Source organism: Microcaecilia unicolor, chromosome 1, assembly GCF_901765095.1.
Source record: "Microcaecilia unicolor chromosome 1, aMicUni1.1, whole genome shotgun sequence".
Lineage (NCBI taxonomy): Eukaryota > Metazoa > Chordata > Amphibia > Gymnophiona > Siphonopidae > Microcaecilia > Microcaecilia unicolor.
The window spans coordinates 33,366,703-33,502,547 of record NC_044031.1 but is presented as its reverse complement, the minus strand read 5'-3'; the positions used below and the strand labels follow the sequence as shown (position 1 = coordinate 33,502,547).

The window sequence follows — 135,845 nt, the reverse complement described above, 5'->3', positions numbered from 1 at the left end:
ACAAATCAACAAAGAAATGTCAGCCCCATGCTTTCACAGACAAGTATGTCTTAGGTTTTTATAAAACTGTTCCATGCTGTTACACAATCTTAAGTGCCCAGTGTACCTGGATGTAGCTCACCTTGAGCTACTATTGAAAATGGTATGAGCAAAATCCAAATAAATAAATAAACAAATAGCCAGGCAAATCATTCCAGATCTGTGGGCCAGTGATTGAGAATTCTGCAGTCTGGGTATAAGCATGTTTCACAGAGTTCAATTTGTCATTTGCAAGCGTCATCAAATTTTCAGACCGCAAAGCCCTCGACGGCCGATATACATGAATTATCCCTTTAAAATACCATGGAACACATTCTGAGTACAACACCTGACGTATCAAACTTGCAATCTTATACTGCGCTCAAGATTGAACAGGTAGCCGATACAATGATCGAAGAACCGGCGACATGTTCAAACCGTGAAGTCCCTGCCACTAACCTGGTTGCAGCATTCTGGATGTCTGCAAGGCCTGCATTCTAGATTTAGCAATACATAGATACAGAGCGATGCAGAAATCAATCCAAGAAGTCTCCAAACACTGGACTACAGACCTGAAATCACGCTTTGATAACATTGGTTTTAACCTTGTCAATAAATGAAGCTGAAAGAATGCAGATCTTACTAAATTTAAAACTGTCCTTGCTAGTTCATTTATGTTGGCAGGACTTCGAAAGACAACAAAGAGAGTCCAAATCTCCCGCAAAAACACACAAGGAAACAACAAGTCAAGCGGAAGATATCCAGAAGGACCAGACTGAAGTCACAGATGTTAACAGCCAAAATAGTTTATTGGGACCCTACACAGTCCGTGTTTCGGCCGAAAGGCCTTCTTCAGGGGTCTTTAAATTGGCAAATACAGATAGTTCAATCAAACGTGCTTATGGAATAAACCGATCTGGACAGAACTCAGAGTGAGAAGCGCTAAAACTGTCCAAAAGCAGCGATAGCTTCCGAGTCTGTAAGAAAGCACGTTTGATTGAACTATCTGTATTTGCCAATTTAAAGACCCCTGAAGAAGGCCCGAAACACGGACCATGTAGAGTCCCAATAAACTATTTTTGGCTGTTAACATCTGTGACTTCAGTCTGGTCCTTCTGGATATCTTCCGCTTGACTTGTTGTTTCCTGGCAGGACTTCGAGACAGATGAAACACCAATTGCCTGAACACAAATCCAGAATAAACTGCAAGAATAAACAGGCTTCACTGGTTTGCATTGGCTTGAAAAAAACCTACACATTGTGTAATATTGAGTGGTGTGTATTAGTAGAGAATGACATGGGGACAGGGACCTGCAGTAACTGCGGGAATAGGGACGGGGTCAGAGCTTGCGGGGATGGGGCGGGGACAGAACCCAGGGGAACGGAGCGGGGATGGGAACAGATCCCACGGGGACAGGGCGGGGATGGGGACAGAGTCCACGGAGACGGGGACAGACTTTGTCCCTGTGTCATTTTCTACTTTGAAGCCTGTTAATGAACTGGACTGTTATTTTTATTTGAGTGATGCTGACAACGATATTTAGATTTTTTTGGAAAAAACAAGCAAACATGCTGGCCACAGCTAGCAAAATTTGCTTGGGGTATCCGGTACATCCTGCTACCAGCACATCTTCTAAGAAGACATCTTCTATTGCAGGAGGGACTATGGAAGACAGGAGAGCTAAACTGAATCCTGAGATTGTTGATGACTTCTTATTCATCCACATAATAGTGCTTTATAGGGCATATTTCTCCCCTCTAGGGCATATTTTGTACCCCTGGACATTTTAACAGGGTGGATTAGGATTCCTTGGTGTAGTAGAAATCACCTATTATTAGGGTTGGAAAGGTAGAGGGTGGTGGTGGGAAGGAGGGTTATTATAGCTGCTCATTGTTTATTATTGTTCTCGATTTGTAATTTATACACAACAGTTGCACAGCGTATTGTTCCTTTTTATACTTTAATAAAAAGATTTAAATATAAAATCATAATTGTTTGAGGCTTCTGCAGATGAGGACAGAGCCCAAGGAGTATGGGGCAGGGACAGAGACAGGACCTGCAGGGATGAGGTGAGGACAGAGAAAGAAGCCGCAGGAACGGGGCAGGGACAAACTTTGTCCCCATGTCATTCTCTATGTATTAGAACAAATATATCTAGGCGTTAAAGGGGCAGTTCTGCTACCCTGCTTCATTTCAAACAGCAGTAAAGGATATTTATGTTGTACACTGTTGCCCCTGGGGGGGGGTCTTAACTTGGAAATTGATTGGCCCTCACTGATGTGAATGGTGATTGAATGGCTGATTAGCTCAGTAGTTTTATAGGTTGGGCTGGATGTGAAAGTTCGTATATAGGTGGCAGCTTTAATGAATGTGTGGAATCAAACAATGTTCCACAAGCAATAATAAACAATCCAAGCTTGGGTGTAGGCAAATTCAAAGTATATATTTTTAAAGTTTTTAAAGGACCTCAGCATGGGAATCCACCAGTCAATAAACTTCAATATCGCAAGTGACCTTCCCAAAATTGTCACCGGTCCCTAATTGTTAATGCTTAATATCTTAATATGTTGATCATAATATTTCAATAAGTGACAGTCAACCAACATCTCAGATCTTTATGATGTAATAAGTCACTTAGCTTTTAGTAAGTAAAGTTGGCTATAGTGTTCTGCAATCTGACATGTCACATAGTAGATGACGTAACATTGTAGATGACGGCAGAAAAAGATCTGCACGGTCCATCCAGTCTGCCCAACAAGATAACTCATATGTGCTACTTTTTGTGTATACCCTACTTTGATTTGTACCTGTGCTCTTCAGGGCATAGACCGTATAAGTCTGCCCAGCACTATCCCTGCCTCCCAACCACCAGTTCCGCTTCCCACCACCGGTTCTGGCACAGACCGTATAAGTCTGCCCAGCACTATCCCCGCCTCCCAACCACCGGCTCTGGCACAGACCGTATAAGTCTGCCCAGCACTATCCCTGCCTCCCAACCACCAGTTCCGCTTCCCACCACCGGCTCTGGCACAGACCGCATAGACCGTATAAGTCTGCCCAGCACTATCCCTGCCTCCCAACCACCAGTTCCGCTTCCCACCACCGGCTCTGGCACAGACCGTATAAGTCTGCCCAGCACTATCCCCGCCTCCCAACCACCGGCTCTGGCACAGACCGTATAAGTCTGCCCAGCACTATCCCTGCTTCCCACCACCGGCTCTGGCACAGACCATATAAGTCTGCCCAGCACTATCCCCGCCTCCCAACCACCAGCCCCGCCTCCCAACCACCGGCTCTGGCACAGACCGTATAAGTCTGCCCAGCACTATCCCCGCCTCCCAACCACCGGCTCTGGCACAGACCGTATAAGTATGCCCAGAACTATCCCTGCCTCCCAACCACCAGTTCCGCTTCCCACCACCGGCTCTGGCACAGACCGTATAAGTCTGCCCAGCACTATCCCCACCTCCCAACCACCAGTTCCGCTTCCCACCACTGGCTCTGGCACAGACCGTATAAGTCTGCCCAGCACTATCCCTGCTTCCCAACCACCAGTTCCGCTTCCCACCACCGGCTCTGGCACAGACCGTATAAGTCTGCCCAGCACTATCCCCGCCTCCCAACCACCGGCTCTGGCACAGACTGTATAAGTCTGCCCAGCACTATCCCTGCCTCCCAACCACCAGTTCCGCTTCCCACCACCGGCTCTGGCACAGACCGTATAAGTCTGCCCAGCACTATCCCTGCTTCCCACCACCGGCTCTGGCACAGACCATATAAGTCTGCCCAGCACTATCCCCACCTCCCAACCACCAGCCCCGCCTCCCACCACCGGCTCTGGCACAGACCGTATAAGTCTGCCCAGCACTATCCCCGCCTCCCAACCACCAGCCCCGCCTCCCAACCACCGGCTCTGGCACAGACCGTATAAGTCTGCCCAGCACTATCCCCGCCTCCCAACCACCGGCTCTGGCACAGACCGTATAAGTCTGCCCAGCACTATCCCCACCTCCCAACCACCAGCCCCGCCTCCCAACCACCGGCTCTGGCACAGACCGTATAAGTCTGCCCAGCACTATCCCTGCCTCCCAACCACCAGTTCCGCTTCCCACCACCGGCTCTGGCACAGACCGTATAAGTCTGCCCAGCACTATCCCCGCCTCCCAACCACCGGCTCTGGCACAGACCGTATAAGTCTGCCCAGCACTATCCCTGCCTCCCAACCACCAGTTCCGCTTCCCACCACCGGCTCTGGCACAGACCGTATAAGTCTGCCCAGCACTATCCCCGCCTCCCAACCACCAGTTCCGCTTCCCACCACCAGCTCTGGCACAGACCGTATAAGTCTGCCCAGCACTATCCCTGCCTCCCAACTACCAGTTCCGCTTCCCACCACCGGCTCTGGCACAGACCGTATAAGTCTGCCCAGCACTATCCCTGCTTCCCACCACCGGCTCTGGCACAGACCATATAAGTCTGCCCAGCACTATCCCCGCCTCCCAACCACCAGCCCCGCCTCCCAACCACCAGCTCTGGCACAGACCGTATAAGTCTGCCCAGCACTATCCCCGCCTCCCAACCACCAGTCCCGCTTCCCACCACCGGCTCTGGCACAGACCGTATAAGTCTGCCCAGCACTATCCCCACCTCCCAACCACCAGCCCCACCTCCCGACTAGTGGCTTTTTCAAGGATGACCCCCCTAAATGAAATAAACATGATATTAGAATTCAATAAACATTAAAGATAAAAATAGCTTATTTAAAGGTTATTATTTCTCACCAAATTTGAATGCCTGTCTTACATGCTGACAGCAATACTCTAATGTCGTCAAGATGGCGGCTACGCATTTAGATCAAGAATTTAAAGAACAGCTGATACTGAAGTCCACTTATCAGATGCTTGGGCTTAAATTAAGGTGGGCCATTATAATTCTGCATTCAATCCCATAGGGTTAACTGTTTGCAAAGTACAGATCCAAAAGTGTTCATGGTAATTTAGCAGTTTTTCCAAATGGCCACCCTCCCAACCCATCGCGACGGTATCTATTATACGCCAATGTAAATCTTCTCAATGATGGTTCAGTTCAGGTTTTTTTTTTAAGTTATGGGGTGGAGGGGTCCTTCCCCCTAGGCTCACTTGACAGTTTGAAACAGCAAATGAGAAAATGCAGGGGTTTGGGGAGGGGTGGACAGGTAACATAGTAGATGACGACAGAGAAAGACCTGCACAGTCCATCCAGTCTACCCAACAAGATAAACTCATATGTGCTACTTTATGTGTATACCTGACCTTGATTTGTATCTGTCATTTCAGGGCACATTCCGTAGAAGTCTGCCCAGCACTAGCCCCACCTCCTAACCACTAGCCCCGCCTCTGCCACCCAATCTCCGCTAAGCTTCTGAGGATCCATTCCTTCTGAACAGGATTCCTTTATGTTTATCCCACTTTTTTTTTTATTTGTATGAAATCTTTATTTACTTTCATAACAAAACAATAAGCTCCATATACAATACATGTAGTATACTTGAACTTGACTCATACAGACATATTCCATCAACTTAAACACTTTTGTCCCACTATATCAACGTACATATAGAAATGTAGGAAAACTTCAATTTTTTTATTAATTTTTAACTAAAGGGTAACTCACCCCCCCCTTGCCCGACCAACCCCTCCCCTTCCCTCCCCACCTTATCCCACGCATTTTTGAATTCCGTTACCCTTTTCATCTCCACCACCTCCCGCAGGAGGGCATTCCAAGTATCCACCACTCTCTCCGTGAAAAAATACTTCCTGACATCTTTTTTGAGTCTGCCCCCCTTCAATCTCATTTCATGTCCTCTCGTTCTTCCGCCTTCCCATCTCTGGAAAAGATTTGTTTGCGGATTAATACCTTTCAAATATTTGAACGTCTGTATCATATCACCCCTGTTTCTCCTTTCCTCCAGGGTATACATGTTCGGGTCAGCAAGTCTCTCCTCATACGTCTTGTAAAGCAAATCCCATACCATTCTTGTAGCTTTTCTTTGCACCGCTTCAATTCTTTTTACATCCTTAACAAGATACAGCCTCCAAAACTGAACACAATACTCCAGGTGGGGCCTCACCAACGATTTATACAGGGGCATCAACACCCCCTTTCTTCTGCTGGTCACACCTCTCTCTATACAGCCTAACAACCTTCTAGCTACGGCCATCGCCTTGTCACACTTTCGTCGCCTTCAAATCCTCAGATACTATCACCCCAAGATCCCTCTCCCCGTCTGTACATATCAGACTCTCACCGCCTAACACATACGTCTCCAGTGGATTTCTACTCCCTAAGTGCATCACTTTGCATTTCTTCGCATTGAATTTTAATTGCCAAACCTTAGACCATTCTTCTAGCTTCTAAAGATCCTTTTTCATGTTTTCCACTCCCTCCGGGGTGTCCACTCTGAAGAAACTTTTGTCACCACTCCTTACATCTTCCGCTTGCGCTTTCGCCAGACTTATCTCTCTCTTGGCTTCTTTCAGTTTCATCCGGTATTCCTCTCCATGTTCCTCTTTTTGAGTTTTTCTGTATTTCAGGAACGCCAACTCTTTAGCCTTTATTTTCTCAGCCACTTGCTTGGAGAACCATATCGGTTTCCTTTTTCTCTTGCTTTTATTTACTCTCCTTACATAAAGGTTTGTGGCCCTATTTATAGCTTCTTTCAGCCTGGACCACTGTCCTTCCACTTCTCATTCATCCTCCCAGCCCATCAGCTCCTTCCTCAGGTATTCCCCCATTTTACTAAAGTCAGCATGCTTGAAATCCAGGACTTTGAGTTTTGAGCGGCCGCCTTCCACTTCAGCTGTCATATCAAACCAAAATGTTTGATGGTCACTGCTGCCCAGGTGGGCACCCACTCGAACATTTGACACACTATCCCCATTTGTGAGCACCAGATCCAACATCACTCCCTCCCTCCTGGGTTCCGTCACCATTTGTCTGAGCAGAGCACTTTGGAAAGCATCCACGATCTCTCTACTTCTTTCCGATTCTGCAGATGGAACCTTCCAATCAACATCCGGCAGATTGAAATCTCCCAGCAACAGCACCTCTCTCTTCTTTCCCAACTTTTGAATATCTGCGATCAGATCTTTATCTAGTTCCTCCAATTGTGTCGGAGGTGTGTAGACAACACCCACGTGGACAGAGGTTCTATCATCTCTTTTTAAGTTGATCCATATCGCTTCTTCCTTTCCCCAGGTCCCTGTCATTTCAGTCGCTGCGATATCATTTCTCACATACAAAGCTACTCCTCCACCTTTACGACCATCTCTATCCTTCCTAAATAGATTATAGCCTGGTATGTTTGTATCCCATTCATGGGAACCATTGAGCCATGTCTCCGTGATTGCAACAATGTCTAAGTCTGCCTCCAACATCAGGGCTTGAAGGTCATGAACTTTATTGCTTAGACTGCGAGCATTTGTGGTCATCGCTTTCCATCTACATTTCCGTGGAATTTTTTTCTTCTGTTTAGTTTCTTGTTAAGTCTCACTTCCTGCTGTGTTGGTAAGAAGTGATTTGCTAAGATTGTTGTTTTCATTGCTTTCTTTTCTACTGACGCATCTTGTCTTTAGCTTTAGCTGGGGGTGATCACTTGAAGTGAACTGCCTCCATGTGCCACCCCCGCCTTCTAGATTAAATGCCTATATTGTCTGAATTTCTCCTTTCAACTGCACTCTCCAATATCAGCTGATTGAAAAACGGGGAGGTGAGCGGTGTGGCGTCTTCGGGCGGCATATATGACATGCGTATTTTACAGTTTTTCAATCCTGCGCAGCCCCAACGAGAGGTACAACCTCTCGTTAGATTTTCCGGCGATTTCCACCGTTAAGGCAATCGGAAAAGGTTAGTGCATCTCATTACAATAGGGTTTCTGCACAATTTGCTCATCTGCATTCTGTTTTCATTAGCTGCTACCGCCGTCGGAAAATGCCTTTTAGTGAATGCCAGGGTTTACTACTTGCTCGTTCATGGCTCGTTAAGGGCTCGTTTAGTTCAGCCTTGCAGCCAGTATGAGTGCTCTGTCCTTTCTGGTGGTGCTCTCTGGTCTTCCTGAGTATTCTGGGCTTTTGTCTCTGTACTTGTGCAGGCTCAGTCTGTCTTAGGCCTCGGCCTAAGTCCAAGGGCTCATGACCAAACACTGATCCTTGCAGCACTACACTGTTCACCCTCCTCCATTGACAGCAATGACCATTTAACCCTACCATCTGTTTTCTGTCCAACAACTAATTCCTAATTCACACCAGAACATTGCTTCCTATCCCACTACTCTTTAATTTTCTCAGGAGTCTCTCATGAGAAACTTTATGAAAAGTTTTCTGAAAATCTAGATACACTATCCTGCTTATAATCGAAAGAGAAAAACGCCTATATTGTGACCCAAATCGGGAGATAGACGTTTATCTCCCAAAAACGAATAAAGCGGTATAATCAAAAGCCGAATTTGGACGTTTTCAACTGCACTCCGTCGCGGATGTGGACAACGTTGATGGGGGCGTGTCAAAGGCGTGGTGAAGGCGGAACTGGGGCGTGGTTATCTGCTGATCAGAGATGGGCGCCTTTCGCCGACAATGGAAAAAAATATGCGTTTTTAGCGAGAATTTAGGGCACTTTTCCTGGACCCTGTTTTTCCACGAATAAGGCCCCAAAAAGTGCCCTAAATGACCAGATGACCACTGGAGGGAATCGGGGATGACCTCCCCTGACTCCCCCAGTGGTCACGAACCCCCTCCCACCACACAATATGCCGTTTCACAACTTTTTATTTTCACCCTCAAATGTCATACCCACCTCCCTGGCAGCAGTATGCAGGTCACTGGAGCAGTGGACTTCAGGCAGGTGGACCCAGGCTCATCCCCCCCCCCTCACCTGTTACACTTGTGCTGGTAAATGGGAGCCCTCCAAACCGCCCCCCAAACCCACTGTACCCACGTGTAGGTGCCCCCCTTCACCCCTTAGGGCTATAGTAATGGTGTAGACTTGTGGGCAGTGGGTTTTGAGGGGGATTTTGGGGGCTCAACACCCAAGGGAAGGGTGCTATGCACCTGGGAGCTGTTTTACCTTTTTTTTTTTTTTTGTAAAAGTGCCCCCTAGGGTGCCCGGTTGGTGTCCTGGCATGTGAGGTGGACCGGTGCTGTACGAATCCTGGCCCCTCCCACGAATAAATGTCTTGGAGTTATTCGTTTTTCAGCTGGGCGTTTTCGGTTTCCATTATCGCTGAAAAACAAAAACGCCCAGCTCAAAAAAAGATAAACGTCCATGTTTTTTCGAAAATACGATTCGGTCTGCCCCTTCACGGACCCGTTCTCGGAGATAAACGCCCATGGAGATAGGCGTTTCTGTTCGATTATGCCCCTCCATATCAACCGGCTCACCTTTATGCACATGTTTTTTCATGCCTTCAAAGAAATTACGCAAATTAGTGAGGCAAGACAACCCTCGGCTGAACCCATGCTGATTCTGTCCCATTAAAACATGTTTGTCTACGTGTTCTATAATTTTATTTTTTATAATAGTTTCACTATCCAACAACAACGGATTTGATACCCATATGTGGGAATGGTGCATTTTTGCCAGGATTGTCAAGCCGATATTTTGTTGAATGGGCTAGGCGGGGAATTTCCAATTTGGAACATCTGGTGGGTGAAGATGGGCAGCCCCTAACCGACGAGGAACTATTGGGAAAGGTAGGTGACTCCTGGGGGAATAGATTTGCTATACGACAAGTACAACACTATATCACTTCTTTACCGGGAGATCCTCTGAGAACTCGGTTGGGGGAAAGGGTACGAGAATTTTTTCACTCTTTTGGTGAGGGCGAACTCACAATATCCTTGCTTCATAAAACAATATCAGGATGGTAGCCCCTCAGGGACTACAGTCAGCTGAGGAGTGCTTGGGAAAAGGAATTGGGAGTTATAGTGACATCGTGGGACATCACTAAATCAATAGCACGAATACCCCTGTTAGTATCAGATGCTCGTTTGAGAGAATGTGCCTATCGATGTATTCATAGGGGATATGTAACTACAGCTGAACTAGCACATATGGGAGGAACTCGCAGCCCCGACTGTCTTAAATGTGGAAGACACCCTGGCACAATGCTGCATATGTTTTGGAGTTGCCCAATTTTGAAAAGGTTCTGGACACAAGTCCGAGGGTTTTGGGAGGAGCGGTTGGGGCTACGAATCCTGGGGACAGCTGAACAATTGATTTTAGACATTCCGGGGTCCTTTAGAGGGCGGAATCGCTTTGAAACACTAATGCTCCGTAAGATTAGCTTACTGGCCAGGAAATGTATCTTACAGTACTGGACAGTCAAGGATCCTCCGGCATACTGGCACTGGAGAAACCAGTTACATCAGCTGGTGTCTTGGGAGGCGGGAGAATCTAGGTTCTCGCAGAAAAAGAGGGTCACATTTTTGGCTGTCTGGGGCCCTTATTTGCAAAGTCTAAGCCATAGAGGTCGTAGTTTACTTTTAAATACAGGGTGAACTCCACGGGCTGTTACTGAATGGTTTTTTCAGGTCTGGGGTAAAGGGGGGTTAAGGAAGGGAATGGGAGAGGGCGGGGGGAGGATAGGTACATTTGATGGGGTAATAAATGTTGGCATTAAATTCACAATGCTGTTTGTTAGTTAGCAATTGTTGTATATTTAGATTGCGGTTGGATGGACGTTATATGCAGAACCTGTATGACAATGTTGGTGTTACTGTAATGTCAATAAAAAACGTTTAAACATAATAGTTTCACTATTTTGCCCGGCACCAATGTCAGGTTTCCTGGTCTATAATTTCCCGGATCACTCCTAGAACCTTTTTAAAAAATTGGCGTCACATTGGCCACCCTTCAAACTTCACATGCTATGGGTTTTAACGACAGGTTACATATTACTAACAGCAGATCAGCAATTTAATGCGAGTTCCTTGAGAACCCTAGGATGTATGCCATCTGGTCCAGGTGATTTACTACTCTTTAATTTATCAATTTGGCTCAGTACATCTTCCAGGTTCACTGAGATTTCTTTCAGTTCCTCCGCATCATCACCCTTGAAAACTATTTCCGGTAAAGGCAGATCTCTTACATCTTATTCCGTAAAGACAGAAGCAAAGAATTAATTCAGTTTCTCCGCTATGGCCTTGTCCTCTCTGAGCCTGCTAGAGGCTATTTGTTAATGCTGTGGTTCAAAGTTTAAGTTTTAAAACTAGGGGGAAAAGAGTATGGAGATTAGTTGATAAAGTTTGCTTTTTATATTTTTATTCTGCCTATCACTAACCTACAATTCCTCCTTTAAACCCCAATCTTTAAGTTCCAAAGCACAAAACAAAATAATGTCACTTACCAGAGAAATGTCCTCTTCTCTCAGAACTTCTCAGAAAGAAAGTTAAGTGGGACCTTTCCTCTTTATATAGTTTTGAATCTAAGGAGACTGCTTCAAACAGACCCTTTCAAGCTAACTCAGTAACCTTTGCAAATATTCTGCTTCCTTACTACTACTATAAATCACTTCTATAGCGCTACCAGTCGTATGCAGCGCTTCACAACTGAACATGAAATAAATAACACCTAATTCAGATCAGTAGCAGTGCTACCTCTCCAGCTACCAAAGAACAGAAAATAACTGTCTTCCTACTATCCTTTTAAAGATCTTTGGCTGTTAAGTTTCTACTTCTAGAAAAGGTTTCAGTTTAAAACTATGGGAAAAGTGTCCACTTCTAGAGAAAATTTCAGTTTAAAATGATTGGAAATGCTTTCTTTTCTCTCTCTTCCCCCCCCCCCCCCCCCCCCAAAGACTAAACTAGGTTTGCTGAGCCAGCAAGAGGCTATCTGTTAATGCTGTGGTACAAAGTTCAAGTTTTAAAACTAAGGGGAAAAGAGTATGGAGATTAGTTGATAAAGTTTGCTTTTACAATGCAGTGGTTGCTCAGGGGACATTCCTGGTGTTTGCCAATGAGGCCCTAATATGCTTAATTCCTAAGCTAGGTAGGCCCCTGGATCATCCAGGTTCCTATCAGCCTATTTCATTATTGAACATTGATACCAAATTATTATCACGAATATTAGCTGAAGGTTGGTCTCTCATATTCTGACTTTGATAGGTGCTCAACTGGTGGCCTTTGTGGCCAGCATGTGGCTCCGGAAGGCTCTATTAGCTATAGCCCAGAGTACGTCCCCCACTTGTTAGTCAGTTTGGATCCTGAAAAAGCATTCGACCAAGTTAAACAGCTAAAGTGGAGAGCGGCTACTCAAAACAAAGTCCTGGACTTCAAGCATGCTGACTTTAGTAAAATGGGGGAATACCTGAGGAAGGAGCTGATGGGCTGGGAGGAAATACAAGAAGTGGAAGGACAGTGGTCCAGGCTGAAAGAAGCTATAAATAGGGCCACAAACCTTTATGTAAGGAAAGTAAATAAAAGCAAGAGAAAAAGGAAACCAATATGGTTCTCCAAGCAAGTGGCTGAGAAAATAAAGGCTAAAGAGTTGGCATTCCAGAAATACAAAAAAACTCAAGAAAAGGAACACAAGGAGGAATACCGGATGAAACTGAAAGAAGCCAAGAGAGAGATACATCTGGCGAAAGCGCAAGCGGAAGAACAAATGGCTAGAAATGTAAGAAGGGGTGGCAAAAATTTCTTCAGGTATATTAGTGAAAGGAGAATGACTAAAAAGGGAATTGTGAGACTAAAAGATACTGCGAACCGCTATGTGGATAATGATGAAGAAAAAGCAAATTTGCTAAATAGATACTTCTGTTCTGTTTTCACAGAAGAAAATCCTGGAGAAGGACTGCAATGGACTGGAAAAAGTACAAATGAGATTGAAGTGGATAGAGCACTGTTCACAGAAGAGAGTGTGTATGAACAACTTGAAAAGCTAAAAGTGGACAAAGCCATGGGACCAGATGGGATCCACCCCAGGATATTGAGGGAGCTCAGAGAGGTTCTGGTGGGTCCTCTTAAAGATTTGTTTAATATATCCTTGCAGACGGGAGAGGTTCCAAGGGATTGGAGAACGGCGGATGTGGTCCCTCTTCACAAAAGTGGTGATAGGGAAGAAGCTGGAAACTACAGGCCGGTAAGCCTCACTTCAGTTATTGGAAAAGTAATGGAAGTGATGCTGAAGGATAGGATAGTGAATTTCCTGAAAGCCAATAAGTTGCAAGATCCGAGACAACATGATTTTACCAAAGGGAAATCGTGCCAAATGAACCTCATTGAATTCTTTGATTGGGTGACAGGAGAATTGAATCAGGGACGAGCTATGGACATAACCTACTTAGATTTCAGCAAAGCTTTTGACACGGTTCCCCACAGGAGGCTCTTAAATAAACTGGATGGGCTGAAGATAGGACCCAAAGTGGTGAACTGGATTAGGAACTGGTTGACGGACAGACGCCAGAGGGTGGTAGTGAATGGAATTCGCTCGGAGGAGGGAAAGGTGAGTAGTGGAGTGCCTCAAGGATCGGTGCTGGGGCCGATTCTGTTCAATATATTTGTGAGTGACATTGCCGAAGGGTTAGAAGGTACAGTTTGCCTATTTGCGGATGATACTAAGATCTGTAACAGAGTGGACACCCCGGAGGGAGTGGAAAACATGAAAAAGGATCTGAGGAAGCTAGAAGAATGGTCTAAGGTTTGGCAATTAAAATTCAATGCGAAGAAATGCAAAGTGATGCACTTAGGGAATAGAAATCCACGGGAGACGTATGTGTTAGGCGGGGAAAGTCTGATAAGTACAGACGGGGAGAGGGATCTTGGGGTGATAGTATCTGAGGATTTGAAGGCGACGAAAGTGTGACAAGGCGATGGCCGTAGCTAGAAGGTTGTTAGGCTGTATAGAGAGAGGTGTGACCAGCAGAAGAAAGGGGGTGTTGATGCCCCTGTATAAATCGTTGGTGAGGCCCCACCTGGAGTATTGTGTTCAGTCTTGGAGGCCATATCTTGCTAAGAATGTAAAAAGAATTGAAGCGGTGCAAAGAAAAGCTACAAGAATGGTATGGGATTTGCGTTACAAGACGTATGAGGAGAGACTTCTTGACCTGAACATGTATACCCTGGAGGAAAGGAGAAACAGGGGTGATATGATACAGATGTTCAAATATTTGAAAGGTATTAATCCGCAAATGAACCTTTTCCGCGCAGATGCTAAGGCGGTAGAACGAGAGGACATGAAATGAGATTGAAGGGGGGCAGACTCAAGAAAAATGTCAGGAAGTATTTTTTCACGGAGAGAGTAGTGGATGCTTGGAATGCCCTCCCGCGGGAGGTGGTGGAAATGAAAACGGTAACGGAATTCAAACATGCGTGGGATAAACATAAAGGAATCCTGTTCAGAAGGAATGGATCCTAAGGAGCTTAACTGAGATTGGATGGCAGAGCCGGTGGCAGGAGGTGGGGATGGTGCTGGGCAGACTTATACGGTCTGTGCCAGAGCCGGTGGTGGGAAGTGGGACTGGTGGTTGGGAGGCGGGGATAGTGCTGGGCAGACTTATATGGTCTGTGCCAGAACCAGTGGTGGGACGCGGGGCTGGTGGTTGGGAGGCAGGGATAGTGCTGGGCAGACTTATACGGTCTGTGCCCTGAAAAGGACAGGTACAAATCAAGGTAAGGTATACACAAAAAGTAGCACATATGAGTTTATCTTGTTGGGCAGACTGGATGGACCATGAAGGTCTTTTTCTGCCGTCATCTACTATGTTACTATGTTACTATGTTAAATGGTCATGTCTGATGGCTCTGGTATGTAAGACTGGGAGGGTGGCTGGGAAACACAATCCAGGCCCTGTACTTAACTCCCGAGCCAGAATGTTTGTGAATGGGACTATCACAACGGCTTTTACAATCCAGAGAGGAATGCGTCAGGGAAGTTAAGTGGGACCTTTCCTCTTTATATAGTTTTGAATCTAAGGAGACTGCTTCAAACAGACCCTTTCAAGCTAACTCAGTAACCTTTGCAGGGCCATGCCAACACGGTAAGCGGGGTAAGCACCGTAGGGGGGCGCCGACCTCTGGAGGGCGCCACCACGCCATTCTTACCCTCGCCGCTTACTGCAGCTCCCGGACCCCGACAGCAGCCCTTTTATTTAAATTTACCTCCGATGTCGTAGCAGCTGAGCAACATCAGTGAAAGCGCTGCCTACGTCTCCATCCTTTCCTTCGCGCTCGTGCGTTCCCTCAGTGTCCCGCCCTCACAAGGAAATGATGTCAGAAGAAGGTGGGACACTGAGGGAATGCACGAGCGGGAAGGGAAGACTGGAGAGTGGAGACATCGCACGTCGGCAGCGCTTTCACTGATGCTGCGCAGCTGCTGCCACGATGGAGGTAAATTTAAATTAAATACAAGAAACCAGACTCAGAGGGCAGGCAGGTGGACATGGGAGGGCAGGGGAGAGAGGAGAATTGCTGGATAAGGAGGGATGGAGGAGGGAAGGGCAGAGAGGGACAAGGATGAACATGGATGGGAGGGCAGGGCCCAGGGAGAGAGGAGAAATTGCTGGAAATGGAGGGGAGGGGAGAGGGGAGAATTGCTGGATATGGATGGAGGAGGAAAGGGCAGAGAGGGACCTGGATGGACATGGATGGGAGGACAGGGCCCAGGGAGAGAGGAGAAATTGCTGGAAATGGAGGGGAGGGGAGAGAGGAGAATTGTTGGATATGGATGGAGGAGGCAAGGGCAGAGAGGGACAAGGATGGACATGGATGGGAGGGCAGGGCCCAGGGAGAGAGGAGAAATTGCTGGAAATGGAGGGGAGGGGAGAGAGGAGAATTGCTGGATATGGATGGAGGGGAGGGCAGAGAGGGACAAGGATGGACATGGATGGAGAGGAAGGGAGAGAGAAGAAATGCTGGGCATGGATGGAGGGGAGGGGAGGGAAGAGAGAGGAGATGAGGGAAAAGGGAGAAAACCTGCACATGGATGGAGAAATAGGCAGAAGCTGGATCCACTGGACAGTCTGCAGAGGACCCAGCTTTTACTTACGGATGTAAGGCAAGAAATGAAGAAGAAAGGAGGAAAGTAAAGAAATAAAGAAATGGAAAGGAAGCCCTGGAAACGGAGTTAAGAGGACAGATAGCAACAGAATCAGGTACAGGGCCAGCATGATCAAGTCACCAGACAACAAAGGTAGACAAAAAAATCATTTTATTTTCATTTTAGTGTTTGGAATATGTCCACTTTGAGAATTTACATCTGCTATCTTATTTTGCAATGTATAGCAATTTGTTTTTAAGAATATTGCTGACAATTCCTGTCAGTGTAGCAAGTGGTGAGCGATCATTTTCACAGGGGGGGGGGCGCCATCTGATAGTCTGCAGGGGGCACCAGAGACCCTAGGCACGGCCCTGAACCTTTGCAAATATTCTGCTTCCTTACACTTTAAATAACACCTAATTCAGATCAGTAGCAGTGCTACCTCTCCAGCAACCAAAGAACAGAAAATAACTGTCTTTTAGAACAAGATTTGAGCCTTCCTACTATCCTTTTTAAAGTTCTTTGGCTGTTAAGTTTCTACTTGTAGAAAAAGTTTCAGTTTAAAACTATGGGAAAAGTGTCCACTTCTAGAGAAAGTTTCAGTTTAAAACTATGGGAAATGCTTGGATTTCCCAGTGCTGCTTGGCTGTATTCAGACGACTCAAGGTGCACAGTACTGATTGCCAAAAAGATTATTCTTAACTTGTAGCTCCATCCGGAGATGCCCGAAATTCATCATTGGTGGTCATCAATGATACAGCTCAGTGCATTGGAGCATAGAGGTATCTCAAACCTTGCTTTTCTGGCAGGAGACAGCTTTTTGTGCGCCTAGACCCTGTTTTGGGAGTCCTTAACCCCAGTGGCCCTTAGCCGTATTCCAAATGCTTAAGGGAGTGCTGAACAATAGTTAAGAAGTAGTCTGGACTAAGGGATAGGAGGAGAGGGGTGATGGGGGAGTTCAGGGGGTTCATTTGGATTTGTAATATAGAGATGCTGACTTTGTTCTTGACAGTCATATGGTTTTCATCCTGTGTGGCTGTTTATGAAACTTTAATAAAAATTATGTAAAAAAAAACTGGTTAAAATGTAAAAAGCAGAGAGTAGGCTTAAATAGTCAGTATTCTCAATGGGGTTCCACAGGGGTCTGTGCTGTGACTGCTGATTTTTAACATAATTATAATGATCTAGATATGGGAATAACTAGTGAGGTAATTAAATTTTACTGATAACACAAGTTATTCAAGTTGTTAAATCGCAAGAGGATTGTGAAAAATTACAACAGGACCTTACAAGACTGGGAGACTGGGTGTCTAAATGGCAGTTGATGTTTAATGTGAGCATGTGGGAAAGAGGAACCCGAATTATAGCTACGTCATGCAAGGTTCCACATTAGGAGTCACCGACCAAGAAAGGGATCTAGGTGTTGTCGTTGATGATACGTTGAAACCTTCTGCTCAGTGTGCTGCTGTGGCTAAGAAAGCAAATCGAATGTTAGGTATTATTAGGAAAGGAATGGAAAACAAAAATGAGGACGTTCTACTGCCTTTGTATCACTCCATTGTGCGACCGCACCTCGAATCGCATCTAAAAAAAAGATATGGTGGTGTAAAATAAAAAATTTAAATTAAAAGATATGGCGGCCCCTGTGAAGGGACACCACCTTGTAGTGGTGGAGGGGCTTCTGTGTTTCAATGATTCAGTGGGCTATGCTGAAGGGTTACCCATATCAGACAGGCCTCTGAGGAGAAACCAAAGAGTGTCCCAAATTGGGGAGAGTGGAGAGATGGCAACCTGAAGCTCGTATGCTCAGCGACCCAGCTGTCCTCTGAAATTCTGCTTTGATTACCTGAATTTCCTCTTTGCAATTGCAGTTACCTTAACTGAGAGGAAAGGGACAATCGGGGCCAGCGTTTTGTCCCCTGTGCAGCAAGTGTGGGACCGCTGTGCCATGAACAGCCCACAGATGATTCGGTTGGCGAGTCCTTTGATTAGCGCCGGCAAAGGAGCGTCAATGCTCTTGGACCTGGAAACAACTTTATCGCTCCCAAATCATTTAACCACCATGTCCAAAGGAGTGGAGGAGTGAGTTAGGAGTGTATGCTGAAACGGAGGACGTTTACAGCAGAACCCAAGTTGGAGGTACCACTCCTAAACCCGTAAGAGGAATCAGCTTGGAGTTTTTGCCTCCTGTGGAGGTTACATTGAATATCATCTGGAAGGTACTTCGGGACTTAATGGTGGTAGTAAATAACTTTGTTCCAGATATAATCTTACTAGTGAGTTACTTGGATAACTTAACCGAATCCTTTGAGAATGAAAATCGATATAACAAATGAAGCTTTACAGGAGTAGGAAGTGGTTAAGATTTTGAAAATTATAATAGACCAGAAATTTAGACTAAAATGAATATTATTACAGATGATTAATATTGAGATTATTGTTCTTTCCCAGAGTTCCGGGTATGACTCCTAAAGATTTCCTCAAAAATTTTGTAAAGTTTTTTTTCCTCTTTAAATTATTCCTCTTAGTAAATTCAATTATTACTTAGTAATATTAATTCAAAAGGAGTGAAGCCTGTGACAACTGGGATTGCCTTAATCAGTGGGATTTGAATTGAGACAAGTGTTTGCATTGTTCAACAATTTCTGGTTTTTTTATGTTTCAACGGATTTTATTGATGACAATAAACATTGTGAACATAATCAATAAATTCAAACACTTCATAAACATAAGAACAGGTCACAGTTGCATACATACATCGTAACTGCATCATCAATATTTTCTATCATCATTTTCTCCCCCCCCCCCCCCCCCCGGTTTAACATCATCAGAGTGATCTTCTTACTTCATGGTGTCTAGTCTTTCCCAATGTCTATTACAGGCTTGTACCCATCTACAACATGGAGTGCTTACAACAATTTCTGGTTTTAAAATAGAAAGAATGGAATCAGATGTATTATTTCTACTAACATTGGAAAATAAGTAAATTTTCAACAAAATGAATTGACTATACACAGTTTTGGCTTTGAAGGAGCCAACCAGACGATCAATGTGGAATAATGATTTAGACGAATAATAACTGGGGATAATCAGGTTAATATCACATTTTTTTTCTTTTTTTAGTGTTGTTTAATTGATCTCCTTGTCTTGTTTCACTCTCCCTATTTAGTGGTCTAAGGAAGAATATAGAATTACCTGATTGAAATAATTCTTGTGTATTACTTTCTCTGTATTTCTGGCAAGTTATTTTATCACTAGTAAATTTAAATTGCTATTAAAAAAAAAAGAAAAAGATATGGCGAATTTAGAAAAGGTGCAGAGAAGGACGACAGAAATGATAAAGGGGATGGACCCAGGCTCATCCCCCCCCCCTCACCTGTTACACTTGTGCTGGTAAATGGGAGCCCTCCAAACCGCCCCCCAAACCCACTGTACCCACGTGTAGGTGCCCCCCTTCACCCCTTAGGGCTATAGTAATGGTGTAGACTTGTGGGCAGTGGGTTTTGAGGGGGATTTTGGGGGCTCAACACCCAAGGGAAGGGTGCTATGCACCTGGGAGCTGTTTTACCTTTTTTTTTTTTTTTTGTAAAAGTGCCCCCTAGGGTGCCCGGTTGGTGTCCTGGCATGTGAGGTGGACTGGTGCTGTACGAATCCTGGCCCCTCCCACGAATAAATGTCTTGGAGTTATTCGTTTTTCAGCTGGGCGTTTTCGGTTTCCATTATCGCTGAAAAACAAAAACGCCCAGCTCAAAAAAAGATAAACGTCCATGTTTTTTCGAAAATACGATTCGGTCTGCCCCTTCACGGACCCGTTCTCGGAGATAAACGCCCATGGAGATAGGCGTTTCTGTTCGATTATGCCCCTCCATATCAACCGGCTCACCTTTATGCACATGTTTTTTCATGCCTTCAAAGAAATTACGCAAATTAGTGAGGCAAGACAACTCTCGGCTGAACCCATGCTGATTCTGTCCCATTAAAACATGTTTGTCTACGTGTTCTATAATTTTATTTTTTATAATAGTTTCACTATCCAACAACAACGGATTTGATACCCATATGTGGGAATGGTGCATTTTTGCCAGGATTGTCAAGCCGATATTTTGTTGAATGGGCTAGGCGGGGAATTTCCAATTTGGAACATCTGGTGGGTGAAGATGGGCAGCCCCTAACCGACGAGGAACTATTGGGAAAGGTAGGTGACTCCTGGGGGAATAGATTTGCTATACGACAAGTACAACACTATATCACTTCTTTACCGGGAGATCCTCTGAGAACTCGGTTGGGGGAAAGGGTACGAGAATTTTTTCACTCTTTTGGTGAGGGCGAACTCACAATATCCTTGCTTCATAAAACAATATCAGGATGGCAGCCCCTCAGGGACTACAGTCAGCTGAGGAGTGCTTGGGAAAAGGAATTGGGAGTTATAGTGACATCGTGGGACATCACTAAATCAATAGCACGAATACCCCTGTTAGTATCAGATGCTCGTTTGAGAGAATGTGCCTATCGATGTATTCATAGGGGATATGTAACTACAGCTGAACTAGCACATATGGGAGGAACTCGCAGCCCCGACTGTCTTAAATGTGGAAGACACCCTGGCACAATGCTGCATATGTTTTGGAGTTGCCCAATTTTGAAAAGGTTCTGGACACAAGTCCGAGGGTTTTGGGAGGAGCGGTTGGGGCTACGAATCCTGGGGACAGCTGAACAATTGATTTTAGACATTCCGGGGTCCTTTAGAGGGCGGAATCGCTTTGAAACACTAATGCTCCGTAAGATTAGCTTACTGGCCAGGAAATGTATCTTACAGTACTGGACAGTCAAGGATCCTCCGGCATACTGGCACTGGAGAAACCAGTTACATCAGCTGGTGTCTTGGGAGGCGGGAGAATCTAGGTTCTCGCAGAAAAAGAGGGTCACATTTTTGGCTGTCTGGGGCCCTTATTGCAAAGTCTAAGCCATAGAGGTCGTAGTTTACTTTAAATACAGGGTGAACTCCACGGGCTGTTACTGAATGGTTTTTTCAGGTCTGGGGTAAAGGGGGGTTAAGGAAGGGAATGGGAGAGGGCGGGGGGAGGATAGGTACATTTGATGGGGTATAAATGTTGGCATTAAATTCACAATGCTGTTTGTTAGTTAGCAATTGTTGTATATTTAGATTGCGGTTGGATGGACGTTATATGCAGAACCTGTATGACAATGTTGGTGTTACTGTAATGTCAATAAAAAACGTTTAAACATAATAGTTTCACTATTTTGCCCGGCACCAATGTCAGGTTTCCTGGTCTATAATTTCCCGGATCACTCCTAGAACCTTTTTAAAAATTGGCGTCACATTGGCCACCCTTCAAACTTCACATGCTATGGGTTTTAACGACAGGTTACATATTACTAACAGCAGATCAGCAATTTAATGCGAGTTCCTTGAGAACCCTAGGATGTATGCCATCTGGTCCAGGTGATTTACTACTCTTTAATTTATCAATTTGGCTCAGTACATCTTCCAGGTTCACTGAGATTTCTTTCAGTTCCTCCGCATCATCACCCTTGAAAACTATTTCCGGTAAAGGCAGATCTCTTACATCTTATTCCGTAAAGACAGAAGCAAAGAATTAATTCAGTTTCTCCGCTATGGCCTTGTCCTCTCTGAGCCTGCTAGAGGCTATTTGTTAATGCTGTGGTTCAAAGTTTAAGTTTTAAAACTAGGGGGAAAAGAGTATGGAGATTAGTTGATAAAGTTTGCTTTTTTATATTTTTATTCTGCCTATCACTAACCTACAATTCCTCCTTTAAACCCCAATCTTTAAGTTCCAAAGCACAAAACAAAATAATGTCACTTACCAGAGAAATGTCCTCTTCTCTCAGAACTTCTCAGAAAGAAAGTTAAGTGGGACCTTTCCTCTTTATATAGTTTTGAATCTAAGGAGACTGCTTCAAACAGACCCTTTCAAGCTAACTCAGTAACCTTTGCAAATATTCTGCTTCCTTACTACTACTATAAATCACTTCTATAGCGCTACCAGTCGTATGCAGCGCTTCACAACTGAACATGAAATAAATAACACCTAATTCAGATCAGTAGCAGTGCTACCTCTCCAGCTACCAAAGAACAGAAAATAACTGTCTTCCTACTATCCTTTAAAGATCTTTGGCTGTTAAGTTTCTACTTCTAGAAAAGGTTTCAGTTTAAACTATGGGAAAAGTGTCCACTTCTAGAGAAAATTTCAGTTTAAAATGATTGGAAATGCTTTCTTTTCTCTCTCTCCCCCCCCCCCCCCCCCCCCCAAAGACTAAACTAGGTTTGCTGAGCCAGCAAGAGGCTATCTGTTAATGCTGTGGTACAAAGTTCAAGTTTAAAACTAAGGGGAAAAGAGTATGGAGATTAGTTGATAAAGTTTGCTTTTACAATGCAGTGGTTGCTCAGGGGACATTCCTGGTGTTTGCCAATGAGGGCCCTAATATGCTTAATTCCTAAGCTAGGTAGGCCCCTGGATCATCCAGGTTCCTATCAGCCTATTTCATTATTGAACATTGATACCAAATTATTATCACGAATATTAGCTGAAGGTTGGTCTCTCATATTCTGACTTTGATAGGTGCTCAACTGGTGGCCTTTGTGGCCAGCATGTGGCTCCGGAAGGCTCTATTAGCTATAGCCCAGAGTACGTCCCCCACTTGTTAGTCAGTTTGGATCCTGAAAAAGCATTCGACCAAGTTAAACAGCTAAAGTGGAGAGCGGCTACTCAAAACAAAGTCCTGGACTTCAAGCATGCTGACTTTAGTAAAATGGGGGAATACCTGAGGAAGGAGCTGATGGGCTGGAGGAAATACAAGAAGTGGAAGGACAGTGGTCCAGGCTGAAAGAAGCTATAAATAGGGCCACAAACCTTTATGTAAGGAAAGTAAATAAAAGCAAGAGAAAAAAGGAAACCAATATGGTTCTCCAAGCAAGTGGCTGAGAAAATAAAGGCTAAAGAGTTGGCATTCCAGAAATACAAAAAAAACTCAAGAAAAGGAACACAAGGAGGAATACCGGATGAAACTGAAAGAAGCCAAGAGAGAGATACATCTGGCGAAAGCGCAAGCGGAAGAACAAATGGCTAGAAATGTAAGAAGGGGTGGCAAAAATTTCTTCAGGTATATTAGTGAAAGGAGAATGACTAAAAAGGGAATTGTGAGACTAAAAGATACTGCGAACCGCTATGTGGATAATGATGAAGAAAAAGCAAATTTGCTAAATAGATACTTCTGTTCTGTTTTCACAGAAGAAAATCCTGAGAAGGACTGCAATGGACTGGAAAAAGTACAAATGAGATTGAAGTGGATAGAGCACTGTTCACAGAAGAGAGTGTGTATGAACAACTTGAAAAGCTAAAAGTGGACAAAGCCATGGGACCAGATGGGATCCACCCCAGGATATTGAGGGAGCTCAGAGAGGTTCTGGTGGGTCCTCTTAAAGATTTGTTTAATATATCCTTGCAGACGGGAGAGGTTCCAAGGGATTGGAGAACGGCGGATGTGGTCCCTCTTCACAAAAGTGGTGATAGGGAAGAAGCTGGAAACTACAGGCCGGTAAGCCTCACTTCAGTTATTGGAAAAGTAATGGAAGTGATGCTGAAGGATAGGATAGTGAATTTCCTGAAAGCCAATAAGTTGCAAGATCCGAGACAACATGATTTTACCAAAGGGAAATCGTGCCAAATGAACCTCATTGAATTCTTTGATTGGGTGACAGGAGAATTGAATCAGGGACGAGCTATGGACATAACCTACTTAGATTTCAGCAAAGCTTTTGACACGGTTCCCCACAGGAGGCTCTTAAATAAACTGGATGGGCTGAAGATAGGACCCAAAGTGGTGAACTGGATTAGGACTGGTTGACGGACAGACGCCAGAGGGTGGTAGTGAATGGAATTCGCTCGGAGGAGGGAAAGGTGAGTAGTGGAGTGCCTCAAGGATCGGTGCTGGGGCCGATTCTGTTCAATATATTTGTGAGTGACATTGCCGAAGGGTTAGAAGGTACAGTTGCCTATTTGCGGATGATACTAAGATCTGTAACAGAGTGGACACCCCGGAGGGAGTGGAAACATGAAAAGGATCTGAGGAAGCTAGAAGAATGGTCTAAGGTTTGGCAATTAAAATTCAATGCGAAGAAATGCAAAGTGATGCACTTAGGGAATAGAAATCCACGGGAGACGTATGTGTTAGGCGGGGAAAGTCTGATAAGTACAGACGGGGAGAGGGATCTTGGGGTGATAGTATCTGAGGATTTGAAGGCGACGAAAGTGTGACAAGGCGATGGCCGTAGCTAGAAGGTGTTAGGCTGTATAGAGAGAGGTGTGACCAGCAGAAGAAAGGGGTGTTGATGCCCCTGTATAAATCGTTGGTGAGGCCCCACCTGGAGTATTGTGTTCAGTCTTGGAGGCCATATCTTGCTAAGAATGTAAAAGAATTGAAGCGGTGCAAAGAAAAGCTACAAGAATGGTATGGGATTTGCGTTACAAGACGTATGAGGAGAGACTTCTTGACCTGAACATGTATACCCTGGAGGAAAGGAGAACAGGGGTGATATGATACAGATGTTCAAATATTTGAAAGGTATTAATCCGCAAATGAACCTTTTCCGCGCAGATGCTAAGGCGGTAGAACGCGAGGACATGAAATGAGATTGTAGGGGGGCAGACTCAAGAAAAATGTCAGGAAGTATTTTTTCACGGAGAGAGTAGTGGATGCTTGGAATGCCCTCCCGCGGGAGGTGGTGGAAATGAAAACGGTAACGGAATTCAAACATGCGTGGGATAAACATAAAGGAATCCTGTTCAGAAGGAATGGATCCTAAGGAGCTTAACTGAGATTGGATGGCAGAGCCGGTGGCAGGAGGTGGGGATGGTGCTGGGCAGACTTATACGGTCTGTGCCAGAGCCGGTGGTGGGAAGTGGGACTGGTGGTTGGGAGGCGGGGATAGTGCTGGGCAGACTTATATGGTCTGTGCCAGAACCAGTGGTGGGACGCGGGGCTGGTGGTTGGGAGGCAGGGATAGTGCTGGGCAGACTTATACGGTCTGTGCCCTGAAAAGGACAGGTACAAATCAAGGTAAGGTATACACAAAAAGTAGCACATATGAGTTTATCTGTTGGGCAGACTGGATGGACCATGAAGGTCTTTTTCTGCCGTCATCTACTATGTTACTATGTTACTATGTTAAATGGTCATGTCTGATGGCTCTGGTATGTAAGACTGGGAGGGTGGCTGGGAAACACAATCCAGGCCCTGTACTTAACTCCCGAGCCAGAATGTTTGTGAATGGGACTATCACAACGGCTTTTACAATCCAGAGAGGAATGCGTCAGGGAAGTTAAGTGGGACCTTTCCTCTTTATATAGTTTTGAATCTAAGGAGACTGCTTCAAACAGACCCTTTCAAGCTAACTCAGTAACCTTTGCAGGGCCATGCCAACACGGTAAGCGGGGGTAAGCACCGTAGGGGGGCGCCGACCTCTGGAGGGCGCCACCACGCCATTCTTACCCTCGCCGCTTACTGCAGCTCCCGGACCCCGACAGCAGCCCTTTTATTTAAATTTACCTCCGATGTCGTAGCAGCTGAGCAACATCAGTGAAAGCGCTGCCTACGTCTCCATCCTTTCCTTCGCGCTCGTGCGTTCCCTCAGTGTCCCGCCCTCACAAGGAAATGATGTCAGAAGAAGGTGGGACACTGAGGGAATGCACGAGCGGGAAGGGAAGACTGGAGAGTGGAGACATCGCACGTCGGCAGCGCTTTCACTGATGCTGCGCAGCTGCTGCCACGATGGAGGTAATTTAAATTAAATACAAGAAACCAGACTCAGAGGGCAGGCAGGTGGACATGGAGGGCAGGGGAGAGAGGAGAATTGCTGGATAAGGAGGGATGGAGGAGGGAAGGGCAGAGAGGGACAAGGATGAACATGGATGGAGGGCAGGGCCCAGGGAGAGAGGAGAAATTGCTGGAAATGGAGGGGAGGGGAGAGGGGAGAATTGCTGGATATGGATGGAGGAGGAAAGGGCAGAGAGGGACCTGGATGGACATGGATGGGAGGACAGGGCCCAGGGAGAGAGGAGAAATTGCTGGAAATGGAGGGAGGGGAGAGAGGAGAATTGCTGGATATGGATGGAGGAGGGAAGGGCAGAGAGGGACAAGGATGGACATGGATGGGAGGGCAGGGCCCAGGGAGAGAGGAGAAATTGCTGGAAATGGAGGGGAGGGGAGAGAGGAGAATTGCTGGATATGGATGGAGGGGAGGGCAGAGAGGGACAAGGATGGACATGGATGGAGAGGAAGGGAGAGAGAAGAAATGCTGGGCATGGATGGAGGGGAGGGGAGGGAAGAGAGAGGAGATGAGGGAAAGGGAGAAAACCTGCACATGGATGGAGAAATAGGCAGAAGCTGGATCCACTGGACAGTCTGCAGAGGACCCAGCTTTTACTTACGGATGTAAGGCAAGAAATGAAGAAGAAAGGAGGAAAGTAAAGAAATAAAGAAATGGAAAGGAAGCCCTGGAAACGGAGTTAAGAGGACAGATAGCAACAGAATCAGGTACAGGGCCAGCATGATCACGTCACCAGACAACAAAGGTAGACAAAAAATCATTTTATTTTCATTTTAGTGTTTGGAATATGTCCACTTTGAGAATTTACATCTGCTATCTTATTTTGCAATGTATAGCAATTTGTTTTTAAGAATATTGCTGACAATTCCTGTCAGTGTAGCAAGTGGTGAGCGATCATTTTCACAGGGGGGGGGGCGCCATCTGATAGTCTGCAGGGGGCACCAGAGACCCTAGGCACGGCCCTGAACCTTTGCAATATTCTGCTTCCTTACACTTTAAATAACACCTAATTCAGATCAGTAGCAGTGCTACCTTCCAGCAACCAAAGAACAGAAAATAACTGTCTTTTAGAACAAGATTTGAGCCTTCCTACTATCCTTTTTAAAGTTCTTTGGCTGTTAAGTTTCTACTTGTAGAAAAAGTTTCAGTTTAAAACTATGGGAAAAGTGTCCACTTCTACAGAAAGTTTCAGTTTAAAACTATGGGAAATGCTTGGATTTCCCAGTGCTGCTTGGCTGTATTCAGACGACTCAAGGTGCACAGTACTGATTGCCAAAAAGATTATTCTTAACTTGTAGCTCCATCCGGAGATGCCCGAAATTCATCATTGGTGGTCATCAATGATACAGCTCAGTGCATTGGAGCATAGAGGTATCTCAAACCTTGCTTTTCTGGCAGGAGACAGCTTTTGTGCGCCTAGACCCTGTTTTGGGAGTCCTTAACCCCAGTGGCCCTTAGCCGTATTCCAAATGCTTAAGGGAGTGCTGAACAATAGTTAAGAAGTAGTCTGGACTAAGGGATAGGAGGAGAGGGGTGATGGGGGAGTTCAGGGGGTTCATTTGGATTTGTAATATAGAGATGCTGACTTTGTTCTTGACAGTCATATGGTTTTCATCCTGTGTGGCTGTTTATGAAACTTTAATAAAAATTATGTCAAAAAAAACTGGTTAAAATGTAAAAGCAGAGAGTAGGCTTAAATAGTCAGTATTCTCAATGGGGTTCCACAGGGGTCTGTGCTGTGACTGCTGATTTTTAACATAATTATAAATGATCTAGATATGGGAATAACTAGTGAGGTAATTAATTTTACTGATAACACAAAGTTATTCAAAGTTGTTAAATCGCAAGAGGATTGTGAAAAATTACAACAGGACCTTACAAGACTGGGAGACTGGGTGTCTAAATGGCAGTTGATGTTTAATGTGAGCATGTGGGAAAGAGGAACCCGAATTATAGCTACGTCATGCAAGGTTCCACATTAGGAGTCACCGACCAAGAAAGGGATCTAGGTGTTGTCGTTGATGATACGTTGAAACCTTCTGCTCAGTGTGCTGCTGTGGCTAAGAAAGCAAATCGAATGTTAGGTATTATTAGGAAAGGAATGGAAAACAAAAATGAGGACGTTCTACTGCCTTTGTATCACTCCATTGTGCGACCCGCACCTCGAATCGCATCTAAAAAAAAGATATGGTGGTGTAAAATAAAAAAATTTTAAATTAAAAGATATGGCGGCCCTGTGAAGGGACACCACCTTGTAGTGGTGGAGGGGCTTCTGTGTTTCAATGATTCAGTGGGCTATGCTGAAGGGTTACCCATATCAGACAGGCCTCTGAGGAGAAACCAAGAGTGTCCCAAATTGGGGAGAGTGGAGAGATGGCAACCTGAAGCTCGTATGCTCAGCGACCCAGCTGTCCTCTGAAATTCTGCTTTGATTACCTGAATTTCCTCTTTGCAATTGCAGTTACCTTAACTGAGAGGAAAGGGACAATCGGGCCAGCGTTTTGTCCCCTGTGCAGCAAGTGTGGGACCGCTGTGCCATGAACAGCCCACAGATGATTCGGTTGGCGAGTCCTTTGATTAGCGCCGGCAAAGGAGCGTCAATGCTCTTGGACCTGGAAACAACTTTATCGCTCCCAAATCATTTAACCACCATGTCCAAAGGAGTGGAGGAGTGAGTTAGGAGTGTATGCTGAAACGGAGGACGTTTACAGCAGAACCCAAGTTGGAGGTACCACTCCTAAACCCGTAAGAGGAATCAGCTTGGAGTTTTTGCCTCCTGTGGAGGTTACATTGAATATCATCTGGAAGGTACTTCGGGACTTAATGGTGGTAGTAAATAACTTTGTTCCAGATATAATCTTACTAGTGAGTTACTTGGATAACTTAACCGAATCCTTTGAGAATGAAAATCGATATAACAAATGAAGCTTTACAGGAGTAGGAAGTGGTTAAGATTTTGAAAATTATAATAGACCAGAAATTTAGACTAAATGAATATTATTACAGATGATTAATATTGAGATTATTGTTCTTTCCCAGAGTTCCGGGTATGACTCCTAAAGATTTCCTCAAAAATTTTGTAAAGTTTTTTTTCCTCTTTAAATTATTCCTCTTAGTAAATTCAATTATTACTTAGTAATATTAATTCAAAAGGAGTGAAGCCTGTGACAACTGGGATTGCCTTAATCAGTGGGATTTGAATTGAGACAAGTGTTTGCATTGTTCAACAATTTCTGGTTTTTTTATGTTTCAACGGATTTTATTGATGACAATAAACATTGTGAACATAATCAATAAATTCAAACACTTCATAAACATAAGAACAGGTCACAGTTGCATACATACATCGTAACTGCATCATCAATATTTTCTATCATCATTTTCCCCCCCCCCCCCCCCCCCCGGTTTAACATCATCAGAGTGATCTTCTTACTTCATGGTGTCTAGTCTTTCCCAATGTCTATTACAGGCTTGTACCCATCTACAACATGGAGTGCTTACAACAATTTCTGGTTTTAAAATAGAAAGAATGGAATCAGATGTATTATTTTCTACTAACATTGGAAAATAAGTAAATTTTCAACAAAATGAATTGACTATACACAGTTTTGGCTTTGAAGGAGCCAACCAGACGATCAATGTGGAATAATGATTTAGACGAATAATAACTGGGGATAATCAGGTTAATATCACATTTTTTTCTTTTTTAGTGTTGTTTAATTGATCTCCTTGTCTTGTTTCACTCTCCCTATTTAGTGGTCTAAGGAAGAATATAGAATTACCTGATTGAAATAATTCTTGTGTATTACTTTCTCTGTATTTCTGGCAAGTTATTTATCACTAGTAATTTAAATTGCTATTAAAAAAAAAAGAAAAGATTATGGCGAATTTAGAAAAGGTGCAGAGAAGGACGACAGAAATGATAAAGGGGATGGACCCAGGCTCATCCCCCCCCCCTCACCTGTTACACTTGTGCTGGTAAATGGGAGCCCTCCAAACCGCCCCCCAAACCCACTGTACCCACGTGTAGGTGCCCCCCTTCACCCCTTAGGGCTATAGTAATGGTGTAGACTGTGGGCAGTGGGTTTTGAGGGGGATTTTGGGGCTCAACACCCAAGGGAAGGGTGCTATGCACCTGGGAGCTGTTTTTACCTTTTTTTTTTTTTTGTAAAAGTGCCCCCTAGGGTGCCCGGTTGGTGTCCTGGCATGTGAGGTGGACTGGTGCTGTACGAATCCTGGCCCCTCCCACGAATAAATGTCTTGGAGTTATTCGTTTTTCAGCTGGGCGTTTTCGGTTTCCATTATCGCTGAAAAACAAAAACGCCCAGCTCAAAAAAAGATAAACGTCCATGTTTTTTCGAAAATACGATTCGGTGCTGCCCCTTCACGGACCCGTTCTCGGAGATAAACGCCATGGAGATAGGCGTTTCTGTTCGATTATGCCCCTCCATATCAACCGGCTCACCTTTATGCACATGTTTTTTCATGCCTTCAAAGAAATTACGCAAATTAGTGAGGCAAGACAACCCTCGGCTGAACCCATGCTGATTCTGTCCCATTAAAACATGTTTGTCTACGTTTTCTATAATTTTATTTTTTATAATAGTTTCACTATCCAACAACAACGGATTTGATACCCATATGTGGGAATGGTGCATTTTTGCCAGGATTGTCAAGCCGATATTTTGTTGAATGGGCTAGGCGGGGAATTCCAATTTGGAACATCTGGTGGGTGAAGATGGGCAGCCCCTAACCGACGAGGAACTATTGGGAAAGGTAGGTGACTCCTGGGGGAATAGATTTGCTATACGACAAGTACAACACTATACACTTCTTTACCGGGAGATCCTCTGAGAACTCGGTTGGGGGAAAGGGTACGAGAATTTTTTCACTCTTTTGGTGAGGGCGAACTCACAATATCCTTGCTTCATAAACAATATCAGGATGCAGCCCCTCAGGGACTACAGTCAGCTGAGGAGTGCTTGGGAAAAGGAATTGGGAGTTATAGTGACATCGTGGGACATCACTAAATCAATAGCACGAATACCCCTGTTAGTATCAGATGCTCGTTTGAGAGAATGTGCCTATCGATGTATTCATAGGGGATATGTAACTACAGCTGAACTAGCACATATGGGAGGAACTCGCAGCCCCGACTGTCTTAAATGTGGAAGACACCCTGGCACAATGCTGCATATGTTTTGGAGTTGCCCAATTTTGAAAAGGTTCTGGACACAAGTCCGAGGGTTTTGGGAGGAGCGGTTGGGGCTACAAATCCTGGGGACAGCTGAACAATTGATTTTAGACATTCCGGGGTCCTTTAGAGGGCGGAATCGCTTTGAAACACTAATGCTTCCGTAAGATTAGCTTACTGGCCAGGAAATGTATCTTACAGTACTGGACAGTCAAGGATCCTCCGGCATACTGGCACTGGAGAAACCAGTTACATCAGCTGGTGTCTTGGGAGGCGGGAGAATCTAGGTTCTCGCAGAAAAAGAGGGTCACATTTTGGCTGTCTGGGGCCCTTATTTGCAAGTCTAAGCCATAGAGGTCGTAGTTTACTTTAAATACAGGGTGAACTCCACGGGCTGTTACTGATGGTTTTTTCAGGTCTGGGGTAAAAGGGGGGTTAAGGAAGGGAATGGGAGAGGGCGGGGGGAGGATAGGTACATTTGATGGGGTAATAACTGTTGGCATTAATTCACAATGCTGTTTGTTAGTTAGCAATTGTTGTAATTTAGATTGCGGTTGGATGGACGTTATATGCAGAACCTGTATGACAATGTTGGTGTTTACTGTAATGTCAATAAAAAACGTTTAAACATAATAGTTTCACTATTTTGCCCGGCACCAATGTCAGGTTTCCTGGTCTATAATTTCCCGGATCACTCCTAGAACCTTTTTAAAAAATTGGCGTCACATTGGCCACCCTTCAAACTTCACATGCTATGGGTTTTAACGACAGGTTACATATTACTAACAGCAGATCAGCAATTTAATGCGAGTTCCTTGAGAACCCTAGGATGTATGCCATCTGGTCCAGGTGATTTACTACTCTTTAATTTATCAATTTGGCTCAGTACATCTTCCAGGTCACTGAGATTTCTTTCAGTTCCTCCGCATCATCACCCTTGAAAACTATTTCCGGTAAAGGCAGATCTCTTACATCTTATTCCGTAAAGACAGAAGCAAAGAATTAATTCAGTTTCTCCGCTATGGCCTTGTCCTCTCTGAGCCTGCTAGAGGCTATTTGTTAATGCTGTGGTTCAAAGTTTAAGTTTTAAAACTAGGGGGAAAAGAGTATGGAGATTAGTTGATAAAGTTTGCTTTTTTATATTTTTATTCTGCCTATCACTAACCTACAATTCCTCCTTTAAACCCCAATCTTTAAGTTCCAAAGCACAAAACAAAATAATGTCACTTACCAGAGAAATGTCCTCTTCTCTCAGAACTTCTCAGAAAGAAAGTTAAGTGGGGACCTTTCCTCTTTATATAGTTTTGAATCTAAGGAGACTGCTTCAAACAGACCTTTCAAGCTAACTCAGTAACCTTTGCAAATATTCTGCTTCCTTACTACTACTATAAATCACTTCTATAGCGCTACCAGTCGTATGCAGCGCTTCACAACTGAACATGAAATAAATAACACCTAATTCAGATCAGTAGCAGTGCTACCTCTCCAGCTACCCAAGAACAGAAAATAACTGTCTTCCTACTATCCTTTTAAAGATCTTTGGCTGTTAAGTTTCTACTTCTAGAAAAGGTTTCAGTTTAAAACTATGGGAAAAGTGTCCACTTCTAGAGAAAATTTCAGTTTAAAATGATTGGGAAAATGCTTTCTTTCTCTCTCTTCCCCCCCCCCCCCCCCTCCCCAAAGACTAAACTAGGTTTGCTGAGCCAGCAAGAGGCTATCTGTTAATGCTGTGGTACAAAGTTCAAGTTTTAAAACTAAGGGGAAAAGAGTATGGAGATTAGTTGATAAAGTTGCTTTTACAATGCAGTGGTTGCTCAGGGGACATTCCTGGTGTTTGCCAATGAGGCCCTAATATGCTTAATTCCTAAGCTAGGTAGGCCCCTGGATCATCCAGGTTCCTATCAGCCTATTTCATTATTGAACATTGATACCAAATTATTATCACGAATATTAGCTGAAGGTTGGTCTCTCATATTCTGACTTTGATAGGTGCTCACTGGTGGCCTTTGTGGCCAGCATGTGGCTCCGGAAGGCTCTATTAGCTATAGCCCAGAGTACGTCCCCCACTTGTTAGTCAGTTTTGGATCCTGAAAAAGCATTCGACCAAGTTAAACAGCTAAAGTGGAGAGCGGCTACTCAAAACAAAGTCCTGGACTTCAAGCATGCTGACTTTAGTAAAATGGGGGAATACCTGAGGAAGGAGCTGATGGGCTGGGAGGAAATACAAGAAGTGGAAGGACAGTGGTCCAGGCTGAAAGAAGCTATAAATAGGGCCACAAACCTTTATGTAAGGAAAGTAAATAAAAGCAAGAGAAAAAGGAAACCAATATGGTTCTCCAAGCAAGTGGCTGAGAAAATAAAGGCTAAAGAGTTGGCATTCCAGAAATACAAAAAACTCAAGAAAAAGGAACACAAGGAGGAATACCGGATGAAACTGAAAGAAGCCAAGAGAGAGATACATCTGGCGAAAGCGCAAGCGGAAGAACAAATGGCTAGAAATGTAAGAAGGGTGGCAAAAATTTCTTCAGGTATATTAGTGAAAGGAGAATGACTAAAAAGGGAATTGTGAGACTAAAAGATACTGCGAACCGCTATGTGGATAATGATGAAGAAAAAGCAAATTTGCTAAATAGATACTTCTGTTCTGTTTTCACAGAAGAAAATCCTGGAGAAGGACTGCAATGGACTGGAAAAAGTACAAATGAATTGAAGTGGATAGAGCACTGTTCACAGAAGAGAGTGTGTATGAACAACTTGAAAAGCTAAAAGTGGACAAAGCCATGGACCAGATGGGATCCACCCAGGATATTGAGGGAGCTCAGAGAGTTCTGGTGGGTCCTCTTAAAGATTGTTTAATATATCCTTGCAGACGGGAGAGGTTCCAAGGGATTGGAGAACGGCGGATGTGGTCCCTCTTCACAAAAGTGGTGATAGGGAAGAAGCTGGAAACTACAGGCCGGTAAGCCTCACTTCAGTTATTGGAAAAGTAATGGAAGTGATGCTGAAGGATAGGATAGTGAATTTCCTGAAAGCCAATAAGTTGCAAGATCCGAGACAACATGATTTTACCAAAGGGAAATCGTGCCAAATGAACCTCATTGAATTCTTTGATTGGGTGACAGGAGAATTGAATCAGGGACGAGCTATGGACATAACCTACTTAGATTTCAGCAAAGCTTTTGACACGGTTCCCCACAGGAGGCTCTTAAATAAACTGGATGGGCTGAAGATAGGACCCAAAGTGGTGAACTGGATTAGGAACTGGTTTGACGGACAGACGCCAGAGGGTGGTAGTGAATGGAATTCGCTCGGAGGAGGGAAAGGTGAGTAGTGGAGTGCCTCAAGGATCGGTGCTGGGGCCGATTCTGTTCAATATATTTGTGAGTGACATTGCCGAAGGGTTAGAAGGTACAGTTTGCCTATTTGCGGATGATACTAAGATCTGTAACAGAGTGGACACCCCGGAGGGAGTGGAAAACATGAAAAAGGATCTGAGGAAGCTAGAAGAATGGTCTAAGGTTTGGCAATTAAAATTCAATGCGAAGAAATGCAAAGTGATGCACTTAGGGAATAGAAATCCACGGGAGACGTATGTGTTAGGCGGGGAAAGTCTGATAAGTACAGACGGGGAGAGGGATCTTGGGGTGATAGTATCTGAGGATTTGAAGGCGACGAAAGTGTGACAAGGCGATGGCCGTAGCTAGAAGGTTGTTAGGCTGTATAGAGAGAGGTGTGACCAGCAGAAGAAAGGGGGTGTTGATGCCCCTGTATAAATCGTTGGTGAGGCCCCACCTGGAGTATTGTGTTCAGTCTTGGAGGCCATATCTTGCTAAGAATGTAAAAAGAATTGAAGCGGTGCAAAGAAAAGCTACAAGAATGGTATGGGATTTGCGTTACAAGACGTATGAGGAGAGACTTCTTGACCTGAACATGTATACCCTGGAGGAAAGGAGAAACAGGGGTGATATGATACAGATGTTCAAATATTTGAAAGGTATTAATCCGCAAATGAACCTTTTCCGCGCAGATGCTAAGGCGGTAGAACGAGAGGACATGAAATGAGATTGAAGGGGGGCAGACTCAAGAAAAATGTCAGGAAGTATTTTTTTCACGGAGAGAGTAGTGGATGCTTGGAATGCCCTCCCGCGGGAGGTGGTGGAAATGAAAACGGTAACGGAATTCAAACATGCGTGGGATAAACATAAAGGAATCCTGTTCAGAAGGAATGGATCCTAAGGAGCTTAACTGAGATTGGATGGCAGAGCCGGTGGCAGGAGGTGGGGATGGTGCTGGGCAGACTTATACGGTCTGTGCCAGAGCCGGTGGTGGGAAGTGGGACTGGTGGTTGGGAGGCGGGGATAGTGCTGGGCAGACTTATATGGTCTGTGCCAGAACAGTGGTGGGACGCGGGGCTGGTGGTTGGGAGGCAGGGATAGTGCTGGGCAGACTTATACGGTCTGTGCCCTGAAAAGGACAGGTACAAATCAAGGTAAGGTATACACAAAAAGTAGCACATATGAGTTTATCTTGTTGGGCAGACTGGATGGACCATGAAGGTCTTTTCTGCCGTCATCTACTATGTTACTATGTTACTATGTTAAATGGTCATGTCTGATGGCTCTGGTATGTAAGACTGGGAGGGTGGCTGGGAAACACAATCCAGGCCCTGTACTTAACTCCCGAGCCAGAATGTTTGTGAATGGGACTATCACAACGGCTTTTACAATCCAGAGAGGAATGCGTCAGGGAAGTTAAGTGGGACCTTTCCTCTTTATATAGTTTTGAATCTAAGGAGACTGCTTCAAACAGACCCTTTCAAGCTAACTCAGTAACCTTTGCAGGGCCATGCCAACACGGTAAGCGGGGTAAGCACCGTAGGGGGGCGCCGACCTCTGGAGGGCGCCACCACGCCATTCTTACCCTCGCCGCTTACTGCAGCTCCCGGACCCCGACAGCAGCCCTTTTATTTAAATTTACCTCCGATGTCGTAGCAGCTGAGCAACATCAGTGAAAGCGCTGCCTACGTCTCCATCCTTTCCTTCGCGCTCGTGCGTTCCCTCAGTGTCCCGCCCTCACAAGGAAATGATGTCAGAAGAAGGTGGGACACTGAGGGAATGCACGAGCGGGAAGGGAAGACTGGAGAGTGGAGACATCGCACGTCGGCAGCGCTTTCACTGATGCTGCGCAGCTGCTGCCACGATGGAGGTAAATTTAAATTAATACAAGAAACCAGACTCAGAGGGCAGGCAGGTGGACATGGGAGGGCAGGGGAGAGAGGAGAATTGCTGGATAAGGAGGGATGGAGGAGGGAAGGGCAGAGAGGGACAAGGATGAACATGGATGGGAGGGCAGGGCCCAGGGAGAGAGGAGAAATTGCTGGAAATGGAGGGGAGGGGAGAGGGGAGAATTGCTGGATATGGATGGAGGAGGAAAGGGCAGAGAGGGACCTGGATGGACATGGATGGGAGGACAGGGCCCAGGGAGAGAGGAGAAATTGCTGGAAATGGAGGGGAGGGGAGAGAGGAGAATTGTTGGATATGGATGGAGGAGGGAAGGGCAGAGAGGGACAAGGATGGACATGGATGGGAGGGCAGGGCCCAGGGAGAGAGGAGAAATTGCTGGAAATGGAGGGGAGGGGAGAGAGGAGAATTGCTGGATATGGATGGAGGGGAGGGCAGAGAGGGACAAGGATGGACATGGATGGAGAGGAAGGGAGAGAGAAGAAATGCTGGGCATGGATGGAGGGGAGGGGAGGGAAGAGAGAGGAGATGAGGGAAAAGGGAGAAAACCTGCACATGGATGGAGAAAATAGGCAGAAGCTGGATCCACTGGACAGTCTGCAGAGGACCCAGCTTTTACTTACGGATGTAAGGCAAGAATGAAGAAGAAAGGAGGAAAGTAAAGAAATAAAGAAATGGAAAGGAAGCCCTGGAAACGGAGTTAAGAGGACAGATAGCAACAGAATCAGGTACAGGGCCAGCATGATCAAGTCACCAGACAACAAAGGTAGACAAAAAAATCATTTTATTTTCATTTTAGTGTTTGGAATATGTCCACTTTGAGAATTTACATCTGCTATCTTATTTTGCAATGTATAGCAATTTGTTTTTAAGAATATTGCTGACAATTCCTGTCAGTGTAGCAAGTGGTGAGCGATCATTTTCACAGGGGGGGGGGGCGCCATCTGATAGTCTGCAGGGGGCACCAGAGACCCTAGGCACGGCCCTGAACCTTTGCAAATATTCTGCTTCCTTACACTTTAAATAACACCTAATTCAGATCAGTAGCAGTGCTACCTTTCCAGCAACCAAAGAACAGAAAATAACTGTCTTTTAGAACAAGATTTGAGCCTTCCTACTATCCTTTTTAAAGTTCTTTGGCTGTTAAGTTTCTACTTGTAGAAAAAGTTTCAGTTTAAAACTATGGGAAAAGTGTCCACTTCTAGAGAAAGTTTCAGTTTAAAACTATGGGAAATGCTTGGATTTCCCAGTGCTGCTTGGCTGTATTCAGACGACTCAAGGTGCACAGTACTGATTGCCAAAAAGATTATTCTTAACTTGTAGCTCCATCCGGAGATGCCCGAAATTCATCATTGGTGGTCATCAATGATACAGCTCAGTGCATTGGAGCATAGAGGTATCTCAAACCTTGCTTTTCTGGCAGGAGACAGCTTTTTGTGCGCCTAGACCCTGTTTTGGGAGTCCTTAACCCCAGTGGCCCTTAGCCGTATTCCAAATGCTTAAGGGAGTGCTGAACAATAGTTAAGAAGTAGTCTGGACTAAGGGATAGGAGGAGAGGGGTGATGGGGGAGTTCAGGGGGTTCATTTGGATTTGTAATATAGAGATGCTGACTTTGTTCTTGACAGTCATATGGTTTTCATCCTGTGTGGCTGTTTATGAAACTTTAATAAAAATTATGTAAAAAAAAACTGGTTAAAATGTAAAAAGCAGAGAGTAGGCTTAAATAGTCAGTATTCTCAATGGGGTTCCACAGGGGTCTGTGCTGTGACTGCTGATTTTTAACATAATTATAAATGATCTAGATATGGGAATAACTAGTGAGGTAATTAAATTTTACTGATAACACAAAGTTATTCAAAGTTGTTAAATCGCAAGAGGATTGTGAAAAATTACAACAGGACCTTACAAGACTGGGAGACTGGGTGTCTAAATGGCAGTTGATGTTTAATGTGAGCATGTGGGAAAGAGGAACCCGAATTATAGCTACGTCATGCAAGGTTCCACATTAGGAGTCACCGACCAAGAAAGGGATCTAGGTGTTGTCGTTGATGATACGTTGAAACCTTCTGCTCAGTGTGCTGCTGTGGCTAAGAAAGCAAATCGAATGTTAGGTATTATTAGGAAAGGAATGGAAAACAAAAATGAGGACGTTCTACTGCCTTTGTATCACTCCATTGTGCGACCGCACCTCGAATCGCATCTAAAAAAAAGATATGGTGGTGTAAAATAAAAAATTTAAATTAAAGATATGGCGGCCCCTGTGAAGGGACACCACCTTGTAGTGGTGGAGGGGCTTCTGTGTTTCAATGATTCAGTGGGCTATGCTGAAGGGTTACCCATATCAGACAGGCCTCTGAGGAGAAACCAAAGAGTGTCCCAAATTGGGGAGAGTGGAGAGATGGCAACCTGAAGCTCGTATGCTCAGCGACCCAGCTGTCCTCTGAAATTCTGCTTTGATTACCTGAATTTCCTCTTTGCAATTGCAGTTACCTTAACTGAGAGGAAAGGGACAATCGGGGCCAGCGTTTTGTCCCCTGTGCAGCAAGTGTGGGACCGCTGTGCCATGAACAGCCCACAGATGATTCGGTTGGCGAGTCCTTTGATTAGCGCCGGCAAAGGAGCGTCAATGCTCTTGGACCTGGAAACAACTTTATCGCTCCCAAATCATTTAACCACCATGTCCAAAGGAGTGGAGGAGTGAGTTAGGAGTGTATGCTGAAACGGAGGACGTTTACAGCAGAACCCAAGTTGGAGGTACCACTCCTAAACCCGTAAGAGGAATCAGCTTGGAGTTTTTGCCTCCTGTGGAGGTTACATTGAATATCATCTGGAAGGTACTTCGGGACTTAATGGTGGTAGTAAATAACTTTGTTCCAGATATAATCTTACTAGTGAGTTACTTGGATAACTTAACCGAATCCTTTGAGAATGAAAATCGATATAACAAATGAAGCTTTACAGGAGTAGGAAGTGGTTAAGATTTTGAAAATTATAATAGACCAGAAATTTAGACTAAAATGAATATTATTACAGATGATTAATATTGAGATTATTGTTCTTTCCCAGAGTTCCGGGTATGACTCCTAAAGATTTCCTCAAAAATTTTGTAAAGTTTTTTTCCTCTTTAAATTATTCCTCTTAGTAAATTCAATTATTACTTAGTAATATTAATTCAAAAGGAGTGAAGCCTGTGACAACTGGGATTGCCTTAATCAGTGGGATTTGAATTGAGACAAGTGTTTGCATTGTTCAACAATTTCTGGTTTTTTTATGTTTCAACGGATTTTATTGATGACAATAAACATTGTGAACATAATCAATAAATTCAAACACTTCATAAACATAAGAACAGGTCACAGTTGCATACATACATCGTAACTGCATCATCAATATTTTCTATCATCATTTTCTCCCCCCCCCCCCCCCCCCCCCCCGGTTTAACATCATCAGAGTGATCTTCTTACTTCATGGTGTCTAGTCTTTCCCAATGTCTATTACAGGCTTGTACCCATCTACAACATGGAGTGCTTACAACAATTTCTGGTTTTAAAATAGAAAGAATGGAATCAGATGTATTATTTCTACTAACATTGGAAAATAAGTAAATTTTCAACAAAATGAATTGACTATACACAGTTTTGGCTTTGAAGGAGCCAACCAGACGATCAATGTGGAATAATGATTTAGACGAATAATAACTGGGGATAATCAGGTTAATATCACATTTTTTTCTTTTTTAGTGTTGTTTAATTGATCTCCTTGTCTTGTTTCACTCTCCCTATTTAGTGGTCTAAGGAAGAATATAGAATTACCTGATTGAAATAATTCTTGTGTATTACTTTCTCTGTATTTCTGGCAAGTTATTTATCACTAGTAAATTTAAATTGCTATTAAAAAAAAAAGAAAAAGATATGGCGAATTTAGAAAAGGTGCAGAGAAGGACGACAGAAATGATAAAGGGGATGGACCCAGGCTCATCCCCCCCCCCTCACCTGTTACACTTGTGCTGGTAAATGGGAGCCCTCCAAACCGCCCCCCAAACCCACTGTACCCACGTGTAGGTGCCCCCCTTCACCCCTTAGGGCTATAGTAATGGTGTAGACTTGTGGGCAGTGGGTTTTGAGGGGGATTTTGGGGGCTCAACACCCAAGGGAAGGGTGCTATGCACCTGGGAGCTGTTTTACCTTTTTTTTTTTTTTTGTAAAAGTGCCCCCTAGGGTGCCCGGTTGGTGTCCTGGCATGTGAGGTGGACTGGTGCTGTACGAATCCTGGCCCCTCCCACGAATAAATGTCTTGGAGTTATTCGTTTTCAGCTGGGCGTTTTCGGTTTCCATTATCGCTGAAAAACAAAAACGCCCAGCTCAAAAAAGATAAACGTCCATGTTTTTTCGAAAATACGATTCGGTCTGCCCCTTCACGGACCCGTTCTCGGAGATAAACGCCCATGGAGATAGGCGTTTCTGTTCGATTATGCCCCTCCATATCAACCGGCTCACCTTTATGCACATGTTTTTTCATGCCTTCAAAGAAATTACGCAAATTAGTGAGGCAAGACAACCCTCGGCTGAACCCATGCTGATTCTGTCCCATTAAAACATGTTTGTCTACGTGTTCTATAATTTTATTTTTTATAATAGTTTCACTATCCAACAACAACGGATTTGATACCCATATGTGGGAATGGTGCATTTTTGCCAGGATTGTCAAGCCGATATTTTGTTGAATGGGCTAGGCGGGGAATTTCCAATTTGGAACATCTGGTGGTGAAGATGGGCAGCCCCTAACCGACGAGGAACTATTGGGAAAGGTAGGTGACTCCTGGGGGAATAGATTTGCTATACGACAAGTACAACACTATATCACTTCTTTACCGGGAGATCCTCTGAGAACTCGGTTGGGGAAAGGGTACGAGAATTTTTTCACTCTTTTGGTGAGGGCGAACTCACAATATCCTTGCTTCATAAAACAATATCAGGATGGCAGCCCCTCAGGGACTACAGTCAGCTGAGGAGTGCTTGGGAAAAGGAATTGGGAGTTATAGTGACATCGTGGGACATCACTAAATCAATAGCACGAATACCCCTGTTAGTATCAGATGCTCGTTTGAGAGAATGTGCCTATCGATGTATTCATAGGGGATATGTAACTACAGCTGAACTAGCACATATGGGAGGAACTCGCAGCCCCGACTGTCTTAAATGTGGAAGACACCCTGGCACAATGCTGCATATGTTTTGGAGTTGCCCAATTTTGAAAAGGTTCTGGACACAAGTCCGAGGGTTTTGGGAGGAGCGGTTGGGGCTACGAATCCTGGGGACAGCTGAACAATTGATTTTAGACATTCCGGGGTCCTTTAGAGGGCGGAATCGCTTTGAAACACTAATGCTCCGTAAGATTAGCTTACTGGCCAGGAAATGTATCTTACAGTACTGGACAGTCAAGGATCCTCCGGCATACTGGCACTGGAGAAACCAGTTACATCAGCTGGTGTCTTGGGAGGCGGGAGAATCTAGGTTCTCGCAGAAAAAGAGGGTCACATTTTGGCTGTCTGGGGCCCTTATTTGCAAAGTCTAAGCCATAGAGGTCGTAGTTTACTTTTAAATACAGGGTGAACTCCACGGGCTGTTACTGAATGGTTTTTTCAGGTCTGGGGTAAAGGGGGGTTAAGGAAGGGAATGGGAGAGGGCGGGGGGAGGATAGGTACATTTGATGGGGTAATAAATGTTGGCATTAAATTCACAATGCTGTTTGTTAGTTAGCAATTGTTGTATATTTAGATTGCGGTTGGATGGACGTTATATGCAGAACCTGTATGACAATGTTGGTGTTACTGTAATGTCAATAAAAACGTTTAAACATAATAGTTTCACTATTTTGCCCGGCACCAATGTCAGGTTTCCTGGTCTATAATTTCCCGGATCACTCCTAGAACCTTTTTAAAAATTGGCGTCACATTGGCCACCCTTCAAACTTCACATGCTATGGGTTTTAACGACAGGTTACATATTACTAACAGCAGATCAGCAATTTAATGCGAGTTCCTTGAGAACCCTAGGATGTATGCCATCTGGTCCAGGTGATTTACTACTCTTTAATTTATCAATTTGGCTCAGTACATCTTCCAGGTTCACTGAGATTTCTTTCAGTTCCTCCGCATCATCACCCTTGAAAACTATTTCCGGTAAAGGCAGATCTCTTACATCTTATTCCGTAAAGACAGAAGCAAAGAATTAATTCAGTTTCTCCGCTATGGCCTTGTCCTCTCTGAGCCTGCTAGAGGCTATTTGTTAATGCTGTGGTTCAAAGTTTAAGTTTTAAAACTAGGGGGAAAAGAGTATGGAGATTAGTTGATAAAGTTTGCTTTTTTATATTTTTATTCTGCCTATCACTAACCTACAATTCCTCCTTTAAACCCCAATCTTTAAGTTCCAAAGCACAAAACAAAATAATGTCACTTACCAGAGAAATGTCCTCTTCTCTCAGAACTTCTCAGAAAGAAGTTAAGTGGGACCTTTCCTCTTTATATAGTTTTGAATCTAAGGAGACTGCTTCAAACAGACCCTTTCAAGCTAACTCAGTAACCTTTGCAAATATTCTGCTTCCTTACTACTACTATAAATCACTTCTATAGCGCTACCAGTCGTATGCAGCGCTTCACAACTGAACATGAAATAAATAACACCTAATTCAGATCAGTAGCAGTGCTACCTCTCCAGCTACCAAAGAACAGAAAATAACTGTCTTCCTACTATCCTTTTAAAGATCTTTGGCTGTTAAGTTTCTACTTCTAGAAAAGGTTTCAGTTTAAAACTATGGGAAAAGTGTCCACTTCTAGAGAAAATTTCAGTTTAAAATGATTGGAAATGCTTTCTTTTCTCTCTCTTCCCCCCCCCCCCCCCCCCCCCCCCAAAGACTAAACTAGGTTTGCTGAGCCAGCAAGAGGCTATCTGTTAATGCTGTGGTACAAAGTTCAAGTTTTAAAACTAAGGGGAAAAGAGTATGGAGATTAGTTGATAAAGTTTGCTTTTACAATGCAGTGGTTGCTCAGGGGACATTCCTGGTGTTTGCCAATGAGGCCCTAATATGCTTAATTCCTAAGCTAGGTAGGCCCCTGGATCATCCAGGTTCCTATCAGCCTATTTCATTATTGAACATTGATACCAAATTATTATCACGAATATTAGCTGAAGGTTGGTCTCTCATATTCTGACTTTGATAGGTGCTCAACTGGTGGCCTTTGTGGCCAGCATGTGGCTCCGGAAGGCTCTATTAGCTATAGCCCAGAGTACGTCCCCCACTTGTTAGTCAGTTTGGATCCTGAAAAAGCATTCGACCAAGTTAAACAGCTAAAGTGGAGAGCGGCTACTCAAAACAAAGTCCTGGACTTCAAGCATGCTGACTTTAGTAAAATGGGGGAATACCTGAGGAAGGAGCTGATGGGCTGGGAGGAAATACAAGAAGTGGAAGGACAGTGGTCCAGGCTGAAAGAAGCTATAAATAGGGCCACAAACCTTTATGTAAGGAAAGTAAATAAAAGCAAGAGAAAAAGGAAACCAATATGGTTCTCCAAGCAAGTGGCTGAGAAAATAAAGGCTAAAGAGTTGGCATTCCAGAAATACAAAAAAACTCAAGAAAAGGAACACAAGGAGGAATACCGGATGAAACTGAAAGAAGCCAAGAGAGAGATACATCTGGCGAAAGCGCAAGCGGAAGAACAAATGGCTAGAAATGTAAGAAGGGGTGGCAAAAATTTCTTCAGGTATATTAGTGAAAGGAGAATGACTAAAAAGGGAATTGTGAGACTAAAAGATACTGCGAACCGCTATGTGGATAATGATGAAGAAAAAGCAAATTTGCTAAATAGATACTTCTGTTCTGTTTTCACAGAAGAAAATCCTGGAGAAGGACTGCAATGGACTGGAAAAAGTACAAATGAGATTGAAGTGGATAGAGCACTGTTCACAGAAGAGAGTGTGTATGAACAACTTGAAAAGCTAAAAGTGGACAAAGCCATGGGACCAGATGGGATCCACCCCAGGATATTGAGGGAGCTCAGAGAGGTTCTGGTGGGTCCTCTTAAAGATTTGTTTAATATATCCTTGCAGACGGGAGAGGTTCCAAGGGATTGGAGAACGGCGGATGTGGTCCCTCTTCACAAAAGTGGTGATAGGGAAGAAGCTGGAAACTACAGGCCGGTAAGCCTCACTTCAGTTATTGGAAAAGTAATGGAAGTGATGCTGAAGGATAGGATAGTGAATTTCCTGAAAGCCAATAAGTTGCAAGATCCGAGACAACATGATTTTACCAAAGGGAAATCGTGCCAAATGAACCTCATTGAATTCTTTGATTGGGTGACAGGAGAATTGAATCAGGGACGAGCTATGGACATAACCTACTTAGATTTCAGCAAAGCTTTTGACACGGTTCCCCACAGGAGGCTCTTAAATAAACTGGATGGGCTGAAGATAGGACCCAAAGTGGTGAACTGGATTAGGAAACTGGTTGACGGACAGACGCCAGAGGGTGGTAGTGAATGGAATTCGCTCGGAGGAGGGAAAGGTGAGTAGTGGAGTGCCTCAAGGATCGGTGCTGGGGCCGATTCTGTTCAATATATTTGTGAGTGACATTGCCGAAGGGTTAGAAGGTACAGTTTGCCTATTTGCGGATGATACTAAGATCTGTAACAGAGTGGACACCCCGGAGGGAGTGGAAAACATGAAAAAGGATCTGAGGAAGCTAGAAGAATGGTCTAAGGTTTGGCAATTAAAATTCAATGCGAAGAAATGCAAAGTGATGCACTTAGGGAATAGAAATCCACGGGAGACGTATGTGTTAGGCGGGGAAAGTCTGATAAGTACAGACGGGGAGAGGGATCTTGGGGTGATAGTATCTGAGGATTTGAAGGCGACGAAAGTGTGACAAGGCGATGGCCGTAGCTAGAAGGTTGTTAGGCTGTACAGAGAGAGGTGTGACCAGCAGAAGAAAGGGGGTGTTGATGCCCCTGTATAAATCGTTGGTGAGGCCCCACCTGGAGTATTGTGTTCAGTCTTGGAGGCCATATCTTGCTAAGAATGTAAAAAGAATTGAAGCGGTGCAAAGAAAAGCTACAAGAATGGTATGGGATTTGCGTTACAAGACGTATGAGGAGAGACTTCTTGACCTGAACATGTATACCCTGGAGGAAAGGAGAAACAGGGGTGATATGATACAGATGTTCAAATATTTGAAAGGTATTAATCCGCAAATGAACCTTTTCCGCGCAGATGCTAAGGCGGTAGAACGAGAGGACATGAAATGAGATTGAAGGGGGGCAGACTCAAGAAAAATGTCAGGAAGTATTTTTTCACGGAGAGAGTAGTGGATGCTTGGAATGCCCTCCCGCGGGAGGTGGTGGAAATGAAAACGGTAACGGAATTCAAACATGCGTGGGATAAACATAAAGGAATCCTGTTCAGAAGGAATGGATCCTAAGGAGCTTAACTGAGATTGGATGGCAGAGCCGGTGGCAGGAGGTGGGGATGGTGCTGGGCAGACTTATACGGTCTGTGCCAGAGCCGGTGGTGGGAAGTGGGACTGGTGGTTGGGAGGCGGGGATAGTGCTGGGCAGACTTATATGGTCTGTGCCAGAACCAGTGGTGGGACGCGGGGCTGGTGGTTGGGAGGCAGGGATAGTGCTGGGCAGACTTATACGGTCTGTGCCCTGAAAAGGACAGGTACAAATCAAGGTAAGGTATACACAAAAAGTAGCACATATGAGTTTATCTTGTTGGGCAGACTGGATGGACCATGAAGGTCTTTTTCTGCCGTCATCTACTATGTTACTATGTTACTATGTTAAATGGTCATGTCTGATGGCTCTGGTATGTAAGACTGGGAGGGTGGCTGGGAAACACAATCCAGGCCCTGTACTTAACTCCCGAGCCAGAATGTTTGTGAATGGGACTATCACAACGGCTTTTACAATCCAGAGAGGAATGCGTCAGGGAAGTTAAGTGGGACCTTTCCTCTTTATATAGTTTTGAATCTGAGGAGACTGCTTCAAACAGACCCTTTCAAGCTAACTCAGTAACCTTTGCAGGGCCATGCCAACACGGTAAGCGGGGTAAGCACCGTAGGGGGGCGCCGACCTCTGGAGGGCGCCACCACGCCATTCTTACCCTCGCCGCTTACTGCAGCTCCCGGACCCCGACAGCAGCCCTTTTATTTAAATTTACCTCCGATGTCGTAGCAGCTGAGCAACATCAGTGAAAGCGCTGCCTACGTCTCCATCCTTTCCTTCGCGCTCGTGCGTTCCCTCAGTGTCCCGCCCTCACAAGGAAATGATGTCAGAAGAAGGTGGGACACTGAGGGAATGCACGAGCGGGAAGGGAAGACTGGAGAGTGGAGACATCGCACGTCGGCAGCGCTTTCACTGATGCTGCGCAGCTGCTGCCACGATGGAGGTAAATTTAAATTAAATACAAGAAACCAGACTCAGAGGGCAGGCAGGTGGACATGGGAGGGCAGGGGAGAGAGGAGAATTGCTGGATAAGGAGGGATGGAGGAGGGAAGGGCAGAGAGGGACAAGGATGAACATGGATGGGAGGGCAGGGCCCAGGGAGAGAGGAGAAATTGCTGGAAATGGAGGGGAGGGGAGAGGGGAGAATTGCTGGATATGGATGGAGGAGGAAAGGGCAGAGAGGGACCTGGATGGACATGGATGGGAGGACAGGGCCCAGGGAGAGAGGAGAAATTGCTGGAAATGGAGGGGAGGGGAGAGAGGAGAATTGTTGGATATGGATGGAGGAGGGAAGGGCAGAGAGGGACAAGGATGGACATGGATGGGAGGGCAGGGCCCAGGGAGAGAGGAGAAATTGCTGGAAATGGAGGGGAGGGGAGAGAGGAGAATTGCTGGATATGGATGGAGGGGAGGGCAGAGAGGGACAAGGATGGACATGGATGGAGAGGAAGGGAGAGAGAAGAAATGCTGGGCATGGATGGAGGGGAGGGGAGGGAAGAGAGAGGAGATGAGGGAAAAGGGAGAAAACCTGCACATGGATGGAGAAAATAGGCAGAAGCTGGATCCACTGGACAGTCTGCAGAGGACCCAGCTTTTACTTACGGATGTAAGGCAAGAAATGAAGAAGAAAGGAGGAAAGTAAAGAAATAAAGAAATGGAAAGGAAGCCCTGGAAACGGAGTTAAGAGGACAGATAGCAACAGAATCAGGTACAGGGCCAGCATGATCAAGTCACCAGACAACAAAGGTAGACAAAAAAATCATTTTATTTTCATTTTAGTGTTTGGAATATGTCCACTTTGAGAATTTACATCTGCTATCTTATTTTGCAATGTATAGCAATTTGTTTTTAAGAATATTGCTGACAATTCCTGTCAGTGTAGCAAGTGGTGAGCGATCATTTTCACAGGGGGGGGGGGCGCCATCTGATAGTCTGCAGGGGGCACCAGAGACCCTAGGCACGGCCCTGAACCTTTGCAAATATTCTGCTTCCTTACACTTTAAATAACACCTAATTCAGATCAGTAGCAGTGCTACCTCTCCAGCAACCAAAGAACAGAAAATAACTGTCTTTTAGAACAAGATTTGAGCCTTCCTACTATCCTTTTTAAAGTTCTTTGGCTGTTAAGTTTCTACTTGTAGAAAAAGTTTCAGTTTAAAACTATGGGAAAAGTGTCCACTTCTAGAGAAAGTTTCAGTTTAAAACTATGGGAAATGCTTGGATTTCCCAGTGCTGCTTGGCTGTATTCAGACGACTCAAGGTGCACAGTACTGATTGCCAAAAAGATTATTCTTAACTTGTAGCTCCATCCGGAGATGCCCGAAATTCATCATTGGTGGTCATCAATGATACAGCTCAGTGCATTGGAGCATAGAGGTATCTCAAACCTTGCTTTTCTGGCAGGAGACAGCTTTTTGTGCGCCTAGACCCTGTTTTGGGAGTCCTTAACCCCAGTGGCCCTTAGCCGTATTCCAAATGCTTAAGGGAGTGCTGAACAATAGTTAAGAAGTAGTCTGGACTAAGGGATAGGAGGAGAGGGGTGATGGGGGAGTTCAGGGGGTTCATTTGGATTTGTAATATAGAGATGCTGACTTTGTTCTTGACAGTCATATGGTTTTCATCCTGTGTGGCTGTTTATGAAACTTTAATAAAAATTATGTAAAAAAAAACTGGTTAAAATGTAAAAAGCAGAGAGTAGGCTTAAATAGTCAGTATTCTCAATGGGGTTCCACAGGGGTCTGTGCTGTGACTGCTGATTTTTAACATAATTATAAATGATCTAGATATGGGAATAACTAGTGAGGTAATTAAATTTTACTGATAACACAAAGTTATTCAAAGTTGTTAAATCGCAAGAGGATTGTGAAAAATTACAACAGGACCTTACAAGACTGGGAGACTGGGTGTCTAAATGGCAGTTGATGTTTAATGTGAGCATGTGGGAAAGAGGAACCCGAATTATAGCTACGTCATGCAAGGTTCCACATTAGGAGTCACCGACCAAGAAAGGGATCTAGGTGTTGTCGTTGATGATACGTTGAAACCTTCTGCTCAGTGTGCTGCTGTGGCTAAGAAAGCAAATCGAATGTTAGGTATTATTAGGAAAGGAATGGAAAACAAAAATGAGGACGTTCTACTGCCTTTGTATCACTCCATTGTGCGACCGCACCTCGAATCGCATCTAAAAAAAAGATATGGTGGTGTAAAATAAAAAATTTAAATTAAAAGATATGACGGCCCCTGTGAAGGGACACCACCTTGTAGTGGTGGAGGGGCTTCTGTGTTTCAATGATTCAGTGGGCTATGCTGAAGGGTTACCCATATCAGACAGGCCTCTGAGGAGAAACCAAAGAGTGTCCCAAATTGGGGAGAGTGGAGAGATGGCAACCTGAAGCTCGTATGCTCAGCGACCCAGCTGTCCTCTGAAATTCTGCTTTGATTACCTGAATTTCCTCTTTGCAATTGCAGTTACCTTAACTGAGAGGAAAGGGACAATCGGGGCCAGCGTTTTGTCCCCTGTGCAGCAAGTGTGGGACCGCTGTGCCATGAACAGCCCACAGATGATTCGGTTGGCGAGTCCTTTGATTAGCGCCGGCAAAGGAGCGTCAATGCTCTTGGACCTGGAAACAACTTTATCGCTCCCAAATCATTTAACCACCATGTCCAAAGGAGTGGAGGAGTGAGTTAGGAGTGTATGCTGAAACGGAGGACGTTTACAGCAGAACCCAAGTTGGAGGTACCACTCCTAAACCCGTAAGAGGAATCAGCTTGGAGTTTTTGCCTCCTGTGGAGGTTACATTGAATATCATCTGGAAGGTACTTCGGGACTTAATGGTGGTAGTAAATAACTTTGTTCCAGATATAATCTTACTAGTGAGTTACTTGGATAACTTAACCGAATCCTTTGAGAATGAAAATCGATATAACAAATGAAGCTTTACAGGAGTAGGAAGTGGTTAAGATTTTGAAAATTATAATAGACCAGAAATTTAGACTAAAATGAATATTATTACAGATGATTAATATTGAGATTATTGTTCTTTCCCAGAGTTCCGGGTATGACTCCTAAAGATTTCCTCAAAAATTTTGTAAAGTTTTTTTTCCTCTTTAAATTATTCCTCTTAGTAAATTCAATTATTACTTAGTAATATTAATTCAAAAGGAGTGAAGCCTGTGACAACTGGGATTGCCTTAATCAGTGGGATTTGAATTGAGACAAGTGTTTGCATTGTTCAACAATTTCTGGTTTTTTTATGTTTCAACGGATTTTATTGATGACAATAAACATTGTGAACATAATCAATAAATTCAAACACTTCATAAACATAAGAACAGGTCACAGTTGCATACATACATCGTAACTGCATCATCAATATTTTCTATCATCATTTTCTCCCCCCCCCCCCCCCCGGTTTAACATCATCAGAGTGATCTTCTTACTTCATGGTGTCTAGTCTTTCCCAATGTCTATTACAGGCTTGTACCCATCTACAACATGGAGTGCTTACAACAATTTCTGGTTTTAAAATAGAAAGAATGGAATCAGATGTATTATTTCTACTAACATTGGAAAATAAGTAAATTTTCAACAAAATGAATTGACTATACACAGTTTTGGCTTTGAAGGAGCCAACCAGACGATCAATGTGGAATAATGATTTAGACGAATAATTACTGGGGATAATCAGGTTAATATCACATTTTTTTTCTTTTTTTAGTGTTGTTTAATTGATCTCCTTGTCTTGTTTCACTCTCCCTATTTAGTGGTCTAAGGAAGAATATAGAATTACCTGATTGAAATAATTCTTGTGTATTACTTTCTCTGTATTTCTGGCAAGTTATTTTATCACTAGTAAATTTAAATTGCTATTAAAAAAAAAAGAAAAAGATATGGCGAATTTAGAAAAGGTGCAGAGAAGGACGACAGAAATGATAAAGGGGATGGGACGACTTCCCTATGAAGAAAGGCTAAAGCGGCTAGGACTCTTCAGCTTGAAGAAAAGACGACTGAGGGGAGATATGATAGAGATCTATAAAATAATGAGTGGAGTGGAATGGGTAGATATGAATCACTTGCCTACTCTTTCCAAAAATACTAGGACTAAGGGGGCATGCGATGAAGCTACAAAGTAGTAAATTTAAAACAAATCAGAGAAAATATTTCTTCACTCAACGTAGAGTGATGTGGTAGCCATTTTAGTCCACTTTTAAAGGTCATCAATAGAAATAAGATTGCTCCAAGATGGCCGAAAGGTAAGGAGCTCCTGAGGTCCAGAAGAAATAAACCCACCTGGACCACCTAACGCAGCCTCTGACCGGACCAGAATGGACCGGAACTGAATTTAAGCTGACCCACAATTAACCGGGAGCTGCAGGATCACGACAACCTGCTAAAATCCAGCACGAAGGAACAAACCCGGGACTGGCCGAGACGGCTTGCCCACAACCGGCCTCGTGGTCTCGACACATCCGTTACACATCCCTGGCCGGACAGGCCCATCTGGGCCTAACAGAGCCGGCCAGATCAACCCAAACAACCGGATTAAGCAGAGACCGGACCAGAGCAGAAGCGGAGCAGAATCGGCTCCCAAACTGAGACAACGCTGCAGCGCTCTACAGCGAGTGGACGAGCGGGTGAGAGGCCCGAAACTGATCAGAGTTATCAGCCTGCCGCACCCCAGGTCTGACTAATCAGACCGGGACGAGAGCGGCCGACCCGTCGACCTCGCGGAAAGCTGTCAAGGGAGTGGAGCTTCCCCGGTCCGGTACGCCGCTGGGATCGGTCGGACCACTCAGGACCTGTGGCGCCCAGGAGATCGGAGCTCAGAGGAAGGCCGATCACCGAGGTGGGCGGACTCAGGAGGATAGAGACACTGCACGGAGGCCGGAGAATTGGGAGCTGAGCCATCGGCCCCTAGAAGGACTGGTAACACCAAGAAAGCCACCCGAAGGTCCCGAACCGAAGACACAGCAGAAGCTGAAGTCCAGTTGAGACGGGACTAACTGACCTCGCCGACGGACGACCTCCGCGAGAGACCGCCATAAGACTGCTCTCCCCAGCTCTGAGTTTGGAGCACTGAGGAGAGTCCTCGGTGTTTCACTGCACCCGAGAGGTGTGGGACGGGGGAGAACCCGGATCGAGACGAGGAGGAAAGGAGCATCGCGTGGTCGACCACACAACGGGCCACGAGCCCCAGGCAGACTGACACCACCAGAGGACCCACCCGGTCACAGCCTCCCAGCGCAAGTGACCCACTCAATCGCAGCCTCCCAGCTCTGTATTGTCCATGTTGGAAGAAACCCATGTGGCTTAGCCGACTGGCAGAGCCAGACGCCAACACCCAGAGCTGAACGGACAGGCATGGAGAACTGAGACGGAGAGCGCTGGGTACCGGACCGGGTGAGCGAATTCTTCCACTAGCACCAGCCCACACCCTCGATAAGGCTGACCTGATGAGAGCTGTTGCTACTGCTAGACTGCATATAGGTTCTGCTCGTTTTGCTTTGAGTGCACTGGGATGACGGCTACGCGGAACAGTGGAAACAGAAGGTGAACACAATTGTTCACCACATATGAGACTCTGCATTACCTCATTTCATTGCAAGTGAGATCTGCTTCCAAGCACACGGCTCTATTGATCTAAACGCCGTTCTGCTATGAAAGCACTGTTTACATGAACTTTCACTGCAAATGAAATCTGCTTATAAGTGCAATGCTCTATTGAACTAGCTGCTACAGGGACCCAGCAGTAGACACCATGCAGTAGGTGCACCGCGTATATTGTACTTTACATCCTATATACTGTTGCTTTAGAAATTGCTGTAGTGTCTTAAATGCTGATATGTACCCCTGCAAAATACCCCTAATTATCTACTGTGTCATCCTACTCATACAAGTACATACAACCCACGATACATATAACAACAACCTCACAACTTTCGAACCACACACCATACACGTACAAATCATGCTCGCACAAAACAACAACAAAGTCCACAACAAACCTAACACCTACAGACACCAACAAGGGATATAAAAAAAAAGAAAATACCAAATCCACACATCAAGAAAATAGACAACTGATAAAAATTACCACAAACCCGAACCCAAGAGAGCAATACCCCAATTAATACAAATAGGCTACTCTAATGCTAGATCAATAATTCAAAAAACCACAACGATAACTGACTAGATAACAGAAGATCACCTTGACTTCCTTCTCATCAATGAAACTTGGATTCATGACTCTAAAGACCCAATAATCCTAGAGCTCTGCCCACCAGGATACAAAATTACCCATTGGACAAGGGAAGGAAGAAGAGGCGGAGGCATAGCTATAATTTATAAATCCCAATACACAGTCACAACAACAGCTGAATCTATCCTTCCCCAACTCGAAATAGCCTCAATCAGAATCAACCACCCCAACCTGCAGGACCAACTAAACATAATCCTATTTTATAGACCCCCGGCTAAATGGCAAGATGCCCAGACACACTTGACGGACTTCATATCAAACACTTGCTTGTGCTCCCAAAATATTCTTATAGCAGGAGACATCAACCTCCATTTGGAAGAAATTAACACAAACAATGTACATGAATGCAAGGAATTCCTACAACTCTGGGAGTTCCACTGGCCTAACATGCAATCCACCCACAAGAAAGGACATACATTAGACATCATCATTACCCATAAATTTTCATCAGAAGCGAACCTCAGAATCAAAGACACAAAATGGACAGCCACACCGTGGTCAGACCACTACAAGGCAAACACCTCCCTCCTTTGGAAAACAAAAGAGACACAACAAAAACAAGAAAAAAGAACATACACTACAAGAGGCAAAATAGACCCTCTAACATTCTGGCAACAAATATATACCGACGAATGGACAACAACTACTGACTCACCCCAATTTCTACAAGAATGGGACAACAGATGCAGAACAGTCCTAGACAAGATAGCACCACTCCAAACTAGAACCTCACACAAGAAAAGCTCAATCCCGTGGTTCAACGAAGAACTGAAAGAACTAAAAACATAGGTTAGAAGGCTAGAAAGAGCTTGGAGCAAAAAAAAAAGACGAACACACACTCAAAGAATGGAAACAGTTACAAAGAAAATACAAATACAAAATCAGACAAACCAAAAGAACGCACTACAGAACTATAATAGGACCAAATTACAAGGATACGCATAAACTCTTTTCACTTGTAAATAATCTCCTAAACACCACACAGGACACTTCGAATAGCATAGAAACCCCATCGGCAACCAACCTAGCGAACTATTTCAAAGAAAAAAATTATAAAGCTCCGACGCATGATACCAAGCAATACCACTGAGTACACAAGCATCCTTAAATGCTTAGACCCGAAACCTGGGGAATATCCAGCCAATCGATCATGGACCAAATTTGACTTGATTTCAGTAGACGAACTCACACACTGGCTTGGAAAATATGCCAAATCTCAATGCAAACTTGACATCTGCCCTACTAGCCTACTAAAAGCCGCCCCCAAACAATTCACAAAAGACCTCACAAACCAAGTAAATTACAGACTCCTAAATGGTCTCTTCCCCAAGGACAAAGGAAATATCCTTCTCACTCCACTGCCAAAAGATGCCAAGAAAAGCACAATGGACCTAACCAACTACCGACCAGTTGCTTCGATCCCGCTCATAACAAAACTGATGGAAGGCATAGTGACGCAACAATTCATGGAATACCTAACCAAACACTCAATTCTACATGAGTCTCAATCAGGATTTAGATCAAATCATAGTACTGAAACTGTACTAGTGTCTGCAATGAATTCATTCAAAAAAACAATTGCAACCGGCAAGAACATACTTGTACTACAATTCAATATGTCTAGTGCTTTCAACATGGTAACATAGTAGATGATGACGGCAGAAAAAGACCTGCATGGTCCATGGTAGATCATGGAATATTACTACACCTGCTAGAATACTTTGGAATCAGAGGCCCAGTTCTCAAATGGTTCAAAGGATTCCTCACCACCAGATCCTACCAAGTAACAACGAATAATGACAGATCACCACCTTGGACACCGGAATGTGGAGTTCCTCAGGGATCCTCCCTTTCGCCAACTATTTTCAACCTTATGATGATACCACTAGCCAAACTTCTAGCCAACCAGAACTTTAACCCCTACATATACGCGGATGATGTCACGATCCACATCCCGTTCAAAAGTAACTTATGTTTCAACGGTTTTTATTGATGACAAATTGGAAAATACAACTTACTATACCATATTAATAGCATGGTTAACATGAGCACCGCTGGTACACACCCTTATTGTTAGTCATCAAACTTTTACATTTAACCCTCCCCCTTCAGCTATTTTGTTCGACTGTTTGACACCTGAATATAATACAAGCCAATCTTAATTGCAGTATAACAGAACATTTAAAACTTACAGTGCTTAAACCGCCTAATATCTCAACAGTATCAAATTTTATTATTTAACCCTCCTCCCCCCTCCAACCCACCCCTATTCCCTTGTATTTGCTGGAGGATGCTAATTGTTTGCCAGATGGGCTGCCACCCTTGACCAATCATATCTCTCCATTTGGCTAGGAACCACCCATCCTCTCGGCAACTGGACTCTGTCGAGAGGGACGCCTCTTTAACCCAAGGATATCAAAGCACATCCATGGATCTCTGCAGTATTAACTTCATACCAGATCCCTGTCCTCCACCTTAACACACGAGCCTCCAATCCATCCAGACCTCCCAACCTATTCCCAAACTACCCCCCCCCCCCCCCAGCAAGCATCCAATGGTCCTACCTCTGTCTCCAGCTTCGGGCAGCCTTCACACCCCCACTGCTTCCCATTAATTTTTATCAGGCATTAAGAAGCAAGCTGCGCCCCCTCGGGCTAAGAATTTGCAGGTACGGCATCCAGATCTGGATAAATTGTACTCTACGTTTGGGAGATTGTTTTGAGTCTCTAGCCTCCCAGGAAGCCAGAAGGTGCACCTGGTTTCGCCAGTGCCAGTAGGCCGGCTCATCCGGTGAGGTCCAATATTGCATGATCCACTTTCGGCCCACCAAAATCAGCTTCCTACATAACTTTATAGCGGGGGCATGTAGCGGAGCAAAAGCTCTTGGTTGATCTAGCAGAAACTGCCTTTCCGTGCCTTGAATCTTATTTCCCAGTCTAATCAAAAACCCCCTTACTCTCTGACAAAGCACCCGCACCTTGGGGCATTGCCATAGTGCATGGTATAATGAGCTGGGACCCCTACCGCATTTGGAACATGCTGAACTGCCCGGCCCCAACACATGAGCCAGCTGTGCTTTAGACATGTAGCCCCAAAGGACCACTCTGTATCCACATTCCCTCAGTCTTTCATCCTGTACTAGCGTACGAATTCCCTTCAAAGTAGCTGCCACATCCCAAGATGCTAGCGAGGACCCTAAATCCTGTTCCCATTTGGGTTTAAGGCCTTCATATTGTCTCTTAGGTCTACGCCGAACCAGGGCTACATACAGACCAGAGACCGAATACCTCTCTGTCATCAACTCCTCGAAGAAACCTCGAATTGTTTCACCCATCCGCCCCTTCAGGGTTGCCTGGTTCAAAGATTTCATATAATGTGTAATCTGTGCATAAGCAAATCTGTTGCCCCATGTAGTCCCCACCTTATCCTGAAGAGCGTCAAATGTTATTACCTCCCCACTTTCCAATAACAAATGTTCCAAGCGCGTAATACCCAGCCCTCGCCAGTTACCAAAGGCTGGGTTGTCTAGCCCCGCTGCAAAAACTGGGTTGCCTACAATTGGTATTTGATCCGTAATGTGTGGGTGTCCCCCCATCTGCCTCATCCACCACTGCCACGCCTCCCGAAGAGGTTGGAGTAAAATACTTTTTTTAAATTTAGAAGGGATCAGACTACGAGGTAAGTGAAAAAGGGCCAACACTTCGTAAGGCGCAAAAAAAGCTTGTTCCAGAGTCAGGGGTGTATAGTATTGCGTAACATTGAACACATCTCCCAGATGTCTTAGTAGACACGCCTGATTGTATAAGAACAGGTCCAGGAAGCCTATACCTCCTTGCTTCCAGCTCCCAACTAACATGTCTTGGCTGAATTTGGGTTTCTTCCCTGACCAGCAGAAAGAGGCATGTCACCCTTTTCAAATCCTTCTGCAACAAGCGGATTGGCAGTGTTTGTAAAACATACAACCATCGAGGGAACAGCACCATCTGTATTAGGTGCACCCGTCCCATTAATGACAGAGGGAGATTCATCCAGGAGTCTAATTTATCTCTAGTATGTTCGAGTAAAATCTTAACATTTAAGTGATACAGGTCAGAGGTGTTCATTGTGAGCTGAGTTCCCAAGTATTTTAAAGAATCAGTGGCCCACCTCAAGGGGAAATCAGGCCCCCAGTCCCTTTGATTCACCGCTTGCGAGGCCAGAGCCTCGGATTTGTTCAAGTTTATCCTAAATCCTGCATAGTCTCCATATTCACGGAATGATTCCAATAAGGTGTCTAGCGACTCTCTTGGATTCACTAGGTGTACCAACAGATCATCTGCAAATGCTGCGATCTTGAATATATGGGATCCCACTCGGACTCCCTGAATCATAGGATTTCCCATGACCTCTCTAATAAGGGGGTCTAATACCAAAACAAAAAGAAGGGGGGATAAGGGGCATCCCTGTCTCGTGCCCCTCCTGATAGGGAAGCTCTCTGATTCAAGCCCATTTACCCACAGTGTTGCACTAGGATTGGCATAGAGAACATGAATTGCTTCAACAAACCTCCCTGAGAATCCATATCGCTCCAACGTGGCAAAAAGGAATTCCCAGTAGACCCTGTCAAAGGCCTTTTCCACGTCGAAGCTGACTAGCAGCGACGCCATATTTCCCTGCGAGCTGTGTTCCAATGATGCCAGGATCGCCCTTAGGTTTTTACTCACCCTCTGACCCCCCACAAAGCCAACCTGGCTTTCATGTATCAATCTAGGTAGCAATCTCGCCAACCTGTTGGCCAAGATTTTTGGCAACAGCTTAGCATCATAGTTCAGTAAGGAGATAGGACGGTATGATGATGGTTCCAAAGGGTCCCTCCCAGGTTTGAGCAAAACTATTATTTGGGCTCTGTTCAAGTCTGGGGGCATCGCCTGTCTCTCTATTAATTGATTCAAAAATCTAGTGAGGGCTGGTATAACATTGCCTTCCATTAATTTATAAAATTCCCCCCGTAAACCGTCAGGTCCCGGGGCCTTCAACCGTGGGCTGCGAGCTATGGCCAAGCTAACTTCATCTTCAGTGATTAATTGATTAAGGCGCCCCAGCTCCTGTGGCGTAAGTTTTGGCAATGCTACATTGTCTAGGTACATCTGATTAGAAAGGCCCTCGTCCTCTGGAGGGGCGTACAGCTCCTTATAGAAAGTTCGAAAAGTGTCACAAATTGCCCTGTCGGTTGTGAGGAGACCTCCCCGTCTTTGCTGAAGCGCTAAAATGTTTCTAGTCCCACCCCGGGGAGTAATTAGTTTCGACATTAGTTTACCCATTTTATTACCGTGTTTATAAAGCATGTAGCGATAGTAGACCTGTGACTTATGTGCCCTCCCCTGCAGGAGCTCATTCAAGGCTGTCTGAAGCTCCAGCACTTGTTGCTTGTCATCTATCGCATGTGAGTCCCCATACCTCTTCTGCGCCTGACAGAGCTGTTTACTCAGACGTAAGATCTCTCTATTTCGTGTCTTCCTCACATAATGGGCATGGCTTATGATTTCACCTTTGAGAACCACCTTAGCTGCCTCCCAAAACAAAACTGGGTCGTCAAAGTGTACTTGATTATGGTTACTATAGTCTGCCCAGCTAGCGTGTAAACGGCCCTTAAGCACTGGATCTGAACTTAGCTCCAAAGGGAATTGCCATCTACACGTCCGCTGGGCGTTACCCCTAGGGATCCACTCTATCTTAACCCAGGCGTGATCAGAGACCGCATACGGCCCTATTTCCGCCATGGTCACCTCCCCAAACATCTGACGCGATGTCAGAACATAATCAATACGTGACTGAGTCGAGTGAGCCCGTGAAAGATGAGTGTAATCTTTCTCACCCGGGTGCAGCACCCGCCAAACATCAATGAGATCAAACAGCTGGCTCAGCTGCAAGAGGCCTCTATTATTGTAATATGAGGAGGCTGTCCCAGGGGCTGATCTGTCCAAAGAGGGGTCCCAGGCTGCATTACAGTCACCCCCCACTATTATGGCTGTATGCGGTTGCTTTAACAGGAAGTTGATCAGAGTTTGAAAAAACCTCCGATCGTAGCTATTAGGAGCGTAGACATTACAAATTAGCAGTCTCTGCCGTCCAACCACCGCTTCTAGGATGACATAACGTCCTGCGGCGTCAATCAGAAGGGGGTTGATCTCTGAGGCTATACCTTTTCTAAATAGTATAGCTACTCCTCCCTTTTTGCCTTGCGCATTTGCCGCTATACAATTTCCTACCCACCAAGTGCTGAGTTTGGCATGCTCTATCTGATCCAAGTGCGTCTCCTGTAGGAGTGCAATATCTGTTTTCTGCCTATTTAGCTGTTGTAAAATCTTAGAGCATTTTATTGGCGAGTTCACTTCGCCTACATTCCATGATATAATTCTAACTATTGTACAACATGTAAGCGAGTGGTTAATGCCATGAGAATCCGTTTTTGTAGTGGGAGAGAGCAGCCCAGCCTCTGCCCTCCCCAGCCTCTTGCTTCCCACTTATATCCCATAGCTCTAGATCCTGGACCCGTTCTATCCGTAACCTGCCTCCTACCCGCAATCCACCCTCCTGAGAAGACCAGGGATATGAAACTCCAAAAAGATCTCCGCTGCCCTCCCTTGCCATTCCCTTTTGTAGGACTCATCTCCTGCTTGCTTCTACCCTCTTCCCCCCTCCCACTTCCCACCCGCCATCCCCCCTTCCCATCCCCCCCCTGCCCTTTACACCCGGACCCACAAGGTGGGACCATTACTTCCTTACGTCCCTCCCTCCTTATAATGTGCTTTAAACAATACCCCCCAAAAAATTTTCAATAGGACAATTCTATACAATATCATCCCCCCCTCACCAGGGGAGTTTCCCACTCCGCTCTTCATTCACACCCGCTGCGGGTGGATTCATCCAGCTATTAGTAATGATAACTTCTTGACTGCAGCTGTCTAGCAAAACAGTCCAACTGTGTCCAAGTGGTCTATCTCTTTAATGTAGATTCGCTGTTATTTTAATTTGAACAATGAAATTGAACCATTAACTACGGGTCCCCTCTGACCCGTGTCATTGAGCCCCCTCAAGGCCCTCATGTGGCCCTCTCCCGAGGGCTACTCAACGTGCTTCTGTGGGCATTGTATCCAGCTGTTTTAAAAAGTCCTTAGCCTCCCCGCCGTCTCATATATCTTGGTGGTGCCCTCATATGTGATCCGCAGTGCGAATCTGATTTTTTTCTGAAAAAGAGTGGAGCAGACTTCTGAGAACTGGCGACGCCTAGCCGCCACTCCTGCTGAATAGTCCTGGAAGCATCTAACCGGGTTTCCATCGTGTGTCAGTGTTTTCCCCGCTCGAATTAGCCGCAACACCTCCTGCTTCTGGGCATAATTCAGAAATCGTATGATGACCACTCGAGGTCTATTAGTACCAGTCATTTTTACCCCTAAACGATGGGCTCGTTCTATCTGCAAAGGTCCCAAGGCTTCTGGGAATTGTAGTTCCGTTGTAAAGCAATGGGTTAGGAAAACCTCCAGACCCTGCTCAGGTACAGTTTCTGGCAAGCCCACCACTCGAATATTATTTTGTCGGGACCTGTTTTCCAGGTCCTCGATCTTTTCCTCCATTGCCTGCAACTTTTTCTTGGTTTGGTCTTGTGCGCTTTCTACCTCCGTCACTCTGTCCTCAATTTCCCCCACCCCCAACTGAAACGTTGCACAGTCACGGGAAAGGTCTGTAAGCTGGGCTTGTACCTTTTCCAGGTTAGAGTTTATGGGTGATAGTCGGCGCTCCAGCATGTCCTCCAACACTGAGGACATCTCCGCTGTAATTTCAGCAATCCAGGTCGATGAAACCGTTGGTCCAGGCGAGCTTGCGGGTGGCGCCATCTTGTCATCTGTTCCCCTGCCGCGGAGCTTGTCTCTATGCGCGGTTTTGGCCACCATCGCACCGTCGGGGGGTCAGTAGATGCGCGTACCAGCTGCACCAGGTGTTCAGGCTGCCGTGGGTAGTATTTGTTTTCGCGGGGTATATCTGATTTATATTAAGGAGGGAGAACCGGAGCCGGAGAGATCGCTGTTTTTACCCTCTCGTGGACATGACGTCACCGGAAGTCTCAAAAGTAACTTAAACGAAATAACCAACGAGATCAACCACAGCCTTCAACCACAGCCTCCAAATCATGCACTCTTGGGCGGACTCATTCCAGTTAAAACTGAACGCAGAAAAAACTCAGTGTCTAGTTCTCACTTCCCAATACAACACAATCAACTACCCTACCATAACCACACCATACTGCGCACTCCCTATTTCAGAAAATCTGAAAATTCTCGGAGTCACTATTGATCGATACCTCACACTCGATACCCACGTGAAGAATACAATGAAAAAAATGTTCTACTCGATGTGGAAACTCAAGAGAATAAAACCTTTTTTCCCAAGAAACATCTTCCGTACCCTAGTACAGTCATTAGTAATAAGTCATCTGGACTACTGTAACACTTTGTACGTAGGCTGTAAAGAACAGACCATTAAAAAACTCCAAACAGCCCAGAACACCACAGCCAGACTCATCTTTGGAAAAACTAAATACGAGAGGGCGAAACCTCTAAGAGAGAAACTACATTGGCTACCACTCAAGGAACGTAACGAGTTCAAGATCTGCACAACCGTCCACAAAATCATCCACGCAGACGCCCCACTCTATATGCTAAACCTAGTGGACCTACCACCTAGAAATGCCAAAAGATCGGCCCGCAAATTCCTCAATCTGAACTTCTCCAGCTGCAAAGGAATTAAATACAAACAGTCATACGCTACTACTTTTGCGTATAAAAGCACACAGATCTGGAACGCATTACCCATGGCCCTGAAAAATATGGACAATCTAACCAGCTTTCGCAAATCTTTGAAGACACACCTCTTCAACAAAGCCTACGAAACACATCCTTAATAAATCATTCCTCAAATCATTCAGGTGCATCAAAAACGCCTCTCACAACACCTTTCTAGCACTTTGCATCTAATTCATCTACTTTCAGCTTATGTATTTAAGATCATGTAATGACTGCATCATAACAACACTCTGTAAGCCACATTGAGCCTGCAAAAAGGTGGGATAATGTGGGGTACAAATGCAATAAATAAATAAATAAATAAAATAAAACAGAGAAAACAAAATAAGATTATACCTTTAGTCCAATAAAAAGGGTATCATCTTATTTTCTTTTCTACATTTTATTTTATTTCTATTGATTACCTTCACTCAATGTGTAATTAAACTCTGGAATTTGTTGCCAGAGAATGTGGTAAAAGCAGTTAGCAGGGTTTAAAAAAGGTTTGGATATTCTCCCCCCCCCCCCCCCAAAAAAAAAAAATGTCCATAAGCCATTATTAAGATGGACTTGGGAAAATTCACTGCTTATTTCTTGGAAGAGAGTGTTTATGAACTTGAAAATCTAAAGCCATGGGTCTGGACGGGATCTGTCCGAGGATATTGAGGGAGCTCAGAGAGGTTCTGGTGGGTCCTCTTAAAGATTTGTTTAATAAATCCTTGGGAGGCGGGGAGGTTCTGTGGGATTGGAGAACGGCTGTGATCCCTCTTCAAAAAAGTGGTGACAGAGAAGATGCTGGAAACTACAGGCCAGTAAGCCTCATGGGGAAGGGGCGAGGATGGGGACAGAGCCCCTGGGGTCAGGGACAAACTTTGCCCCTGTGTCATTTTCTACTTTGAAGCCTGATGCAGACGACGATATTTTGAATTTTTGGAAAAACAAGCAAACATGCTGGCCACAACTAGCAAATAGGGGATCCTGTACATCCTGCTACCAGCACATCTTCTAAGAAGACAAGTTGCTTGTTTTTCTTATTGTTTTCTATTGGTGGTTTATAAACAACAGTTGCACAGCATCTTGTTCCTTTTTATACTTTAATAAAAAGATTTAAATATAAAATTATAAGTGTTCGAGGCGTCTACAGATGAGAACAGAGCCCACGGGGACGGGACAGAGACAGAACCTGCGGGGACGAGGACAAACTTTGTCTCCGTGTCATTCTCTACTAAGAAAGGAGTGGTTTAGCTTCAAGATAGTTGGCAAGTTGTAAAGAGGATTCAACAATCCATACAATGAACTACTCCTTCATTGTGTAAATTCTCTCAAGAAAGTTTGGTTAAAATGAAAGAGATGGATCAGAGACTTATAAAAGTTGAAACAGCATTTCAAAAGGACAAACTGTTGTTATCTTGCAATCCACTGCAGCTTCTGCTGTTAAGGACAGTTGGCCGATTCATTCACACCTGGAAGCTCTGGAAAATAAAATCTCAGGGGTCCTTTAAACTAAAGGGTTGCCGTGCGGTGGCAGCTCTAACCCGAACGCGCAGCATTTCCAGCGCTAGCAGAAATATTGGAAAAATATTTCCGCAGGGGGTTACCGCTAAGTTAGTGACGGAACCCTTACTCCCACCTAGATACTTATCGCACGGCTATTTCTTTTTTGGGCTTTTTACCCGCTGCGGTAAAATGGGGGACTCTGCAAGCATCAAAAATACGCGCTGACGCTAGCGCAGGCCCCCTTTTACTGCAGCTTAGTAAAAGGGCCCCTTAAGACCCTTAAATTTTCTAGCGACTCATTATCTGACTCCTTTACAGCTTCTGAAACTGTATCTAAAGAATATCATTGGGTTTCCTCATACAGCTGTTCTATCTGTCGAGGGTATATTTTATGTTCAAAGAAGCTCAATCCAGATAAGAGGAGAGGGTGAAATGGACCAAGTACTGTCTAGTCCTGTAGAAAGTTTAGATTTATCTCAATTTTTGGAGTCGTCACAGGATTTGATAGCAAAAAAGAGCTACTCTTCTGGTTACATTTTCCTCTAAAATTGAAACCCCCCAATATTCTTAAATTATATTTCTCCAAAAAATCTGTACCTTTCTGTGGTCACCAAATTTATTTGTTTCCTGATGTCTCCAGGCAGAAGCAATTATGTAGAAAGCAGTTGCCACACTTAAAAGTAAAGTTTTGGCTGTGGGAGCAACTTTTTTCCTTAAATTTCCCCGTAAATGCCTTCAAGAGGGAAGCAATAGTTATATTTTGGGGAATTGTTTCTTTCTGATAAACCGGTACTTGCTAATCAGCTTTTTGAGGTTTTGGAGTGATAGATGAATATATTTGCATCGCCTGCTCTGCTTTACAGTGTTCCCATTTTCCTCTTGAGTTTCCAGCTTCCTCGTTAGCCTACTGCACTTTCCTAGATGTGGACTAAGCCTATGTATCTTTTTCTTTATTATTATTTTTCTAATTTTGGAATTATTCTTGGATGTTTCTCTACTCTTTTATCTGTGGTAATGGAGGAAAAAGACCTCAGGAGCGGTAGAAGCTCTGAAGATCAGTGGCTTAACACACCTTACAGACCAGCGGTACTTCCGAATTGCCACGCAGCGAGCCTGCAATAGGCTTTCTGCACTTCAGAAAATGGTCCCTTTATACATTTGTTTTAATCCATTTTCTCTCCGGTGAGACCATATAGACCATTGCAGCTTCACTTCTAAAACATTTAGAATATTTAACTGGTTTATTGAATAAGTCATTTCATGTCGTTACAGCTCAATATAGCATTCAGGAACATTTAAATGGTTTCTCTTTTGTATGATTCATTATATGCCATTTGCATCTCGGTCTCTGTAACCAGCCCACCATACACTGTGAGGTTTAACCTCTTCACACCACCTCTGCGATGGGGACGTCTTACCCAAAAAATTCTCACACATCCAGCTGTCAAATTCAGCAAGATTCTCTTTATTTTTCTTAATTCAAGCAGCAGACAAAAATTCCATCCGTCCCATATTCCATAACCATCTTTCCCATCTTCTAACTTTTTTCTATGTCATGTCCAGCTACAGTTTTTTCTCTAAATTCCTAACATTGCAGAGACAGTTTGCTCCTGGTACCTTCTTTATCTGCTTAGCAGCAGTGGTAATAATGAACAGAATAAATGTTAAAGTACATATCTCCATACAGGCTTACCTTAATGTAATTTATATAAGTAAAGCTAATATAATTCATATATGTAACTCCCTGTCCAGGAGAACTTATAATGTTACCATTTTTACAATGCTTAAGGTGCAATGAACTCCTGCACACTCTCTATCACACATACTGGTCCACGATCCTTGTTCTTAAGCATGTCTTAATGCCTTAAACTATGTGACAGGCCTAAGCAATCTCTCTTTTCAGATATTCCTAGTTGTTTGTCCAGACCATTGGCCTGCTCTGACCGTCCTCTCTGACAGTAACCCCTTGTTTTTGAAACATGTATAGCATCTTAAATATTTAAGTGGTTTTTCTACTGTGATTTATTGCAAGCCGAGTCAGATGGTTCTTCCCTCTGAAATATTTATCACATTCTAAACATTTAAATGGTTTCCCTCCCATATGAGTCCTTTTGAGCTATTTCAATTGGACCTTCTTATTAAAATGTTTATCACATATTTAATATTAAAATGTTTTTTCTTCCGTATGAGTTTTCGTGAACATTCTCCTTGGCCTTCCTTCTGAAACACTTATCACATTTGGAACTCTTATGGTTTCTCTCCCATATGAGTCCTTTCATGCTGTTTCAGTTGGTCCTTCCTATGGAAACATGGTCTCTCTCCTGTATGAGTTCTTTCGTGATTTTTCAGGTTAGCCTTCCTTATGAAACCTTTATCACATTCTGAACAATTAAATGGTTTCTTTCCTGTATGAGTCACTTTGTGACATTCCATCGCAGCCTTGGTCATGAAACCTTTATCACATTCTGAACAGTGAAATGGTTTCTCTCCTGTATGCGTTCTTTCGTGATTTTTCAGATCGGCCTTCCGTTTGAAACATTTATCACACTCTGAACAGCTAAATGGTTTCTCTCCTGTATGAATCATTTTGTGACGTTTCACCTTGTCCTTGGTTATGAAACCTTTATCACATTCTGAACATTTAAATGGTTTCTCTCCTGTATGAGTTCTTTCATGGTTTTTCAGCTTGACCTTGTTTATAAAACATTTATCACATTCTGAACATTTAAATGGTTTCTCTCCTGCATGAGTCCTTTTGTGACGTTTCACCTCATCCTTAGTTCTAAACCATTTATCACATTCTGAACATTGAAATGGTTTCTCTCCTGAATGAATCATTTTGTGACATTTCACCTTGTCCTTGGTTATGAAACCTTTACCACATTCTGAACAATAAAATGGTCTCTCTCCTGTATGAGTTATTTCGTGATTTTTAAGGTTAGCCTTCTTTATGAAACCTTTATCACATTCTGAACATTTAAATGGCTTCTCTCCTGTATGAGTTCTTTCATGGTTTTTCAGCTTGACCTTGTTTATAAAACATTTATCACATTCTGAACAGTGAAATGGTTTCTCTCCTGTATGAATCTTTTCATGACGTTTCAGATTCCGTTTACAGCTAAAGGATTTATCACATTCTGAACATTTACATGGTTTTTCACAGTTTCCAGAGTATCCAGATGGGTTAGTTTTGTGCATACCTTGACAGTCATGAACTTCAGTCCTAAGCCCACTGATCTGGTGCTCAATAAAATTGGACTCTGTAGTAAAGGTTTCCCAAACATCAGCACTTTTAAAATCTCTCTCAGCATTGAGTCTTCCAGGTTGTACAAGTCTTAGGAAAAAGCTACAGTTTCTCTTTTGTCTTTCTAATCTTTCTCCTTTCTGAGCTGCTGCTTTCTCATCGGTTGGTATTATGCTACCAATACCTCCTTCACTGTCTGCTAAAGGATCTGTGCTGTCTCTGGAGGAGTCTTCGTGTTTCCATTCCTCTTTCTGCTGCTCATTGCACATTCTCACTCTTTCACTCTCATTCCCAAATCCATCATCTGTTGGATAAAGAGTACGATCATTAATTTTACAGCTATGGAAAAGTATATACTTAAGGTGGGCAGGCGCGAGGAGAATGTGCACCTACCCCAGAAAATCCACTTGAGCACCTGGGCTACAGGTAGAACTGAGGGGTGGGGAGGATGGAACATTGTCAGGAGAGCTGGGGGGGGGGGGGGGGTTGAAATAAAAAAAAATAAAAATAAGTTATGTGGGTGCCAGCCCGATATTCAGTAGTTCATGTCCTATGTGAGCCAGCCGACACCCGCATAACCCTGGGCTCCTCCTATATGCCTCCCCCTCATAACCGCCCCTTATTTTGTGAGCGATCAGAGGCAATATTCAGGGTACCGGTACTACCTGCTTTAATGCCACTGAACATTGGGGGTTAGGCAGCCCCAGGGGATTCTTGAGAATATGGCCTAGTAAATATGAAGGGTACAGATTTACAGGCGTGAAGATATTAAATACATTTCTCTGACTGTGGATTAAACAAAACACAAAAACATTCCCCTGCACTACTCGGGCCAAAGCATTTTAAATTACCTCAGAAGAAACCTCCCCCTTTCCCTGAGAGGAACTCTGCTACAGTATAATTATGTCCACGACTATGTTTGATGAAAGAGGGAAACAGCTGGAGAGAAGGAAGCAGGTGGCCAGTGTTTCCATCAGCGCTATATTATGGCTGGAGGGTTATGGAGGGAACAGGGCAGGTGAAGAGACCTGGGTGCCTTAAGGCCAGAGAGAAAAGATGGAACAGTAAAACCAACTGGTTCCTGAGAACGTCACCTTTTCCTCAGAACCATGACCCCTTACCTTGTATAAGTGCGATAAGAAGTTCTAACAAGAATGGGCCCAATTGGGTACCAGGAAATGCATCTTTTATGTGCTTTCTCAATCAAAAATAAAATGAAATTTTACAGAACCAACTTCTTTGAATTCTGAGCTAAGAGAAATTGTACATAAGTCTCTTGTAAGGAAGGGGCAAGAAGACCACTGATCATCTCTCACTTGTTGGTCTCACCTAACAATGAGATATAGGTGTTCTTCCTGCCTGCTTCTCCCTTTTGCCTGTGTAGCCCAATTACCCTGTGTTATTTTTGCTGCAAAATACTTGCTTATTTTAACTTTGGTAAGAAATAAACAGAGAGTAAAGATGAAAAATGGCAGGGGGCAGAAAAAGAGAGAAGGCTGCATGGTAGGGGGAACAGAGAGAGAATGAGGGAGAGAAGAGTCATTGCATGGGACAGAAAGAGAGAGAAAGAGACAGAAGAGGCTGGATGGCAAGGGGTATAGAGAGAGAGAAGAAGCAGCAGCTTTACTGCAGGGGGCAGCGTGAGTGAGTGAGTGAAGAGGTTGCATTGCAACGGGCACAGGGAGATTGAGAAGAGGCTAGGGTGGAAGTGCAGAGGAAAGAAGGGGAGAAATAGGGACACAAGGCAGATACTGAACGTGGGAATAAGGACAGGGACACAGAGGAAATGATGACAGGAAAAAAAAAGTCAAATTGGCAAGAGATCCTGGAAAGCACAAAATGGATGAAACTGGTGTGTGGGGGGAGGAAGGAAGGATCAGAAGATGGATGGGGTGGGGGGAGGAGCAGGAAGCAGATGGGGCTAGGGGTAGAGGGGTTGTGGGGGAGGGGGTTGGAACAGGAGATAGGGCTAGGGGGTGTGTGTGGAGAAGGGAACAGAGCAGAAGATGGATGGGACTGGGGGAAGGAGCAGGAGTTAGATGGGGCTGGGGTGGGGGAGGAGCAGTAGGTGGATGGGGATAGAGGGTATAGGCAGAGGGGAGGGGAACAGAGTAAAAGTGATGGGCAGACTCTTCAGGTGGCCGCAGGGTAACCCCAGGCAGGTGCTAGGTGTTTCAAGATACAGACGTACTGATTTTGGTAAAATGGGGGAATATCTGAAGAAGGAGCTGATGGCATGGGTCAGGATAGGTGAAGCGCAAGTGCAATGGTCCAAGCTGAAAACTGCTATAAATAGGGCAACCGATCTTTACACAAGGAAAGTAAACAAAAACAAGAGAAACAGGAAGCCTATGTGGTTCTCCAAACAAGTAGCTGAAAAAATAAGAGCAAAAGAGGCTTTGTTCAAGAACTACAAAAGAACGCAACGAGAGAATCACGGAAAAAATTATCGGATTAAACTTTAAGAAGCGACGAAGGAAATACAGCTAGTGACAGCGAAGCAGAAGAAAAATGGCTAAAGATGTAAAGAGAGGTGACAAGACCTTTTTTTAGATATATTGTCCCTAAAATCGAGTGTAATACCGGAAGACTGGAGGGTAGCCAATGTTACTCCGATTTTTAAGAAAGGTTCCAGAGGAGATCCGGGAAATTATAGACCGGTGAGTCTGACGTCGGTGCCGGGCAAGATGGTGGAGGCTATTATTAAGAATAAAATTGCAGAGCATATACAAAAACATGGACTGATGAGACAAAGTCAGCACGGATTTAGTGAAGGGAAGTCTTGCCTCACCAATCTAATGCATTTTTTTGAGGGGGTAAGCAAACATGTGGACAATGGGGAGCCGGTTGATATTGTATATCTGGATTTTCAGAAGGCGTTTGACAAAGTGCCGCACGAAAGACTCCTGAAGAAATTGCAGAGTCATGGAATCGGAGGTAGGGTATTATTATGGATTAAGAACTGGTTGAAAGATAGGAAGCAGAGAGTAGGATTGCGTGGCCAGTATTCTCAGTGGAGGAGGGTAGTTAGTGGGGTCCCGCAGGGGTCTGTGCTGGGTCCGTTGCTTTTTAATGTATTTATAAATGACCTAGAGATGGGAATAACTAGTGAGGTAATTAAATTCGCCGATGACACAAAATTATTCAGGGTCGTCAAGTCGCAGGAGGAATGTGAACGATTACAGGAGGACCTTGCGAGACTGGGAGAATGGGCGTGCAAGTGGCAGATGAAGTTCAATGTTGACAAGTGCAAAGTGATGCATGTGGGTAAGAGGAACCCGAATTATAGCTACGTCTTGCAAGGTTCCGCGTTAGGAGTTACGGATCAAGAAAGGGATCTGGGTGTCGTCGTCGATGATACGCTGAAACCTTCTGCTCAGTGTGCTGCTGCGGCTAGGAAAGCGAATAGAATGTTGGGTGTTATTAGGAAGGGTATGGAGTCCAGGTGTGCGGATGTTATAATGCCGTTGTATCGCTCCATGGTGCGACCGCAGCTGGAGTATTGTGTTCAGTACTGGTCTCCGTATCTCAAAAAAGATATAGTAGAATTGGAAAAGGTACAGCGAAGGGCGACGAAAATGATAGTGGGGATGGGACGACTTTCCTATGAAGAGAGGCTGAGAAGGCTAGGGCTTTTCAGCTTGGAGAAGAGACGGCTGAGGGGAGATATGATAGAAGTGTATAAAATAATGAGTGGAATGGATCGGGTGGATGTGAAGCGACTGTTCACGCTATCCAAAAATACTAGGACTAGAGGGCATGAGTTGAAGCTACAGTGTGGTAAATTTAAAACGAATCGGAGAAAATTTTTCTTCACCCAACGTGTAATTAGACTCTGGAATTCATTGCCGGAGAACGTGGTACGGGCGGTTAGCTTGACGGAGTTTAAAAAGGGGTTAGATAGATTCCTAAAGGACAAGTCCATAGACCGCTATTAAATGGACTGGAAAAATTCCTCATTTTTAGGTATAACTTGTCTGGAATGTTTTTACGTTTGGGGAGCGTGCCAGGTGCCCTTGACCTGGATTGGCCACTGTCGGTGACAGGATGCTGGGCTAGATGGACCTTTGGTCTTTCCCAGTATGGCACTACTTATGTACTTATGTACTTATAAAGGAGAATAGGAACGGAATTGCAAGACTGAAAGATGCTGAGAATAGCTATGTGGAGAGTGATGAGGATAAAGTGAATGCGCTAAACAAATACTTCTCTTCAGTGTTCACGGAAGGAAATTCTGGAGAAGGATCATAGTTGGTTGAGGAGGGAATATCGGAGAATGGAGTGGATACTGCGCCGTTCATAGAAGAAAAGCGTTTATAAACGGCTTGAAAGGTCACGTGATGGATTGAGAGGGAAGAGGACGTGCTTCTAATCTCTCTCGGGCAGCCCTCCCCCACAACCCCGTTAAAGCGACGAAACTTGGGAAAAACTCCAACAACTACATAGAACAAACGTTTATGGACCCCTTCGTAGTGAGAGAGAGTAGAATAATGCCGAACAGAGCAGTTAAAAAAGAGCCAGAAAAACAACGAGGCCAGATTGAGGGCAAGATGGCGGCGAGCCCGAAACCAGAGGCCTCTACAACATTTAACGCCGATCAGCTTAATCAACTCACAGAGGTGATACAGACAGCGATGGCCCCGCAATTCCAAAAATTATCTGATCAGCTAGCCGGGATGGAAACTCGCCTCGACGAGACGGTTCGTAGAACCGGAGAATTAGAGGTGCGGGTGTCAGACATTGAGGACGCTGAAACGGCTAGAGAAGCAGTGGTCAAAGAATTGCAGCGGGAGCTTGGCGCCTTAACCCAACAAGTAGACGATCTAGAGAATAGATCCAGGCGATCAAACCTACGAATAATAGGAGTACCAGAATCGATCCCAGATCGCTCCTTACTTACTCAATTAGAACGCTGGCTAAAGAACGAATTCGCGCTCTCTGACAGCGCAGGGCCGCTCTGCTTGGAGCGAGCACATCGCCTAGGTAGGCAGAACAATGCAAGAACCAGGCCGAGAATTGTGATTGTTAAAATCCACAATTTTATTCATAAGGAGGAAATATTGCGTGGAGCCAGACAAAAATGGGATACAATGGAATTCGAGGGGTCACCTATAAAAGTGTTTCAAGACTATTCTTTAACAGTACAGGAAAAAAGGAGATCTTTCGGACCCATCTGCAGAAGGCTGGTGGAAACCAAACAGCGATTCCTATTATTGTATCCAGCGTTGCTGAAAGTACAGATAGAGGGGACTTGGAGAACTTTTGCAACCCCCCAAGAAGCGCAAACAGGATTAAAATATGAAAACCTAACGAGCCCTGGACGAGGATGAGGGCCTCTCACAGGAAGAATCCAACACTACAAGGGGACTGATTTAATCGTCAGGCAAGATTCATACAAATTATAGTTTAACCAAATGTGTTAGATGGAGTTTAATGCCAGTTAATATGTATGCAAAATATGTAACCACAGACTATAAGTAGATAAGTTATAGCGGAATGTATGTATAACTCAGTTAAAGGGGGGGGAGGGGGAGCCCGCCATCTTTTGACCAATTCTCTCCTAACCGATATTCGGAGAAGAGAGTAAGGGAATCTTGGGATCAATGGGAGAGGGGGGAGGGAGGCAAGAGGGGAGGGGGCAGGGAGGGCTAACGAGAAGGGAAGTATGTTATGTAGGTATAAAGAGGTATTCTTACAGAGAAAGACTATAGAAGAAGTATGCGAGGCGGGACAGAATATTCAGAGGAGTCATGATAATTATGAAAGGGAACAACTAAAAGAAAGTAGACATAGTGAGAGAACTAGGAAGACCCGGGTTAGCTGGGAACCAGGGTCCCTAAAGGATACAGATGATTGGTGTAAGAAATCATTAAACATACCATATGGCTAGAAATACAATTACAAGATTCTTGACATGGAATGTGGGGGGAATATCTAGTCCAATAAAAAGAACTAAGATTCTTTTGGCCCTAAAAAGACACAAAGCAGATGTGGTCTGCTTACATGAAACCCGTTTGTCCCCAGAGGAACACCAAAAACTGAGGCAAGGATGGGTGGGGGAAGTACACTCAACTTCGGCTGAAGGGAGGAAAAGAGGTGTAGCTATCTTGATTAGGAAAGGACAGGCAGCTAAGTCACATGTAGTAGAAAAAGACCCCCAAGGCAGATATGTGATAGTACATTTATGGCTACATCACAAAGAATACCTAGTGGTTGCAGTGTACGGCCCAAACATATTTGACAGAACATTCTATGACAGTATAATTCGTACATGCACTCTCTACAAATCCCTGCCGGTAATATTAATGGGAGATCTTAACTTAGTGGCGGACCCCCTACTAGATTGTTCAATACCAAGACGTGCAACACGAGGGGGGCCACAAGTGAGAGCCCTGCATCATTTCATGCAGGAGCTGAATGTTGTGGATGCATGGAGGATATTGCATCCGGAAGAACGAGACTTCACTCACCTTTCTAGAGCACACGGTACATACTCAAGGATAGACTATATACTAATCGATAGAAAGATATTTACACAAATAGAGGCGGTGGAAATTGGCCCGGAGGAAATATCGGACCACGCAATGGTTTGGGCTGATTTAAAGATCCCAGATAGAGATCACAACTTTGCGGGCTGGCGCTTCCCATCCTACCTAGCTACGAACATGGATTTTAGAAAGTTCTTGCAGGGAAGATGGGAAGAATATGAAAAATTTAATTCTGAGTATAAGAGTCGTCCCTCTATATTCTGGCCAGCGGCGAAAGCAGTTCTTAGGGGGGAAATAATAGCATACGTAAGTGGTAGAGAACGGAAACTGACGGGAGCCATAATAAATATGGAAAAAAAATTCCAAAAAGCAAAACGCAGATTTATACAGTCCCCTAGCAATCGAAATAAAGAACAAATGCAGGTGGCGCAAATAGCCTTAAACACTCTGCTTCAAGAGAGAGCTTCAAAAGCCTTAGTTCTTAGGAAATATAATCTCAAGAGATTTGGAAACAAGACGGGGACCCTATTAGCACGGTTAGTTAAACAAAAGGGAGGAACACGAGTAATTACAGCGATAAAGGACAAAGAAGGAGTGTTGCAATATAAAAGGGAGCAAGTGGCACAGGTCTTTCAAAATTTTTTTAGCACAATGTATAAGCAAGGCCAAGCCCCAGATATGAAAGAAATGCAGGCATATCTTAGTAAGGCAAGCATAGCACAACTGACCAAAGAGGAAATGAACGAGTTAGAAAACCCTATAACTGCAAAAGAGTTACAAGCAATTATCAAATCCTTGCCATCACACTCTGCACCAGGCCCTGATGGATATACTAGCGAGTTCTATAAGTTAATGGGACCCTCAATATTAGGAGCTATACAAGATTTCCTTGAAGATGCGGTGGCACAGCAAAGTTTTCCACCGTATGCAAATGAAGCTTTGATTACTGTAATTTTAAAACCAGGGAAATCAGAGATAAATGCAGACTCGTACAGACCGATCTCTTTAATAAACGTAGATATAAAGATATTAGCTAAACTATTGTCAAACAGATTACACTTATACATCCCTCGATTAGTAGGTTTTGAGCAGGCAGGATTCGTCCGTGGCCGGCAATCGGTGGTAAATATTAGGCGCTTATTGCTCGCCATGGGACACTGTCAACAGAATAGGATAAAAGCAGCATTGATCAGCTTGGATGCTGAAAAAGCTTTTGATAGCGTAAATTGGGATTACCTATTCACAACACTCCAATACATTGGGATAAATGGTTGGGCATACCAAGCTATACAAACTCTATACAAACACCCAACGGCGGCGGTATTAGTTAATGGGATGCGCACTCCTCAGTTTCCTATTCTAAGAGGGACAAGACAGGGTTGTCCTCTCTCCCCAGCACTATTCTTGTTGGTTGTAGAGCCTCTCCTTAGGTCCCTTACTAAAGAAGATAGAATCACGGGAGTAGAAGTGGGAGGGGAGAGGATTAAAGTGATGGCTTTTGCCGATGATCTACTGATAGTGACAGCCAACCCAGAGAAATCAGTACAATCTCTGATTCAGAGAACTACAAGTTTTGGGGCTATTTCGGGATTTAAGATAAACTTACAGAAATCCTCTATCATACAAATATACCCCCAGGGAATGGGGAACTGGAAGATGAAGGAAAATCAGTTGAAAACAGGGGTAGAGATTAAATATTTGGGGGTGAGGATCCCACAAGACCTGAATAAACTTTATGACACTAATATTCTACCACTGATCACAGAGACAAGGATAAAATTGACACAATGGCAGTCTCTGCCTATTTCACTGATAGGTAGAATAAGCTTGTATAACATGATGATAATTCCATGTTGGTTATATGTATTCCAAATGCTGCCGTTGTACCTGAAAGGAGCGGACGAAAAGAAATTGAACTCCATGCTGACAAAATTCCTGTGGCGGGGTAGGAAGCCGAGATTGCCTCTCACCATGGTCAGTACTCCAAAAGAATACGGAGGATTGGGCTTGCTGAACATAAGATCACTTACAGTAGCAAGTGCCATGAGACATTTGAATGACTGGTTTAGAGGTACGGCAGACTTTTCGGCGACTAAGATTGAACTAGAGTTGTTTGGAACATATCATTTTAGCAGCTTACTACATGGTATGAAGTGCAAGATATCGCCTACTTTGGTTAACTCTCATATACTCCCCACAGCACAAAAAGCCTGGCGATGGCTATGTAAGCTGCATCATTTCTCTCATAAAGTAACCCCATTACTACTGATATGTGGCAATCCAGATTTTCCGCCAGGACTTATATACAGAATATTTAACAGATGGAAAGAGAAAGAAGCTATTTACCTGCAACAAATTATAACGGAGGATGGGGAAATGCAGTCCTACACAACATTGCAAGAGTCAAACCTCTTGGGACCAAAAGATCAAATGCATTACTGGCAAATAAAACATTATGTATCAAATCTCCCATGGGAGGCGTTAGCAGAAGACGTCCAAAAGGAAATGCCATCAGCGTTATCCTTAAATTCGCAACAGAAAGTGCCACTGCTTTACCATCACAGACATATTAAGGATACAAAGTTGGAATTAGACTATGATAAATATGCTAAAGAATGGGAAAAAGATTTACCAATTCAATTATCTGCGCGTGAATTTCAAGAGCATGTGTTATCCCTAAGAACGAAGTCTAGCTGGATGGATCTATGGGAACTTCAATATCGTTTCGCACTGCGGCTCCATATCCCTCCCCGCAGAGCTTTTCATATGGGCCTGTCCCCTGATGGAGCATGTCCCAAATGCAGAGGGAGTGGAGCAACTTTGGGACATATGTTCTGGAGCTGCCCGAAGGTGGTACAGTTCTGGACTAATTTGATCAGTCAAATAGAATCTTTGTGGAAAGCAAAATGGAGAAGATCGCCCCGGCTGTTGTTCGGCAGCCCAGACATAAGCAGACCTGGTCCTAAAGGATATACAGCATTTGTGAAAAGAGCTATCATGTTGGCAAAGAAAACGATCTTAATTGACTGGCTTGAAGTAAAAGGCCCCTCAATACAGATATGGAGAACTCAGATGATAACCATGATGAGAATGGAGAGGTTACAGGCTAGAGAAAAGCCGCAGCAATTATTTGAACTATTCACGGACAGATGGAGCCCTTTCTTGAGCACAATGCCCTCTGAATCTAGAAGCCAAATATTGAATATGTAACATAAAAATTTCTGCAATGTATGTACCTTTCTGCAATACAGGGAGAGGGAGTAGGGGTGGGTAGAGAAGAATTAAGGGGAAGTGGGAGTTAGGGGTTAAATTAGGGACAGGGAGTAACATGGAGACGGACTGTTGTAATGGGTACTTGTGTAAGTCATGTATTATTGTTCAACTAATAATAAAAAGATTTAAACATAAACGGCTTGAAAACCTGAAAGTGGAAAAAGCTACGGAGCCGGATAGGATACATCCCAGTGAGGGAGTGTTTTCTGCCTCTATGTCACTCCCTCCCTCACGGCCCACTATAATTAACCCAGATCAGGTAGGATTTATTACTGGAAGGCAAGCAGCAGATGGTAGAAGAGTACTTTCAATCTATGAAGGGTGAAATACAAAAGAGGTGTATAGACTCTTTGCTTTCGTATCAGACTGCTAAAATAGACAAGGAAATTTCTTCCTGGATAGTTCAGGCATCAAGTTCAAAACAGATTTGTTCCAGAATTATGGAAGGAAATGAACATATTAGTTTTAATTCATGATAATGTTATGCTGTAATGTCTGGTTTGTCTAGTCTCGTTGTATGTAACCCACATAGAACTGCGAGGTATTGCGGACTATAAAAACAAAGTGTTATTGTCACCAAACGCCTAGTGTCCACCTGGGGTTAACCCTGTGGCCACTTGGAGGGTCTGTCTCCAACATTGCTCAGGACCACTTGCACCTGGGTATGTGCTCTATACTAGCACCCTCCTCCCACCGACTGTGTCCTGCTTGCCTCTGAGCTAGTCTCCAACTCTCAGATTATTCTCTGGTGATTTCTAGGGCACTGGGGCCACACTCCAGGAGTTCCACAGTTTCTAGAAAGCAAACCCAAAAACACAAACCAGGATTCTTAGTCAGTCCAGGACGGCAGAACTAATAAACTATAGGTTTATTATCATGAAAATGAACAGTGAATGTTTGAAAAACCAGATGAAAAAGTACAGCAAGCAATAACAGCTAACCACCATAACAAGGGCCAACATTAAAACTAACACTTGTTACTACCTGGGTAGCACCTGGAGAGTTCAGGAACTTAACTGTTCACAAGCCATGAACAGGATATCAGGACAAAGACATTCCTCCTCTGTACACCCACACTGAGAATAAAGAAAAATCCAGTATCTCCTGGCTAGTTTGAAGTCCAAGGCTAATCAGAGCCCCAGGACATCAACTTTGAAAGTATCTGGCCAATGATTGCAGATTGCCTTTCCATAAGCTTAAACTGGAAAAGAGAAAGCCTTTTTTTCTGCTACAGCTCTAAAACTCAAAACAAGAGCCATCTGCTGGCCAACTAGTAGAAAAACATTTCATGAAATAATACAGTTTTCAGGCTTAGAAACCCAGTGTTTCGTCACAGTTGTTATGTTATCTTTTGGAAGGCACATCAAGAGTGGATACCTATGATAGCAGTAGAAGTGTTGGCTCTGTTGCTTGCCTTGGTGGTAGAATCTCTGGCACAAAAGTTTAGGGAAATTAAAGGACTTATAATAGGAGGTAAGGAACATAGAGTGTCCTTGTTTGCAGATGATCTTTTGATATTGACTCAAGGTACAGAAAAAGCCCAAATGGCTTTACAGGAGCAAATGGCAGAATATGGAAGCTTGTTGGGATTCAGAGCTAACCTCACTAAGACAGAGATTTTGAATACATCCCTTCCAAAAGGGGAGGAGATGAATCTTAGGAAACGTTTTCCCTTTCAATGGGTTTAGTATTTCGGTATCAAACTTGGGGCGGACTGGGAGACACTCTGTAGTTGGTACAGAGATTTAGAGAGGTGGAATTAATTAATACCATCCAGGATAGGAAGGATAGAGGCAGTGAAAATGATGCTTCTCCTTACATTTTTATATTTATTCCAAGTTCTCCCTGTTGAACTACCTCATAGAAAGATATTTTGCTTTATATAGGGAAGGAAGAGATCCAGAGTAGCCCTGGAGGGTGTGTTCCAATCTAAAGGGAATGGGGCGATGGCTATACCCAATCTGGAAAAATACTACCAAGATGCACAACCTAAGGCAGTGTTAGAGTAGCAGGTACCCCCAACCCAACCCAAACAATGGGTGCTAGCAGAACAAGAGGCTAGTACGTTTCAGTTGAAGTTTCTCCCCTGGGCAGCTAGCATGCTCAAACACATTCAAGAGGTCCAAAACCCATTTACGAGGACCGCTAAGAATAAGACATAGGACATACAAGCTAGGCAATAGCTTTGTTTCAAAGATGGGAAAGACATTGTCTTCTCTATTTTGGTCAATTTATAGGAGATAACCAAATTCTACATTTTGGAACGTTACAAGTTCACTATCAACTGGCAGCTAGAGATGTTATTCCCTTACCTTCAAGATAAACATTTCATTCAGATAGAACAACTAATAGCAGGGGGTGGAGGCCTGAAGTCAGCTTTTGAAAATTTAGTGGGTGGACAAGTTGTTAGAGGTTATATATCTTTTGTTTATGGGATCCTCAGCACCTTAGATAAATGGAAGGCTACCTACAGGGGGAGGCATGGGAGAGGGATTGAGAGAGTTTTCTGACGAGAAATGGGAAAATGTCTCAATGCGATCTCATACATTGTCACATGCACCTCAGATTACTGAGAATGGTCTTAAGGTACTGGTGAGATAGCATTACTCTCCATCTAGACTGGAAGTCATTATGAAGAAAGGGGATGGTTTATGTTGGAGAGGGTGTAGCCAGACGGGGACATATATTCACGTCTGGTGAGAATGTCCTAAGGTCCAGAAATTATGGAAGGAGGTATCTGCATATGGGCAACAGTTACTCGAGACTCATATAGCGTGTACTATGGAAAATGACCTACTAAGTAGGACAGTGGAAGGGATAACAGGAGCTATGAATAAATTAATGCTATTGGTTTTGAAAAGGTTCTGGGCTCGAGTTCGAGGATTTTGGGAGGAGCGGTTAGGGCTGCGGATTTTGGGGACAGTGGAGCAACTGCTTTTAGACACTCCAGGGTCCTTTAGAGGGCAGAATCGTTTTGAAACATTAATGCTCCGCAAGATGAGCCTCTTGGCCAGGAAATGTATTTTACAGTACTGGACGGTCAAAGATCCTCCGGCATACTGGCACTGGAGAAATCAGCTACATCAGCTGGTATCGTGGGAGGCAGGGGAATCTAGGTTCTCGCAGAAAAAGAGAGTTACATTTCTGGCTATCTGGGGCCCTTATTTGCAAAGTCTAAGCCATAGAGGCCGTAGTTTGCTTTTAAATACAAGGTGAACTCTACGGGCTGAACTGAATGGTTATCCAGGTCTGGGGTAAAAGGGGGGGGGGAAGGGAGGGAATGGGAGAGGGCGGGGGGAGGATTGGTATATTTGATGGGGTAATAATGTTGGCAAAAAATTTACACATGCTGTATGTTAGTTAGCAATTGTTGTATATTTAGACTGAAACAGAGCTTGTATGAAAATGTTGGTGTTGATACAATGTCAATTAAAAAACGTTTGAACTAAATTAATGCTATTGGTTTTTAGAACAGCTCGACTGCTGATTACTTCACATTGGCATACACGGGACATACCAACTAGAGAGATGGTTAAAAACAGACTGTATATTATATGCAAATGATATAGACTGTCTGCCTTAAAATCTATTAAATGAAAATATTATCAAGAAATGTGGGGAAGATTTTGCCAGTTAGAAAGACATTCTTTGAGTTTGGGGGAATGGGGGGAAAGGTAAAATTATGTATCATACCTGATAATTTTCTTTCCATTAATCATAGCTGATCAATCCATAGACTGGTGGGTTGTGTCCATCTACCAGCAGGTGGAGATAGAGAGCAAACATTTGCCTCCCTATATGTGGTCATGTGCTGCCGGAAACTCCTCAGTATGTCGATATCAAAGCTCCATCCGCAGGACTCAGCACTTAGAGAATTACACCCACAAAGGGACACTCTGCCCAGCTCACCACCGCCGAAACGGGGGAGGGGAATTAACCCAGCTCATCCCCACACAAGTGGGGGAGGGGAATCCGTCCAGCTCATCCCCGCGGAGCGGGGGAGGGACACCACCCCGCCGATGCGGGGGGATCTGGCTTATCCTGCAACCGCAACCGCGGGAGGAGCTGACTGACCCTAACACCGCCGAAGCGGGAGGGGTACAAAGCTGCCCTACAGCCGCATGAAGCGGGAGGGAGTGCCGGCAGAATTTAAGTCTCAATCCAGCCCCGTAAAACGGAGGGGAGAGGAATGCAGCAGCTCACTGTAACACAAACTCGTCTCAACTCTTGAAGGATCCAAGTGAAAAACCTTGAACACGAAGTCCTCCTGAAGTAACTGAAGACTAAACTTGAACCTAAAATTCAACCAGAATATAAACAGTACAGATATCTGGGAGGGGCTATGGATTGATCAGCTATGATTAATGGAAAGAAAATTATCAGGTATGATACATAATTTTACCTTCCATATCATCAAGCTGATCAATCCATAGACTGGTGGGAGGTACCGAAGCAGTACTCACCCAGGGCGGGACATTGAAATCCCTGACCGCAACACTGAAGCTCCAAACCGGGCCTCCGCCCGAGCAGCCACAGTCAAGCGGTAATGCTTGGAGAATGTATGGGCCGATGCCCAAGTTGCTGCCTTGCATATCTCTTCCAAGGAGACGGACCCGGCCTCTGCCATCGAGGCCGCCTGAGCTCTTGTGGAGTGAGCCTTCAGCTGGATAGGCGGCACCTTCCCCGCGGCCACATAAGCCGCTGCAATGGCTTCCTTGACCCATCTTGCCACTGTAGGCTTAGCAGCCTGCAGACCCTTACGAGGACCTGCAAACAGGACAAACAGATGATCCGATTTCCAGAAATCATTGGTCACTTCCAAGTATCTGATGATGACACGTCTCACATCCAGATATTTGAGAGCAGAGTATTCCTCTGGGTAGTCCTCCCTACGAAAGGAAGGGAGACAGAGCTGCTGATTCACATGGAAGCGAGAAACAATCTTGGGCAGGAAGGAAGGCACTGTGCGAATAGTCACTCCTGCCTCAGTGAACTGCAGAAAAGGCTCTCGACATGAGAGTGCCTGGAGCTCGGAAACTCTTCTGGCTGAAGTGATAGCCACCAAAAAGACTGCTTTCAACGTCAGGTCTTTCAGAGATGCCCTCGACAAGGGTTCAAAAGGCGGCTTCTGCAAGGCTCTTAGCACCAGGTTGAGATTCCACGCAGGCACCCCTGAGTGCAGAGGAGGGCGCAGGTGATTAACTCCCTTGAGAAAGCGCACCACATCTGGCTGAGAAGCCAGGGAAACACCCTTCAGTCGGCCCCTGAAGCAAGTCAGAGCCGCTACCTGGACTTTAAGGGAACTGAGCGACAGGCCTTTCTCCAGACCTTCTTGCAGGAACGCCAGCACTGAAGAAATTGGAGCAGTGAAGGGAGAAAGTGAGCCTGCTTCACACCACTCTGCAAAGGTACGCCAAACCCTGGCGTAAGCAGTAGAAGTAGAGCGCTTCCTCGCTCTCAGCATAGTGGCGATGACCTTGTCTGAGAAGCCCTTCTTCCTCAGACGCTGCCGCTCAATAGCCAGGCCGTAAGACCAAAGGGGGAGGGATCCTCCATCACCACGGGACCCTGATGTAACAGGCCCTGCTCCACTGGCAGCCGCAGAGGATCGTCGACTGAGGGCCTGATCAAGTCCGCATACCAGGGACGTCTGGGCCAATCCGGACCCACCAGGATTATCCGGCCCAGATGCTTTGCCACCCGGTCTAGCACCCTGCCCAGCATGGGCCAGGGCGGGAACACATAGAGAAGCTCTTGTGTCGGCCACTGTTGGAGAAGAGCATCTACTCCCAGGGATCGAGGGTCCCGTCCTCTGCTGAAAAAGCGCGGCACTTGGCAATTGGCCGATGACGCCATCAGATCTAGGCTCGGCTGGCCCCAGCGCTTCGTGATATCCAAGAACGCCTGAACAGATAGCTGCCACTCTCCGGGCTCCAAGGTATGGCGACTGAGAAAGTCCGCCTTGACATTCATGACTCCGGCAATGTGGGCCGCTGACAGCTGTTCCAGGTTCGCTTCCGCCCACTGGCATAGATTCATGGCCTCCTTGGCTAGAGGGGCGCTCTTGGTACCTCCCTGGCGGTTGACATAGGCCACAGCCGTGGCATTGTCCGACAGGACCCGTACTGGCTTCAACGCCAGTACCGGGATGAACTCCAAAAGCGCCAACCGAATGGCTCTGAGTTCCAGGAGGTTGATAGACCACTTTGCCTCTGCAGGAGACCAGAGCCCCTGCGCTGTCCTTCCCAAGCAGTGGGCTCCCCAGCCCGACAAAGAGGCGTCCGTCGTGACGACAATCCACTCCGGGTTCACCAGAGGCATTCCCGCAGACAACTTGTCTGTCTGCATCCACCAGCTCAGCGCCTTGCGCACTGCTGGGTCCAAGGGAAGGCGCACAGCATAATCCTCTGACATCGGAGTCCAGCGCTGCAGCAGAGAGTGTTGTAGTGGTCTCATATGAGCCCTGGCCCAGGGCACTACTTCCATCGTGGCCGTCATAGAGCCCAACAGCTGCACATAGTCCCAAGCCCGAAGAGGAGAGGCTACTAGGAACTGGTCCACCTGAGCCTGAAGTTTGACAATCCGATTGTCTGGCAGGAACACTCTGCCCACTTGGGTGTCGAATCGAACTCCCAGATACTCCAGGGACTGAGTCGGGCGCAGCTGGCTCTTCTCCCAGTTGATGATCCATCCCAGGGAGCTCAAAAGAGCAACTACCCGGTCCACAGCTTTGCCGCACTCTGCATAAGAGGGGGCTCGGATCAAGCAGTCCAGATAAGGATGGACTGGTATTCCTTCCTTTCGCAGGAAGGCCGCTATGACCACCATTACTTTGGAAAAGGTCCGCGGAGCAGTAGCCAACCTGAAAGGGAGGGCTCTGAACTGGAAGTGTCGTCCCAGGACTCAGGGCCGCCGAGAGACTGGGCCGGGCCCGGGACAAGGCCGCCCCTGGGCCCCCTCCCCCCCCCCCACTGCCGGGCCCTTGCACTATATGTAGATCCTTCAAGAGGTAGTGTGTCATGATTTAGGCTCTACACCTTTTCTGATGTTTTGGTGCCACCTCAGTAAAGCCAAAACACAATCTCTCCACTGCAAAACACTATACACAAACTTGTGCAAAAACCCACTCATAACCTTACCAAACCATAACAGCATAACAGCACTAATTCCAAGGACAGGACGAACTACAACCTTATGCGTAGAAAGGCAGCACTATAATTACACCGGGCTCTAAAACACCAGTACACAACCTAATGAAAAACAAAACAAAAAGGGCTGCAAATACTACACACTAGCAGAATACTGTACCTTGATCACACATGAAAAACACATGGCAACAGATATGACACAAGGAACTAGAAATAAAAAAATATGAAGGCAAAATACTGAACTAGAAAGTTACCTCAAGAAGTCAGACTCAGCATGCAGCAATACTAGAAAAATTGAAACTTGCATGAAAAATATCACAGATACACATTTCCAAAAGCTGACATATTCCAATTAATAAATTCTGAATAAAATACTTTTTTCTACCTTTGTTGTCTGATCATAGTTTTTCTATTTGCTTTGGTCCCATCTTCTGTTTTATGCAGTGTCTTCTTTCCATTTGATATTTTTTCTCTCACCATCCTCCTGTGTCCTTATGCGTCCTGTCTACCATCTGTAACCCTGTCCCTATCCTTCCTCAAGTTTCGGCATCTGTCCTGAAAGTGTTCCGATCCAGCCCTTAAATTGAGCATTTCTCCTCACTCTCCTCCCCTCCATCCATGTACATGTATTTCCTGTCTTCCCTCCCCTCCATCCATATCCAGCATGTCTCCTCTCTTCCTTTTCCCTCCATCCGTGTGCATCTCCTTCCTTTGTCTTTCCTTCCCTTCATCCTTGTCCATCATTTCTTCTCTCTTCCCTGCCCTCCACTCCATCCATCCATGTTCAGCATGTCTCCTCTCTTCCCTTCCCTCCATCCATGTGCATCTCCTTCCTGACTTCCCTCCCCTCCATCTATCCATGTCCAGCAACTCCTCATTCTCTCCTGGCCTCTCCTCCATCCAACCATATCCAGTAAATTTCCTCTCTCCCCTGCCCCCTCCAATCATCCATCCATGTTCAGCAGTTCTCCTCTCCCCTCTGCCCAGCAATCTCTTCTCTCTCCCCCCTGCCCTCTTGTCCAGCGATCTCTTCTCTCTCCCCCTGCCCTCTTGTCCAGCGATCTCTTCTCTCTCCCCAATGCTCTCTTGTCCAGCAATCTCTTCTCTCTCCCCCTGCCCTCTTGTCCAGCGATCTCTTCTCTCTCCCCCTGCCCTCTTGTCCAGCAATCTCTTCTCTCTCCCCCTGCCCTCTTGTCCAGCAATCTCTTCTCTCCCCCCTGCCCTCATGTCCAGCAATCTCTTCTCTCCCCCTGCCCTGCCCTCTTGTCCAGCAATCTCTTCTCTATCCCCCCTGCCCTCATGTCCAGCAATCTCTTCTCTCCCCCCTGCCCTGCCCTCTTGTCCAGCAATCTCTTCTCTATCCCCCCTGCCCTGCCCTCTTGTCCAGCAATCTCTTCTTTCTCCCCCCCCCCCTCTCTGAGATCCAAGGCCTGCCCCCCTCCGAGATCCAAGGCCTACCCCCTCCCTCCAAGATCCAAGGCCCTTCTACTACTGCTTATCATTTCTATAGCGCTACTAAACTCCCTCCCTCCCTCCCAGATCCAAGGCCCCCCTCGCCTTCCGTCCATCCGACTGAATTCCAAGGCTCCCCTCCGTCCCTCCCTCCGAATTGCAAAAGCGATCTTGTTCTTACTTCGTTGGGGGTTGACGAGAGCAGCATACAGAAGAGAACGCAGGGAAAAGCGTGCAGGCTCCCACTTCAGCCTTCCCTCGTTGTCTGTGGTCCCGCCCTCAAAGGCGGGACCAGAGCTGAGAGACAGACAACGAGGGAAGGCTGAAGCGGGAGCCTACACGCTTTTCACTGCGTCTGCGTGCTGCTCTCGCCGTAACCCCCACCGAAGAAGTAAGAAGAAGATCGCTTTTGCAATTCGGAGGGAGGGACGGAGGCGGGCCCTGGGAGTCGGACGGAGGGACTTAGGAGTCGCACGGAGGGGCGAGCACCCACGGACTCGGCGCCGGGCCCCCCTAGAGGCCCGGGCCCGGGGACTTTTGTCCCCCCTGTCCCCCCCTCTCGGCGGCCCTGCCAGGACTGCAAAACGCAGAAAGCGTTGATGAGGAGGCCAGATGGGAATATGCAGGTACGCTTCCTTGATGTCCAAGGAAGCCAAGAACTCTCCTGCCTTTACTGCCGCTATAACAGAGCGGAGAGTCTCCATGCGAAAGTGCCGCACTTTCAAGGCCCGATTGACCCCTTTGAGGTCGAGGATAGGCCGGACAGAACCTCCTTTCTTTGGTACCACAAAGTAAATGGAGTAACGTCCCTTGCCAATCTGAGTTTCTGGCACCGGAACGACCGCACCCAGGCGGATCAGGTTGTCCAAGGTCTGCTGCACTGCCACAGCTTTGACCGGAGACTTGCAGGGAGAGAGTACAAACCCGTCTCTTAAGGGTCGGCAGAACTCTAGCTTGTAGCCGTCTCTGATGACTTCCAGCACCCAAGCGTCTGAAGTTATTGTGGTCCACTCTCCCAGAAACGAGGACAGCCGTCCTCCAATCTGCACTGGGGCGTGGACCAAGACCCCGTCATTGGGTACGAGACCCTGGGGGAGGACCGGAGGGAGCACCTCCGGGACGGCGGTCTCTGCAAAAGGAATGCTGCTTGGGGGAGAAATTCCTCTTGAAGGAAGAGGGGGCAGAGGAGCCCGACCTGCCCGGGCGGTACCGACGGGCTTCCTGAAACCGTCCTCTGGAGGTACCGGGGCGAGTACTAGCCCGAGCCCTGACCTCTGGTAACTTCTTGCCCTTAGACGTGCCGAGATCGGTCACGATTTTGTCCAGCTCGACCCCAAAGAGCAGCTTGCCTTTAAAAGGCAATCTAGCCAGGCGGGATTTAGAGGCGTGGTCAGCAGACCAATGCTTCAGCCAAAGCCACCGCCGCGCAGAGATTGTCTGAGCCATGCCTTTAGCTGAGGCCCTCAAGACATCATACAGCAAGTCTGCCAAATAGGCTAAGCCCGATTCCAGGGCTGGCCAATCAGCCCTCAAGGAATGATCCGAGGGGGAAGCCCGCTGCACCATAGTCAGGCACGCCCTGGCCACATAGGAGCCGCAAACTGAGGCCTGCAAACTTAAAGCAGCCGCCTCAAAGGACGACCTTAAGGCCGCCTCCAATCTTCTGTCTTGGGCGTCCTTTAGGGCCGTGCCACCTTCCACCGGCAACGCCATTTTCTTAGTCACCGCAGTGATTAAAGAATCCACGGTAGGCCACAGATAGGCCTCACGTTCACCTTCAGGCAAAGGATAGAGGCGGGACATAGCCCTAGCCACTTTAAGGCTCGCTTCCGGGACATCCCATTGAGCCGAAATTAAGGTGTGCATGGCATCATGCACGTGGAAGGTTCTAGGCGGGCGCTTCGTCCCCAGCATAATGGCAGAGCCAACAGGGGCTGAGGGAGAGACGTCCTCCGGAGAGGAAATCTTCAAAATGCCCATGGCCTGCACTAACAGGTTGGGCAAATCCTCTGAGCTAAAAAGCCGCGCTGCAGAGGGGTCATCCGCTCCAACCGAGCGGGGATCCGTCTCCTCCAAGGAATCCGCAAAGGACCGTTGGGAGAACTCAGATACGCTGCCCTCATCTACATCGGAGGAGACAAAGTCCTCCAAGGCCTGGGAATCAACCCGAGGGCGTTTACCTCCGGGGACCTCAACCTCTTTACCAGACGAGGGAGCAGGGGCAGCGTTTTGCATAAGGAAGGCCTGATGCAGCAGCAAAACAAACTCGGGGGAGAAACCCCCCAGACTGTGCACTTCCGCAGCCTGGGCTACAGCCCTAGACGCACCCTCAACCGGCGCTCGCAAGAGCGGGGGAGAGACATGCTGCGCATCCAAGATGGCGTCCGGCGCGACACTCCGTGAAGGAGCCGCGCGGGAAGAACGGCGCTTAACTTTAGCCGCCTTTGTGCCGTCGCCCAAATTAAGGGCGTTCATGGCATTAATGTCTCCTACCTCAAGGGCGGCCCAAGAAGAAGCTGTCCGAGCCGCGTGGCCGGCCAAGATGGCGGAGGCGAGCAGCGGGGGATGGGCGTTTATGGCGGGAAAAACCGCCACGCCGGAGGAAGGACTGGGACCACTCATCGGTCACGAAACTGTCACCCAACAAGGGCGAATCAGCCTTTAAGACCCCCGCATCCCCTCTAGAAGCGCCCAAGCGATCCGGGGAGCGACTCTTTGCGCCCTCGCCCTCCGACACCATAGGCCACGTGGAGATCAATCGGGGAACCCCCTGCCCACTATAAAAAGGTAAAAATTACCAGCTTCTCGCTCCGAGCTGTAACGACCTGGTGTCCCAGTGAGTAGCTGCAATAAACGTTTAAATAAACGTCGAAATAAACGCCCTTAAGGACGTCCAAAATTTTTTTTTTTTTTTTTTTTTAACGGAGCCAGCGGGAGGGGGGAGAAAAGGAGGGACCTGGCACCACCAGGTTTGCACTTGCTCAAAAAGAGCCCTCAACCCCAGGCACTCAACAAAACCTAAAAATTAGGCTTGGAGGCCTAGCCAGAGCTGCTGCTGTGTGTGACCACCACCTGCTGAGATAGAGAACATACTGAGGAGTTTCTGGCAGCACATGACCACATATAGGGAGGCAAAAGTTTGCTCTCTATCTCCACCTGCTGGTAGATGGACACAACCCACCAGTCTATGGATTGATCAGCTTGATGATATGGAAGAGGGGGGTTATAAGGGATGCGATGGCCTGTTTTTAGTTTTTCTTTTTCTTTTTCCACTTTAAATTTGTATTAAAAAGCTTAATACTGTGCATCAAAACAGACAAATACCAATCCATTAACACAAATTGTCTTCAGCTGTCTCCAAAGGAGTCATCTCTTACTGTAACATGATATGAGTTTAATTGTCAGGATTATTGAAATATATGTAGCAGAGTTATTGATTTTATCAATACAAAAATTCAGCTTTTAAAAGATGTATTGAAACTGCATTTCAAGACCTTTCCCCTCCCTTTTTCCTGGGAACTTCTGATAGCAGGGCTAGTCAATTACAAACACTTAACAGAGACAAAAGCTGGCTGGGAGGGTCACCAAGACATCTCTAGAGAACAAAAAACTGAAGCAGACAGAGAGACTCCTATGACTCAAACTGAAAAAGCCCATCTATATGACAAAAGAAACTCCACCTATCACAGCAGACTGAAACCTGTGCAAAAGCCCTCAAGCTATAGAAAAGCCATTTGCCAGCAGATATCCAGGAAACATGTGGCCATGCTTCCCTGCAAACTACAATACCCAAGATCCCCTGCAAACTACAATATCCAGGACTCAGGGAACATTATAAAAAGCCTGGGAACAGCCCAGCTCTCTCTCTTGGGCCCTGCCTGCTCTTGGGAATCTGCTCTGGGACCTGTAGCCCACCTGCCTGCTTTGAGGACCTGCCTCTGCCTCATGGCTCTTCACTGGACCACAGCATGCTCTATAACAAAGACTGTTCTGTAAGTTATAACTTCTGATTTTAAAAACCTGCTACTTTACTTTGAAGTACAGATTCTCTGTAAGATCTCTTAAAAGAACTACCTTTCATTGCAATATTATTTACATGATTTGTATTTTAAATAAACCCTTTTTGAAGCTAAATATATGGTCTTTTGTGTCCAAAGTGGATGCTTTTAAATCTTGCAGTACAGAATACTGCAATTGTTAATCTTGTTGCTTTAATCGGCAACTAGTGGAGAATATATATATATATTATAAACATTAGTGAGTGCTCTTGCTATCCCCAAGTAAATTATTTCTTGTAACATTACAACAGCCCATATCAAACTCACAGTACCCACTAACAGTAACAAAAACAATGCACATACCCCAATCGCATACCGCCAATCCCTCGCTGTTAATTCTAACATTCAAAACTATGATAAAATGAGAAGAACGGTGGAAAAAAAACTTAGGGGGACAACTGAGAGGATAAAAACTGTACAACAGGCATGGACGCTGTTCAAAAATACTATCCTGGAGGCCCAGGACAAACATATTCCACTAATTAGAAAAGAAAGACGGAACTCCAAAAGACAGCCGGCCTGGTTGAAAAGTGAAGTGAAGGAAGCTATTAGGGCTAAAAGAAATGCCTTCAGAAAATGGAAGAAGGAACCGTCTGAAAATAACAAGAAGCAGCATAAGGAGTGTCAAAGCAAATGCAAGGCACAGATACTACTACTACTACTACTATTTAGCATTTATATAGCGCTACAAAGCGTACGCAGAGCTGCACAAGCATAGAAGAAAGATTAAAGAAGGTCAAGAAGGATTACGAAAAAAAGATAGCATTAGAGGCAAAAAAAAACATTGTAAAAATTTTTTTTCGGTATATTAAAAGCAGGAAGCCGGCAAAAGAATCGGTTGGACTGCTAGATGACCGAGGGGTAAAAGGAGCGATCAAGGAAGACAAAGACGTAGCGGAGAGACCGAATGAATTCTTTGCTTCGGTGTTCACCGAGGAAGATTTGGGTGGGATACCGGTGTCGGAAATGATATTTCAAGCGGACGAGTCGGAGAAACTTACTGACTTCACGGTAAACCTGGAGGACATAATGGGGCAGTTCAGCAAACTGAAGAGTAGCAAATCTCCTGGACCGGATGGTATTCATCCTAGAGTACTGATAGAATTGAAAAATGAGCTTGCGGAGCTACTGTTAATGATATGCAATTTATCCTTAAAATCGAGCGTGGTACCGGAAGATTGGAGGGTAGCCAATGTAACGCCCATTTTTTAAAAAGGTTCCAGGGGAGATCCGGGAAATTATAGACCGGTGAGTCTGATGTCGGTGCTGGGGAAAATGGTAGAGGCTATTATTAAAAACAAAATTACAGAGCACATCCGAGACATGGATTACTGAGACTGAGTCAGCACGGCTTTTGTGTGGGGAAATCTTGCCTGACCAATTTACTTCAATTCTTTGAAGGAGTAAACAAACATGTGGACAAAGGGGAGCCAGTTGGTATTGTGTATCTGGATTTTCAAAAGGCGTTTGACAAGGTACCTCATGAAAGGCTACAGAGGAAATTGGAGGGTCATGGGATAGGAGGAAAAGTCCTATTGTGGATTAAAAACTGGTTGAAGGATACGAAACAGAGAGTGGGGTTAAATGGGCAGTATTCACAATGGAGAAGGGTAGTTAGTGGGGTTCCTCAGGGGTCTGTGCTAGGACCGCTGCTTTTTAATATATTTATAAATGATTTAGAGATGGGAGTAACTAGCGAGGTAATTAAATTTGCTGATGTTACAAAGTTATTCAAAGTCGTTAACTCGTGAGAGGATTGTGAAAAATTACAGAAGGACCTTATGAGACTGGGAGACTGGGCAGCTAAATGGCAGATGACGTTTAATGTGAGCAAGTGCAAGGTGATGCATGTGGGGAAAAAAGAACCCGAATTATAGCTACGTCATACAAGGTTCCACGTTAGGAGTTATGGACCAAGAAAGGGATCTGGGTGTCGTCGTCGATAATACACTGAAACCTTCTGCTCAGTGTGCTGCTGCGGCTCGGAAAGCGAATAGAATGTTGGGTACTATTAGGAAATGTATGGAAAACAGGTGTGAGGATGTTATAATGCCGTTATATCGCTCCATGGTACGACCGCACCTTGAGTATTGTGTTCAATTCTGGTCACTGCATCTCAAGAAAGATATAGTGGAATTGGAAAAGGTGCAGCAAAGGGCGACTAAAATGATAGCGGGGATGGGACGACTTCCCAATGAAGAAAGACTAAGGAGGCTAGGGCTTTTCAGCTTGGAGAAGAGACGGCTGAGGGGAGACATGATAGAGGTATATAAAATAATGAGTGGAGTGGAACAGGTGGATGTGAAGTGTCTGTTCACGCTTTCCAAAAATACTAGGACTAGGGGGCATGCGATGAAACTACAGTGTAGTAAATTTAAAACAAATTGGAGAAAATCTTTCTTCACTCAACGTGTAATTAAACTCTGGAATTCGTTGCCGGAGAACGTGGTGAAGGCGGGTAGCTTGGCAGAGTTTTAAAAGGGGTTAGACGGTTTCCTAAAGGACAAGTCCATAAACCGCTACTAAATGGACTTGGGAAAAATCCACAATTCCGGGAATAACATGTATAGAATGTTTGTACGTTTGGGAAGCTTGCCAGGTGCCCTTGATCTGGATTGGCCGCTGTCGTGGACAGGATGCTGGGCTCGATGGACCCTTGGTCTTTTCCCAGTGTGGCATTACTTATGTACTTAAAACACCTATTACCCAACAATCCCATTTCCCAATCTTATCACCCCTCCCTCCCCAACCCTCCCATCCTCCTCCATTCCCCCCACCCCCTTTGAATCCCCCCCTACCCCCGCGATCCTAAGTGCCTATAGTTTCTTAACTCCGGCCCTTAAACGATCCCACCCCCTTCTACAGCTCACCGATCCCACCCTCCTATATGTTGTCAGATATTCCATATGCATTAATTGTCTCAATTTATCCTTCCACTCCTCCATTGTAGGAGCGTTTGAAGATTTCCATCCACCTCAAGGCTATAAGGCATTTGGCCACCGCAAAACCCCACCTGAGTCAACTGCTAACTACCCAAGATTCCCTTTCATTGTACAAGCCCAAGAGACATTCCCTGGGCCCACACACCAATGATGTATTTGTCAATTTAACCAACCCTTTCACCACCCCTTGCCAAAAGTCCACCACCCTAGTGCATGTCCACCAAATGTGAAAAAAGGATCCCTTATGCACCCCACACCTCTACTACTACTACTACTACTATTTAGCATTTCTATAGCTACAAGGCGTACGCAGCGCTGCACAAACATAGAAGAAAGACAGTCCCTGCTCAAAGAGCTTACAATCTAATAGACAAAAAAAAAAATAAAGTAAGCAAATCAAATCAATTAATGTGAACGGGAAGGAAGAGAGGAGGGTAGGTGGAGGCGAGTGGTTACAAGTGGTTACGAGTCAAAAGCAATATTAAAGAGGTGGGCTTTCAGTCTAGATTTAAAGGTGGCCGATGTTTCTGGATACATTTTTATGCAATCTTTCAGGTGTATAGTACCATCTAGTGAGAACTTCATAAGCATTCTCTTGTATTAGGACACACACTGATGCTTTATAAACTTCTCCACAAATAACTTCCCACTCCTGATCTGTAAATTTACAGCCCAAGTCTACTTCCCATGCCCCCTGAAACCCAAATTGCCTAGGATCACTGTCCCTAAAAAAATCTATAGAGCACAGATATAGGTCTGGGAACCCGTCTCAAAATTAACCACAAATTTTCTAAACATTCCGTCTCTTGAGGATTTGTCCCCCTCCACCCCATATTCCCCACAAAATGCTGAACCTGAACATAAGCAAACCCATCCCCTTCTGTCAAGTCATATCTAGAACACGTCTCAAAACTCAGCAATTTTCCACCCTGCAAGACTTTACGAAAATTTATCAACCCCTTCCTCTCCCAATGACCAAATCTAGCATTCTCCCTACCCGCCCCAAATTTCGGTTCCCACCTCAAGGACGCCAGTGTAGAAACCTCTCCCTCTGACCTCCTTCCATACACCTAACAAATGCTTCACATATGGATTATACAGCCCTACCTGAACCCCTCCTTCCCTCTCCATAGTCCATAAGTAAGAATTAAGCTCCCTACCAGTACTGTAAGATCTTTCCACCTGACTTCCAGCCTTCTTATTCTCACCCTCCCAATCCATAATCATTCGAACCTGTGCCGCATAATAATACCATTCAATGTTAGGAACTGCCCTCCCTCCCCTTTCAGGCGCCCCCCACAACACTTGACTTCCTAATCTAGGATGCTTCCCATTCCAGATAAACTGTGTTACCAAGCTTTGAAGCTGCTTACTAGCCCCTCGAGGTAATTCAACCTGCAGAGCTTGAAACAGAAAAAGCAGCCGTGGCAAAACATTCATCTTGATCACTGCCATACGCCCCCACCAAGACAAACACAAACCCTTCCAACTAGACAATTCAGATTTGATTTGACCCACTATCTTACCATAATTAATGTTGCTCACCCTGCTAAGATCACCTGGAATTTGAATCCCCAAATACCGAAATTTACCCTTGACCCATTTGAAGGGAAATCTCCCACCTATTTGACTTGCTGCCCCTGGGGGTAACGATACATCCAATATCTCACTTTTATCCATATTTACCTTAAAACCCGCATATTCTTAAAATTCATCCAAAATCTCCAATATCTTGGGCAACGTTTGCTCTGGATCAACCACATACATTAACACATCATGAGCAAATAAGGCTATTCTATGCTCCCTCCCCCCAACCCTAACTCCTCTCAAGTCTGGGTGTTGTCGCATGACTTCCGCCATGGTTCCATATACACTGCCAACGAGAGAGGAGAAAGCGGGAATCCCTGCCTGGTCCCTCTCTCCACAGGAAAGAAATTTGTATATCCCCCATTTATTCTAAGACAAGCCCTTGGCTTATCCCATAGCATGATACTCCATTTAGAACTGCAATCTGCTTTAAATACCTGTAATTTGCATCTAGGACTGTAATATGCCTATCTTTCATCTCATAGCATTATACTGCATCCAGAACTGTACTTTGCTTTAAATGCCGATAATTTGCATTTCATAACATGATACTATATCTAAAACTGTAATTTGCTCTAAACTTTTGCTTTAAAATTTGCATCTCACAACATGAAATTGTATCTAGAACTGCAATTTGCTCTAAACCTTTGCTTTTAAATTTGCTTCTCATAGCATGATACTTCTTATAGAACTGTAATTTGCCTTCTTAAACCTTAAAACAAGAGCACTAAGGTTTGATAACCGATTGATATCCTCTAATGTTCTAAACTACACAAACTAATACTGATATGAATTCCAGTAAACTATTCCTAACTATCTACTGTTTCACCCTAATCCCTAGCATAGACAACAATAGTCCCACAACTCACAAACCACCCACCCAACCCACACACAACATGCATAGCCAAAAATCAAAGAAGGCCACGAAATAACTACTATCCACAGACACCGTCAACAGAAAGGAAGGAAAGAACTTAAACTCACACATCAAGAGGACAACTGATAAAAATTACCACTACCTCGAACCCAACTGAACACCACCAACTAATACAAATAGGCTACATCAATGCCAGAGCGGCAGTTAATAAAACCACAACTATAACCGACTGGATTACCGACGAACATCTCGATTTCCTACTTATTAGCGAAACTTGGATCCATGACTCCAAAGATACAATAATCCTAGAGCTCTGCCCTCCAGGATACAAAATTACCCACTGGACAAGAGAAGGAAAAAGAGGAGGAGGCATAGCAATAATTTATAAATCCCAATTCACAGTTACAACAACAGCAGAATCTATGCTTCCCCAACTTGAAATAGCCTCTGTCAGAATCACCCACCCCAAAATACGTGATCACCTAAACCTAATCCTATTCTATAGACCCCCTGGCAACTGGCAAGACTCACAAACACACTTTATGGAATTCATATTGAACACTTGCGTTTCCATCCAGGACCTTCTCATAGCAGGAGACATCAATCTACATCTTGAAGACACCAACTCAAGCAATGTAAGTGAATGCAAGGAATTCCTCCAACTATGGGAGCTTCACTGGCCAAACATGCAACCCACCCATAACAAAGGACACACATTAGATATTATCACCCACAAATTCTCAGTAGAACCTAATCTCACACTCATAAACACAAAGTGGACAGCCACGCCATGGTCCGATCACTACAAAGCAAACCCCCCCCTCCGCTGGAGAACAAAAAAGACACAACAAAAACAAGAACAAAAAACCTACACTACGAGAGGCAAAATAGACCCACCAACATTCTGGCAGCAATTCTACACTGACGAATGGACAACACCTCCAGACTCGCCCCAATTTCTCCAAGAATGGGACAACAGATGTAGAACTGTACTAGACAACATAGCACCACTGCGAACCAGAACCTCACATAGAAAAAGCTCTATACCATGGTTTAATGAAGAACTAAAAGAATTAAAAACACAGGTCCGAAGACTAGAACGAGCATGGAGAAAAAAAAAAAGACGAACATACACTCAAAGATTGGAAACAGCTACAAAGAAAATACAAACTAAAAGAACGTACTACAAAACCAAAATAGGACCAAACTACAAGGACACACACAAACTCTTCTTACTTGTAAACAAACTCCTAAATACTACACCGGTTACCTCTAACAACATAGACACCCCATCTGCAACCAATCTTGCAAACTACTTCAATGAAAAAATTATAAAGCTCCGACTCATGATATCCATCAACACAATTGAGTACACAAGCATCCTTGAATGTCTAGATCCAAAACCTGAGGAAAGCCCAGCAGACCGATCATGGACCGAATTTGACACGATATCGCCAGATGAAATCTCACAATGGCTTGGAAAATACGCCAAGTCACAATGCAAATTAGATATCTGCCCCAACAGCCTAATAAGATCCGCCCCCAAACAATTCAAAAAAGACCTCATGAATCATATAAACCACAGGCTTCAAAATGGCCTCTTTCCCACGGAGAAAGGAAACATCTTACTTACTCCGCTGCCAAAAGATGCTAAGAAAAGCACGATGGACCTAACCAATTATCGCCCAGTATCATCTATCCCACTCATAACCAAACTCATGGAGGGCATAGTGACGAAACAACTCTCGGAATACCTAAATAAACACTCAATTCTACATGAATCTCAATTAGGATTTCGGTCAAATCACAGCACCGAAACTGTACTAGTATCTGCAATGAACTCATTCAAACAAGCAATTGCAACTGGTAACAACATACTCCTGCTACAATTCGACATGTCTAGTGCCTTCGACATGGTTAATCATGGAATATCACTACATATACTAGAATACTTCGGAGTAGGAGGTATAGTTCTCAAATGGTTCAAAGGATTCCTGACCACAAGATCACACCAAGTAACAACAAACGCGGACAGATCACCCCCATGGACACCTGAATGTGGAGTTCCCCAAGGATCCCCCCTATCACCAACTCTCTTCAACCTAATGATGATACCTTTAGCCAAACTTCTAGCTAATCAAAACCTTAACCCCTACATATACGCAGACGATGTCACAATTTACATCCCGTTCAAACACGATCTAAATGAAATCATCAACGAGATCGACCAAAGCCTCCAAATCATGCATTCCTGGGCGGATGCATTCCAGCTAAAACTCAACGCAGAAAAAACACAATGTCTTGTACTCACCTCACAACACAACAAAAACAACTACTCCCCATAACCACACCATACTGCTCTCTCCCCGTTGCACAAAATCTGAAAATTCTTGGAGTCACCATTGACCGAAACCTCACACTCGATGCTCACGTGAAGAACACAACGAAAAAGATGTTCCACTCCATGTGGAAACTCAAAAGAGTAAAACCTTTCTTCCCGAGGTACATATTCCGTACCCTAGTACAGTCAATGGTATTAAGTCATCTGGACTACTGCAACGCGCTGTACGCTGGCTGCAAAGAACAGACTATCAAAAAACTCCAAACAGCCCAGAATACCGCCGCCAGACTCATATTTGGAAAAACCAAATACGAAAGTGCAAAACCCCTAAGAAAGAAAATTCACTGGCTCCCACTCAAGGAACGCATTGCGTTCAAGATATGCACGATTGTATACAAAATCATTCACGCAGACGCACCAATATACATGCTAAACCTCATGGACCTGCCTCCCAGGAACGCCATAAGATCATCCCGCAAATTTCTCAATCTGCACTTCCCCAGCTGCAAAGGACTAAAATACAAGCAGATACACGCCACCACCTTCTCGTACACGAGCATGCAGTTGTAGAATGAACTACCTACAACCCTGAAAGATATTGACGAAATAACCAACTTCCGCAAATCTTTGAAGACACATCTCTTCAATAAGGCCTACAAAGAGAACCCATAGCCTCACAAAACTACCTCACCAATCCTTCCAATTATCAAAGTCCACCTCCATACTAACCTACCTAACACCTTTCTTCTCTCTTCCCTTATTTAATCTCTACATAACACTAAGTGTATCTGATATCATGTAATGACAATGTCATAACAAACTCTGTAAGCCACATTGAGACTGCAAATAGGTGGGAAAATGTGGGATACAAATGCAATAAATAAATAAATAAAAAGCCGCCAACCACTTACAAAAATTACCCCCCAAACCCATCCGCTTCAACAACACTCCCCACAAAAAATCCCCAACTAACCCTATCAAATGCTTTTTCCGCATCAGTAGCCAACAAAATCATCTCCCTACCTCCCCTTTGTGCTTCCCACATCAAATTCAAAGTACGCCGAATATTATCCCCTACCTGCCTGCCTGGAATAAATCCCGCCTGATCCGTATTCACTAGCTTGGGCAGCACTCTAGCCAACCTATTTGCCAATACGTTTGCCACTATCTTCGCATCAACATTCAATAACGAAATAGGCCTATATGAACCACAATTCCCTGGATCCTTCCCAGGCTTAGGAATAACCACCACCCCCACCTCTGACACAGATCTGGGAACCCTCCCCCCTCTAAAGCACCATTACCCACCCTCACTAATAAATCACTTACTTCCTCAACATAGCATTTATAGAATTGCCCTGTATAGCCATCTAATCCTGGAGCTTTCCCGTTCGGCAACCTCTTAATCACACCCTGTACCTCTTGCAATCGAAGAGGCTCCCCAATCCTAGCTTTCTCAGCCTCATCCAATTGCTGTAGGGGAATCCTGTCCAAATACTGGGCCCAACCCTCCTCCCCATCCCCCCCTTCTGCACTGTACAATTTTCCATAATAATTCAACAAACATTCCCCTATCTCTTTATCCGTATATTTCCAACTCCCCCCCTCCCCTTGAATTTTTTGGATATTAGAGCGCCCCTTTCTTGCCTTCAAATATCTAGTAAGCATTCTACTAGACTTATTTGCAAATTCAAAAAACTGTTGCTTTAATTTATATCGCATAAACTCTACCTCCTCCATCTGCATTTGCATCAATTGTCCCCTCACCTCCCTTAATTCTTCCCATGCTCGCTCCCCATGATTCCTCTTATGCAACTGTTCCAAACAGAGCAACCTCTGCCGCAATTCCAGAGAATGCCTTCCCCTCTCCTGCTTCCTTCTGGCCCCCCATTTTATCAAAATCCCCCGCACCACCACCACCTTTAAAGCATCCCAGAGAGTGCCATCAGATACTTCCCCATTATCATTAAACCGCCTATACTCCAAAATTTCCTGTCTTACATCCTCTCTAATACCCTCATCACCCAATAAAGTCTCATTCAACCTCCAAATCCCCCTACGACCCTCCAATCCCATACCCTGCAGTTTAACCCAGCTTGGCGCATGATCCAAAACACTGATTGTTTCTATTTCCGCCTCTTCCACCAAATGCCAGGCATTCCGATGAATCCATACGCCATCCAGTCTTGAATATGATTGCGCTACATGGGAATAAAAGGTATAATCCCTTTGGGATCCATGTAACAATCTCCAACAATCCACCATCTCCAGCCCTTTCATAAGTTGCCCCAAGGCTTTTCTCCCTTGCCCACTATGAAAACCTCCCCCTTTTGAGTGATCCAGTCTAGCATCCGGGCCCAAATTAAAATCCACCCCCCCCCCACCACCACCACCACCACTACATGCCATCCCACAAAACCCAACAATTCCTCTTTAAGCTTTTGAAAAATTTTTCCCTGGTTTCCATTTGGAGCATAAATATTAACCAGCGTAAGTTCCTTACCCTCCAACCAACCTCTAATGGCCACACACCTCCCTTCCTTATCCCTAAACGCCTGTTTAGTGACACACCCACAATTTTGCTGAATTAAGACAGCTATCCCGCCCACCCTCTTCGCCTCTCCCCCCTGATGCGTCACCACTTCTTGATACTGCCTGCGATGTAACATATGATTATCCCTTGGTCGGAGATGTGTTTCTTGCAAAAATGTAATTTCCCATTTCAATCTCTCTAGTTCTTTAAACACTCTACTCCGCTTCCCAGGATTATTTAATCCATTCACATTCCATGTTCCAACCACCAAAGATGTTCCCTTACTCATCCTCTCCCTCCCCCTCTCCAACCGCCCTCCCCCACCCCCTTTCCCCCACCCCCAATAGTGCCGGATCCACCTAATCGCAGTCCAGCCATTACAAAGGAAATGACTCACACACCCAGGGCCTAGAACATCCCTTATTAGTGACCCAACCCCTTTCTGTTCTCTATCCCCCCTCCCCCCTCTCTATCTTTTCCGCTTTAATCTCCCCCCTCCACTCTAACCCCCCTTCATTACCCTGCCCCAAGCTCCTCCTGCTATTCCCATTATACTACCCCAGTCCTCTTTTACAGAATGTCATTCATATACGGATCATCTCCTCTTCTCCTCGCTTCAAGAAATGGACTTCACAGTTGTCTTCCCTCTCGGCCCCTCCTTCTGCCATCTCATGGCCGGAACCGGATCTTTAACCTGCTCGGCCTTCTCCATCCGATTCGGAAGTCCTCTGCATCCTAATGCACTCAGAGCTGTCCACACCTCCTCCGGGCTCTTGATCTTGTGGGATTTCCCCTCCACTGTGAGCCACATAGCAAATGGAAACAGCCACCTGTACCGTATCCCCTTTGTTCTCAGAAAAGCAGTAACTTCCCTAAAGGATCTACGTTTCTGCAGAGTGCTCCAGGCCAAATCTTGATACACTCCAATTTTGCAATTCTTCCACTTGATTTCTCCCTGCTGTCTCGCCTTGGCTAAAATCTTCTCTTTTATAGGGAAATTTGCAAAACAAACCACAATATCCCTCGGAGCAAAGTCTCACTGGGGCCCTGGCGCCCTGTGAGCTCTCTGTATCTGCAAATCAACTTTTACTCCTCGCAGCTGGATAAAGAATAAATTCACACAACTCCTCTATCACTGCTGAACAATTGACAAAAAGATCAGATTCCGGAATCCCCTTAAAACGTAAATTGTTTCTTCGGGACCTGTTTTCCAGGTCTTCCAACTGCTCCTTAACATTTTGGAGTTCTTCCTGCTCACCTGAGAGCTCTTGACGGACCAATCTCACTTCTGTCTTAAGGGTCTCTACCTCCTCCTCTACCTCACCAACCCGAGACCCTAAATCTCTCAATTCAGTATGTATGTCTCTCATGGCCATATGAATATCCTTTCTAACTCCAGCAAAATCCTCCTTCAGCTCCCTGAACCAGGCTTGTACAGCTTTATTCACTGGCTCCCCAGCCCCGAGTCTCTCTCCTCCATCTGTCCAGTCCTCATCTGATCCTCAGACCCTGTCATCTTTTTCTTCATTTTCACTAAACTGCTTCCCGCACTCTGTAGCTCCCTCTGAGCACTGACCTCCACTGGCCCCAGGTCCACACAGCCATCCACTTCCTTATCCACCACATCTCCTTCGGTCCGTACCACTCCTTCGCTGTTATGTGCCCCGGGTTCCTCTGGTCTCTCTGATCTCTGGGTAGCTCGACTTGCTTAACAGTTCCTTCTGCCAAGTCGTCCTCCGGCTCTCCATCCATAGTGCTCAGCTCTCCCCTCTCCTTTAGCATCACCTCCAATGTGCCTGCACTGCTTCCCTGCCCCTCAATCAACTCACCAAGGAGCACTCCCGAAGCCTCCTCCTTATCCGCTGAGCACTTCATCACTCCTGCCTCGCCAGACTCGCCATGCTGCTCTGCGCATCTCGCGGCTGCAGACGCCGCCATTTTAGCGGAGCCCCGCTCTGGTCCCGCCGCCAACACCGCTGCCGCCTTCGCGCCGGAGGTCACAGAAAACTTGAATTTCTCTAACCCCTTCTTCGGAGGCATCTTTCGTAACTCGTTTTTTCCCTTTTGTCCCCTTGAAAATTGCTGCAGGAAAGGGTTTAAATCTAATTAGCTGGCTTGCCCTGAGGGAGCTCGATCTTCAGGCTCCCATCTCTTAGCGTGACATCACTTCCTCCTGTTTTTAGTTTTTCAATATTGACTGTTTTTTTCTACTTACCCATTTTATTTTGAATGATTTTCTGTTTCTGTTATTGTTTCTTTTTATGTGAACTATTACATATGTTTGTTGAAAACAACTTTGAAGTATATTGATAGGTGTATATTTAAAAATATAAAATAAAATGAAAAAATAATGAAACTTTGATGTAGGGTGTTCTGACAGAACAGTGTGTTTTAAGCCTGTTAAATAAATAAATAAAAAGACTGCCTTTATTAATTCTTGAGGTGCATTTCTCTATTTTGGCCAGGAGGAGGTGCCTGTTATGTTTTAAGCTATTACAGATAAGTGAATGATTGCTCTTTAGTTAACACAGGGAATAGGAAGTGCCTTGCAGGGATGAAGCCAGCTTTTTTCAAATGTTTTTGTTCTCGGTTCTGATTGGCCTGGAGTTTGAAATTACCCAGCAGTTGCTGGCTGTTGCTTCAGTTTCAGCCCGGGAGAAAAGAGAGAGAAAGCTATTTGCTGAAGCCCTGTAAAAAACAGCTATATTTGATAACTGGTCAGCAACTATACCTCCTGATCTCCCCAGGTACTTTTTAGAAAGCAAACAAATGTTTAGCTTCTGATATAAATGACCCATATTTCAGTTACCTGTTATTGTTTGATGATTGCACATTTTTTGTTTATTGTTCAATATATATTTTAAGGCAATGAACAGTTGTTTATTGACTCTGCTTGTCTGGATTGATAAAGAATCCTGGTGGTTTATGTGTTGGGTCTGTCAGCGCTTTCTGGGAATTGTGGGACCACTGGGAGTGTGGCCCCAGTAACCTAAAAATCACTGGAGATATTTTGAGAGCGGGAGACTTGCCCAAAGGCAGTTATGACCCAGCCAGTGGGAGGAGGGTGCTAGTATAGAGCACAAGCGGCAGGTGCAGGCAGACCTGAGCTGTGCTGGGGATAAAGTGGCTGCGGGGTAACCCCACGTGGGTGGCTAGGCGTTTCGTGACAGATGTCCCATTTGCTGTTCTAGGCTTTGGTCACATTCAAGGATGTTGCTGCTTATTTCTTGGAAGTGGACTGGGACATTCTGGTTGATTGGCAGAAGGAGCTTTACAAGAAGATCATCAAGAAGATTCATGACATCCTCATGTCACGAGAATGACCGTAGCAGGACCAACACTCGGTCATTATTGGGGGTGACAGTTCATTATGTACACTTGTTCTTAATTTTTTCTGTTAACAGATACTGTCGGTTATTTTGTTTGACGTTAATGACCCATCTCCTCTAAAAATGCAAAGCCCATTAAATCTAAACCATTTACTTACTGTTGGTGGAGTCATTGGAGGGGTTTTTCCACTCCCACTCAGATTGTTGAATTATATATTTCTCATCTTCGTTTTTAATCTTGAATATAACTTCAGGATTAAGAATTGAATAACCTGTTGAAAAGAAGTAGGAAAATTACATTTAAATTGTATTTGTAGAATCCCTCGGGAGGTTCCCTCTGCTTCATGTTTTGATGGAGCTGTGCGTGATGTGCGCATGGAGATCTGTGTATAGATATCTTGAGACGTGTGTATTTGTCTGACAAAGCTTGGAGAGAAGAGGCACAGTGGCCCAACACTTGATTAAGATTATATCATAGAGCTGGAAGAGCGGGGGATCCAAGATGGCGTCGGAATGAGAGGTTGTGTCCCAAAACCCTCCGGGACCCTGCGCCTACACTTACCCACCTATTTGGGGCGCTGAAATAGCGGGCGATCGCTGGCTGGAATATCGAAGGTGGGGGAGAGGCGGCAGGACACAGTCGGGCTTGGAGAAGCGGGCGGGCAAGCCTGTCGCTGCACACAGCGGTTGCAGTGGACCGGGGAGTCTAGAAGCGTGGAGCCGCTGTTGCGGCGGTTCAGGTGGAGTGGCCCTTGTGAGACTGGAGCGACAGCCCACTAAGTGGTGCGGAAGCCACGGATGATAAGGACGGCTGAGACAGTCGGACATAGACACGACCGTGGGAGTGGCGGGTGGAGATCTCTGAGGTTCGCAGTGGAGGTGGGACGCCCTGGGAGGATTGGGCCTGGTGGAGCTGGTGTTTCCATGCGGGACTGAGGAGGTGGCCTGATCGGGATGGCTGGGAAGAGAGAGAAGGAGAAGCATAGTCCCGACGGGGAGATCAATCGGTGATACTGCTGGGAGTGGAGCAGGAAAACTGAGGAGCTGAGGCCCTGGAGTAGTGCAGTTATACACGTGGTATCTGTATGAGAGAGCCTTGCTACAGGAAATAAGGCCACATCCCATATCGCAGTGGGGGAGTAGAGAACTGAGAGATCAGAGCAGTCACACATAGCAAGAGAGACTAGGACAGATTGGACTGCTACTGTGGGCTGAGGAATGCCACCGAAGGAGGGTTTGGAACGATTCCGGTTTTCGACGGAGCAAGGTAAAAAATTCCCGGTGGAGTCGGGGGGGACAGGGCGGAGTGGAACAAAGATGGCGGTGAGCCCAACGGCAGCTAGAGAGGAGCAAGTTGTGGATGGCCCTGAGCCGGGTGAAAGCGTGAAAATGGAGATGGTGACTTGGTTTCAAGAACTGAAGGCCCATTTGGCAGGGGTCCGACAGGATATACAATCTGCCCTCAGAGAAATTAGGGCTGACATTCGTGATTAGGGAACGCGTGTCAGGGAGATGGAGGAAGGGATGGAGACGTGTAAGCAGGACATGGGGAAACTGCATAAAGTGGTGATGGCCGATACACGAGAATTGCAGCAACTCAGGGAGCAGGTGGAGGACTTGGAGAATAGATCGCGCCATAATAACCTGCAATTCAAGGGAGTCCCTGAGTTAAACAGTTTTAGCAATTGAGAAGCAGTGATCCGAGAACTGTGTGGGTTCATTCTGAATTCTGAGGAGGCAGACCAATTGCCGGATTTTGGTATTCAGAGAGCACACAGAGTGGCTGGCCCGCAGTGGGACACTCGCCAGAGGGATATAGTAACATAGTAACATAGTTCAAATATTTGAAAGGTATTAATCCGCAAACAAATATTTTCCGGAGATGGGAAGGCAGTAGAACGAGAGGACATGAAATGAGATTGAAGGGGGGGCAGACTCAAAAAAGATGTCAGGAAGTATTTTTTCACAGAGAGAGTGGTGGATGCTTGGAATGCCCTCCCGCGGGAGGTGGTGGAGATGAAAACGGTAACGGAATTCAAACATGCGTGGGATATACATAAAAGAATCCTGTGCAGAAGGAATGGATCCTCAGAAGCTTAGCCAAAATTGGGTGGTGGAGCCGGTGGGGGGAAGAGGGGTTGGTGGTTGGGAGGTGAAGATAGTGGTGGGCAGACTTATACGGTCTGTGCCAGATCCGGTGGTGGGAGGTGGGACTGGTGGTTGGGAGGCGGGGAATAGTGCTGGGGAGACTTATACGGTCTGTGCCAGAGCCGGTGGTGGGAGGCGGGGCTGGTGGTTGCGAGGAGGGGATAGTGCTGGGCAGACTTATACGGTCTGTGCCCTGAAAAAGACAGGTACAAATCAAGGTAAGGTATACACATGAGTTCATCTTGTTGAGCAGACTGGATGGACCATGCACGTCTTTTTCTGCCGTCATCTACTATGTTACTATGTTACATAGTTCGGGGGAAGATTTCTGATAAGCAAGCACCCTGAGGAAATACAGATCTGTGTGGACTTATGGTGACCGGTTTGAATCAGGGGGAGGCTGGGAGGTGGAGTGTGGGATGATTGGGCGTAAGGGATATCGGTGTACGTGGGGTGCTGGGGGGATATGCTGGGGGGATAGGGATTAGGGTGGGAAAGGTTAACATTCCAAGAGAGGGTGTGGATTCCTCATGGGATGGCTGATTTGTTGATAGCGAGATCAGCTAAAGGGAGGGGGAGGGTGGGGGAGGACGGGAAATGAGTTGGGGATTGGTTGGAACAGAGGGGTGGGGGTTTGGAGAATGAGGACAGGGATCATCTATGGAGGAAGGGAGGAGATGTGGGGCGGGGGAGAGTAGAGATAAGTTGGAGCAGAGGAGTGAGGGTTTGGAGCAGGGGAGAGGGGAAGGGAGAGACCTTAGTGGTGGGTACTTGGAATGTAAATGGGCTAAATAATCAGGGGAAACGCAGTTAAGTATTTAAGGAGTTGGGTAGGCTGAAGTGGGATGTAACGTTCTTGCAAGAAACACACTTAAGGCCGAGGGACACTCACTTATTGCATCATAGGCAGTGGCGTTCCTAGCCTGCATGACACCCGGGGCGGATCGCCGATGCGGCCCCCCCCTACGAAATGACACCTTCCCCCCCCCCACCGGCGAAATGACACCCCCCCCCCCCCGGGTGCACGCCGCTTGGGGGGGGGGGGGGTGGCCGCGGCGCGCGCCTGTCGACTGAGTCCAAGTTCGCTAACTTCGCTAACTTCGTTCATTCGCTGCAGCTCCCTCTGTCCCGGAACAGGAAGTAACCTGTTCCGGGGCAGAGGGAGCTGCAGCGAACGAACGAAGTTAGCGAACTCGGATTCAGCCGACAGGCGCGCGCCACGGCACCCCCCAGCGGCGTGCACCAGGGCGGACCGCCCCCCCCCCCCCCCTTGGTAGGCCACTGGTCATAGGTCTTTTCGGGAAGTGGTGGTACATCAAGGAATAGGGCCAAAACAAATGGGGGGGGGGGGGGAGTGGCTATTTTGATTAGGCAAACTTGTGGTCTTGTGATTAAAGAGATGTTTGAGATACTAGTGTACCTACTACAAAAACCAGGACTGTAGCCACCAAAAATGTACTGTATATGTCACACAGTGTAACTGTTTGCAAAAAATGACATAAAGTGTAATATCATCGTTTGTTGTACACATTATAGTATGCCCTTGTCACCTGTATTACGTGGGATGTACAATAAGACAAATGAAAATACGTCTAACTGAACACAAAAGTAGATTGACAACCAAAACCATTACGGCACCTATGGTTATGCACTGTGAGCAGTTCCAACATAAATTTTCGGAGCTACAATTGATCACGTTCCTCAGTTGTGTAATGGTGCAAATCGGGCAGCAGTTCTAGCCCGTCGTGAACAATGGTGGATCTTTACTCTAGGAACTGTTAGCCCAGGAGGTCTTAATGAGAACATTGAGTGGAATACTATTATTTATCATCAGCATTTAATTTCTAATTATATTTACTATTCTGTTTTGTAAGCATTTTGAGGTTATGTTCATGTTCATACACATAAAGTTTGTTGTTGCAGTGACATCACGATGAAGATACTTCCGGCTTTAACTTTGAATGAGGCGCCTATATAAGCCAGTGAATCTGACGTCGTACCGGGCAAAATGGTAGAGGCTATTATCAAGAATAAAATTACAGAGCACGTACAAAAACATGGGCTGATGAGACAAAGTCAGCATGGATTTAGTGAAGGGAAGTCTTGCCTCACCAATCTACTGCATTTTTTTGAGGGGGTGAACAAACATGTGGACAATGGGGAGCCAGTGGATATTGTGTATCTGGATTTTCAAAAGGCGTTTGACAAAGGTAGTTAGTGGGGTGCCGCAGGGGTCTGTGTTGGGACCGCTGCTTTTTAACATATTTATAAATGACCTAGAGATGAGAGTAACTAGTGAGGGAATTAAATTCGAAGATGACACAAAATTATTCAGGGTTGTCAAGTCGCAGGAGGAGTGTGAAAGATTACAGGAGGACCTCGCGAGACTGCGGGACTGGGCGTCCAAGTGGCAGATGAAGTTCAATGTTGACAAGTGCAAAGTGAAGCATGTGGGTAAGAAAAACCCGAATTACAGCTATGTCATGCAAGGTTCCGCGTTAGGAGTTACGGACCTAGAAAGGGATCGGGGAGTCATCGTTGATAAGACGTTAAAAACGTCTGCCCAGTGTGCTGTCGCAGCTAAGAAAGCGCACAGAATGTTGAGTATTATTAGGAAAGGGATGGAAAACAAACACGAGGATGTTATAATGCCGTTGTATCGCTCCATGGTGCGACCGCACCTCGAGTATTGTGTCCAATTCTGGTCGCTGCATCTCAAAAAAGATATAAAGGAATTAGAAAAGGTGCAGAGAAGGGTGACGAAAATGATAAAGGGAATGGAACGACTTCCCTATGAGGAAAGGCTGAGAAGGCTAGGGCTCTTCAGCTTGGAAAAAAGGTGGCTGAGGGGTGATATGATAGAAGTCTACAAGATAATGAGCGGAGTAGAGCGGACAGATGTGAAGCCTCTGTTTACACTGTCAAACAACAACAAAACCAGGGGACACAAGATGATGCTAGAATATGGTAGATTGAAAACAAATAGGAGAAAGTTTTTCTTTACTCAGCGTCGAGTTAGACTCTGGAACTCGTTGCTGGAGAATGTAGTGACAGCAGCTGGCCTTACGGAATTTAAAGGGGGTTTGGACAGATTCCTGAGGGAAAAGTTCATTGAACATTATTACATTTTTTTTTTTTTGGGGGGGGGGGGGGGGTGTTGCCGGGTTCTTGAAGCCTGGATTGGCCACTGTTGGAGACGGGATGCTGGGCTTGATGGACCCTTGGTCTTTTCCCAGTATGGCGGTGTTTATGTATATGCTTATGTACTTATGTATATTTTTGATTTCGTATTCTCTTGGTAGAGATACTAGTGGGCATTTTGTGGGCCTTAGAGGGTGGTTGCAGGGGAAGGAGCTGACATTGATTTATGCCCCGAACGTGGGGCAGAGGGAATTTTTTCAAACATTAAAGGAGGAAATCTCGGGTTTTGTGAGAGGGCAAGTTGTGGTAGGAGGGGATTTTAATATTGCTCCGGATGCAAGGCTAGACCATTCGACAGGAGGGGGGTAGCAGAGTGGTCCGGGGAGGAAGGCACTGTTACAATTTTTGCAGGGGTTGGAGGTGGTGGATTGTTGGAGGTTGTTACATGGGGTACAGCGGGACTACACCTTTTACTCGCATGCAGCACAGACGTACTCCCGGATAGATGGGCTATGGGTGCATAGTAATGGATGGCATATGGTGAGGGCTGCTGAGATAGAGACCATTTGTGTTTCTGATCATGCACCAATGTGGATTAAATTAATTGGGTTGGGGCAATGTAGGAGACAAGGAGCTTGGAGACTTAATGAATCACTGCTGGGGAATAAGCAAGTGTGGGAAGATATTCAGCATACTATTCAAGAATATCGTCGTTTTAATGATAATGGGGAAGTAACAGATGGGGTGCTATGGGATGCGTTGAAAGTAGTGGTGAAGGGTGCTTTGATTAAGTGGGGGGTGCGTAAGAAAAGGGAAAAAGGGCAGCACTCATTGACTTTACAGAAGAGGTTATTGCAGTTAGAGCAAATGCACAAAAGAAACCCTTCGCCGCAGGTACGGACAGACCTTAAGCAAATGAGAGAGGAAATAGCACAACTGCAGATGGCAGAAGTGGATTTTATGAGAACCAAACTCAAGCAACAGTATTTCGAGTTTGCCAATAAGTCCAGTGCAATGTTGGCCCGATATTTGCGGGCGCGGAGAGTGCGACCCATATTCAAAAGTTGAAGGATGAGAGGGGAGGAAATTGTTTTATGAAATATTATCAAGAACTTTATGGGGCTCCTGAGGAACCCCCGGAGCTAGATATGGCTCGGTGTTTGGATCAGATCCCATTACCACGCTTGGACGAGTCTGAAAGAGCTCAGCTTGGGGAGCCCATTAGAGTAGGGGAGGTACAGGGTGTGATAAAGCAACTCCCAAATGGTAAAGCGCCAGACTTAGATGGTTATTCGGCGGGGTTTTATAAATGTTTTGTGGGGGAGCTGGGAGACCTCCTGGTGCGGGTGGGAAATGGGGCTTTGGAGGGTAGTAGATTACCGGTATCTATGTCTGAGGCTGGGATAACGGTTCTGCCTAAGCCTGGAAAAGATCCCGTGGTTTGTGGTGCCTAAAGACCTATTTCACTTCTGAATGTGGATGCAAAGGTCCTGGCAAACAGGCTGGCTAGAGTGCTGCCGAAACTGGTCCACATGGACCAATCGGGATTTATACCGAAGAGACAGGTAGGGGATAACATTAGGCGTACTCTTCATTTGATATGGGAGGCACAGCGATCCCGGGTTAGTACAGCTTTGTTGGATATAGATGCTGAGAAGGCTTTTGACACGGTGAGCTGGGGGGTTTTGCGTGCAGTGATGAGTCGCATGGGTTTGGGTGACAATTTTGGGGCCTGGCTGGCAGCTTTGTATACAGCACCGAAGACGCGTCTTAATATTAATGGGGGATATACTTCCTTTTTTCCAATAGGTAGAGGGACTAGGCAGGGATGTCCCTTGTCACCCCTCCTCTTTGCCCTCTTTGGTGGGAAAATGTGGGATACAAATGCTACAAATAAAATAGAGCCATTGGCAGCACTGATATGCCAGCACCCAGATTTTCAGGGTATTAGGGTGGGGGCGCTGGAACATCGATTTGCGTTATTTGCAGACGATGTGCTACTTTATGTGGTGGATCCTGAGCGGACATTACCTGTGGTGTTAGAGATTTTTCAGGAATTTGAAAGATACGCTGGTCTAAGGGTTAATATGGATAAGAGTGAGCTATTGGGGATTTCTTTAAAGCAGGGGGAAAAGGGTAGACTGAGAGCATTGTTTGCATTTAAGTGGGCCAAACACAGCATACGGTATCTGGGGATTCAGATTCCTAGGGACTTGGGTAGGGTTCATAGTTTTAATTATGGGAAGATAATAGACCAAATTCGGGGGGGAATTGTCCCGGTGGAAGGGATTGTGGCTCTCGTGGTGGGGGCGTATGGCAGTGGTGAAAATGAATATACTGCCCAGATTGTTATTTTTGTTCCAGGCGTTGCCAGTGGTGGTTCCGAAATGGACATTTAAACTGCAGGGTTTGGCGACACAGTTTATTTGGGGGGATAGACATCCCCATTTGGCTAGCCTTGTGTTATGGGGTGCCCCTGAGAGTGGGGGTAGAGCAGTGCCTAATATTGAGTGGTATTAAGTTGCTGCTCAACTGAGGATGATTATGGATTGGGAGAGGGGGATAATTAAGCCTGATAGCAAGTTGGAGCAATCGTATAGCCCCATAGGTCGATGAGCTCTTATTTATGGACTACCGAAAGGAATGGGAGTGATCTTGGCCGGGATACAGAATCCATATGCGACGCATTTGGTGGCATTGTGGGGAGGAGTGAGGAGGAAATGGGGACAGTCTGGTGGGGTGTCGACTCTGGCACCTTTGAGATGGGAGCCAAAATTTGGGGTGGGGAGAAAAATGCTAGTTTTGTGCGGTGGGAGCAAGCGAGCATTGTGAATCTCCGGGCTGTGCTGCAGGGGGGAAGGGTGAAGAGCATTGATACGCTGTGCTGCACTTATGGTTTGCCTGGGGGGGGGGGGGGAATAATTTTCCCTATATACAGATTCAACATTTTGTGGGAACATTGGGTTGGAGGGGGGGAGACCCTCAGCAGATGGAAAGTCTGGAAAATGTATGGCTTTTGTTGAGGAGGGTCCCCAGACCAATTTCAGTGATATACACATTTTTTAAGGGATATGATCCCAAACCATTTAGTTTTCAGGGGGCTTGGGAGGAAGATTTAAAATGCCGCTTTTCTGACCAAGAGTGGGAAGTTATTTGTGGGGAGGTTCAGAAAGCTTCGGTATGTGTTTTGGTACAGGAAAATGCATATAAAGTCTTATCCAGATGGTACTACACACCTGAGAGATTGAGGCGGATGTACCCTGGTACCTCAGACCTATGCTGGAGGTGTAATTCACAAAAGGGTTCATTTATACACATATGGTGGGCATGCTCCAGGGTGGTGCCCTTTTGGCACACTGTTATGAAAGCGTTAGTGTACGACTGGTAGCGCTATAGAAATGATTTATAGTAGAGTAGTAGGGACTCTTGGGAGGAGCAGAAATGGTTGCGCTTGGGGTTGGCAGCAGCTAAGTGCCTTACTGCACAGCACTGGAAGAGAGTAAACCCCCTGACATTGGGTGACTGGAAATGTAAATTGGGTCAGTTAATACAAATGGAGTGACTAACGACATACCGCAAGAAGGGGGAAATGCGACATAAGGGAGGATGGGCTCGTTCACAATTCTATATACATGTCAGTTGTTGCTGTAGAGTATTATAGGAGGGGGGCGGGTTGGGGGGGAGGGGAGGGGGAGAGATGGTGTCCCAAAGAACTAGGGGGCATTCTTAAGTTGAGTTGGGGTTTGAGAGGGTTAGAGGGGTGGAGAAGGGGATGTTGTATATTAGGGGTGCACGGTTTAGTTGGGAAGTGGATACTATTTATGGGACAATTTTGTTATCATGAGTTTTGGAGTAGTATGTATAGCGGATAAATTAGTTCCAGATGTAGTAGTTCAGAAAATGTTTTTTTTTTTTGTTACATTTGTACCCCGCACTTTCCCACTCATGGCAGGCTCAATGCGGCTTACATGGGGCAATGGAGGGTTAAGTGACTTGTCCAGAGTCACAAGGAGCTGCCTGTGCCTGAAGTGGGAATCAAACTCAGTTCCTCAGGACCAAAGTCCACCACCCTAACCACTAGGCCATTCCTCCACTCTACTCCACTTTTGGGCCCCTGCATGGGCAAATGTGAGCTGGATGTGCTCTTTGCAAAACTGACTGTTTCAGATTTATTATAATAAAAATTTAAAGTGGAAAAAAAAAGATCATATCATAGAGGTTTTCTGGTAAAGAGATTTTCTCTTCATTGCTCTCCTAGTTGGAGGCATTGCAGGTGCCAGTCTTCTGGTTACCATTTAAAGGGGTTACATATTATACAATATAGTTAACTAGTGTGCAACTGATAAGTCATGACATTATGCAGAAGTCTCAGAAGAAATCTCTCTCTGGTCTTCTGTAGAGGAATGGGAGCGACTCCAGCTGGTGTTGTGTGAAGTCTCTAGTTTAAAGTCTACATCTTATCTTACAACAGAGAGCAGCATCTTTTGCAGATCTTGTAGCAGTGGAGTCTTTCACAGGCTCGTACTGAATATGGGATGGCATCAGAAGCCAGGATCTAAATTTCAGGTGCCCATGGTATCTAGTGCCTATGATTTTTATATGCTTGTGTGGTAGATGACAGAAAACACATATTTACCTCGTGACATGAGGATGTCATGAATCTCCTTGATGACCTTCTTGTACAGCTCCTTCTGCCATTCTCCCAGAAGGTCCCAGTCCGCTTCCAAGAAAGAAGCAGCAACATCCTTGAATGTGACCAATGCCTAGAACAGCAAACAGGACACCCTACATCAAAGTGTCATTATTTCTTCATTTCATTTTAATAAATATACACCTATCAACAGAAAATCATTCAAAATAAAATTGTTAAGCAGAAGAAAAACAGTGAAGGCTTTGTTTCCAAAAAATCAAATAATGCTACTCCCACTGCAGCTTCAAGGGTAAACTGTTCCAGCTGTGTACATCATAGTGAAAACACACACTGTCTCATGGAAGTTATATAAACCACAGCACTGCTAAGGGTGGATGAAAGGAAAGGCAGCAGCAGCTGAACAGGTAGGGGAGAGACAAGCTGGTTGAATACTGTCTAAAGGCAGGAAAGTGGAGAGTGCTGGGATCAGCCCTGAGGAAAAGAGAGCAAGTGTAATTTATTTGCAGTTCAGTGAGAAACAAACATAAAATAAAAGCATAAAATATACCAAATAATCTTAAGGCCCTTTATATTAATTTAGGCACCCCTACTCTCTTAGCGTGTTTGAATAACTAAACAACTCACCACTACTAAGATGCAGACAGTGGTCTAGTAGCAAGATGGGTGCTATTCAGTCTTTTGTATCAAGTGCCACATGTATGCTTATCTCCCAGTTGGTGAGAGATCATATGTGTGTACTCAGTGCAAAGAGCTCCTGGTTCTCAAAGACTGAATCTGATTTGTCAAGGATAGAATACCAGATTTGGAAGCACTGAAGCAGACAGAGAGTTATATAGAAGAGCCCAACAGGGACATAGTAGAGAAGTCCCATCTCTAGTCTGACAGCCTCTGTGCTGTCTTGGAGGTCAGATCACATAAAAGGAAAGCATCACCTTGGTGAGGTAGGAAGTGATCCAATACCCAGGATCTAGCCTCCAAAGGAAGTAATATCCTCACGTACTGTGCATGTGTTTCCAGGAGCTTCTGCTATGGAGAGAAGGGAAAGGATGGGATGAAGGTGGCAAACCTCTCACTGTGGGAGCAAAAGGGTCCTTCATGAAATATTATAGCATTGTGCAGCAATTCATTCAAAAAGGCAGTAAATAAATCCTAATAAATAAAACCCAACATCAGAAATATAGACTCTGGCTAAGATCATTTTTCATGCTGAGGCCGGCTGCCTGAATAGGCTTCAAGCTTACATGTAGCCAGAGAAGAACATGGCTAAACATGGCCAACGCTACAAGAGAATGAGAATAACAACAACACTTTTTTTAAACTGGAACAGTGAATGTCATGGTCAGATTAACTTTGCTACACGGCTCTTGTGGGCCAGTGTTATGGTTCCCTAGCCACAAAATTGGGAATCCTCAAACTTGCTGTTCCAGACTTTGAGGCTTGAGTCACCCAAGAAATGGTATAAGAAGCCTCTACAGAAACATGAGGTTATCTGGAGTAGTTATCCGAGGAACTGCCGTCAGTAAACCAGGTAACAACCCTGATCCGAGCTGGCCGCACCACGAAGACATCTAAAGCTTGTTAAACATGGCCTGCTGCCTGCCTGTAGGTTGCCTATGGACCCTGCCCATCCTCTTGAGAGACAGCACTTAACAGCTCCCTGAGTGCCCCTGCCTCAGTTGTCCATGACAGTGAGTGAGCCCTCCATCACCTGTCAGGTTGTAAACTGCTGAGAAGTTTAGGAGTCTTATTTCAGAGCGTAGGGTTTATAGTGTGGGTTCTGTGATTATAACACCTCATTCTCACTATCCCTGGTCCAGAGGAGGCATCTTTCTTATAGAAAAACTTTGTATCACCTCATTACTAGCTTTAATCAAAGCTTCATCACATGCTTCAGGCAGTTCCTCACATCTGCCTGTTGTGGTCAGATTTCCTGTTTCCTCAGATCCCTGAGGCTCAGTTCTGAATCCTTTTTGCTCAAATTGGATTAAAATGTCAGGTTTGACATTGTGAGAGCCTATGAAAAAAAAAAAGATAGTACAATTATTTTAAAAAAAAATTAACACAGAGCCTATAAGGGTGCAGAATTACGTTGTTTTCACAGACTTGTCCACTGGTACAGAACCAAAAAAAAAGAAGGGTACTGCTGTACTGATCATCATCAGAAATGTATTCTAGAATACCCCAATATTTTCATACTGTGGTGAGCAACTCCTTTCTCAACAGCTACAAACAGCTCTGTTATACACACTGCTACTGCATAAATATAATGGAAATGTCTGTGATCAGGAGGTATTTTTTCTGGCATAGGCTGTTCTTCATCTAGTTTCTGTAGATTAGAAATCAGATTCTACTGGACACCAGTGGTGGGTTGAGATCCTGGGGAACTGGGTTCAATTTTCACCGCAGCTCCTTGTGACCCTGGGCAAATCACTTAACCCTGCATTGCCCCAGGTACAACTAATACTTGTGAGCTCATTCGGGACACAGTACCTGCATAGTTGCCTATATCAAGTGCCAAAAACAAATAAAACTGGAAAACTGCTAAATCATTACGAGGTAGATATTCAATATAGTAAAAAAAAAAAAAAACAGCAGCCAATAACACCTACAATAGGCCACAAAGGGGCAGACTAAGGGGCATGGCACATCTCAGAAGCAGCGTGCCTTCGCAGTGCAGCGACTTGGCTGATACTGGTGATGTAGTTGAAAGGGGCAGGGCAAAAGCCGTACCGCCAAGCTCCCCAGAGAGTAGAGATGGAAAAAGTGCTGTGTACGTTTAGTAGCGCTATAGAAATGATAAGTAGTAGTACTAGTAGTAGAGGAGCAGGAACTGTCTCTTACATGTCTGTGTACAGCGCTACGGGACACTTTAGAAATTACTAGTAGTAATAATGCTGCTCAATCACACACCCTGGCAGTATCTGCTTTACAGAGAGGATTATGGCTTCTTATCCCACCAGATCTCAATTCCTAAATAATCCCGGCTGACTTTAGTAAAAGGAGGAATTTTATACTTACTTGTTACAGGAGGGTGAGTCTGTTCAGAATTATCCGATTCAGGAGGATCCATCAAGGGGAGATCTTCCTCTTGTTTAACACTCAGTGAGATCACAGATGTTATAATCGGAAAGTCTGTTAAGAGAAAACACATTAGAAGGATTCAGCAAGGATACGATAATACTAAATTAGGAAATGGATTTTAAGAAGAAGGAGCTGTTGGCAGGGGAAGGTGTAGGAGAAGTGGAAAATCAGTGGTCAAAGCTAAAGGAAGGAAAGTAAACAAAAACAAGAGAAACAGGAAGCCCATGTGGTTCTCCAAACAAGTAGCTGAAAACATAAGAGCAAAAGAGGCTTTGTTCAAGAAATACAAAAGAATGCAACGAGAGGATCACAGGAAAAGATTATCGGATTAAACTCAAAGAAGCGAAGAGGAAATATGGCTAGCGAAAGGGAAAGCGGAAGAAAATATGGCTAAAGATGTAAAGAGAGGCGACATTTTCAGATATATTGGAGAAAGGAGAAGAGATAGGAATGGAATTGCAAGACAAAAAATAATGAGAATGGCTACGTGGAGAATGATGAAGATAAAGCGAACGTGCTTAACAATTACTTCTCTTTGGTGTTCACGGAGGAAAATCCTGGAGAAGGGCTGCGGTCGGCTGCCGAAGGAACATCTGGGAATGGAGTGGATACTGTGCCGTTTACGGAAGAGTTTATAAACAGCTTGGGAATCTGAAAGTGGACAAAGCTATGGGGCTCTGCAAGATTGGAGATGAGCAGATGTGGTCCCCCTTTGCAAAAGTGGAGACAGGGAAGAAGTGGGAAACTACAAACCGGTAAGTCTCACGTCGTTGGTAGGAAAAAATAATGGAGATGCTGCTGAAAGAAATGATAGTTAACTTTCTAGAAGCCAACGGGTTACAGGGCCTGAGGCAACATGGCTTTACCAAAGGAAAATCCTGCCATACAAATCTGATTAACTTGTTTGACTGGGTGACCAAAGAACTGGATGAAGGACGTGCGCTAGATGTAATCTACCTGGATTTCAGCAAAGCTTTTGATATGGTCCATCACAGAAGACTCGTGAATAAGTTGAGAGGGCTGAACTTAGGACCAAAAGTGGTGAAATGGATAAGAAACTGGTTGAACGACAGGTGGCAGAGGGTGGTGGTAAATGGAATCCGCTTGGAGGAAAGGAAGGTGAGCAGTGGGGTTCCTCAGGGGTCAGTGCTGGGGCTGATTCTGTTTAATATATTTGTCAGAGATACTGCTGAAGGTTGGAAGGAAAGGTTTGCCTTTTTGCAGATGACATGAAGATAGTCAATAGAGTGGATTCCCTGGAGACCTTGGGGTGTTGGTGTCCGAGGATCTGAAGGTGAAGAAACAATGCAACAAAGCAACGGCCGTGGCCAGAAGGATGCTAGGCTGCGTAGACAGGGGCATAACCAGCCCCTCTACAAGTCGTTTGTGAGGCCCCACTTGGAGTATTGTGTTCAGTTTTGGAGGCCGTATCTTGCTAAAGATGTAAAAAGACTGGAAGTGGTGCAAAGAAAAGCTACAAAAATGGTATGGGATTTGCGTTGCAAACTGTACAAGGAGAGACTTAATGACCTGAACATGTATACCTTGGAGAAAAAGAGAAACAGGGGTGACATGATTAATACATTTCAAATATTTGAAATGTATTAATCTGTAAACAAACCTTTTCCAGAGATGAAGAGATGGTAGAACTAGAGGACATGAATTGAGGTTGAAGGAGGGCAGACTCTACTACTACTACTACTACTATTTAGCATTTCTATAGCACTACAAGGCGTACGCAGCGCTGCACAAACATAGAAAGAGAGTCCCTGCTCAAAGAGCTTACAATCTAATAGACAAGAAATAAAGTAAGCAAATCAAATCAATTAATGTGCACAGGAAGGAGGAGAGGAGGGTAGGTGGAGGCGAGCGGTTACGAATCAAAAGCAATGTTAAAGAGGTGGGCTTTCAGTCTAGATTTAAAGGTGGCCAAGGATGGGGCAAGACGTAGGGGCTCAGGAAGTTTATTCCAGGTGTAGGGTGCAGCAAGACAGAAGGCGCAAAGTCTAGAGTTGGCAGTAGTGGAGAAGGGAACAGATAAGAAGGATTTATCAGGAGTAATGTCAGGTAGTATTTTTTCACTGAGAGGGTGGTGGATACGTGGAATGCCCTCCCGCAGGAGGTGGTGGAGATGAAAACGGTAATGGATTTCAAACAGGAATCCTGTTTAGGAGGAATGAATCCACGGAATCTTAGCAGAGATTGGGTGGTAACACCGGTAATTGGGAAGCAAAACCAGTGCTGGGCAGACTTCTACGGTCTACGCCCTGATCGTGACTGAATAGATATGGATGGGCTGAAGTGTAAATTTTAAGGGGCTTCAACATTAGCTTCAGAACTTTTAGTACAAGAAGAATGCTGGGCAGACTTCTACGGTCTGTATCCTGAGAATGGCAAGGACAAATCAAACTTGGGTATACATATAATATCGCAAATCCTTGAAGACACACCTCTTCAACAAAGACTACTAAAGACATCCTTAATAAATCATTCCTCAAATCACTTAGCTGCATCAAAAACACCTATCACAACACATCTCTAGCACCTTGCATCTAATTCATTTACCTTCAGCTTATCATCGTCTGTATCTAAGATCATGTAATGACTACATCATAACAACACTCTGTAAGCCACATTGAGTCTGCAAAAAGGTGGGATAATGTGGGGTACAAATGTAATAAATAAATAAATATAAAGTATCACATACCATGTAAAATGGGTTTATCTTGTTGGGCAGACTGGATGGACCGTTCAGGTCTTTATCTGTTGTCATTTACTATGTTACTATATGTAAGTCTCCAAAACATCTACTTACTCTTCATGGGATCATCTGGGTTTTCTTTTCCCTCCCACTCAAAATGTGGGGTAAAATATTTCTCATCTTCCTTTTGTATCTTGAATATAACATCAGGATTAACAATTGAATAACCTGTAAATAAGTAGGAAAATGGCACTTAAATTTATCTGTAGAAGGTGTCGGGGAGGTTCCATCTGTTTCCTGTTCTGAATAAGCAGTACATGAGTGTGTCTGTGTACATAGGAGACTAAGTTCTGTATATGGTGCCAAAAAACTGTCTCAGATAAAAATTGGAGCTAATCCCTATTCTATAAACAGTTCTCAGGCTACAGACCTTTTTGCATATGTGCAATTGCACCACTATGTCACAGCTTTGGGATGGACCAACCTGACAGAAGACGTTCAAGACACCTTAAACACAGTGTTAACGCTGGGTGCGCAAACATTAGTGCCTTTGCGATATCATCATAGATACCTATTGGCCTCTACAGAAGAACTGAATTATAGCCACTTTGCGACGATTTGGTCGGCAGAACTTGCAACAGTACTGACAACGGAACAATTTCAAGTATTCGTTTTGAACACCTTGAAACATCTTCCATTCACTCGTTCCGTGGAATTACAATACAAGTTTACACTGAGACTGTACATTTCGCGGAGAGGGAAACTGCCCAAAATGTCATCAGAGACTAGTGAATTTAAGACATATGTTTTGGAATTGTCCGGTAAACAACCACTTTTGGGCACAACTGTTGCAGGCCGTTTCCAATCTTTGGAAATGTACAGTGGCACAAAACCTGTTACTTCTTTTCAATATAATCCAATGTCAAAAGTCCAGTCCACCAGGCTTCACGTCATTTTTATGTCAGGCAATGCTCATGGGGAAGAAAGTGATATTGTTGTGTTGGAGGCAACCTTGTACGCCCACTTTGGCAATGTGGCCAGAGGCGTAGCCAGGTTTTAACAACAGGGGGAGCAGACTTTTGTAAAATAGGCGCCAGTGCGCGGCTGAAGGGCCGGGAGAGAGGAAAGGGTTAAAATACTCATAGGCATATATGTGTGGTCAGTGACTCAGTTGTTTGGGGAGGCTAAGGTGGAGTGAGGTGGGCCTAGAGTGGGGTTGGGACAGGGCAGGGCTAGGTAAAATCTTTAGGGTGAAGGCAGCACCTATGTCAGCATCAAAGGGACTGCGAGGGCACTTTTGAACACAGCAGTGAAGGACCCCTTCACTGTGTCTCTGGTGCACCTGCACTAGTCATTTCCCCCTAGTATCTCTATTACTGAAGGTATTTACACTGAATACACTCCAGGGAATTATGTGCCAAAAACATCCATATACTGTACCACAATAATACTAATTATTAAACAGAATAGTATTTACAGTATTCTGTAAATATATGCAGGTACTTTTAAAACTTGGCTCCCGGTCAGTCCTAGCTCTCTAGTCCAGCATCTTCCTGTTGGCCATGTGAACAGTGATGCTCAGCAGCACTGTAACAGAAATCCTGTGGTTACTGGCAACCATACGATGATTTGGCTAGCACATTTTTGGTAAGATGCCGAATGGCCACCAGGTTTACTGCAGAGTTACAAAACATGTTTGGAATAGGCATTATCTATATTAGATTAATGGTTAGAGAAGTGAGCTAAGAAGCAGAGAAGCCAGGGTTCAAATTCCACTGCTGCTCCATTACCTCCTGGACAAACAGAGTGTAAGCCTCCAGAGGCAAGAAAATACCTGTTGTAGTTAAATGTAACTCACCACCAGCTCAACATAGATGTAGAAAATCTACCATAGAACAGTAGCACTGATTCCTATGATTTAAACAACAAGAACCCTATGTAAGAATAGGCAGTACAACACACAGGGCGCTAGAATACCAATACACCTACCACTGGTACAACAGAACAAGTGGGACTGCTACAGAATTCTACACAGAAACTATTTGCCAACAGAATACTACACCTCGGTCACACACCAAATACAGAACAAGGGATCACAAATTAGAAATATAAAGACAAAAACTGAACTGGGAAACCGAAGAAGTCAAACTCAGTATGTACCACAACATAGGAAAAATAAAAACAGAAATGCGTTTCCTTTTGTACTGGAAAAAAAATACAAATACATGCACACTTCCCAAAGTTAACGTATTCCACCAAATAAATTCAGATAAAACACTTTTTTTCTACCTTTGTTGCCTGGGTACTTTATTTTTCCAAGCATATTGTTTCCAGTTTCTTCTTTTCTGTTTTCCTGTATGTCTTCTGCTCTATTTCCAGTAAGTGCAGTCCATTTGTCCTTTCTTCACGTTACTCTTATAGTTTCCTATTCCCTCACTATATCTCTCTGATATATTTCCTCTCTCTCTCTGTTTTCTGTCTCTCCCCTCAAATTTCACCTTCTCGCTCTTCAGTCCTCCACCTATATTTCACTTGCCAGTACCTATCAACTTTCCATGTCCTCCTCTCCCCCCTACATCTCCTGTGTCACTCCATCCCTGGCCTCATTCCCTTCTCTTTCACCTACTCCTCATTAGTACAATTCTTCCCTCTGTACTTACTATCCTCCTCTCACACTCCTCTCCTTGAGATCCCCCATGGTCTCTCCCACATGGTTCCACCATGCCAAGTATCTCCCCCTCCCTCTCCATTCTTACACCCTTGTAGCCCAGCATCTCTCTGTCCCTCCCCTCTCCTCCATCAATATGGTCCAGCATTTCCCTGTCCCCTCTCCCTTCTCTTCCACCCCTATGCTCCAGCAATTCCCTTTCTCCTCCCCCCTTCCTCCCTATGGTCCAGCAACTCCCTATCCCTTCTTCCTTTCCCTCCACCCCTATGGTGCCAAGAGAAGTGGCTATACATATCCCAGTGCCATGCACCTTTCCAGGTTGTGTAAGTGGCAAACTGCACAGTAAAAATAAAAGCCTGCTAAGCATGGTTTAGCCCCTACACAACCCAGGAAGGAGCACCGCCTCAAGGTTTGTGTACCTGCATCTCCTGTGAGTCCAGCATCTCTTCCCTTCTCCTACTTACTTACTCTCTCCATCCGCCTATGGCCTTCCATCTTCTTCCTCTCTCCCTGGTCCCCTCACCTGTAGTCTGGCATCTCTCCTACCCCCCTGCCCCTGCAGATCTAGCACCTATCCCCTTCCCTCCGTCTTTCTCCCCCCCCCCCACCATGGGTTCAGCACATCTCCCTTCTCCCCAATGAGTCCAGGACCTTTCCCTCTTCTTCCCTAAGTCCCCCTGGAGTCCAGAACCTCTCCCCCCACCCCATGAGTCCAGCAACTCTTCCTCTCGTTCCCTCAGCCTCTCCTGAATCCAGCAACTTTCTCTTTATCCCTCAGCCCCCAGCGCCCCCCCCACCGTGAATCCAGCACCACTTTCTCTTTATCTCTCACTTTTTTCTAGCCCTCTCTTGAGACCAGCACTGCTCCTTTTTCCCTCACCCCCCCCCCCCTTCTCACCTTCCCAGGTCCAGCACCTCTTTGTGTATCTAAAATGTAACCTTCTACAAAACATGAAGTGAAGATGTGATTCCATGAGCCCCAATAAAAGGAGAGTTTAATTTTACTTCCATTTAATTTCAATATATTCCATCCACTTTATAAACACCTGGCTTCCCAAGGCAGATTACAATAGTTAAGATGAACCTGTGAAGAAACAGGATATCCTCACTGAAATTTCATCTGTATTGTATAGAACAGTGTAGAAAAATGAGCAAAAAAAATACAGAGCTTTTAACTGCTGTTTCTACCAGCTACACTAATTATTTTAAGCTGTTGTAGTGATACTCAATTTTTATTTCATATAAAGAGCTAGATAGGCTCACTCACCCTGGTTGTCTTCTATTTTTATCCAACTTCCTTGGACGATACTGTCTTCTGTTCTCAATCTAACCTTCTCCTCCCCTTCCAAATCCCTCAAACCTGCTTTCTCTAGCAGCCCCTCCCTGCTGCTGTTGCCCTGCAGCGATCACAGGCTGCCTGAGCCGGTGCCGAGTGCTTCCCTTTGCCATGTCCCACCCTCGCGTACATAGTTGTGTCAGACGGGCAGGGGCGGAGCAGAAGCAAGCATCAGACTCCGGCTCAGTCAGGCAGCCTGTGATCGCTGCAGGGAAACAGCAGCAGGGAGGGGCTGCTAGAGAAAGCAGGTTTGAGGAACCGAGTGGGAGGGGGAAGAGAAAGCAAAAGCGTTGGTGTTAGTCTGCTAGGCTCGGGCGGGGGGAGTGTTTGAGGAGAGGAAAGAAGAGGGACGGTCGTTTTGGTACGATGAGAGAAAGGGGAGAAGAAGTGCAGCAAAGTTTAAAATAAAATCCATGCTGCTGTATGGCGGCTCAGCAGCAGGTGAGGTAGGCGCTGTTTTCCTTTGAAATCTGATTGGGGGAGCGGCCGCTCCCCTTGCGCCCCACCTAGCTACGTCACTGAATGTGGCGTACTCATATGATTGACTTAAGTTAGAGCGCATTGGAATTAGCGACATCAACTCAAAACAAGGCGTGAGATTTCAGCGCACCTGGGAGCGATTCTGGGACACATTACACCCCACGGCTCGCAGCCGGTTATTAAACCAGGCTTAATTTTCCTATAATGTAGTGTACTTGCCCAAAGGTGTACAAGGTATAGACTATGGAAGGTTTCATGAAGGGGGAGGGAGAAGGTAAAAGGGGGGTGGTTGTGGGAGGGAGTTTTCATCTTAATTTAAAATTTATTGTTAGATAACATCCTGTGTACGGGAATTAAACTGCTGTATATCAATGCAAGTGATGTTTGTTGGTGATCATCGATTGTTTTAATAAAGATGATGTAAACATAAACAGTTCTCAGAGTTAGGCACTGTTTATAAAATAGTGTTTTGTGCCTATTTCGGGTGTGAGGATTTACACCAACTGGCGTGAGTCTCCCTTATTCTGTAACACTGCTTACAAATTCCAGGAACGCCCCTGATCCAACCCATGCACCTCCCTTGTCCGCACCCCCTTTCTGGATCCACATATGTTTAAATTAATGCCAAATAATGATGATAATTGATCATTAGTGCCCAAGTATCGGTGCTAATTGGCTAATTATGCAAATTGCATGTGCCCAATTTCCTATGGTACCAGGTACCTGTGATTTTTCTACCACTGATTCCAGAATGTGGTACATAATAGAGAAGACACATTTACCTCGTGATCTGAGGATGTCATGAATCTCCTTGATGACCTCCCTGTACAGCTCCTTCTGCCATTCTCCCAGAATGTCCCAGTCCACTTCCAAGAAATAAGCAGAAACGTCCCTGAATGTGACCAATGCCTGGAACAGCAGACAGGACAGCGTCAGTCACAGTTTCATTATCATGTTTATCTTGTTGGGTAGACTGGATGGACCATGCAGGTCTTTATCTGCCATCATCTACTAAGTTAGTATGTTTCTGTAACAGACTTTGTTATATGACCTCAGTCAGTAAGATCAGAGCTCCAGTACATTATAGTATGAAGTATATAGTACGAGTTCTGTCCCCTTAAATCTCCAATATTTTGAACAGACTTCCTGGTCCTTACACTGGAAATCTCTCATGTTGACTGATGTAGCAGTTGGAAGGAGGAGGCAGCAACAACTGAAGACAGAGGTGGGAGATAAAGAGGCTGTGGGTTAGGGCAAGAAGGTTGGAGGAAAAACAGGAGACAGCATGACATCACAAAGCTGAAGTTGGTCCCCCCTCAGCTGCCATATTGGTACACCCAAAACAAAGTACACAAAACTATCAGCTGCTGTATCCACGTTGCCATTGTAAATTGTTATTTTATCTCAGTTATATTTAGAAACATGCCAGTGTGTGCAACATATGCGCAGAAAGGAACTGTCACAACGGAATAAGCATTCCTCAGTTAGAGTAGTAAGTTGTCCTAAATCGCTATCATTGGGTCATTTTGAGGGGTTGTATTGGTGCTGAGATTTTTTCACCTAGTAAAGGGCCACCAAAACAGACATCATGTTATGAGAATCAGGTGCTCAACATTCAGAGTTCTTTTATTTCTAGGGGGTGGTGGCTTGCCTGAGGCAACAGCGTGAGGTGGAGCTGCCCTCTGTCGTTGTCAACTTGTGTGAGGGACAGTCGGTGTCAATTCCAACAGGCACCCTATTGGACACCCGCAGATATCAATGGTCCTGTTGCCTTGAAAAGAGTTGTGCCACAGGTGTCAGGCCGCAAGGTGTGGTCTTTACACGGACGATTCTCAGATCTACATCTTGTAAGGAGTTTGGGGGGGGGTCTAAGCAGGTCAGGAGGAGGTATGGGACCAGACTACATTACCCGCAAGGCCCTGAGAGAAGGAATCGGGGGGGGGGTGGGGGGGTAGGTTCCAAAACCCGGTAGGGACACCACGTGGAAGGGAGGGGGAAAAGGACTGGAAAGAGCGGCTGCTATGGCAGACGAGGGCCAGAAGGGGGAGCCGGGATGACAAAGCTCAATTCCCATGGGTCAGAAATCAGTACAAGATTCCTTCCACCTGGGCGGGGGAGGAGGTCTCTAATCAACCTAGCAGAGAAGTAGAGTTAATGGAGTGCTTGGAGGAAGGAGAGTCTGGAGGGCCCAGCACACCAGGTTTGGAGGAACCGGTTGACATGGACTGTAATTGTACTCTGGGGCAGAGTTGCAGGGATTGAAGGCAGTGGGTGGTCACAGGAGTCAAGTAGCTGTGTTGTGGGAGGTGTACTGCCATTCTGCAACCACCCAAGCGGAAAGACTTTGAAACTGAAACCCAGGCGGTTGGAACTGGGAGAACTTGGATTTAAATGGAAGGTTTTTTTTCTTTTTGCTTTGTTTTGAAACTGAAGGGGACCTTAACCCCCTTGAACTGAGATTTGTGGAGGAGGGGAAATAAACTGCTGGGAACTAAAAGCTGTGTCATCTGGAAGGACTTTGTTTGCGGACTGCTGAAGGAAGCCTATCACCCCCTGAGGGTTTGCTACCGGGATTACAGTTATTACAATCTCCACCCCTGAAATCTCAACCTTAATCCAAGACAAAATTTCATCCTGCTTGTCTGACATTGCTTCTTGGATGTCTCTTCGCCATCTGAAGCTAAACATGACTAAAACTGAACTTCTTATTTTCCCCCCTAAACTCACCTCCCCTCTTCTCCCATTCTCTTTGTCTTACATTGCTTCTTGGATGTCTCTTCCCAGGTGGTGCCCCTTCCTCAGGCTGGAGGTTCAGGTGGAAGAAGCAGTTTCATCATTAACTTTTGTCAAGTTGCCAACAGCTATTCAGGCACCTACCCCAATTCAGGAGCCTTCAGTTATTGAGAACCACCAGAAAATGACGTTAAGAGATTTATGGGATTTAATTCAGTTTATGGAGAGTATGTTTCTCAGATTGCAGTTTTTCTTAAGTGGTGGTAAATAAATTGGAAAATATAGGTTCTAATATGCAATGTTTCTTCCTTATTGGCTATCTCAGTCACAACCATTAAGGATTGTCACAATGTGTATGTTATGTTTCAACAATATAAAATAAACACAACCAACAATATTGACATACAAAAAATGCATATATCAAAATGTACACAATAAAATCGAATAGTTAAGCTCTTTCGGAGGATGTGGTAACAGCGGTTAGCGTATCTGGGTTTTAAAAAGTTTCGGGCAAATTACTACTACTACTTAAAATTTCTAGAGCGCTACTAGGGTTACGCAGCGCTGTACAAATTAACAAATAAGGACGGTCCCTGCTCAGAAGAGCTTACAATCTAAAGGACGAAATGTCAAGTTGGGATAGTTGAGATTTCCTGAGAAGAGGTGTAGTGATTAGGTGCCGAAGGCGACATTGAAGAGGTGGGCTTTGAGCAATGATTTGAAGATGGGTAGGGAGGGGACCTGGCGTATGGGCTCAGGGAGTTTGTTCCAAGCATGTGGTGAGGCGAGGCAGAAAGGGCGAAAGTCCACATAGGGGCTCATTTTCAAAGCACTTAGACTTACAAAGTTCCATAGGTTTCTATGGAACTTTGTAAGTCTAACTGGTTTGAAAATACGCCTCATTGTCTGCTACTGAGACAGACATGGGAAGCAAATGCTTGCCCTGGGATTTGTAATATGGAGTGTTTCCATGATTTGGGTTTCTGCCAGGTACTTGTGACTTGGCTTGGCCACTGTTAGGAAAACAGGATACTGGGCATGATGGACCTTTGGTCTGTCCTAGTCTGGCAACACTTTCCCACTATGGCAACTGTGCTTCCTATATGGTTCTCCAAGCAAGTGGCCGAGAAAATAAAGGCTAAAGAGTTGGCGTTCCTGAAATACAGAAAAACTCAAGAACACAGAGAGGAATACCGGATGAAACTGAAAGAAGCCAAGAGAGAGATACGTCTGACGAAAGCGCAAGCGGAAGAAAAAGTGGCTAGAAATGTAAGGAGCGGTGACAAAATTTCTTCAGGTGTATTTGTGAAAGGAGGAAGACTAAGAAGGGAATTGTGAGACTGAAAGATGCTGCGAACCGCTATGTAGATAATGATGAAGAAAAAGCAAATTTGCTAAATAGATACTTTTGTTCTGTTTTCACAGAAGAAAATCCTGAAGAAGGACCACGATTGACTGGCAAAAGTACTAATGAGAATGGAGTGGATATAGCACCGTTCACGGAAGAGAGTGTGTATGAAATTGAAAATCCAAAGGTGGACAAAGCCGTGGGATCGGACGGGATCCACCCTAGGATACTGAGGGAGCTCAGAGAGGTTCTGGCGGGTCCTCTTAAAGATTTGTTTAATAAATCCTTGGAAATGGGAGACGTTCCTTGCGATTTGAGAACGGCGGATGTGGTCCCTCTTCACATAAGTGCTGATAGGGAAGAAGCTGGAAACTACAGGCCGGTAAGCCTCACTTCGGTTATTGGAAAAGTAATGGAAGCGATGCTGAAGGAAAGGATAGTGAATTTCCTGGAAGCCAATAAGTTGCAAGATCAGAGACAACATAGTTTTACCAAAGGTAAATTGTGCCAAACGAATCTCATTGAATTCTCTGACTGGGTGACCACAGAATTGAATCATGGACGAGCTATGGACGCAATCTACTTAGATTTCAGCAAAGCTTTTGACACGGTTCCCCACAGGAGGATCTTGAATAAACTTGACAGGCTGAAGATAAGACCCGCCGTGGTGAACTGGATTAGGAACTGGTTGACGGACAGACGCCAGAAGGTGGTGGTTAATGGAATTCGCTCGGTTGAGGGAAAGGTGAGTATTGGAGTGCCTCAGGGATCGGTGCTGGGGCCAATTCTGTTCAATATATTTGTGAGTGACATTGCCGAAGGGTTAGAAGGTAAAGTTTGCCTTTTTGTGGATGATACTAAGATTTGTAACAGAGTGGACACCCCAGAGGGAGTGGAAAACATGAAAAAGGATCTGCAGAAGCTAGAAGAATGGTCTAAGGTTTGGCAATTAAAATTCAAAGCGAAGAAATGCAAAGTGATGCACTTAGGGAGTAGAAATCCACGGGAGACGTATGTGTTAGGCGGTGAGAGTCTGATATGCACAGACGGGGAGAGGGATCTTGGGGTGATAGTATCTGAGGATCTGAAGGCGACAAACAGTGTGACTAGGCGGTGGCTGTAGCTAGATGGTTGCTAGGCTGTATAGAGGGAGGTGCGACCAGTAGAAGAGGTTTTAATGCCCCTGTATAAGTCATTGGTGAGGCCCCACCTGGAGTATTGTGTTCAGTTTTGGAGGCCGTATCTTGCTAAGGATGTAAAAAGAATTGAAGCCATGCAAAGAAAAGCTACAAGAATGGTATGGGATTTGCATTACAAGACGTATGAGGAGAGACTTGCTGACCTGAACATGTATACCCTGGAGAAAAGGAGAAACAGGGGTGATATGATATAGACGTTCAAATATTTGAAAGGTATTAATCCACAAATGAACCTTTGCCAGAGATGGGAAGGCGGTAGAACTAGAGGACATGAAATGAGATTGAAGGGGGGCAGACTCAAGAAAAATGTCAGGAAGCATTTTTTCACGGAGAGAGGGGTGGATACTTGGAATGCCCTCCCGCGGGAGGTGGTGATGAAAACGGTAACGGAATTCAAAAATGCATGGGATAAACATAAAGGAATCCTGTTCAGAAGGAATGGATCCTCAGAAGCTTAGCGGAAATTGGGTGGTGGAGCCGGTGGTGGGAGGCGGGGCTAGTGCTGGGCAGACTTCTACGGTCTGTGCCCTGAAAATGGCAGATACAAGTCAAGGTCAGGTATACACAAAAAGTAGCACATATGAGTTTATCCTGTTGGGCAGACTAGATGGACCGTGCAGGTCTTTCTCTGCCGTCATCTACTATGTATTGCGCTAGAACACCTCAGCCCAGATGGAATCCCTGGGGCTGGATAAAGAGAGACAATCAGACATAAATAGGCACACCAAGCCAATCTTTACTGGTATTTTCTCTTAGTCTATACAAAAGTGATTGGTCCCTCTGGAGCAGTTTGTTACACAGCAAGCAAGACGCTCTGGCTGAATTCCAAAATCTCCTCAGTTTGTTCTTCATTCATACACAGTTATATATTTTCTCATAGTCTTACTACAGTACATAAGAGGCTATTTCTTGCATTCTTACCAGCTTCTCCAGTTCCAATACACGTGCACCCTTGGTGCTCATTGGCCATTTCCTTATCTGCTACACTTGTTACCCTCCTGCAGCACATCTTTCTTACAGCGTGCACATAGCATGAACCTCCTGTCTCCTCCTTCCCTTATCACCTAAAAATCTCCTTATTTGGGGGAGGGGGGTCCTCAGCCTCGCTCATCAATCATGTTATACCACATCTGCATACCATATGGGTCATATAGTTTCATGTCTAAGTGCATAACAACACTTATTAAAGGAAAACAAAACTTATGCTTAGTTTCTGGAACACAAAGCTTATGTCCTCTATACACAAGCAGCAGCAGAAAGGAGAAATATACACAACACTTATGTATGTATGTTCATGTGCATTTCCCCCTCTCCCTTCCATCCATATGCACTTTTCCCTCTGCCCTCTCTTCTACACACACACACACTTTCCTTCTATCCTTCAAAATTGGCTCCTCTCCCTTCCCTGTGCATTTCCCCCTCACCTCTTTCTTTTCCTCATGGATCCCCCACTTCACTTCCCTTCCATCCATGTGCAGAATTTCCTCTTCTCCCTTCCATCAATGTGCAGTTTCTCGTCCTCCCCTGTTCCCCCCTAGAGGCCCCACATGCCTTCCTACTTCCCACTGTCCCCTTCCTCAGCAGCATTGGCAGGTAGGGTCTGCAGTCTTGCTCTCTCCAGCCAGCTGGCCTGAAGCTTTCCCTCTGCTGCCTCCTTCCAACATGGCAACAGAAAGTTGTGACAGAGGGAAGGACCTTGGGGCTGGCTGGAGAGACAGGGGGTACTTTGGGGTGGCAAAGGGGTGGCATAGTATTTTCTTGGCCTGGCATTGCCATCCTATAGTGACACCTATGCCCACGGGATCCCCACAGACTTCGCAGCACAATGGTTGAAAAACACTGGGCTACACTGATAGTACGTTGTGATGTCTTGATCTCAGTTCAGTCTTATATTGGAGTTCTTTTCTAATTTTCTGTGTGTTTTAAGATTATGTAATCTTTTGTTTACTTTAGCAGAATATTGTTTTAATAATTACTGCTACATTCAACACAGACAAATAAGGAGAGAGAAGAGAAAGCTGGAACTGCACAGAAGTATTTTCCTTTTAGTGCTGGAACCCTGGGTACAAGAGGAGAGAGAATAATTTCTTACCTGATCAGGAACCAGGGCAGACATTTCCCTGCAGTTTCCCCTCTGAATTCTGCAGCTGCTGCAATGGATTCAGGCTGGAGATTTCCCTTTTCCTGCAAAGACAAATAAAACAGGAGGACGTTGAGCTGATTCCAGGTCTCAGATAAATTCTCTCTGAGACTGGGTCTTGCAGGGACTCTTTTCTGTCTTAGCAGACATTAGACAAAGAAAGAACGTTCAGACTCAGAGCTCCTCCTCCTGGTCTGGTCAAGGAAGCATTAACAGCAGCTGGCATGATGTCACAAGGCTGAAGCCACTTCACCCAAGGAAGTTTTCATTCTCTCCAAAGTAGCCACTGCCATCTTTGTAGACCCAAAACATAGGGTGACAAGCTCTGCCTACTGACCTCAGGTCAGATAATGGGTCATGCATGCTCAATCAAACCTCCTTGGGTGAGGTCATTCTAAGATTTCCAACCTCCTTAAAGTGGATCTGTAATGTATAGGAAGTAGATAACAGGGCAGACTTATACGGTCTGTGCCAGAGCCGGTGGTGGGAGGCGGGGATAGTGCTGGGCAGACTTATACGGTCTGTGCCCTGAAGAGCATAGGTACAAATCAAAGTAGGGTATACACAAAAAGTAGCACACATGTGTTGTCTTGTTGGGCAGACTGGATGGACCGTGCAGGTCTTTTTCTGCCGTCATCTACTATGTTTCTATGTAAGTAGATAACAGGGCGAACACATCAGGGAAATGATTTAGGGCCTGATGCACAAAAGTCCCTGGAAAGAGACGCTTCCTATTTCCAGCTCAGTAAAAATTACCAAGGTGGAAATAGTCAGAGATTCACAAGAGAAACTGCATGCAAATGAGCTGCATGAACCTTTATGGTGCAGCCCAGGTATGGAAAGTGTGGCTGCTATGTGCTTACCCAGAACAGTTTTACTACATATGTGTTTTGCACATACTGCTGCTACTACTACTACTATTTAACATTTCTAAAGCGCTACTAGGGTTATGCAGCGCTGTACAGTTTAACAAAGAAGGACATGCATATGAGCTGTGTGTGTATGAAAGCTGCAGAGCTGCCAAGTTACCCATTCCAGGAGGGAGACTTTGGCCAGTCCTGATTTTAAACTTACATCCCAAAGCAGTGTAGTATTTGAAATCCATGATTCTATCCATTGAAATCAGTGCTGCAGGTCCCATAACGCACCAGAATGAAGTTGGCAGAAATCCAGGACCGGCCAAAACGTCTCCCTCCTGGAATAGGTAACTTGGCAGCCCTGAAGCTGTGTGTATTGTCATCACGAATAGCTGCTTAACCTCCTCCCCCTCAAAAGAGCCAGTTTCAAAGGATGGAGGGGGAGCAAAAGGATGTGCTGACTGAAGAGCTCATGACAAGAAATATTCCCAGACTACTCTGAGCACTCCTGGAGTTCCCAAGCGCTGTCCATGTCAGTCCCAGACAACCACGGGCCACTGACCCACCTGCTACAACCCCTGGAGTTCTCAGGCGCTGAGCATACCCTAGTCCCCGGACTCCACCGCGTGCCTGCCGCAGCTCACAATCATAATTCTGCGCCACCTTGATGCTTTCCTTGGCTTCATGCTGCAGTGTTTTGGCTTCTTTTTCCATCCCCCACATGGAGCCAGAAGAAACCGGAGCCGTCCGCTCGCAAGCTTCCGAAACGGGACACCTGTGCACACCTCCTCCCCGCCTATACTCTCTGCTACAAGACCCACCCTCCTGGTCACTGGCGGCGGAGGCAGAAGAGCAAACATCAAGGAAAATTAAATAATTTATTCTAATTTTGCATCTTACAAGAAAAAAATTATATGCAGCCAGGATGCCGCCAGCATGCTATGACAACTCCTGACCTCCCATAAATATTCCCCTGTAAGCTAGGCATTTCTTCATGTGCATTGCTCGTAAATGGCTGTGCACATTTAAATACTAATCAGCTCATTTGCATAGATTTGCATTCAGTTCCTACTGGCTGCCTCCATGGACAGAAAAGAGCCCATAGGACCCCTTTGTGCATGTCTGGCTGACTACTTCCACGACAAGGTGCAGAAGATCAACCTCGAATTCACCACCAAGCCTCCTCCTCCTCTTCACCCTTTAACCCACTCCCTCAACCAACCAACCCAGGCCTCCTTCTCCTCTTTTCCTGATATCACCGAGGAGGAAACCGCCCACCTTCATTCCTCCTCAAAATGCACCGCCTGTTCATCTGATCCCATCCCTACCAACTTACTTAACACCACCTCTACTTCTGTCACCCCCCCCCCCCCATCTGTCATATCCTCAACCTCTCTCTCTCCACTGCAACTGTCCCTGACACCTTCAAGCATGCTGTAGTCACACCACTCCTCAAAAAACCTTCACTAGACCCTACCTGTCCCTTCAACTACTGCCCCATTTCCCTCCTGCCCTTCCTCTCCAAGATACTTGAACGCGCTGTTCACAGCCGTTGCCTTGATTTTCTCTCCTCTCATGCCATCCTCGATCTGCTTCAATCCGGCTTTCGCCCTCTTCACTCGACAGAAACGGCACTATCTAAAGTCTGTAATGACCTGTTCCTTGCCAAATCCAAAGGTCATTATTCCATCCTCATCCTCCTCGACCTTTCCGCTGCTTTTGACACTGTCAATCACAACTTACTTCTTGCCACACTGTCCTCATTTGGGTTCCAGGGCTCTGTCCTCTCATCTCTCCCACCGTACCTTCAGAGTACATTCTCATGGATCTTCCTCCACCCCCATCCTGCTCTCTGTTGGAATTCCTCAGGGATCTGTCCTTGAACCCCTTCTTTTTTCTATCTACACCTCATCCCTGGGCTCGCTGATCTCATCTCATGGTTTCCAATATCATCTTTATGCTGACGACACCCAGCTTTATCTCTCCACACCAGACATCACTGCGGAAACCCAGGCCAAAGTATCGGCCTGCTTATCTGACATTGCTGCCTGGATGTCCAACCGCCACCTGAAACTGAACATGGCCAAGACCGAGCTTATTGTCTTTCCACCCAAACCCACTTCTCCTCTCCCTCCACTCTCTATCTCAGTTGACAACACCCTCATCCTCCCCATCTCATCTGCCCGCAACCTCGGCGTCATCTTCGACTCCTCCCTCTCCTCTGCGCATATCCAGCAGATAGCCAAGACCAGTCGCTTATTTCTCTACAACATCAGCAAAATTCGCCCTTTCCTCTCTGACCACACCATAGTAACATAGTAGATGACGGCAGAAAAAGACCTGCACAGTCCATCCAGTCTGCCCAAGAAGATAAATTCATATGTGCTACTTTTTTATTGTACTGTCCTCTTCAAGGCACAGACCGTATAAGTCTGCCCAGCACTATCCCCGCCTCCCAACTACCAGTCCCGCCTCCCACCACCAGCTGGCACAGACCATATAAGTCTGCCCAGCACTATCCCTGCCTCCCACCACCGGCTCTGGCACAGACCATATAAGTCTGCCCAGCACTAGTCCCACCGCCCAACCACCAGCCCCGGCACAGACCGTATAAGTCTGCCCAGCACTAGCCCCGCCTCCCAACCACCAGCTCTGCCACCCATTCTAGGCTAAGCTCCTGAGGATCCCTTCCTTCTGCACAGGATTCCTTTATGTTTATCCCACGCATGTTTGAATTCCGTTACTGTTTTCATCTCCACCACCTCCCGCTGGAGGGCATTCCAAGCATCCACCACCCTCTCTGTGAAAAAATACTTCCTGACATTCTTCTTCAGTCTGCCCCCCTTCAATCTCATTTCATGCCCTCTCGTTCTACCGCCTTCCCATCTCCGGAAAAGGTTTGTTTGAGAATTAATATCTTTCAAATATTTGAACGTCTGTATCATATCACCCCTGTTTCTCCTTTCCTCCAGGGTATACATGTTCAAGTCAGCAAGTCTCTCCTCATACGTCTTGTAATGAATACATGCAAGTACTTCTGTTTCGCGTCTGGAGTGAAACACTGCAACTGAATAATCTATGAGAATATTCTTAGTTTATATAATATTTTGTTTGCTAGATTATAGTTATTCATTGTGCTTGCTATATAATAGTAGTTTGGGAGCACAGAACTGTATTGAATATATTTCCTGTATTAGTGATTGGAGTTGATCTGGAGGCGATCCAAATCGGTGCACCTATAAGCACTAATGACTGAGAGAAGGGGCTCAGAGTATAAAAGTCTTCTGATGTGTAACCCAAGACTGGTATCTCTGCTAAAAAGGGGTGAGCTAAATCTGAGGTAACTTTCTGTTTCAAGCTGTTGTTGGCTTGACATTAAGTGCACAATTAAGTGCGGAACAAGAGAAAACCAGGACCGGATCCACTTGTGGTGAGCTGGCAATTCTCACTACATTCCCAAACCCTGAATCCCCCTAAAGGAGCTCAACAGCAGCTCTAATAAAATGTGGACTTCGATTATAACATACAGCATTTTGTTGTTTTCTTCTATAGTATAAAACAGTGATCTCGTCCACTTCCACTCACTACCATATTTTAGGAGAGAGAGGAAAGAAAAAGATAAGCACTGCTAGTTCCTAACCGGAAGGGAAGATTAACACAACGGACCCGACCTCCCCTGCTCCCCACCTGCCTCGCAGGTTACAGTCCGTGAAATACACCTCCGAGACAAACTTCTCTACCCACTCCAGCGTCGTACGCCGGTTCTTGAGCACCAGAGCCGGGTGTACCATGATCACGACTTTCTTTACACGGCCAAGAAGGCGGCAAATTCTGAGGTCCGGCGAACTAGGTCCTCGGCTGGTGCACTTCCGTTCCGCACGCCTGACAGCTCTAGACTCTAGCACCCGAACTGTCGTCCACTCTCTCATTACCTCTCGCCTTGACTACTGCAACATACTCCTCACTGGCCTCCCACTTAACCATCTATCCCCCCTTCAGTCCATTCAGAACTCGGCTGCACGTCTTATCTTCCGCCTAGACCGATATGCTCATATCACCACTCTCCTCAAGTCACTTCATTGGCTTCCGATCAGGTACCGCATACAGTTCAAGCTTCTCCTACTTACCTACAAATGCACTCGATCTGCAGCCCCTCCTTACCTCTCTACCCTCATCTCCCCTTACGTTCCTACCCGTAACCTCCGCTCACAGGTCAAATCCCTCTTCTCAGTACCCTTCTCCACCACCGCCAACTCCAGGCTCCGCCCTTTCTGCCTTGCCTCACCCTATGCTTGGAATAAACTCCCGGAGCCCATACGCCAAGCCCCCTCCCTGCCCATCTTCAAATCCTTACTCAAAGCCCACCTTCGGCACATAACCACCATACCTCTATTCAGGAAATCTAGACTGCCCCAACTTGACATTTCATCCTTTAGATTGTAAGCTCCTTTGAGCAGGGACTGTCCTTCTTTTTAAATTGTACAGCGCTATGTAACCCTAGTAGCGCTTTAGAAATGTTAAGTAGTAGTAGTATGTCTTGCAAAGTTCTGTACTTGCTAAACCGGTCTAAAACGCACAGTTCTGCCCTGGTAATCGGAGCCTTAGTCCTCTTGTATCTATGTCCCTGTAGTTCTTGAGACCTGAATCTATCTGAAAAATCTGGTCCTCTCACTATGGAGAATTACA

The 135,845-nt window shown here is 45.2% G+C and overlaps 1 protein-coding gene across 2 annotated transcripts; it reads right to left on the bottom strand.

The window, feature by feature from the left end:
- Nucleotides 1–64,783: 64,783 nt before the first annotated feature.
- On the bottom strand, nt 64,784–118,542 carry LOC115464553 (oocyte zinc finger protein XlCOF6-like). Of its 2 annotated transcripts, XM_030194929.1 has the most exons (7): nt 118,513–118,542; nt 115,635–115,748; nt 114,470–114,630; nt 112,602–112,728; nt 102,835–102,948; nt 66,026–66,952; nt 64,784–65,773 (listed from the first exon to the last, which is right to left on the bottom strand). In XM_030194929.1, the coding sequence occupies exons 1-7, from the start codon at nt 118,517–118,519 to the stop codon at nt 65,652–65,654; spliced, it is 1,572 nt and encodes a 523-aa protein (XP_030050789.1). In that variant the 5' UTR covers nt 118,520–118,542; the 3' UTR covers nt 64,784–65,651. The 2 variants fall into 2 exon arrangements, with proteins under 2 accessions (XP_030050789.1, XP_030050782.1); XM_030194922.1 differs by having other exon boundaries at nt 64,784–66,952.
- Between the last annotated feature and the right edge of the window lie 17,303 nt (nt 118,543–135,845).

Bases quoted from the DNA above. Each gene is read 5' to 3' on its own strand.
- LOC115464553 (XM_030194922.1), bottom strand. The intron at 114,631-115,634 runs GTAAGTATAAAA...TTTTTTTCATAG, and splicing joins GACTCACCCTCCTGTAACAA to GCTCTCACAATGTCAAACCT. The intron at 112,729-114,469 runs GTGATACAAAGT...TTGCTGTTCTAG, and splicing joins TGATTAAAGCTAGTAATGAG to GCATTGGTCACATTCAAGGA.